We start from the raw sequence: 143,257 nt of genomic DNA on the forward strand, positions 1-143,257 counted from the left end.
AATCCTATAGGTTAAGTTCTACGGACCATGACCATAAGTTTCTCTGCCTCTCTATGCCTCAGTTTCCATTTATACACAATGGGAGTAGTAATAGAATTTACCACAAATGGTTACTATGAGGATTATGATGAGGGTTTGGCACATGGGGAACTGTGTATGTATTAGCTTTTGCAACTATTGTTCCCATGTTGCAGACGAAAAAGCTGATGCCCAGAGAGATTAATCAACTTGCCTGACATCATACAGCTAATAAGCAATAGAATGGACGGAACAGGGGTGGGGAGGCTGGGAGGTGCTAGTGAGCATGGAGAAGCCACTTCGGGACCACCCACTGGGGCCCACATGGTTAGCCTCTGCTCTGATCGGTTGGTGCCCAGGTCATATTTCAATATCACCTCTGGTATTACTATACATATAATGTTGTTTTGTGACTTTAATATTTACATAAATGGTATCATACTAAGAGTTTACTTCTGAAAGTTTCTTTTCTCATTCAACATTATATTTTTAAGACCTCTTTAGATCTAGTTTATTCATTTTTGCTGCTCACTGATATTCCTTTCTGGGGATATGTCACAGTTTGTTATATCCACTCACCTGCTGACACCTATACTGTCGATACCACTTTTGGCCTATTATGGGTGAAGCTATCCATCCTTACAGGTGTGAGAGCTTCTCTACGGTGAATACCTGGAAGTGGGATTGCTGGTCACATTGCCAGCACATTGCCTTTCAAATGCCAAACTGCTGTCTATGAAAGTTTCTGTTTCCCACTTCCTCACCAATAATAATACCACCATCACATATGGCGGTAAGTCCGTGCCAAGTACCTTTCTCAACATTTAACATGAAATAGCTCATGTAACGCTCCTAAGAAACTTTGAGTTAAAGACGATTCTTATCCCCATTCGACAGATAGAGAAATGGAGGCACAGAGAGGTGAAGTAACTAGTCCCAAATCACCCAGCTAGGAACGGCAGAGCATGGTACCAACCCGAGGAAGCTGGTTCCAGAGCCTGAGCTGTTAACCACTCCTCTACAGTTTGCTGGTTCTTGATTTTCAAATTGTTGCCAGTCCACAGCTGTGAAATGTCTCTAAATGTTTTAACCTGCATTGCCTTCTTTGGAGGGACCTTGAGGCTCTTGCCATCCATTTGTTGGCTAGTCAGGTGTCCTCTTTGGAAAAATGACTCTTTATAGACTTGGCTGCCCCTGAATTTCTGATCTTCAAAGCAAATGTTCCTGGAAGCCAGAACTCCAGGCAGGGCCTGGCACAGAGTAGACACTTGGTAAAAATGTACCGACTACCTGGTAGTGTCTCTCACCTGCCCTTCCTCTCAGAAGCCGGATGCTAAGTAATAAAACTTCTGCTTGGATTACTGGCTGATCATCTGTGTTTTGGGCACATGAGCAGCTCCCTGTCCCCAAAACCATTTCCCCCTCTTGTGATCTGACTCTAGTCTACCTCCCTGACCTCATCTCCTTCGACTCCCCCTTCCCTTGTTTCTCATGAACCCCACTGGCCATCGTCCCATCCCTTCAGTCAGCCAACTTCACTTCCACCTCAGGGCCTTTGCATATGCTATTCCCTCTGCCAGGAACACTCTTCCAGTGGTGGCTCCATCTCATCCTTCTTGCCTTGGCTCAAATGCCACCACCTCAGAACGGCTTTCCTGACTCCCCAGAGGAAATAGAGGCATGAAGGGATTAAGCATAATTGTCAACAATTATACAGCTGGAGTATTGGTAAGATTTTAAAATTATGTTATCTTACTATGTGCCTATATTTCCAATTTTTTTCTAAAGTGGTGATGTATTCCCTACATGAATTTTTTTAACCCAAATTTAAAATTAATTAAGAGCCAATCCTGAGAGGACAAATGAGTTTCTGGGGTTCTATTTCCCAATCCTCCTGGCTCAATACTTCAGCAGGGCTGAAATAAGATCCTAGCATTTTGCAACCTTCAGGATTTCCTTACTCCCCAATCCCACTCCTATCCCCTTCCACTTGACTATTATCTGCCCTTGGCTCTGAATCATAAACTTGAAAGGAAAGCCTCAGATCCAAAAGCCTCTCTGCTAAACAACCTCCCCTCCCTTGTGAATGTTTCTGATCTGCAAAATGGGGATAATAAAAGCACTTATTTCACAGGGTAGTTAGGAGGATTCAGCGTCATGGTGCTCAAAAAATATCTAGCAGGAGGACAGCTACTACTGTGGGGAAACCACACTGTGAGATGAGTCTGGAATCAGACAAACCTTGGATTAAAGCTTGGCTTGCTGTGTGACCTTGAGCAACTCACTTGATCTCTCTGAGCTTCAGTTTCCCCATCCGTGAAATAAAGATTTAAAAATCCATACTAAGTCCATTAGCATGCCTTTTGCTAGAAAAAAGGAGCCAATAAAACACAAATTGGCTTAACTAGAACAGGCTATCCTGCTTCCCTCACAGGATGTCCAGGTCAGGCCAACTGTAGGACAGAGGTAGTTCTAGCAACCTAATGATATCATCAAGGACTCAGGTTCTTTCTGTCTCTCTGTTCTTCCATCTACAGTATTGGTTTCTGCCTAAGGCTGGTTCTCCTTGTCATCATAGGATGACTGTCAAGAGCTATCAGGGCTACAGGCATTCTCTTTCATGTCCGGTAGGAAAAGAGGGTCACTTCCAGACCCTCTCCTGAAAGTGAGGAAGAACTTTCCAAGAAGCCTCTGGCAAACGTCTCCTCACTTCTCATTGGCCAGACTTGGGTCACATGCCCATTCCCAAACCAATCTCTGGCAAGGGGATGCAATTCCCATGATTGCCTTACATTAATTGGGTCCCAGGCCTGTGGCTGAGCTGGAATGGATATCAAGGAGTCAACTACAACTGTCCATTACACCTGCCTCAAAGGGTTGCAGGGGGAATGAAATGAGATCGTGCTTGCAAAACCTAGCACTCCATAGGTGCTCAACTAATAGTAGTTCTTATTACAATAATTATCAACATCATGATCATCATTTGGGGGCTTTGGCATTAGACAGACTTTGATTAAACACCAGTTCCTCCACTTCTTAGCTGTGTGGTCTTATGAAAGCTGCTAAGCTTCAAATCTACTCTGTAAAATGGAAGTGGTAAGTGTTCCTATCCCGTGTCATTACTGTGTGGCAAAAAGTTAATCATGCATTGTTTTTTTTTTGGCCTTCCCAGTAGCAGCTTGGGTGGTCCTTTCCCCTCCTCAGTAGATGTGGTCCAGGTGAGGGAGACTCCCTTTTGTCTCCGGGAGTAGATGCATTATCCTCACCTGGATTCCTGCATCCCTCAAGCCATTGTGACTGGCTCAGGGAAAGCATGTGATCCAAAGTGAACCAATGACAGGCAGCTCTAATACTCTGCTGGTGTTGCCAGGGAAAGGGGTGCTCTTCTCTCCCTAGGATCGCTGAACTGGGAGGACAGAAGCTGAAGACGTCTTGGGAAGAGCCTGCCTGAGAGTGAAGCCAACAGAAGGGAAAGCAGAGATGGGAGATGAAGAGAGACACAGGCCTGTTGACACTGTTGAGCTCCTGAATACAGCCATGCCTGAACCAATTATATCGCTGGACTTTTCCTTATGTGAGCCAATAAATTCTCCTTTAAACCAGTTTGAGGTTCTGTTACTTGCAGTGATGAGATTGGAGTCCAGCCCAGTTTGGCTTATGTGGGGAATCAGAAAAGGAGATAGTCCTCTGAGGGCTGGACCATACCTGCCTGAATCAGCTTAGTGTCTTGAGAATTTTTCCCAGGCCAATGCATAGAATAGAACTCCAGAAATATCTGGAGTTAAAAGCGGAAATATTCTGATGAGTATCTCTCTGGACTTTTCCTCTATGCTTATAGTAAACAGACATATATACACACATAGAGGAATATGTTTTACAAAAGTGGAATCACACTGTATGTTTTCAATTCAAACACCACCTCCTTAGAGAGGCCCTCCATGACCACCCCATCTAAGTAGCTCTGCCTCCCTCCCACTCTCTTGCATTAAAACAGTGGACGTCAGATTGGGACTTGAACCCACACGCTGGGACTCGAACCCAGCCAAAACCCACAGTCTTTTAATTGAGATCACACGCCTCTTTTCAGGACTTAATGAAGCTCAGGTTCTTGATGTCTCATCACAGAAAAAATTCAGTGAGAGACAAAGAGATAAGAAGTGGATTTATTTAGAGAGAAACACATTCCACAGACAGAGCGTGGGCCATCTCAGAAGGCGAGAGTGGCACCAGAGTATGGGGTTGTCAGTTTTTATAGGGGTGGGTAATTTCATAGGCTAATGAGCGGGAGGATTATTCCAGCTATTTTGGGGAAGGGGGTGGAGATTCCCAGGAATTGGGTCACTGCCCACTTTTAGACCTTTATGGTCGGCCTTGGAACTGTCATGGCGCCCGTGGGTGTATCATTTCGCTTGCTGATGTGTTGCAATGAGCATATACTGAGGCTCAAGGTCTAGTGGAAGTTGATTCATCTGCCATCTTGGACCTGTTTGGTTCTAATCAGTTTATGTCCTGTCCTCAGGCTATGTTATTCTTTTAAAGGTTGTGCCCTGCCCCTTTCCCTCCTGTTTCAGCATCATAGCAATTTTCATTACCTAAATTAACTTTGTTTTCTTGTGCTCTCTTTCTCTTCTTCCAGAATTTCTGCTCTACCAGGGCAGGGGTTTTTCTCCGCTCACCACTGCTGTGTCCCTAGTGCCTTGAACAGACTGGCTAAGAATTCAATACCTACTTGTTGAATAAATATCATTCTGTAGTTGGTTTGTTTATTTTCATTGAGTGGTGTGATCACAAACATCTTTCCAGGGTAATAGATATGAATCTGTCTCGATCTTTGAGACGAACCACGGAATTCTGTTGATTGGATGGGCCATGTTTGTTTCCCAACTCTGCTGAATGACTGTGAGTGAAGTAAATGGCCAGATGAACCAGGGGTTTCGTGAGTCAGTACCTCCTCCCCTGCAACAAAGTCAGGGAGGGGGAAGGAGAACCCACCCAGCCTTTAACAGGCTGATTCACAGAGAGAAAAGTTAAGCAAACAAGGGTAACTTCGTGTTCTAGCAAGAATTTCCCAGGAAAAACAGTCCTCAAACACAAAAGGCAAGGACAGGCAAATAACTCATTGATTGCCTCTGCAGTGGAGGGTGGAGTTATTTATTAATGCCCCCACCCCAAAATGGAATTAACTTAAAATTTTTTTTTCTGGTTACAAAAGTAGTATTGGCTTATTATTATGAAAAATTTTTTTCAGACAATACAGAAAAGCATGAAGAAGAGAGTGAAAAACAGTTATAATTTTAGAGCAGTTTATAAATTATCTCAGATTTTTTCAATGCATAGAAATATGTTTAAATCCTAAAGTCCATTTGTGCTTTTTTTTTTTTAATTAAACAGTAACAGCTAAGGCTTAATGAATACTTACAATGCTTGTGCTAGTTGCTCTTGGTGTATTACTTCATCTTATCCTAACAATAGTTCTCTATATGATAAGCACTATTATTAACCCTACCTTACAGATGGGGAAACTGAGACCCAGAGAGGTTAAGTGTTTTAGCCAGCATCGTACAGCCATAGGTAGTCAAGCTGGGATTCAGACATAGGTGGTCTGCCTTCAAGGTCCATGACCTTAACCACTATACTACATCGCCAAGGCAGAGCACAGGTCCTTTCCTAAGTTAATATCCATACATGTGAGTCATTTTCAGTGTCTGCATTTACTCTTCCATTAACAAATAATTGGAATGTTTCTACTTTTCTCCTATTAGGAAACAGAGAGGAATTACCCTTTTGGTCTTTAAATGAAGTTAAAAACAAACAAACAAAAAACAAAACTGTGGTTAGATGTCACAACAACCAGTATTTCCAACCCAGGAGAAGCAAAAAAAGGAGTGCAGCATCACTTGGAAGCAGTTGCCCCATTAGGAATACATATATTATCTGGGGAGGGGTTATTTTAATTTGAGAAACATCTAAATATGTACCTGGCATCATTCTAAGACTTCATGAATATTAGTTCATTTAATCTAAAAAGAATACTCTGAAATACATACTGGGGAAACTGAGGCACAGGGAGGGTAACTTGCCCCAGGTGACAGAGGTAGTAAGTGGCGGTGCTGGGGTTTGGACTCTGGAAATTTGACTCCAGCACCTGGTTTCTTAACTCCTATTCTAACGGGCCTCTCGGTCTACCAGCTGGCCCAAGTGATCCAACCAGCCCTGGGGTCCTGAGAGCAAGCCTGCATTTAGTGGTGGACTGCAGGCAGCAAGGTGAATATCTTTTTTTTTTTTTTTTTTTTTGCAGTACGCGGGCCTCTCACTGTTGTGGCCTCTCCCGTTGCAGAGCACAGGCTCCAGACGTGCAGGCTCAGCGGCCATGGCTCACGGGCCCAGCTGCTCCGCGGCATGTGGGATCTTCCCGGACCAGGGCACGAACCCGTGTCCCCTGCATCGGCAGGCGGACTCTCAACCACTGCGCCACCAGGGAAGCCCTTTTTTGTCTTTTAAACTACATCCAGCTCAGAGTTCTTAGGTCCTAAGTCCATGCAGGCTCTGCTGTGTTCCATGCTCAGGGTCTCACAGGCTGAAGTCTAGACAGCAGCCTGTCTAAATCCTTATCTGGAGGCTCTGGGAAGAATCCACTTCCAGGCTCATTTAGGTTGTTGGCAGAATTCAGTTCCTTGTGGTTGTAGGACTGAGGCCCTGATTTCCTTGCTTTTTGGTCGTGGAGGCTATTCTCTGTGCAGTTAGATGCTTCCCATATTCCTTGTCCCATGGTCCCTTCCACTTTTTATTTAAGGTGAATATCTTAACTGTCACACAGATTTGTCTTGAATAAGAACCAAAGGGACAGGGAAACCCCTTAGTAACTGGTGCTCAGTTGGGACTTATCTTTTGTTTCAGTCTTGGTTGGGGCCTCTGTGCTGGTGTGAGGTGTCCCTTTCTGGAGAGAGGTGGATCGTGTCTGCTGGGCCAAGAATGGGGAGACTTCCTCAAACCAGCCTACTAAGTCTTGGCCCATCACCCTCCTTGGGGATGCATGAGGGAAGACTTGAAGACTACTTAGGAAAAAATAAAGATTAGAGGGAGTTTCCTTGGAGAGGATTTTTTGTGCTACTGTGTGCATAACACATAATAGGTGCTTAATCCATATTTAATGACTTATACTGGCGCTATTCTAGGTATTAGAGCTTCTGAGGGTCTAAAGGGGATGATAGATAATAAGGAAGCAAATTTTTATAAGAAACAGAATATTATGATAAGTGAAAGAAGCCAGACACAAAAAGGCCACGTATATGATTCTATTTATATGAAATGTTCAGAATAGTTAATCCATAGAGACAGAAAGTAGGTTGGTTTCTACTGCCAGGGATGGGGGCAGGGGAGAGTGACTGCTAACAGGTACAGGGTTTCTTGTTGGGGTGATGGAAACGTTTGGGAATCAGACAGTGGTGATGGTTGTACAACATAATAAATAGATTAAAAGCCATTGAATTGTATGTTTTGAATGCTGAATTTTATGTTAAATGAATTATATCTCAACAATAATTTTAAAACATTTGAAAAAGAGAAAACCGGGATAATTTCACATGGTGATATGTGCATTGAAGACAAGAAAGTAAAATGTTGCAAGAGATAGTAGCTGGCTGGGGTAAGTGGGCAGAGTGGTTCCTGAAGGCCCCTCTGAGGAAGTGACATCTGTGATGGAACCTGAATTATGACTAGGAGGTACTATATAAACATCTAGAGGAAGGGAAATGAAGGATCAGCATGTGCAAAGGTGCTGAGCTGGGGACGAGCTTGCCACATTCAATGAGTTGAAGCCCACTGAGTTGGGGTGCAGAGGAAAAGGTACAAAAGAAGGTCAGAGACTGCTGCAGGGGCAAGAGGCAGACCAAACTGGGCACTGTAGATAACTAAGAGGACTTTGGGTTTTGTTCACAGTAAAATGAGGGGCCATGGGATGGTTTTGAGCAAAAGAGTAATGTGATCTGATGAATGCTTAAAAAGGATCACTTGGACTGCTATGTAAAGTAAATAGCAGGTGAGTAAAAGTAGAAGCATAAAATGTATTCATAAGTAACACCCTTTGACACCGTGCTGTGACTAGGAACATTCAGTCATCTTTCACAAACTAGAAATATGCCAGCTTGTCATATTTATTTAAAAACAGGAAGTCAAGGCCATGGTTATTTTGATATTTCTCTCTGTGACACTGCCTCACCTCCCTATTCTGTGGGTCACCAAGCTCTGTCAATTCTTCCTTCCCTGCCCACCCCGCTTCACCTTTGTATCCTTTTCACTCTCCTCACTTTGAGACCTGGTGACAGATGGAAACACTGGTTTCCAGGCTGCCTCTGGGCAGACCTTGTTTTCTTTCTCCCTTTAAAAAATATTTTTTTTCTCACTTCATGCCATATGTTATTTGCAGACAAAAATTATTAAAATAATGACAAGTAAGAAAAAGGGGGGAAATTATCCATGGTCCACAATGCAGAGATAGCCATTATCAAAACAACATTTTAATATATGGTATGCCTGTCCTTTTTTATTTTTTGGTTTTAGATTTTATTTTATCAAGGTTATACATGAATTGAAAAGTCAAATATTCTAAAAGCAGAAGTCCCCACTTCACTTCTTCCTCCCATTTCCCCCTCCCCAAAGGCAACGACTTCAACTACGTTAAGCTAAAATTTTTATATTTAATTCCATGTCTCTAAATAACATACTTCTATTGATTGCCACTTCTAAATTTTTCAGTTTTCAGAATAATCTGCTTTCCCTCTCTAGGATCTGAGGGTTCTGCTCTCTTTCCTTCCCTACACTTGGCCCCAGCACATATGTATATGCCCTTCCCACTCCCCCATCCTCTCATGATAGGTATATGGTAATTTTGGTGAGATCAATATTTACTAATTACATAATTGTGACATTCACCACTGAGCACCATGGTAAACTATGATTTCCTTTTGCTTTTCCCCACAGCGTTTTTGTTTTTATATTGTTTGTTTTGTTTTGTTTTTTTAGTTTATTTATTTATTTTGTTTTTTGCTGCATTGGGTCTTTGCTGCTGCAAGCAGGCTTTCTCCAGTTGCGGCGAGTGTGGGCTACTCTTCGTTGCAGTGCGTGGGCTTCTCATTGCGGTGGCTTCACTTGTGGAGCACGGGCTCTAGAGCGCAGGCTCAGTAGTTGTGGCACCTGGGCTTAGCTGCTCCATGACATGTGGGATCTTCCTGGACCAGGGCTCAAACCCGTGTCCCCTGCATTGGCAGGCAGATTCTTAACCACTGTGCCACCAGGGGAGTCCCAGTTTTGTTTTTTTTTTAAGTTGATTATTGTCTTGTTCTCTGACCCCACCCAAGCTGACCTAATTTTCTCAGTATTTGTTATCAACTCCAAACTCTTTGCCAGTGGTGCAAGTATCCTCTCAACTCCTTCTAATGCCTCAGAAACTCTATGTGTTCACCTTCTTAAAGAAATCTCCCTGGAGTCTTCAGACCTGATGGAATCTAACCTGTTACCGACTCTGGTGCACAGCTGTCATCCTAGGATGTCCGTTCACCATCATCTGGGGATTCCATCTGCTTCTCCCCTGTGCTGTGTTTCTGTTTCCTGTGTCTTGTTCTTCCTTGTCTCACCACAAACACACACACCCTTTTTGGCGTAGCCAAAAAGTTCAGCCTCCAGTAACTCCCTGAGAAAGGGTGTGTGGGAAGGAGAAAATTTTCAACTTCCCGTATCTGAAAATGGTTTTATTCTATCTGCTCCCTTGATGATTGTTTGGCTGGGTATAGAATTCTATGTTGGAAATCATTTTCCCTCAGAATTTTGAAGGCATTAATCCACTACCTTCTTATGTCTGAATTTTGGTGGAGAAGTCCAAAGTTATCCTGCTCTTGATACTTTGAAGTGACCTATTTCTCCTTCTCTTCACAAATTAGTTCTTGGTATTTCAAAATTTCCCAATGATGTGCCTTGCTGTGGACCTATTTTTCTCCAGCATGCTGGGCACTCAGTAAACACTTTCAATCTGGAAACACATGTTCTTTAGTTTTGGAGAATTTTTGTGAATTATTTTATTGATGATTCCCCCACCCCACCCTGTTTCTCTTCTTTCTCGATAAAATGCCTATTTTTCAAATGTGGGATTCTTTAGACCAGTCCCTGAAACAACGTATCTTTTCTCTCCTATTTTCTATCTTTGTCTTTTTGACCTACTTTCTGAGACAAACTCTCACATTTATCTTCCATCTCTTTTATTAAATTTTTAATATCTCTGCTTTTAATTTCCAAGAAGCCCTCTTTGTTCTCAAAATATTCCTATTTTTAATAGCATCTTGTTCTTGCTTCAGGGTAACTCTCTGAAAAGTTGTTTTTGATTTTTTTAGTTTTCTTAGTTTTTTTTTTTCCTTCCTGCATTGTCTGTTTTCTTTAGTTACTCTTCTCTATTTGCTTTGTTCTCAATTTTTCATTTAAGAGGGCACGCTCAGATGTCTGATATTTCTTGATCTTCTGCTCATATTTAAGAGTAGGGGACCAAGAAGCTGATCATTGTATATATTGGGAAGTGGGCTGCTGACACTGAACTGGGCCATTTGTTGGGAACCCCCTGATGTTAAAATATCTTTAGGTGATTCCTCTGAGTCCAGCCAGATTTTCTGGAGAAGATTCTTCCAGTCTCCTACCTGGAATGGAATGGCCTGGGAAAGACCACTACATACAATTTGCCTGGCCCCTGGATGTGAGCAATGGGGCCAGCCCTGCAGATGTGGCAAAGGACTGGAATAGGGTATCTCAGCGTGCAGGCCCCAAAACAGCCCCCAAAAGTATATCCATGTTAAATTCCTGGAACCTGTGAACGGTATCTCATTCGTGAAAAAGGTTCTTTGTAGCTGTGATTAAGTTAAGGCTCTTGAGATGAGGAGATAGTTCTGGATTATTCAGGTGGGCCCTAAGTGCCATCAAAAGTGTCCTTATAAGAGAGAGGCAGTGGGAGATGAGAAGCTTGGAGGAGAAGACAATGTGAAAACAGAGCAGAAAGAGATATGTACACAAGCCAAGGAATGCCGACAGACACCAAAAGCTGGAAGAGACAAGGGATGGATTCTCTCCCAGAGCCTCCGGAAGGAGGATGGCCCTGCTGACACTTTGATTTCAGCCTTCTGGCCTCCAGAACTATGAAAGAATACGATTCTATTGTTTGAAGGCACACAGTCTGTGGTAATTTGTTACAGCAGTCCCAGGGAACTAAACACAAGATTTCACTTAATCCTCCTGTTTTCAATATAGTACCTCTGTCTGAAAATGTGCTGGGGTCCCCAAGCCCAGATACTCTGTTTTACTGTCTCCAAAGAATAAACCTCCAGACTTTTGCAGAGGTAGGTGGCCAGTTACCTAGAGGAGGGTGGGGGCTAGGAGGATCTGCAAATCTGACTGCTCCTCAAACAGACTTTTAGGGAATTTCCTTTATTTCACATCCTCCTCTCTGCTGCCCACTCCTATCCCCAATTTTACTTTCAGGAATTGGTACCACCAATTCCCGAGGCTTTGGGAGGGATTTTGGGGGATAAATCAAGTTGGCGATTAACCCATCTGCTTTCTGTTCTCCAAAATGCTCTCACTCTTGTCTCCTCTCCCGTTCTCCAGTCCTTAACGGTTTATGCCTTTAAAAAAAATAATAAATCCCTTTACTGTCAACCTAGTGGAGCCAAGGGGTAAAGCAAAAGTAGAAGTGTGCGCTTAGCTGGCTGTTTTCCCAAAAGTCTCAATGGGCTAATCTTAAAATGACGCTCTGTACATCTGCTGAAATCCCACTTCCTCCTTCCCCAGGGGTCCATGCCTAACTTATCTCTCCATTCCCTGTGCCAAGAATGGGGCCTGCCACATGGTAAGCACGGAGATGATTTTTTTTTAACAGGATCATCCTCAGCAGTTGTTACCAAGTGTGATTACCATAAGAAATTCCTTTTTTTTGGGGGGGGCGCACCACGTGGCATGCAGGACCTTAGTTCCCTGACCAGGGATTGAACCCATGCCCCCTGCAGTGGAAGTGTGGAATCTTAACCACTGGACCGCAAGGGAAGTCCCTACCATAAAAACAATTTTTTTTTAACATCTTTATTGGAGTATAATTGCTTTACAATGGTGTGTTAGTTTCTGCTTTATAACAAAGTGAATCAGCTATACATATACACATATCCCCATATCTCCTCCCTCTTGTGTCTCCCTCCCACCCTCCCTATCCCACCCCTCTAGGTGGTCACAAAGCACTGAGCTGATCTCCCTGTGCCATGTGGCTGCTTCCCACTAGCTATCTATTTTACATCTGGTAGTATATATAAGTCCATTTCACTCTCTCACTTCGTCCCAGCTTACCCTTCCCCCTCCCCGTGTCCTCAAGTCCATTCTCTAATAGGTCTGTGTCTTTATTCCAATCCTGCCCCTACGTCCTTCATGACCATTTTTTTTTTTTAGATTCCATATATAGGTGCTAGCATATGGTATTTGTTTTTCTTTCTGACTTACTTCACTCTATATGACAGACTCTAGGTCCATCCACCTCACTACAAATAACTCAATTTCAGGTTTTTTTATGGCTGAGTAATATTCCATTGTATATATGTGCCACATCTTCCTTATCCATTTATCTGTCAATGGACACTTAGGTTGCTTCCATGTCCTGGCTATTGTAAATAGAGCTGCAGTGAACATTTTGGTACATGACTCTTTGAATTATGGTTTTCTCAGGGTATATGCCCAGTAGTGGGATTGCTGGGTCATATGGTAGTTCTATTTTTAGTTTTTTAAGGAACCTCCATACTGTTCTCCATAGTGGCTGTATCAATTTTCATTCCCACCAGCAGTGCAAGAGGGTTCCATTTTCTCCACACCCTCTCCATCATTTATTGTTTGTAGATTTTTTGATGTGGCCATTCTGACTGGTGTGAGGTGATACCTCATTGTAGTTTTGATTTGCATTTCTCTAATAATTAGTGATGTTGAGCATTCTTTCATGTGTTTGTTGGCAATCTGTATATCTTCTTTGGAGAAATGTCTATTTAGGTCTTCTGCCCATTTTTGGATTGGGTTGTTTGTTTTTATGTTTTTTTGTTTTTTTCTGTTTTTTTTTTTTGATATTGACATAAAAACTCTTGAAGGGAGTGTCTTAGTTTGCCCAGATGCAGAAGTGGAGAATTAAGACAGGAAAGACAGAGAAGTCAGTGTAGGTTATGTTGTTTGTCAATTATATCTCAATATATATATATTTAAAGTCTATAGGGAGAACATAAACAGTCTTAATTTCAGGACTCTGAAATTAATATGATTGTAAACTTCACAGACACAGAAAACAGACTTGTGGTTACCAAAGGGACAAGGGGGGGGAGGGATATATTAGGAGTGTGGCATTAACAGATACACACCACTATATATAAAATAGATAAGCAACAGGGATTTATTATATAGCACAGGGAACTATATTCAATATCTTGTAATAACCTATAATGGAGAATAATCTGAAAAAAAAATGTATAACTGAATCACTTTGCTGTACACCTGAAACTAACACAATATTGTATATCAACTACACATCAATTAAAATATGATTGTAAACTTGTTCAAAGTTTCATTTATAAACTGTATTTCAAGAGTATGTATTTTTTATTAAAATACAATTAGGGGACTTCCCTGGTGGCGCAGTGGTTAAGAATCCACCTGCCAATGCAGGGGACACAGGTTCGAGCCCTGGTTCAGGAAGATCCCACATGCCACGGAGCAACTAAGCCCCTGCGCCACAACTACTAAGCCTGAGCTCTAGAGCCCGTGAGCCACAACTACTGAGCCCACGAGCCACAACTACTGAAGTTCGTGAGCCTAGAGCCCGTGCTCTGCAACAAGAGAAGCCACCGCAATGAGAAGCCCGTGCACCACAACGAAGGGTAGCCCCCTGCTTGCCACTACTAGAGAAAGCCCGCGCTCAGCAACGAAGACCCAATGCAGCCAAAAATAAATAAATAAATAAAATACAATTAGGAAGAAAGTTATTTTTGGCATTGTTTACTATACAGAATGTTAATGTTTAGCAAATATATCCTTTCATTTCCTATGTATTCAAAGCCTTCTATAATCTAAAAAACAAATTAAATGTTTATAGAATTTAAATAATGAGTTACTAAACATCACTATACTCTAAAAATAAAAAATAAACTTTTCCAATTCTCTGTGTACTTCACAAAAGTTGTTTATGAATTAGACAGTGAAGTAAGTCTCTGTGAAGTCAAAAAGCAGAAAATGTTTAGTATATACTACTGAGTAAAAATATAATAAAATTGGAAATGAGTAACAAAAGTTACATTTAACACTCAATAAGTAGGAAATTCTAAAACACTCTCTAAGTAAATCTTGTCTCAAAGAAGAAACTACAATGAGAGTATCATGGGTGAAAACTCATGAGATATCCTCAAAGCAGATTTTCAAAACAAAGTTAAACTCCTGAATGTTTATATCATCCAAGCATAAATACATAACACACACACACACACACACACACACACACACACACACACACACACAAACACTGTCCTCCCTTGGTATCCTTGGGGGGATTGGTTCCAGGACCCCTCACAGATACCAAAATCCATAGAGGCTCAAGTCCCTTGTATAAAATGGTGTAGCATCTGCATACAACCAAGCATATCCTCTGGTATACTTTAAATCATCTGTAGATTACTTTAATACATAACATAATGTAAATGCTATGTAAATAGTTGCCAGGGCACAGCAAATTCAAGTTTTGCTTTTTGAAACTTTCTGGAATTGTTTTTCAAATAGTTTTGATCTGCAATTGGTTGAATCCGAGGAGGCAGAACCCAAGGATATGAAGGAGGGCTGGCTGTGTGTGTTTGTGTGTGCGTGTGTGTGTGTGTGTGTGTTCAAGTGGGTCACCATTGAGGGCAGCTGAAGCTTACTCCCACTGAGGGGTTCCAGGAAACTAGAATATGACCACAGAATTGCCCCACGTGAGGGGCAAAGGATTGGGGGTGTTTATCCTCCAACTCTTTTGAGTTACTGGTTGAGGGGTGCTCTGACAGCATCTACTCTCCAGCACAGCTGGCTTGTACTGTGCTGAGAAGAAGCCCTTAGGCAGCAGTAAGACCCTCCAAGACGTTATGAGCAGGCACTAGCAGAGTCTGGTAAGGGTAGGGGAGAGCCAAGGAGAAATTCAGATTCCCAGGCACCATGCCCAAGCTCCAGCAGGTCTGTAATAGGACTGGAATCTGTACTTTTTCACAAAATCTCTCAGCAGTACCTACTGCACCTGACTCCACTGAATTCTACAAGCCCAATTTTTTCATTTGTGCCTGGTAATTCTAGTGCTTATTACCTGCTAAGTGGCCAGGGCCAGATTAAAACACTAATGTCAACAGGCTTTAAAAAATTATTCCCAACTCTCCCCCATGTGTAAATGAATATGACACAATGCTAAATGGTAACAAAAAATACAGGGAAAGCCAACACAGAACTTATTTTTCCATGGCATGGGAGGCAGAGTAATACCTCCCAAAGATGTCCACATGCTAATCCCTGGACCCTGTAAATATATTATGTCACATGACAAGGGGCAATTAAGATCGTTAATCAGTTAACCTGGAGACAGGGAGATCCTCCTGGGTGGGTTCAAAGTAATCACAATGCTCCTTATAAAGGAAAGAAGGCAGGACAGTCAGAGTCAGAAATGAAGTGATGATCAAAGCAGAGGTTGGAGTGATGCCATTGCTGGCTTTGAAGATACAGGATGGGACCAAAAACCATGGAATGTGGGCAGCCTCTAGAAGCTGGAAAAGGCAAGGAAACACATTCTCCCCTAGAGCCTCCAAAAGAATGTAGCCCTGCTGACACCTTGAGTTTAGCCCCATGACACTTCTAACCTATAGAATTATAATAAATCTGTGTTGTTTTGGGAAAATTCCTTGCAATAAATCCCTTAATAAATATGTCCTGTTGGTTCTGCTTCTCTGATTGAACTTTGACTAATAACCACTTGATGGTAACCACTTTGATTCCCTTTTTAAAAAAATATGAAATATCATATTTGTTCAAAAGTTTTCATTGGTAACTCTGTTTTGTTGACACCTTCAGCATTTTCTAAACTCTGGGAACAACGGAATGATGTTCAAGTTTCCACATGTGTGAAATTGGGCTGATCAGTGTACCTCATAGGGTTATTAAAAGGATTAAATAAATTACTGAGCATAATGCACTTGGAATAATGTCTGGTACAAAGTGTTCAAAAAATGTTGGAAGAGATAAAGGACAGAAGAAAGGAGAGAGAGGGAGACAAGCTCTCTGCTTTCAAGGAGATTATATCCTAGAGGGGGAAACGGATGATAAACACAGGAAGGAAGGAAAGGAAGGAGGGAGGGAAGAAGGGAAAAAATATCTGATAGTTATAAGTGTCTCAGAAACACTTACGTTTAAGACTAGACCAGGGGTTGGCAGCCCACGGCAGGCCAGATCCAGACTGCCACCTGTTTTCATATGACCCGTGAGCTAAGAATGGCTTCTATATTTTTAAATGGTTGAAAAAATAAATAAAAAGAACATTGTGTGCCACGTGAAAATCATAAGAAATTCAAACTTCAATATCCATAGAGTTTTACTGGAACACAGCCATGCCTATTTAAATCTTCGATGGCTGCTTTCCCACTGCAATGGCAGAGTTGAGCTGTTGCCACAGATCAGAATGCCCACAGAGCCTAAAATATTTACTGTCTGGCTCTTTACCAAAAAAGTTTGCTGACACCTGCTTTAGACTGAGTGGTCAGGGAGGGCCTCCCTGAGGAGGTGACATTTAAACTGAGACCTGAATGGCAGGAAAGGGGAAGATCAGGGGTAAGAGGGCAGAGAACAGAGAACCAAGGCAAAAGCTTTCTAATCTTACAACAGCCTTCCAAAGAGGGGCTCTGTCAAAACTATGATGGGGCCCTGAGGCTCTGAGGGTGCTGTGGTGTCCCAGGGTCAGAGCCCACAGGTCCCGAGTCGGGGTAGAGAGCCAAAACTGCCTGGCACAAGAGCCTGCCCCTTCTCAGCCTGGCATGGCACATGAACCCAGGAACTGCATGTTGAAAGACTTTATTTGCCTTCCTGGGGACAGTGACTGGGGATTTTAGATTCGTTCCCAGGAATAGGTGAGAAGGGCTGGGATTAGCTTACGGTCCTGAGAGCAGGTGTTCTACGGCCCCCCTGTTGGCAGCAGGTCCAGGACTGGCACAAAGCCCAGATCTGGCCCTGATAGCAGGATCTGTGGCATGGCAGGGAGAACGGGGCAGCCCTCGATGAATTCAGTGCCCTGCTTTCATCCTGGCTGGCCCACAGCTTGTAGCCCAATGCAAGGAAGCCTACCTCCAGCCCAGGGGGGCCCGACTCCAGCCAGGTGGGGTTTTCTGAGGCTGAAGAAGAGTGACAGTCTCAAGCTCTCAGTTAATAAATGTGGCTCAGGGAGAACCCAGTTCTCAATCCTTTATGGGCCAGTTCATTCCTGCCAGGCTCTGTGCTAATGGAGGAAAGTAGGCTGTTAGTCCCATTTTAGAGCCAGAGAAATTAAGGCAGTGAGGAGCAACAGGGGGTAATGGTTAAATCCAAAGACTCTGTACCTGAATCCCAGACTCAGTATTTGCCAGCTGTGTGACTTCAGGCAAGTGGCTTGACTTCTCTGTGCTTCAGTTTACCACTGATGATAATCTCTGCCTGAAAAAAATGTAAGGAATTAAGGAAACAATAGCCCAGCACCACACCCACAGAGCCCATTCTCTCAGCTTTGACAACAGCCTTAAGAGGTCTTGGCGTGGCAGAGGACTCTGGCTTTGAGCCAGACAGAGCTCTTCTCCTCAAGGAGAAGACATCATCCTTGACTCCTCTCTTTCTTTTAAGGGCCACAGTCCATCAGCAAATCCTGCCTTCAATAACCACCCACAGTCCAACCATTCCTGCCATACCCATGGTATCAACTTAATCCAAAGTGCCTTCAGCTCTTGCCCAGATTATTGCAAAGGCCTCTTAGCTGGTCTGAGATCTTCCATCCTTGCCTCCGCCCCCAGGTCTCCACAGCACTCCTCTTTTCAAAACCCTTCTCTTTCCTAACACTTCTGGAGTTAACTAACAACTTTTTTTTTTAATTTTTATGGGAGTATAGTTGATTTACAATGTTGTGTTAGTTTCAGGTGTACAGCAAAGTGAATCAGTTATACATATACGTATATCCACTTTTTTTTTTTTTAAGATTCTTTTCCCATATAGGCCATTACAGAGTATTGAGTAGAGTTCCCTGTGCTATACAGCAGGTTCTTATTAGTTATCTATTTTATATATAGTAGTGTGTATGTCAATCCCAGTCTCCCAATTTATCCCTCCCCCTCTTATCCCCTGGTCACCATAAGTTTGTCTTGTTCATCTGTGACTCTACTTCTGTTTTGTAAATAAGTACATTTGTACCCTTTAAGATTCCACATATAAGCGATATCATATGATATTTGTTTTTCTGTGTCTGACTTACTTCACTCAGTATGACAATCTCTAGGTCCATCATGTTTCTGCAAATGGCATTATTTTGTTCTTTTTTATGGCTGAGTAATATTCCATTGTGTATATGTACCACATCTTCTTTATACATTCCTCTGTCGATGGACATTTAGGTTGCTTCCATGTCCTGGCCACTGTAAACAGTGCTTCAGTGAACATTGGGGTGCATGTATCTTTTTGAATTATGGTTTTCTCTGGGTATATGCCCAGTAGTGGGATTGCTGGGTCATAAGGTAGTTCTATTTTTAGTTTTTTAAGGAACCTCCATACTGTTCTCCACAGTGGCTGTGCTAATTTACATTCCTACCAACAATGTAGGAGAGTTCCCTTTTTTCCACACCCTCTCCAGCATTTACTGTTTGTAGATTTTTTTGATGATGGCCATTCTGACGGATGTGAGGCCATACCTCATTGCAGTTTTGATTTGCATTTCTCTAATAATTAGTGATATTGAGCATATTTTCATGTGCTTTTTGGCCATCTGCATGTCTTCTTTGGAGAAATGTCTATTTAGATCTTCTGCCCATTTTTAAATTTATTTTATTTGTTTACTTTTGGCTGCATTGGGTCTTCGTTGCTGCCCACGGGCTTTCTCCCGTTGCCGCGAGCGGGGGCCACTCTTGGTTATGGTGCGTGGGGCTCTCATTGCGGTGGCTTCTCTTGTTGCAGACCTTGGACTCTAGGCGCGTGGGCTTCAGTAGTTTGTGGCACACGGGCTTAGGTGCTCCACGGCATGTGGGATCTTCCCAGACCAGGGCTCAAACCCGTGTCCCCTGCATTGGCAGGCAGATTCTCAACCACTGCGCCACCAGGGAAGCCCTTCTGTCCATTTTTTATCTGCGTTATTTGTTTTTTTGGTATTGAGTTGCATGAGCTGCATGAGATAATCCCTTGTCGGTTGCTTCATTTGCAAATATTTTCTCCTATTCTGAGAATGAAATTAGAACACTCCCTAACACCATACACAAAAATAAACTCAAAATGGATTATTTATTCAAGGATCATTTTTTCTTGAGTACCTACTATATGCCAGATACTATTCCAGGCACTGGAGATAAAACAGAGAACAAAACTTCTGCATTCAGAAGTTTACATTCTCATGGAGAGAAGGACAATAAACGAATATATAAGTAAAACGTACTATTAATATGTTCAGTGTTCTGTAGGGGAATAACAGAGGGAAGGGAAGAGGGCTTGGGCTTTAGACCCAAGGTGGTCAGAGAAGGTATAATGGACAAAAAAAGGGTAAACAAAAAGCCCAAAGCTGGGAAAGGTGGGAGCCAAGGGGCAACCTAGGAGCCGAGTATCCTTGACTAAGTGCTCAGCAAACACATGGGTGGAAGTGTTCCTGGTGTGTTTTAGGTACCCCGAGGAAGCCACTGTGACCATCGTGGAAAGTGTGCATGAGGAGAAGAGGGGATTGACCTCACGGGGGTAAGGGGGCAGGGTTCAGTCTTGGAGATTCTCCAAGTTTTTTTTTCCTCAGATTGAGATTGGAAGCCAGTGTACATTTTGAGCAGCGGCGTGACTGCAGCTCAAAAGGATCACTGAGGCCGATGTGTGGAAAAGCTTAAAGAACAATAGCAGAGTCAGAAAGAGGGTTTAAGCAGCTATCACAGCTGCTGAGATACGATGGTTTCGACCAGGAAGGGAGGTAACAGCAGAGGTGGTGTCAAACTCAAAGGCCTCATAACAGTGTACCAGCTCTCCCGATGGGGTTCTTCCTACCCCTCCAAACTCACCTTGTTCCTTGTTCCTGTATCCCCAACCCCACAGACCACTGCTAAGCTCATATAGGCGTCTAATGAGTATTTGTTGAGACAATGAACAAATTAATGAACGATCTATCCCTAGATCATCATCACCTATTTTAACGATAGGCATATGGTCAGAACTCAATGTTTGCAGACAGAATACCGCACGATTCTGCTAAACCCAGGTGGCTAGGTCTCTTCACAGCTGGGGAAAACTGAGATTGGGGAAGTATATACCTGGGGTCCCTCTGCACAGCTTACGCTAGAAGCTTCCTTCCCAACTTCAGCATGGCGAATTCCTGGACACTGAGAAGAAAGAGCTTGCTTTCAGGGTGCGTCACAGTGACGTCACAGGAGTTTCCCCCAAAATGTCCCTACCCTGTGGAAGGGAAAAACTGGAATCTCGTAGGGCCGGAGGGTCAAAACACTCAGGCCAGACAGACGCTCGCAACGTTCCCGGAAGACCTCCCACCCTCGGGCCATAGAGACGAAAGGACAGAAGTGCCACCCTTGCGCAGCCGAGACCCCGCCCCCGTTCCGCGCCTCCAGCGGAAGCCGGAAGCAAAAGCGGGCCCTGCTAGCCCCGCGGCTCGGTGGTCTCGGAGGCTCCGCAGGATTGGGGAGAAGATGGCGGAAGAGGAGTGAGTGGGTTTTTCCGGGGCGGCGGAGGCGGCAGGGCTGGGCCCCATCGGGTGACTGCGAGCACCTCAGGCCGCCCTCCGGCCCCAGAAGGCGGAGCTCTTTGTGCTGGTTGGCCAGGACTGACCATGCCGGCGCCTGCGAGGAGGGCTGGAGGGACGGGCCTGGGCCATGCAGCCTCCTAGAGGTTGGACCCTCTGGCTAGGGATCGGCTGCCCAGCATAGGTCTCGAAAGCCGTCTTGCGGAAACCGCAAGCCAAATTTCACTTTCCTAGTTTTCGCATCCGCTGATTACGCAGCGCTTCGCTGCCTCCAGAAAGTCCCCCAGCTGCACCCCTTACGTAGCCAGTCACCTCCTCCATTGTAATGACTATTTTTCACATCTGTTTCCTTTAGTGAGTTTCATTTATTCGTTAACTGCTGGCCATCTACTCTATATCAGGCCCTGGTCACATGGTAGTGAAGGAGGCCGACCCTGAGCCGCTCTCAGGGAGCTTCCATTCTAGTGGAAAAAGAAGACCATAAATAGACTAGATGATTTCAGTGCTCTGGAGGAAACGGAGTGGTGTTGGTGTGTGGGAGGCTTCTCGGGAAGAGGTGACGTGCCACATGAAACCTTAGTGACCAGAAGGAGGGATAGGAGAGGAAACAAAAGGTGCAAAAGGCCAGGAGCAAGAAAGAGCCTAGTGCCTTTTTGAGGGACAGAAAGAACGGCAGGATGGCTGGAGTGTGGAGAGCAAGGGAGCTAACTGTACAAGATGAGATAAAGGGGGTGAAGGTGCCTCTGTCCTCCTGGTGCTGCTGGGGAAGGACCACTCGCAGTCCATCTACATACCTGCCAGGCACAGTCTGTTGCATGTTATAGGTGCCCCATCTATATTTGTGGAATGAGTATGTGAAAATGAACAAGGAACCAACCCCATGGTTGAACTTTGACTTCCTCACCTGACAATTTTTCATGCATGTCTTTTGGCCTGGTGGTCATTTCATTTAGTCACATTACTTATTGAGCATCTTCTCTGTCCCAGACACGAAATTGGGCCTCAGCAGCACAAAGCAAAAGAGGTGGTATGACTCAGTGATTTCAAGTTTGGACTTAAAGCTTGATTCTGCCACTGACTGATACTCGCCAAGTTATGCAATCTTTCTGAGCTTGTTATTCATGGGTAAAAAAGAGAAAGGAGTAGTGTCCACCTCAGGCTTATTAGGCCCATTAAATGAGACTTGGTATGTTACCTGGTTTCTGGAATTAAGCGGTACTCATAAAACATTAGTTGTTATAATCACAGTTACAGTGATCATTATGTCAATATCGTGCTAGTTTACAATCCCAACACAGTGTGAGGAGATAGTGTGAGGAACACAGCAGTAGTGTGGAGGAGGAGATTACAGAGGGGATTACATTTGGGCTTTTTGAACTCAGAGAAGGTTTTTGTAAAGTAGGGTAGAGCATTCTGACCAGATCAACAACTGGGCAAATTCAGTGGCTTCTTCAGCTTGCAGACTACCATCTAAGGAAAAGAATGTAAACTGGAGAAATAAGGCACTTAGTAAATAATGTTGGACCTTGGAATATGATGAGACTCCAGTTTGCTTCCCTTTAAATCCCCCATTAAGTGCCAAAGAGCAGACAGCCTTTGATTCTACACCGGTCCTGATTCCCCCTTGTCCCTGTCCTCTAAGTGTTTGCGTTCAGAGTACCTGAGGCCACTGGTACCCTCGTGCTGCAGCAGGAGGGAATCTTCCTAATCAGTTTCTCTCCGAGGCCTGCCTCTTGGCTGCAAGGGTTGTGAATCCCATCAAGCTCCGTGCCAAAGTTCTCTGTCTGGTTTGTGTGTGTGTGTTGGTAATTCGGGGCCCTTTTTCCTTTGTCTAATTCCGCTGCTTTTTATGTTCTCCAACAGGTTCTCCAATACAACTCATGAAGGTTTCAATGTCACCCTTCACACCACCCTGGCGGTCACTACGAAACTGGTGCGCCCGAGCCCCGCTAAGCCCATCCTCCCGGTGCAGACGGGGCAGCAGGCTCAGCAGGAGGAGCAGTCGAGCGGCATGACCATTTTCTTCAGCCTCCTGGTGCTCGGTGAGTGCGGGCCGCGGTGAGTGTGGCCCTCCGTGAGTGCGGCCTGCGGTGAGTGCGGCCCGCGGTGGGTGCGGCCCTTGGTGAGTGCGGGCCGCGGTGAGTGCGGGCCGCGGTGGGTGCGGCCCGGGGTGAGTGCGGGCCGCGGTGAGTGCGGCCCTCGGTGAGTGTGGCCCTCGGTGAGTGCGGCCCTGAGTGCGGCCCTCGGTGAGTGCGTGCGGCCCGCGGTGAGTGCGTGCGGAGACACCATCATCTGGCATTGAGAGTGTCTGTGTGTGCTGTTTGTGTGGTCAACCCCGTGTCAACCACTGTTGACTTGGTCAAGTCTTCCTGCTGTTTGGTTTTCACTTCAAACGCAGAGGGTCAGTGATCAGTCCGTTCATAACATCATAACAGGGTACTCCTTTTTCTTTATAAAATCATTGAGCTGAGCAATTCTGAAGAGCCCTTTATATATCTTAGACATCCTATGAAAGGAAAAATTAAAGAATTTTTGCTCTAGAGAGAACTTTGAACATCTAGTTGAGTGTATTTCAGACTCCTCTCCTGAGAGTCTCTGTGTGTTTCTGTGTAGGTGGTGGTAGGAGCAGGGGGTGGGGTGGGGCGTGAAATGGCAGAGCATCCAGCTTTCTGACCAGAGCAGCATTTTGTCCCTCGTACCCGTTAGGCCTCCACGTAAAATTTTACTTAGTTAAGAGGTTTGCTGTGAGTAAAAGATCACACACCCTTGCCCTAGCACACAGTTTTCCTTAACTTCCGTCATTCCCATTAACCATGGTCGTGACTTTTGCCATATCTATGTACCACCTGTGATGTTATTTACCTATATAATGTTTTTCTTTAAACAGATTCACTCTCTCAAACTGAAAATCTCATTTTATTCGACTTCCTTCTTTAACAGGTGAAGAAATTTAGGCCCAGAGAGGTTAAATTATTGACAGACCTGGTTTGGGGGAGACTAGAGGCTAATATCCAGGTTGCCAGACATCGGTCAAGAAGTTTAGATAAAAGGCAGTAACTTAGCTGCCCCCCAGAGACTATGGACAGTAGACACCTGTTTTAGTCCAGAAGACCAGTTGAAACTGCACAACCACTTTGGATCAGCTAAAGAAGAAATAGCTTCAAATATGACCCTCCAAACTTTTGTTTGAAGAGTGAAGTTGGAACGTTTACATTTTCTGCTTCTCTTTAATGATACTGAGTCATATTTCTGATTAGATCTTTTCATAAGAAAGGAAGGTACAAAAAAATGGAAAAGTGCAGAGTATTTCCATAGCCATAATAGATGGCTATTAGGACTGTTTTTTTGAGGAAAAGTGTAACTTCTTTCACATTTCTATTCAGACTCTGTTAATTAAATAATTTTAATAAGATACTAATTTTATTTAAAATCCCAGGACTCATCCTTGTCTTTCATAGTTTTTAAAAAACTTCTAAGTTGTACACTGAAAAAGTACACAAACCACAAGTGTACAATGTCCATTTAGATTTGATATGCCCAAATAATTTTTTACTCTTTCAGCGTAATTGAATTCTATTTCTAGGGGATTACTTTAACAATCAAGGAATCTTGTTTTGTTTTCTTTTTTTTCCTTTTGTTACAGTAGTTGAATACAAAGAAGAAAAGCAGTTCTTCCCTTGATCAAGAAGTCTTTAGTACCTGAATCCTTAAACCTGAAAGAGTATTATTAGTCTATTTACATTGTTGTCAGCATGATATGTTAGGAAATATAAAAGGCAAGCCTTGGGAAAAAAAACTTCTGTTTTGTAATCACTTTTTTCACCGGAGGGTGAGAAAGATAAGGCTTTCAAAGTAACTTTCAGGGTGTGGAGCGTCTAGGATTAGCTTGTGCCCGAGATCACAAAACAGGTTTTTATGATGTGCTTTTTAATCCAGACAAAATCCTGCCCACTTTTGGCCTCTTTGAGGCCAAAAAGGGCTGAACTGTATTTAGTAGTGCTGAATATTTCTATTGGATTGTCTTCTCTTTAAACAGATCATAAACCTATACTTTAGAATCATACTGATGTCAGATGGTTTCAGTTTTCACCTAATCAGTTGATGAGTTGGTATCTCCACTTTTTATGTGTAGGTCAGCATACATTAGAAGAGTGGAATGCTTTCTAAGTAAATTTGAAGGCATTTTTTTCCTCTGTTCTTGTATATCAACAAATTATTAAGTATCTTGTATATTTATTTGTGATTATGTGTCCAAACAGTGTAAATCTGATAAAGAAAAATAAAATGGCTGTTAATAGGTAACTTGCCAGCTCACTAAATATATAGACTAGTGAATTGCGGGAAATAGTCCATAGATTATTCTAGACTTCAGGAACTCATAACCTGGAACGGATTTACCACTTTTGTTTACTATTTTAGTCAGGTCAAATGAAATTGTAACTTTTGTGTGGAAAGGATGCCAAAACTCTGGTTACTTTTGACTTTTAGAAGCTTGAAATCAGTTGACTTACACTTAACCCTTGCTGATCTTTGACTCCACAGAGACAATAGTGAGTCATTATTATTGACTTAGAGTTAACTATTAGCATCATTTGACACATTTTATGGGCCATTAAATTTAATGGAGTTGTTAAAATTGACATGCCTATGTTTCAATATATTTTCTGTAATTAAAACTTCAGGCATGAAAAATTGGAAACATTAACTTGTACCCATACCCTCCATATGGCACAGAAGTTTTTGTCCCTTCTTGCTCTGTTTTTTCCCAAGTGTACTTGAAAACATGCACTTGTATGTGTATATATACATGTGTACATTCGTAAGCACATACACACCAACAGGCACATATAGTTTGGAGTTTGTTTTAATACAAGTGGGGTCCTATAACTTGCCTTTTCATCTTACAGAATGTCTTGGAGATTTTTCCATGTTAGTCTTTTTGTATCTACCTCATTCTTTTTTTAAGAAAAAGGATGTGTATGTGGTAAAATAAACATAACATAAAATTTACCATTTCAAAGTGCACTATTTAGTGGCATTTAGTACATTCACAGTACTGGGCAACCATCACCATTATCTAGTTCTAGAACATTTTCATCACCCTAAAAGGAAACCCAGTTCCTATTAAAAGCAGTCCCTCCCCATTCCGTCCCCTCAGTCTCTGGTAAACACTGTTCTGCTGTCTCTAGGAATTTGCCTACTCAGAATATCTCATACAATTGGAACCATACAATATGTGACCTTTTATGTCTGGCTTCTTTCACTTGGCATATGTTTTCAAGCTTCATCCATGTTGTGGCATGTCAGAATTCCCTTCCTTTTTTATGGCTGAATAATATTCCACATTATGTTTATCCATTCATCACTTGATGGGCATTTGGGTTGTTTCCACCTTTTGGCTACTGTGAATAGTGCGGCTATGAACATTTTTGTACTTTTTTTTTTTTTTTTTCTTTTGCGGTATGCGGGCCTCTCACTGTTATGGCCTCTCCCATTGTGGAGCACAGGCTCCGGATGCACAGGCCCAGCGGCCGTGGCTCATGGGCCCAGCCGCTCCACGGCATGTGGGATCTTCCTGGACCGGGGCATGAACCCGTGTCCCCTGCATCGGCAGGCAGACTCTCAACCACTGCGCCACCAGGGAAGCCCCTTTGTACGGGTTTTTATGTGGGCATATGTTTTTATTTCTGTTGGGTACATACTTAGGAGTGGAATTGCTGGGTTAAGTGGTTACTGTACGTGTAACTTTCTCAGGAACTGCCAAACTTTTCCACAGAGGCTGCACCATTTTACATTCCCACCAGCAATGCACAAGGGTTCCAGTTTCTCTCCATCCTTGTCAACACTTGTTATGTTAATTATAGCCTAGGGTGTGAAGTTTTATCTCATTGTGTTGGTTTTTTTTTGTTTCTCATTGTGGGTTTTTTTGTTTTGTTTTGTTTTGTTTTTTGCTGTACGCGGTCCTCTCACTGCTGTGGCCTCTCCCATTGCGGAGCACAGGCTCTGGACACGCAGGCTCAGCGGCCATGGCTCACGGGCCCAGCCGCTCTGCGGCATGTGGGATCCTCCTGGACCGGGGCACGAACCTGAGTCCCCTGCATCGGCAGGTGGACTCTCAACCACTGCGCCACCAGGGATGTCCTCATTGTGGTTTTGATTTGCATTTTTCTAATGATTAATGCTGATGAGCATCTTTTCATGTGTTTATTGGCCATTTGCATCTCTTTAGAGAAGTGTCAGTTTAAGTCTTTTGCCCATTTTAAAATTGTGTTGTCTTTTTGTTGTTGAGTTGTCAGAGTTCTTTATATACTCTGGACACTAGACCTTTATCAGACATATGACTTAAAAATATTTTCTCCGATTCTATGGGTTGTCTTTGCAGATCTCCTTCTTTTTATAGCTGAAGACCATTCCCTGGCATTGATCATTCTTATATGTAGCTCTCTCCATTGAGAGAGCTTTCTCTTTTGCTCTTAAAGCTGCAAATAGTTGTGGGACTTATGAGAAGAAACTGTAAACTTTTTTCATCCAGCTTGGTGCAAAGAAAGAGCAGAAACTGATTCCACTCCTTACATCAATTTTCTGTCTACTTATGTGCTTACCTGCCTGCCTTTTTAGGCAATAGGCGTTCTCATTGGTTACATGTACTAATGCATTGGAACTTTTTTCTTGCTGTTAGTATTTAATGTAGGATTTTTCTAACTAGGCTAAATATTTATAATACAATAACACCACAGATTGATAGTTTAGAGCACAGAATGAAAGGAGGACAAAATTTCTGTATTTACAGCTGTTTCCTTTCTCTGGCCACCTGGTGCTTCTTGGTGGGACTAAAGATAATCTAATTTGTCAGTGTGGGCTCTGAGGGTGGCCAGTTCACAGCCATGCAGATTGTTTAAACATTTCCTTTTACAAAAAAAAAAAAAGGCAACACATTTATTTTTAGTACTATCAAGGTAATACTTTGATTGATGAGATGGCATACCACCTAGGTGCCTAGTAAGAGAAAAAGACATGCACACTAACATTTGGGTCTTGAAATTACATTTAGGAGTTATTTATGCAAAAGTGTGCTTTTTTTTTTTGTTCAGAAATATGTATTCCTTTCAAATAGTTTTACATCTTTCTGTTTCTTTTCTTTCATGACGACACCCCTGTGAGGAAAGTCAGACGTTATTCTTATTTTGCTGGTTGAGGAATGAAGGCCGCAGGGAGGGAGGTGGTGGGTGCCCAGGATTAAGGGCACAGGGTTGGAATTAAGCTCAACCCTGTGGCGCCTACCAGCGGTGTGACCTCTCTAAGCCTCGGCTTTTATCTTGAATCAAAGGAGGTAGTGGTGATAACAGCTCATTCAGAGAGGGGTGTTGAGGGTCAAATGAGACAGCGTTTGGGAAGTGCTCGATACAGTGCCTGGCTCATGGGAAGCCCTCAATCAGTGGGAGCCCCAGTACCCATCTGGGGAGCAAACACCCCATCTTCAAGTCTCTGATGCTCTTATCACCAAACCAATATTAACTTTGTTCTGTTTTTTTTTTGTTGTTGTTCTTCTTTTGTGTGTGTGTGTGTGTGTGTGTGTTCTGTTTTTTAAAACACCATTACTTCCTTCTGCATTAAAAGAGAACAATCATGTGGTGGCAAGATACTTTGTGTCAACATATATTCTGTTGCAGCTCTAGTTGCATAAAAGTGATTGATTTCATTAACTTCCTCCTCACCATTGAGGATCATTTCTCAGAATCAGGGAAATTTGAATAATTTTAAGTGGTTGCATAAGGTTTACAGCTTAGAATAGCGGTAGATGTCTGTTGCTCTTTCGACAACTGGAAAACAAACTGGTTCAGGCATGTAAAGAAATACGGAGAAAATGTAGTGAACACCATGCAGCTACCTCCTGGTTAAGAAATAAGAAATTGAAAACACAGCTGAAGTTTACTGTGTCATTGTCAGTTGTCCATTTCCCTGGCAGCCTCCTAGAAATAACCCCTGCCTTGGACTTGGTGTTTATCATTCAAAGTTGGGCTGTTTTCTAGGGGCAGGACAGGAATAAAGACGAAGACGTAGAGAATGGACTTGAGGACATGGGGAGGGGGAAGGGTAAGCTGGGGCAAAGTGAGAGTGGCATGGACATATATACACTACCAAATGTAAAATAGATAGCTAGTGGGAAGCAGCCGCATAGCATAGGGAGATCAGCTCAGTGCTTTGTGACCACCTAGAGGGGTGGGTTAGGGAGGGTGGGAGGGAGACGCACGAGGGAGGAGATATGGGGATATATGTATACTATAGCTGATTCACTTTGTTATAAAGCAGAAACTAACACACCATTGTTAAGCAATTATACTCCAATAAAGATGTTAAAAAAATAATTTTAAAAAAAGTCTTATTTTTTCCCACAGCTATCTGCATCATATTGGTGCATCTACTGATCCGATACAGATTACATTTCTTGCCAGAGAGCGTTGCTGTTGTCTCTTTAGGTAAGTGCTTATTGGTGATCCTATAATAAAAGCACTAACTATACCACTTTTTGAGTGCCTCCAAAGTGCTAGGAACCACAAGAGATGTGGTGTATACCTGAGCTCATTTCATTGTCACTGCAAGCTGCCATGAGGGTGTTATGATCCCATTTTACAGATGAGGACACTGGGGGCTCAGGCATGATGACCTCCTAAAGGTCACATAGAAGCCCCTCTATCCAACTTGAGAGCCCTTTCTACTTCTAGAACCACCTTCAGGGCACATCCAAGGCTTTTATCCGCTTATTATATTGTAGTTACTTTATTTCTAGTTTCAAGTTGCCTACCAATGATATTTATTTTTTTCTTATCACCACTGCTTTTTAAGTTAATTTTATATATAAAATTATATATACTTTATAAGTTTTCTTTGCCTTGTAGATCTGGTTTAGTATATTTAGAAATTCTTTCCCAATATAGCGATGGTTTGGGTTAGCTTTGGAAATGAACATTCACACTGTTTATTCTAAGGTCTACTACTAGGCTGTGCTGTCACTCGACTAAGGCGAAGAATTGACAGTTAATTCATAGAAACACTGAATTTTACAGCCGGAAGAGGCTCTCACTTTAAGGTTTAGGATGGAGGAATGGCTCACTTTAATGTCAGTCAGATCTAAGGTCTTCAGAGAGCATTCCATTCTACCTCACTTATATTTCCCTCTTTTGTTTCCTGTGGCAATTAGCTGTTAAGATAATTAGCCTCTATTTAGAATGTATGAATCACTGTAATCACAGTTGACCTCACATGTAAGTTCATTGAAGTGGTTAATGAAGCAGGGACCTTACTTTTCAGTAAGTATTAAAATGAAGATGTAGGTGGGGAAGCTTAAGGGATAGTAAATAGGGTTTCACTAAGGCCAGCCAAAGCTTTCATCAGCCTATTATATTGTAGTTACTTTTACTAGTTTCCACTTGCCTACTGATAATATTTAATTTTCCTTATCACCACTGGTGCTTTATAAGTTAATTTTCTTTGCCTTAGATCTGGTTTAGTATAGTATTTAGTATTTTTCGCAATATATCAGCAGCTTAGGTTAGCTTTAGAAATGAATGATCAGACTCTGTTCATTCTCCTTCCCCTACCAGTACCAGCATTCCTACTACTCTGTTTCAGCCCCTCCTATATTTTCCCTGGACTTCACAGTACTACTAAGTGCCAGGTTCTGGCCTATGAGCTTTCACATTGCCATCTCATTTAAGTCCCGTAACCCCCAGGTGATGCCATATTTTAAGGAAGATGTACCACTGGATAATTTTGATCTTCAGTAAAGAGTTAGAAATCAATTTTACTCAGAGTTCCTGCTCTCTACTGAGCAGTCTCTTCAGCTACACATCCTGGCAGATTCTAACAAACTTAGTTAACAAGAGCCTTAGAGCTCTAAGAAGAGGAGGATCATTTGTTAGCATTCCTTTCCTGATATTAGGCACCTCGAAAATAACCTATATAGCTAATACCTATTATTCTGGGGCATTCAGTAAAGACTTAAAAAGCCACTGCAAGGAAGTTACAGTTTTGTGGTCAGTTTACATAGTTTCTTAAGAATAAGACCTATAGTTGGTGTGTATTTAGGTATTGTGCACATGGAAATTTAAGTGGTGGTTCTTGTAATTTGGTTTGGAATGTCAGGTTCCTCACTGTCTCTTGAATGTTTCAGTAACTGCAGGTCACTGAACACCAGTGCTTGTACAAGGACTTACAGCGACATTGTTGTGTGCCTACCTAAGGGCCACTCCCCCTCCATGAAAACAGAACCCTCGCTTTGACCCCGTGTCTTTCCACAGTGTGGTCAAGGAAGGTGGGCCCCTCCTCCAGGTCAAGATTGGTTTTCTCCATCGTGGTAATTGTTTCAAAGGGGTGGAGGCAGCAGGCAGTGTGAAACCCAGGTCTGGCCAGTGAGACCGAGGGGAAGTGTGCTGGGGTGAGGAGTTTTGGAAACATTTTTCCTCTCTGATAAAAAGAGAAATTTCCCCTTCCTTTGATGCTGTTGTATGAGGATGTGATGCCAGGAGCACTGGTAGCCATCTTGCAATCACTGTGGCTCAAAGACGAAGCCAGAATGCTGAGGCTTGCCAAGGGGACAGATGGGAAGCCCAGATTCTTGACTGCACTGTTGTTTTGTAGAATTGATAGCCCCGAAACTACCTATCTCAGAGCTGCCTGTTACATGAGATAATAAACATCCATTGTTTAAGCCATTTTTAGTCAGGTGTTCTTTTACTTGCAGAGGAAAACATCTTAACTGATATAGGACTCTTTCCATTCAATGGACAAAATCAATTCAAAATGATTCAAAGAAAACAGATATTGGTGTGGGTGGAGTTGCACACCCATTGGCTCATGGCACCAAAAAACCTACAGGCAGTGCCAGCTTCAGACTTCGCTGGATCAAGTCTCCCGGACTCCGTTTTTCTCCATTCTCAACAGTGCTTCCCTTTGTTTTGGCTTCACTCTAAGGCGGGGTCTCTCCACATGGTAAGACTTGACAGCTTCAGGCTTGCTGTCCTTACAGTAGCAGTCACGCTGGGAAAGGTGGCCTCCTCTTCCCCCTGCTTCCACCAGAAGTTGTAGGATGAAGTCTGACCAAATGGCCACCCCAGAACTGGACATGGAGTGGAGCAGTGCCGGGGGTCAGCAAAGGCTGTCCGTCCACAAGGTTTCTTTCTTTGCTGATGTTGCGCAAATAACTGTAGCCTATACAGCTAGGGCTTGGGAGTGGGTGATGGAAAGTCAGTCTTGCTTTCAGTACTTATTTGCTAACTCAGGTGATTGGAATACTAAGAGCACTTCTAGGGAGAGTACTGGGGTCCAGAAAGGACTTTTTGTTATATTAGAGGACATTTGGTTAAAATTTAGAAATGCTGACAAAGCTATCAAAGTAGTTCTGTATTTCATAAAGCTATGTAAATGGAAGGAAAACTTCTTTCTCCTACTGGAGCAAAGTGTAACAAAATATTGAGATATCCACCGTTTCAAGAATTTCCAACTTTTGTGCCAAAAAAGAATCTAGATGAAGCTGCCAGAGAAAATGGGGTTTTCATTCTTTCAGGGGTAAGTTTTCCTAGCCTACTTTTTCTAACCAGAAGTTACTTTTTAGTCCACAGTCATTTAGAGATACTGTTGGCCTTTTTTTTTTTTTTTTTTTTTTTTGCGGTACGCGGGCCTCTCGCTGTTGTGGCCTCTCCCGTTGCGGAGCAGAGGCTCCGGACGCGCAGGCTCAGCGGCCATGGCTCACGGGCCCAGCCGCTCCGCGGCATGTGGGATCTTCCCGGACCGGGGCACGAACCCGGTCCCTTGAATCGGCAGGCGGACTCTCAACCACTACGCCACCAGGGAAGCCCACTGTTGGCCTTTTGTGTTAAGCATTCAGAGTTCCTAAGAAGTCGTAGGTATAGAAGAGGACTATCTGTACTCAAAAAGCACATTTCCGCTCTTCTATTTTATTGTATTTTCAAATGAATCGAGACTTTTTTCATTCTTTATAAAAGCATAGTATCAACATGAAGTTCTAAAGCTATTTCCTTGGCCCTTGTTCAAAGCTTTCAGATACTTTCTATACTTAGGGAATTCTGTAGTTCGGGCCTTTAAAAAATGTATATATATATTTTTCACACTTAGCTATAAAGAAGAAAAATCCTTTTCATTGACAACCAGCTCTTTTTATCATGCTTCCTTCTCTTCCAAACCACGTGTAGACGCACACATGCCCATCAGATGACTTGACTTGGTTTGAGCTTCAATCATTTTTTGTGTTCTTCACTTTTTACTGTTCTTTCCATGTATTAGTAAAGTTCACATATTTATTTTTATTGGCCATATAGTGCTGATTCACTGTTCATATATTTTGGGCTGAAATTGGTAAGGAGTGAAAATGAAATAGTTGTACTGCCTACTGTCCTCTGTTGTATATAGCAAAAATAGGAATAAATTTTTTTTTCATAGTCATACTTTATCGTAGAGTGAGGAAAGGCCTGAGTGGGGCTAAGAATGGAATTTGACTACAAAATGCCAGGGTTTAGCCTGAATACCGCTGATAGTTAGAAAAACCGTATTTTAACTTGTAACTGGATCTGATTGAATCATTGAATAAATAGGAGTACACAAATGTGCTTCCTTGTCATAACCTGCTTAACTATGTTTGTGCTTTTAGTTATATTAACTCCTTGTTTTGACTAAAGGATTGAAATTTTTTTTTTTTTTTAAGAGTAGGGCTCTTTTTGTCAATGGGGGTTTTGAGTGGAAGACGAAAAAAAAATCACTCAGTTCCTGAGTTGTTGACTGAAGGTAATTCTGGGAAAAAGTATATATATAGTGATTGTATTCTAATTGTACTTAAGTTCTAAAAACGTTTTTTTTAGAGAAAACTTAAAGCAAGAATCCTGACTGTAACTCTAACAGCTTTCCTGACTTTTTAGACTGTGAGAGTCCAATTGTGATGCAGCTTGAGCTGTCCCATGGGTAACTCTCCCTGAGTCTCAGGTACTTTGATTTTTGTTAGAGAAGAAACAGGCATTCATTTGTTGGCATTAGAGTAGCTGTCTCAGAGGTAGAGGCCAAAATTGGTTGTCACATTGACAAAATGATCACCTTAGACTCTAAGGATTTTCAGGGCTGTCGCATTCCAAGGAAGAGTGCTAGCGCAGACTTTTAGCCTCTGTGTTTCTGGAAACATGGCTCAGAGGTGACAATTTATTCTTGGAACATCTTGTTGCTCGTTAGCTGCCGTTAGCTAAACGTGTGCTCTGTGTGTAATAGTGCATATGCTTTTGCCTGGAGTCTTGCTCTGATTCTCCTTAGTTTTATGGTCACCTGCTCTTGGCTCAGCATTTTTTCATCTTAAAGTTGTATTTTATACTTAAATCTTTTAGATATGTCAGAATAGCGAGGTAGTCTGAACTTTAAAGGAAGAAAGGTTGTTAAAGGATTGCATTTGGAAACTTGCTACATCTGGGCTGATTTCTATAAATTTCCTCTTTTGCCACATAAACGTTCTCAACAGAACAGAAAGGAATAACATTCCACTGAAAAAGTAAGCTACCTTAAAAACAAAATATATAAACAGCATTTCCCCAGAAAACAGAGAGACAGCTCTGGGGTCCTGATTCTCATCTTCCTGGCAGGTCTTCTGTCTTTCAGAATACTATCTTTGGAGTATCTATTTTAGTATAGGTAGCAGCATCAAGGACTGGAATTTCAAAATCACCTTATTATAGCGTAAGTGATTCTATGATTATAGCTAACAAAATGTGCTAACAATATTTTGAAGTATTTTCAAAAAATCATTTGTGGTTAAAAACATATTACATGAGTAATTATATTCCTTTCTGCCCTATCCTGTAGTAGCAGGGCTGTCTCCTCATGGTAATCAGGATTAGTCACCCCTGCCAATGTGGTAGCCTTGGTAGCCTGTTTCTAGGCCTGCTGGTCTGTTGGCACAAAAAGCCCAAAGTGACCAGGCAGCAGCCATTGTAACTCTTACTATGTGAACTCTGGTGGAAATGTCCCCTTCTGGGAGCCAGGTTCTTTCGACCCACCGAGCCTAAAGTTTCAGGCTAAGGAAGCAGAAATCCTCCAAGCAGGAATCCCCACTCTTAAGTGAGTTGCTGAGAGTGGTGGTGAGTGGTGTACCCGTTGTGTGCTGCACCCATGCTTGCCTGTTGGGGATGTACCGCCCTATAACGGCCACTGGTTTCAGGAGTATACCGCACCCTGGAGGAGTGTGCCATTCCTTACAATATGTCACCTCCAAGCTGGTGCCTCAGCTCCATTTTTTTTTTTTTTAAATTTTCATTATTTATTTATTTTTGGCTGTGTTGGGTCTTCGTTGCCGCGCGTGGGCTTTCTTTAGTTGTGGCGAGCAGGGGCTGCTCTTCATTGCGGTGCGCAGGCTTCTCATTGCGGTGGCTTCTCTTATCGCAGAGCACGGTCTCTAGGGTGCGCGGGCTCAGTTGCTCTGCGGCATGTGGGATCTTCCCGGACCAGGGCTCAAACCTGTGTCCCCTGAATTGGCAGGCGGATTCTTAACCACTGTGCCACCGGGGAAGCCCCTCAGCTCTTTTTTAAGAGGCCATTTACCACTCTGGCTGGCTGGCAGTTTCTGGATAGGACCGTGTGGTGTCCATGTCTCATGCCCACTTCAGCACCTCCTTTGCCAAAAAGTGAGTCTCTTGGTTTGACATGTTGTTGACATATTGTTATGCAGTATCCCACTTTGGTGGCTCAGACACTTATGGACCCTGGGACGGTGGTGCTAGCATATGTGTCAGCCTCAGTCGGAATGAATTGCTGCCCTTTCCAGGATGGAAGGGGTCTGATGTAATCGAGGTGCTATCATGCAGCTGGCTGGTCTTCCCAAGGGACGGTACCACACCAGGTGATGAGTGTTGATCTCTGTGGCTCTCCAGTCATACATTCAGCAGTGGCAATGGCTACAGAGCAGCCTTGGTGAGAGGGAGTTCATGCCGTAGGGGCCCTGCACAGCTTCCATGTCTGCCATCATGGCTACTGTGCTCATGAGCCCATTGCACAGACGCTGAAGTGGCCAACATCAGAGGCTGGCCGAGTGTTTCATGAACCACGCGTGGGTTTTTTTTTTTTCTCCTCTGTCAGCTGGTCTTAAAGAGCTCCCCATGAGGCCGTATGTAGGAGCTGAGCTGAGAGAGATGTTGCTGTAACAGCTAAAGATGACATAGAGGTCTGGGCCACAAGTAAAGCATACTTGTGCCTTTTAGATCGGCACAAGTCTGATCGCTAATGTAACACTTCCATCTTAAAATGGATTGCTCCTGGGCCCACCTAGCCTGACGGCAGGTATGGCAACCCAACTTATGAAAGATGATTCTGGCCACCTGGGCACTTGACGTCCCATGCTCAGATGCTCTGTATCTACCACGGCCCAATAGCATGCCAGGAGCTTTTTCGTGTTTTTCCCTTGGGAGTTTTTTGAGTGGTATATGTGTCTCTTCTGCAAATGGCATGACCTTGCTCCAGAGCCCTAGGGATCTATGCTGAGCGACCCTCCTATTGGGGCTTGCCGGCCTCCCTTCCTACCAGATACTTCCAGTTCCATGGGGTCCACCAGATCGTATGGCGAAAGCAGCAGAGCTGCTTGAACTGCAGCTAACTGTTTTGGGCCTCACTCAAAACCATCAGTCTCTCAAAATCCAATAAATGGGTTGAAGTGTTGAATAGTTTTCTCAAGTGGGGAATATATTGCCTCCAAAACCTGGAGAAGGCCTACCAAGCATTGTGCTTCTTTTTTTTTTTTTTTTTTTTTTTTTTTGCGGTACGCGGGCCTCTCACTGTTGTGGCCTCTCCCGTTGCGGAGCACAGGCTCCGGATGCGCAGGCTCAGCGGCCATGGCTCACGGGCCTACCCGCTCCGCGGCATGTGGGATCTTCCCGGACCGGGGCACAAACCCGTGTCCCCTGCATCGGAAGGCGGACTCTCAACCACTGCGCCACCAGGGAAGCCCTGTGCTTCTTTATTACAGTAGAAGGGGCAGACCTTTTCCTTTACTTGGAGGCAATGTCTTGGTGTGCTTCAGACCACTTGACCTCTGAATTCTTCCCAGATGTGCAGGCCGCTGAAACTCTATCCTCTGAAGCATACGTGTCTTACCAAGACGTCTCCTCGCCACTTCATGCTTGTCGCAGTACATTAGCATGATGTCAGTAGTGGACCAGTGTATTGTCCTGTGGAACGTCCATACGGTCTGTGTCCTTGGGGACTATATTATGCAGGAAGCAGTAGTTAACCTAAGGCCCTTGCCTCATTTGGGGCATCTGTGTAATCTTGAAATAACCTGGGAGCTCTGTATTCCAATGGGGTGGTAGGGGCCACTTCTGCAGGCCTAGAAGGTCCACGGGAACCTGAGGGTTAAAGGTGCTCATGTGCATCTCCCTAGGCACCCCTATCCCATGTCTGAGCTCCACTTCTTCCTTATCAGGGACCTGCTAGGAGAAGGCATAGGAGATTTATCATCTTGAGTTCAGCGTTCTCTGAAGATCTGCCACTCTTGCAGTTAAGACCTGTGCCCAGTCTTCAGCTCTAGAGGCACTCCAGCTGCAGGAAATGAGGGTCTGTTTCAGTGCTGCCAAGGAGGCCCTCTGACTCTCACCGTTTGCTTAAAGTTGGTGATTGTTTGGGCCTTTTGTTTTCTTTTTTTCAGAGCATCAGTGGCACTCAGCAACAACCACAATTCCACTTTTCTTACAGTTATTATTTCCATCATAACCTCTTTAACACCAGAGATACTGCATGAGCCCTTGCCTCCTCCACCAGTGTCCCGATCCAGTCTGCCACAAGTGAAGGTCTTAGCAATGGCACTGCTACCCCCGGTGAGGGACTAGCAGTATTTTACCTGCAGTGTTGGGATCCTCTTTGCCCGGAAGCTGCTGAGTGGTCCAACTCCAGAACCCCATCCTCGAGTTTGCTTCCTTTGACCACTCCACTCCTGGAACCAGTGGTCTTAGGTTGGCTCCCTAAAAGCAGAATCTGAGACAGGGGTTTGGGGATAGGTAATGTATTGAGGGGTGCTCTTCAAGAGCAAATCTGTAAGGGAGGGAGTTAACAAGACCTGGGAAGGAGAAAGCCAAACGTTGGGTGTGATCTCAAGGTAGGCCTGGCCTAGCCTCAGCAGGAGGGCTCTGGGGCAAGAACGCCCAGCAGAGTCTGTCTCTCCTTAAACCAAGGGGGTGGGACTTGTGGACCCCCCATCAGTTAGTCATTGACTATGAGCTGGTGTGGGGCAGGCACAGCTTACATGATGAGGTGCCTCTCGGCGGCTAAGGGCAGTTTTCTGGAGAAGGGGACAGCCGTGAGCACTTAGCAACCAACACGCACAGCAGCTCCCACAGATGGGCCCAGTGAAGGGGAGCGGGCGAGCCTCACAGCATCTACCACAGAAGGCAGCTGATGTGCTCTTTACAGAATTAAAAATGACTGTACCCTTGACCCAGCAGCCCCTCTTTCAGGATTTTTGTCTGTGGATACGCTCACACATGTGGCATGATGTATTTACTCAGATGGCAATGGCAGTGATAGCAGAAGCCTGGAGAACACCTGAGCGCTCATTACAAGGGGACATATTAGATGGCACAGTGGAATACACTGCAGCCACTAACAAAACAAAAAGTGTGAGGAAGCTCTTTATGTGCTGATATGGAATAGTTTCTAAGAGGTAGTGGTGAGTTAAAAAAAAATTCAGAATAGTGTAAATACTGTATTACCATTTGTTTTAAAATTTATTTTATATGTACATGCATATGCATGTATATAATTTTAAACGTACAGACACTCTCAGCAGAAATGTACAGTATAACCAAGAAACTGGTAACGTTTGTGGTCTACGGGAAGGAGAAAAAAGCAAGAATGGAACAGAGACTTAAGTTTTCACTGCATACTCTCTTATACCTTTCAAATTTTGTACCATAGGCATCTGTTACATAATCAAGTAAAAAATAAAGTAATTCATTTTTAAAACAATTCTGGATCTGCTATTTACTAGCTCAGTGATGTTTGTCCTTAGCCTCGGTTTCCTCACCTGTAAGATGCAGGTGACAAAGCCTTCACTTCATAGGACTGCAGATATTAAACTGGGCAATGCATAGAAATCACTTAGTGTAATGCCTACCTGCTAAGTAATCAATAACTGTTAGCTGCTGCTATTAATATTATTATCATTTATATTATTATGGTTTATTACCTTGTAGGGTAATCGTGAGAATGAGCTTAAATAAAGTATATTGTATACAGTAGCACAGTGCCTAGCACCACAGTGTGTGTGTGTGTGTTTCTTTTTAACACAATGCAAATTAATAAATGTGTGTGCATATACATATATACATATATTTTTAAGGGAACTAGAATCATGTTCTACATACTGTTTTGTAACCTGATTATTATACTTAATACATTTTAGGCACTTTCCTGTACTGTTCATATTCAGGAATACTTGTATTTTACAGCGATAATGGTAGGCCAGCAGTGCACCCTGGGAGTGGGAAGGGTGTTAGCAGTTCGTAGCAGTAGTGCAGTCTCCCTGTGTCTCATTGTCCAGAGGTGGTAGAAGGCACCCAGGAGCCAGCAGTCCACTGTCACTTGCTGGCCCTGAGCTGTCAGAAGAGGCTCTCTTGAGCCTTCCTGCCTGGAGCATTCTCTTGAGGAGTAAGAATAATTTAACCTGACAGATCCTGGGAGAAGGGTCTCAACAAATAATTATGAATTACTCCTGATCCTTTGACTTAATCCAGTGGCATCCATAATGAGGTGTGTGTATGAAGATCCATAGGAGGCAAAAGGAAATATTAGAACTTACGTTTCTATTTAATTTGAATCTCCCTTACAATCTCTGTTTTTTGTGTTATTTATTTTATTAATTTTTGGCTGTGTCGCACAGCTTGTGGGATCTTAGTTCCCCGACCAGGGATTGAACCTGGGCCCTCGGCAGTGAAAGTGTGGAATCCTAACCACTGGACAGCCAATTCCCTGTGTTATTTTAAAATACATTAATATAGCAGCACTTTTTTTATAATAATAAAATAAAAATTTGTAACTTGAAGGTGCATGCTCATATTCTTTTAACTGATAGGAATATACAAAATTGTATCTAGGGTATTATTTCCAGGGTGTCTGGTTGTATGGTATAAATTAATTTCTCCTGGACACTAGGTTGATTTGACCTAACTTTGAACCTTAATCTCAAAAGGTAAAGGAGGAGTTTGCCAATTTAATGTTGTACCATAGTTCAGTCCTAGGACATTTCAAAAGGATTACTCATGTAATAGTAATAATAGTAATAGTAGTAATAATATCATATTGTATTTTACAAAGCTTTCCAATGCCTCATTGATAATAATATAGAAACAAGCTTAGGCAATAGAATAATCACTGACTCTCAAATGTAATTGCTTCATGTGTATTAATTACAAAAGCATTGATCATAGTATTAACGTTTTTGGTGTACATTTACAAAGGAAAAAGAAAGTTGAGGTTTAGTAGCCCAGAAAAACACTAGCTTTAAAAATTAAATCTGAAATCATGAAAAAAGTTCCAACTTCCCTAGTAATCAGGAATGATTACTGAGTGCAGGTTGACTGGAAATGCAAATCGAAACCTTAAAGTACAATTTCTTGCCCCTCATACTGGCAGAAGTGTTAAAGTCTGATGATTTTCCAGGGTTGGTGAGGATGCTTTGGTGCAAGGGGTGTAAATCGGCACAGCCACTTTGGAGGACAGTTTGGCAACGTTTTCAGAGATAAAAATGCTCATGCCATTCACTGTCTCTGGATCTGCCCTAGGGAGATACTCTTACACAAAGAGGCACATACAAGCATGTTCACTGCAGCTGTTAATGGCAAACAGTTGGAGACAGCCATCATTGGGGGAACATTAAAAAGATAGTGACTTAAAAAAATTAAAATGGAGGGGAGGGATAAATTAGGAGGTTGGGATTAACACATACGCACTACTATATATAAAATAGATAACCAACAAGGACCTACTATATAGCATAGGGAACTATACTCAATATTTTATAATCTGTAAGGGAAAATAATCTGAAAAAAAAAATATATATATATATATGTTTACCTGAAACTAACATGACAGCGAAAATCAACTATACTTCAATAAAATTTTTTAAACAGTAAAGTAGAATTTATATAACATAAACTTTATAAATTTAAAGTGTAGAATTCAGTGCTTTTTAGTATATTTACAGGGTTGTGCAACCATCACCACTATCTTAATTCCAGAACATTTTTATCACCTCAAAAAGATACTCTCTGCACATTAGAAGTCACTGCCCATTTTCCCCCTCCCATTTCCACTGGCAACCACTAACCTACCTCCTGTCTCTAGATTTGTCTGTTCTGGACATTTCATATGAATGGAACCATACGCTCTGGCCTTTCGGGGGTGAGGGTGGGGTGACCGTTTTATTGTGATATAATTCACATACCATGCAAGTTACTCGTTTTAAACGTACAGTTCAGGGTTTTAGTATATTCACAGAGTTGTGCAACCATGACAACAATTTTAGAACATTTCATCACCCCAGAAAGAAGCCCCATACCCTTTAGCTATCATCCCTGAAAATCTCCTCCCCAGCCCCAGGAAACCATTTCTGTCTCTATAGAGACAAAGGCAATCTATAGATTTGCCAATTCTGAATATTTCATATCAGTGGATCATAAAAGATGTCTTTTGTGTCTGGCTTCTTTTACTTAGCATGTTTTCAAGATTCATCCACACATTGCAATATGTGTCAGTACTTCATTCTTTTTTACTGCCGGATAACATTCCATTGTGTGGATATACCACATTTTGTTGATCCATTCATCAGTTGGTGGACATTTGTGTTGTTTCCACCTTTGGCTAATAATGCTGATATGAACATCCACGTACAAGTTTCTGTACGAGCATAGGTTTTCTATTCTCCTTTGTAGAATTGCTGGGTCATATGGTAATTCTGTTTTACTTTTTGAGGAATTGCCAAACGTTTCTACAGAAGTTGTGCCATTTTACTTTTCCACCATTGATGTATTAAGGGTTCCAGTTTCTCTATATCCTTGCCAACACTTATTTTCCATTTAAAAAAAGTTATAGCTGTCCTAGTGGGTATGAACTGGTGTCTCATTGTGGTTTTGATTTCCATTTCCCTAATGACTAATGATGTGGATGGAGCGTCTTTTCTTGTGCTTATTGGCCATTTGTATATCTTCTTTGGAGAAATGTCTATTCAATCTGTGGCATCTTTATGCTGTGCTGTAGAGCTGTTAAAAAGGAATGAGGCAGATCTATATGTAGTCACCCCTGATCATAACACTGAGCAAAATAGCAGGTAGTAGAAACTACCTGCTATAGGACTTCTCTGGCGGTCCCGTGTGCTTCCATTGCAGGGGGCACAGGTTCGATCCCAGGTCTAGGAACTAAGATCCCATGTGCCGGGCAGCCAAAAACAAGAAAAAAAAGGATGCATTATAGTACCATAAGTTTTATATAAATACACATGTGTGCCATGTGTTACATACACACACCTCCTAGTACTGTATGGTAAATATAAATATGTAAGAGCATAGAGAAGGGTCTGGTAGAATAGCCCCCAGACTTATCAAGATGCTTGGTTACCTTGGGGCAGGGAGAGAGAGAACTAGTGGGGGTGGGATTTCATCAAAAGGGACTTTTGTCTTACTTATAACATTTTACAAAGTATTCATGAACTATCTGGTTAATAAAAAATTGTATGAAAACTCCTTAAAATATATACACAGTTTAAAAATATAAGAAAAAGGAAGCAACTGGGGAACTCTAGAGAGGGGTTAGAATCAGTGCTTTCATGCCACATGGAAGTGAATGTACAATTACTGTTCTGAAAATGTCATTGATCATTGATTCCCTTTATAGCTCAGACCTATTTCGTCTTATATCCTTTTTATCAAAACAGTTTTGTTGGGCTTCCCTGGTGGTGCAGTGGTTGAGAGTCCGCCTGCCGATGCAGGGGACACGGGTTCGTGCCCCAGTCCGGGAAGATCCCACATGCCGCGGAGTGGGTAGGCCCGTGAGCCATGGCCGCTGAGCCTGCACGTCCGGAGCCTGTGCTCCGCAACGGGAGAGGCCACAACAGTGAGAGGCCCGTGTACCGCAAAAAAAAAAAACAAAAAACAAAAAACCAGTTTTGTTGGGCTTTTACTAATATATAACAATACAAATAGTAGAGAGGTTTATAAAGTTAAAATTAACTGATCCTCTCTTCACCTCAAACCCCTCCTTCCCCATGACAATTAGTGTTAGTGCAGCTTCTTTTCCTAATAAACCTCTGTGTTTTTGTATTTTCTTCTCACCCCACCCAATAAGGTGTGTTTCATAAGCTTTCTGTTGTTGATGGGAAGAAGCTCCTTCCCCTCTAGGGGTAAGGGAAGTCTGTTTTTTTGGCTGCATTGGGTCTTCATTGCTGCATGCGGGCTTTTCTCTTGTTGCAGCAAGCGGGGGCTACTCTTGGTTGCGGTGAGCGGACTTGTCATTGCAGTGGCTTCTCTTGTTGCGGAGCACGGGCTCTAGGCACGTGGGCTTCAGTAGTTGTGGCTTGTGGGCTCTAGAGCACAGGCTCAGTAGTTATGCCACACGGGCTTAGTTGCTCCGTGGCATGTGGGATCTTCCCGGACCAGGGATCGAACCCGTGTCCCCTGCATTGGCAGGCGGATTCTTAACCACTGCGCCACCAGGGAAGTCCAAAAGGGAAGTCTATCTTTAAGCATCTATGATAGTGGTCTTCAGCCTTGCTTTGTATCAGCCCCTACCAGAGATTGCTATTTTGCAGATCCCAAGTTCTGCTCAGGTGTCTTTATTTCATAAAAAGCTCCCATGATGATTCTGATGAGGCCACAGGGTTAAGAATCATTAATCTAGTGAGTAACAGAGCAATCATAAATTGTACCCGTGATGCTTCTTCGAGAATTATTTTTGGTAGGTTCTTTGTGAGAGAGTAATGAGCCTGTCAGCTTTGTGGAAACATGCCTGAACTAAGATGGTCTGTTTTGTTCCAGGAATTTCACAGAATTTTCACTTTAGGTTATTTTCAGCATTGGGGCTTTAACTCTAACTAAATACTCTACATAGAGCTACCATCTGAGCCTGAGAAAGTGATCTTGGATTCCTTTTTGAAAACGGTAGGAATAAGTAGTACAGGGCAGACTTAGCTTTCTGCCATTTCAAATCGAAAATGAGTGGATATAGCAAGAATGACAGATGCTTAAATCTTCCATGCCAGGCAAACTATCCCTAGGTCTTGTTTTGTAGTTTTTTCACCCCTCCCCCCACCCCCACCCCCAGATTTTTGTAGACTTTTTTTTTTTTTTTTTTTTTTTTGCAGTACGCGGGCCTGTCACTGTTGTGGCCTCTCCCGTTGTGGAGCACAGGCTCCAGACGCGCAGACTTAGCGGCCATGGCTTACGGGCCCAGCCACTCCGCGGCATGTGGGATCTTCCCAGACCCGGGCACGAACCCGTGTGCCCTGCATTGGCAGGCGGACTCTCAACCAGTGCGCCACCAGGGAAGCCCTAGACTTCTTTATAGTATGTTTGCCTGAGATGCAAGTGAGAAACTCACGTGATTCATAAAACTCCACACTAATTTCCATTCTTAATGTTTTCAGACGTAAAACGCAGAAATTCATAGATGCCATTTAGAGACGTAATAATAATCAGTTTCTTTAGAATAATAAACCTGAGTAATCTTTCTTATATCTTAAATTTCTGTTAAACTTTACATTTTCTCTTCTAGGTATTCTCATGGGAGCAGTTATAAAAATTATAGAGTTTAAAAAACTGGCAAATTGGAAGGTAGGTTTACCCAATTGTTCTTTTTTTTAACATATTTACAATTTTTATTGGTTCTTAAGTTTAGTAACACTGATTATGGTGGCTTTCTTATCATTCCTTGACTGTCAGTGAAGTTTATATTGTCCCATTAATTTTTTAACATTCTGGTAGATTAGGGTTGATATCTTTACATCTGAGTTTTTTGAAAAAGCATAAATCTCACACTGTTTCAAATTAACATAGGAGCATTCAATGCCATGTTTTGTTATTTACTTGCATTTTTATAGTCTTAGACTAACTTGCTGTATACAGGGCTCTAATTAGCATTTAACATTAAACAATGTTTATTGCTCCTAATTCCATTCTGACAGCTGAGCCCAATAAGACATATCTGCCCAGCACTGTAGACCTTACAGAATGCTTTATATACTGTAGCTTTTGTCATCCTCATGACAGCCATGGAGGTAGATTGACCACGTATTATCCCCGTTTTTACAGATGAAGAAAGTGACCTCTGAGAGGTTGGGACATGTCTAACATCACAGAGCTAGAGAGCGGTTGGGTTGGCTCTTGTGTCCAGACCCTCTGGTCCTATGTGTTCTGTATTTTCTCTGCCACTTGTCCTCACTTGTGGATGTTCCCACCCTTACGTTCACACAATGGTCATTAGAGCGTGAGGTCCAAGGACTAATTGAAACTCAAGTTTCAGCTTAAACTTTGAGCATCTGTATCGAGTAGGGAGTTTAACAAGTGTGTAACAAAACTGATTTTGTGGAGGGAAATAAGGTCCATTTCAAAATATTAAAAGAATTGTATGGTTAAAATGTGTCACATTTGAGCCCTTCCTACTTGGACGCAGCTCCTAGGTGTGAGGATTAATTTATCCGTGGAACTGTAGAGTATAAATTTGCAAAAAAGGGCTTCCCTGGTGGCGCAGTGGTTAAGAATCCGCCTGCCAGTGCAGGGGACACGGGTTCGATCCCTGGGCCGGGAAGATCCCACATGCCGGGGAGCAACTAAGCCCGTGCGCCACAACTACTGAGCCTATGCTCTAGGGCCTGCGAGCCACAATTACTGAAGCCTGTGCACCTAGAGCCTGTGCTCCGCAACAAGAGAAGCCCACCACAATGAGAAGCCCGCGCACCGCAACGAAGAGTAGCCCCTGCTCACCACAACTAGAGAAAGCCCAAAGCCCACACACGGCAACGAAGACCCAATGCAGCCAAACATAAAGAAATAAGTAAATTTAAAAAAAAAAAAATTTGCAGAACAAGCCTCATGGTCTGACGTAAAACACAATTTGAAGCTGTTATAAATAATATTCAGGATATATTTTATTAAATGAATTCTCAAAATGTACATTGAGCTTGGAATATTTCTAGAGCTACCCTCAGCTGGGGAAGGAGCTAGGCAGGCCCCACTGGAGCATGCTGTATATGAAGCTCAACTGGTTCAGTTTAACCCCCCTCACAGTAGCTTCTGCAACTGGTTCAGTTTAACCCCCCTCACAGTGGCTCATTCTAGGGCAGGAGCAACTGACTGTACACTCTTTCTCAACTCTTAGACTAGATAGAGCCTGATGTGTAAATACCACCTGCTAACACATTTTGTTTGATTTAAAATCAATTGATCAAAATTGGAATCGATTTTAAAGCAATTAAAAAATCATTAAGTTTTTTGTTTTGTTTTATTTTGTTTTTCATGGAGGAGAAAGAAAGAGTGGCTTTATTTCTTTGCCAGGCAAAGGGGGAACACAGTAGGTTAGTGCCTCAAGAACTGTGCCCCCAGTTTTATTTTAAATGTTATTAATCTATACAAAATTCTAGAAATTTCACATGGATTTTTAAAAAATATTTTAAACTGCTTAATTTGTAATCTTTTTAAAAAATTAATTAAAGTATTTATTTTTGGCTGCATTGGGTCTTCGTTGCTGTGCGCGGGCTTTCTCTAGTTGCAGTGAGTGGGGGCTACTCTTCAATGTCATGAGCAGGCTTCTCTTGTTGTGGAGCACGGGCTCTAGTCACGCAGGCTTCAGTAGTTATGGCATGCGGGCTCAGTAGTTGTGGCTCACGGGCTTAGTTGCCCCAAGGCATGTGGGATCTTCCCGGACCAGGGCTCAAGCCTGTGTCCCCTGCATTGGCAGGCGGATTCTTAACCACTGCGCCACCAGGGAAGTCCTCACATAAAAATTTGAACTTCTAGCTTCTCTCAAAGCAGCAGAAGCTCTCTCAACACCAGGCCCACATTCCCCACAGCAGAGATCCAAGGCACTGAGTGCAGCTGCAGCCCTGGGGAATGCTGCATGATCCCTTCTCCGAGCAGGAGGAGGAAAGGTTATCTTTTACTTTTAGTTTTATATGCTTCGGTATTATTAAATTTATTTTTCAACAGATGTTAGTTTTCAAGTTAAATAATAATAATATATTGAATAGTATAGATGAGTGAACCAGAGTTGGGTGGTGAATGTAATTAAGTGCCCTGAAGAGCCATGTAGACAACCAGTGCTTGACCTCAGAAACGGGTGAGGTTTTTAGGCTAAAACCATTGGGCAGGCTTTCTGGAGGAGCAGGTGTTTGTGGAAGCCAAAGCAGGAAGTAGGATCTGTTTGGAAACTGGGTGCTGCAGGGAACAGGGGAGGTAAGAAAAACAGTGAAGTTGCTGGATGTTTTCTTTCCAGAATGTCCTGCTGGGCCTGCCTTCTACCTATTTTGTCATATGCTTAATATGTTTCTTTAAGTCAACTTGCTTTTTTATGTATATAAGTCTTTATACCAGTTTTTTAAAAGCTTTTATTGTGGTAAAATATACGTAACATAAAATTTAGCATTTTAGCCATTTTTAAGTGTACAATTCAGTGGCATTAAATACATTTACAATGTTGTTTAATCATCACATCTATTTCCAGAATTTTTTCATCATCCCAGACGGAAACTCTACCCATTAAACAATTCCCTATTCCTCTCTCCTTACTTTGTTTTCTACTTTCTATTTTTCTTAGTATTTTCTATTTTTTTAGTAGCCCCTATTCTACTTTCTGTGTTTATGAATTTACCTATTCTAGGTACCTCAAATGGGTGGAATCATATAATATTTGTCCTTTTTTATCTGGCTTATTTTATCAATACTTAGCATGATGTGTTTTTTCTGTTTTGTTTTGTTTTTGCGGTACGTGGGCCTCTCACTGGTGTGGCCTCTCCCGCTGTGGAGCACAGGCTCTGGACGCACAGGCTCAGCGGCCATGGCTCAGGGGCCTAGCTGCTCTGCGGCATGTGGGATCTTCCCGGACCAGGGCACGAACCCATGTCCCCTGCATCGGCAGGTGGACTCTCAACCACTGCGCCACCAGGGAAGCCCTAGCATGATGTTTTTAAGGTTCATCCACTTTGTAGCCTGTGTTATAACTTGTTTCCTTTTTATGGCTGAATAATATTCCATGGTCAGTATATACGACACTTTGTTTATCCATTCATCTGTTGATGGGCCCTGGGGTTGTTTCCACCTTTTGACTGTCGTGAATAATGCTGCTATGAACGTTGGTGTACTATATACATTTATTTTAAAGGAAACATTATAATACTGTTTTAAGTGGGAAACCAATATTGTTTTTATAAATAAATACGATAAAAACAAAGTGGTACATTTGCTTGCTGAAGCCTCTGAGGACAAGCCTGTCCTCTGTCAAAAAGGGGGATCAGCATATTGGAGAGAGGCTTAACACGGTAGCACCAAACTGACGCGTCTGACTTAATTGGGATTGAGAAAGAATCAAAAAGGGCTGACTTTCTCAATCCGTGGGGTCAGTGGTATTCGACACACATTGCTCAAGTACCACCTAAAACCACATCAGATCACTTTAGGGGAGATACTGCCCAAAGGAACCTGGGATCTTTCTGTAACACTATTTACTGTAAGGTGGTGTGTGCATTTCCTGTGGCTTCTGTAACGAATTACCACAAATTGGGTGGCTTAAAACAGCAGAGATTTGTTCTCTCATAGTTCTAGAGGCCAGAAGTCTGAAATGAAGGTGTTGGCAGGGCCACACTCCCTCAAGGGAGTGAATCCAGTCCCTAGGGGAGAGTCCTTCGCTGCCTCTTCCGGCTTCAGGTGGTCCCAGGCATTCCTTGGTGATGGCAGCCTAACTCCTGTCTCTGCTTCAGTCTGTCCTCATGTGCCTTCACCTCTGTGTCTGTGTGTCCCTTTCTGTCTCTTTTAAGGACACTGTCATTGGGTTTAGGGCCCACCCTAATCCAGTATGATCTCAGCTGTGATTCTTCCCTTAATTCCATCTGCAAAGTCCCTATTTTCAAATCAGGTCGCATTTTGAGGTTCCAGGTCACATGAATTGGGAGGAGAGGACACTGTGAACCCACTGCAGGTGGGTTCTCCTTTTTCCCAGGGGGTGTTTTGTTTCTGAAACTCCCAGAGTCTCTGCAGTGGCCAAACTGCACAGATCCTGCGAATATCTTGCCCCACAAAGCACAGAGATCGGCCCATTTCTTTTCACATGGCCCCAGTCTGAGTCATGAGCTTGTGATACAGGCGGTTATTTTAAGACTTAATAAGGCATTTTCAGAAGTCATCATTTGCTTCTATTTTGAGCCTTTTTTGAATGTTATTTAGTCTTTATGGTAACAGCCGTACATTTGTAAGGATACATTTATCATTCTTTTGAATAGGGATTTTGACAAGAAGTCAGACTGTCAAGATTGTGACATAGAAGTTTTCATATGAAAAGGGCCTGATTTTGCAGTATTAAATAGACTGCGTATTACCTGTAGTCATTTTGGGTTTGAGAACCAGTATGTATTTTCCCCCAATCCACCAACAACTAGAGAACTGTATTACTATAGAAGATGAAATTATTATTCCCTTCCCCCCAAAGGTGGCCATATTCTAAAAATACCTTTCATAATGGTACTTAATATTTGAATCTGAAAGCATGGCAAGGGGCTCGCTTTATAGCCATGTCCCAGGTTGCAAGGGCATCAGGTGAGGACTGTTTCATCACATCAGATTTAGGAAAATGACATAGTTGTCTATGACATGCAGAGAAAAGGCAGGGCTATTTTAAACATGAGTAGGGTTTACTCTTCCTCTAAGTGGATTGTTTTAGGGCTTACCGTTAACCTTTTTCCTGGAGGAATCCAATTTGTGGACTTGTTTTTGAAAGTGTTCTATTTGAATTGAAATGTTTTCTATATTAAAATGAGTTTTCTTTCCTTAGTAAAGAATAAAAAGCGTACCGCTGTATGTTTGGAAGTGGTTCATCCTGCTATTTATTTTGCTGGTCACCTTTCAAAATCATTTGTCCTACATTTTTAAATGCACGTTTTGAGGTTTTGTATATTTGTTTGTTTTTGTCTCTCCTTTTGCTTGGTTTTACTATCAGGTGATGGTTTAAGCACTGTGGTTTCCACTGGGCCAGGCTCTAAGAGAACAGTTACTTTGGCTTTTCATTGATGGGTTTATTTCTTAATTACACAGATTTCATGCCTCTGAAAATATCCATTTTATATTTACAGGAGGAAGAAATGTTTCGTCCAAATATGTTTTTCCTCCTTTTGCTTCCACCTATTATATTTGAGTCAGGATATTCATTACACAAGGTAAGACTCAGGCACACATTAGTGCTTTTGGTCCGGGTGGCTCCGTGTGTTTGTAAGTCAAGTTCCTTAAAAGCTCAGGTGTTAATTTAGCAGTGGTGGCTCTGTGTGAACACCCTGGCGTGTGTGGTAGAAGCTAGACTGTCATGCCTGACTTGTAGAGGGAGCAAACATGGTCAGTGGGCTGCTTTCATGGTTTTAGGCAGTGTGGCTTGCTAGTGTTTTCCATAGAGGGGTACTTTGCCTAGAAAGAAATAGCCAAAGTGATTTTGATGGTACACAGGTGTTACATTGACTCCTCTTGGACACAGACTGACCCACGTTAAGAGGACAGACTGTGTCCTGGGATGACAGGGGCAGGTGCCCCAGGCCTACTGGTTCTCTCACGTCACCATATCGGGCCTTTCTCCTGCCTTGGGCCCATCCATCCTTCAGTGTCTCCCCTCTCAGGGCACTGCCCTGGGCCTCAGCTCCCAGCCATTATGCCCTTTAAGCCCCAGTCTCCATTCCTTCCCACCCTCTCCCTGGCCCTGCTTTTCCTCACCAGACTGGAGCCCCATCCTTCCCGCTAGTCTTCCACCTCCTTCTGGCCCAGCCACCTACTCCCACAGTTGCTCCGCTCATTCTTGGCTCCCTGACCCTGGAGAGCAGCATCACTGGCCCCTGCTCAGTTCTCTGCTTTGCTCTGGCATTTCTGGTCTCTGTCTTCCAGCTTCCAGTGGGGCTCTTTCTGCCTGGGCAGGAGCTTCTCACTTTTAAGCCAGTTTGTGTGTGTACCTGAGTCTTTTCCTTGTCTATGAGTTCCTTTTTTTTTTAAATTTGTATAGCAAACTTGTTTTTTTTTAATACATTTATTTATTTATTTATTTATTTATGGCTGCATTGGGTCTTTGTTGCTGCCTGTGGGCTTTCTCTAGTTGCAGCGAGTGGGGCTACTCTTCATTGCGGTGCGCCGGCTTCTCATTGTGGTGGCTTCTCTTGTTGCGGAGCGTGGGCTCTAGGTGTGTGAGCTTCAGTAGTTGTGGCATGCGGGCTCAGTAGTTGTGGCTCACGGGCTCTAGAGCGCAGGCTCAGTAGTTGTAGCGCACAGGCTTAGTTGTTCCGTGGCATGTGGGATCTTCCCGGACCAGGGCTCGAACCCGTGTCCCCTGCATTGGCAGGCGGATTCTAAACCACTGCGTCACTAGGGAAGTCCGTATGAGTTCTTTTTAAATATAAGTGTATTTAAGTTTTAAAATAAAAAGGTGATTCAACTTAAAATACTAGTAATACAACAGTTATTTTGTAAATATGATTTAAAAAAACTGTGAAGGTTGGAAAGACTAAGGATAGGCATATCTTTGGAGAGAGGAAAGAGCCTGGACTTTAGAGCCAGAGAGACCTAGGCCTAATCATGCGCTTCCCCCTATAGGTTCCTTTTGAGTAGAGTAGAAATTAAAAACAGAGGACAAAAAGATCCCCAAAACCCTACCTCCTAGGTTGCTTTGAGATTTACATTAGATGAAAGAATGTATGCAAAGCACCACTCACCACATTAGATAATTGGTAGTGCTTCTTGTTATTATCTATTATAACATGACTAGTGTTATTATTAATAATAATGTAATAAACTTGAGTTAAATTTGTTATGAGAGTTTTGGTAAAAACACACAAATTAAATTTTTAATTTTCCTCCTGGATATTAAAGCAAAATTATTCTAAGATGTTCAGGCCAGATTTTTTTTAAGTTATTATTTTATTGTGCATTAATCAAAATAAAAAGTGAAAAGGAAGTTTAATATTAAAAAAATCCCATATCTTATAAACCATTACTGACATCAGATAATTGTCAAAAAGAAAATAAGCAAGAAGGATTGAAGGTCAGTATCTCTCACTCTTTAATTTTGTGAACAAATCTTGAAAGAACTGAGCAGATTATGAAAATATTTCAAAACAGTGCTGAAGAAAATGGGTTGATTTTTTTTTTTCCCTTTGGCTGCCACTCGGCATGTGGGATCTTAGTTCCTCGACCAGGGATTGAACCTGGGCCCTCGGCAGTGAGAGCAAGCGTCCTAACCACTGGAATGCCAGGGAACTCCCGAAAAATGATTCGATTTTGACTTAAAAACATAAGACTGGTTATTATATTAGCACATGTAAAGTTTTTATTTTCTAATTTTTTGGAGGGAGGGGAAATAAACTTATTCAAAATTTGAGGAAAATAGTAGTTTCTTAAGAGAAGAAAGTTTTGAAGATGGCTTTACAGCAGAAACTGTGACAATTTATGTGAAAGGGACTAGTGTGAGTTGGAATGGGAATTCAGAGACTTCTGTCCACTGCCTGCCCACCCCCAAAGAAGATAGGAAGTTGACTTTATTTTAATATTGCTATATTTGCTGATGTAAATTTGGACTTAGAATAAAAATTTCAGTACAATTATCATCAGTTGGTATGTATTAGGTAGGCAGCTATTTGGTTCTTTAAATTATTAATATAAAGAATAGAACTTTTTAAAAAATAAATTTATTTATTTATTTACTTTTGGCTGCATTGGGTCTTCGTTGCTGCACGCGGGCTTTCTCTAGTTGGGGCGAGCGGGGGCTACTCTTCTTTGAAGTGCACGGGCTCCTCATTGCGGTGGCTTCTCTTGTTGCGGAGCACGGGCTCTAGGCACGTGGGCCTCAGTAGCTGTGGCTCACGGGCTCTAGAGTGCAGGCTCAGTAATTGTGGTGCACAGGCTTAGTTGCTCCGCGGCATGTGGGATCTTCCTGGACCAGGGCTCGAACCCATGTTTCCTGTATTGGCAGGCGGATTCTTAACCGCTGCACCACCAGGGAAGCCCAAGAATAGAACATTTTTTTAATTATGTCTGAGAGAAGCAAATAAATTTGCTTTATGTAGCAAAGGGAAGTTCTTATAGTGGGGCAACTTGAATTTGGGTAACTTTCCAACATCCAGATTAATATTAGCCAACGACGTAAGTTATATCAGAATTAGATCCCTATAAACAGACCAAGGCTTAGTGTAATCTATTTTTAAATCACAAAATTAAGCAGCTCTCTGCAAAGAAAAACTCATAGATGAAAGCCTTTTGTTTAGGAAAAAACCAAATCATTGTGTTTGCCTTGAGCTATTTTAAAGTTCTTTGTGTGCTAAAGATTGATATGCCAAACAAAGTAATTGAATGTCTGATTATGGTCAGCCAAATCAAAATTGCAAAATATGAAGCAAAGAAACTTCCTGAAGGAGATAGGCTTAGTGGGTTGTCAGTGCTGAGCTGAGGACAGTCTTCTGAAGTGAGCTTTAAAGTATCAGTTCCTGGGAATTCCCTCGTGGTCCAGTGGTTAGGACTCAGCACTTTCACTGCCGAGCGCCCGGGTTTCAATCCCTGATCAGGGAACTAAGATCCCACAAGCTGCATGACGTGGCCAAAAAAAAAAAGTATCAGTTCCTGTTGTCCATGGCTTGACAATTTCTGAGCGAAAAAATGGTTTTCCTTGTCCAGACCCACAATCACGGACCATCAAGTTACCCTGGCCTTATTCCTAAACAGAGTCCACAGGATTCTAATAAATAGCTTAATTTTTTAAATTTTATGGAAATTTGAAAGATGTTACCATACTGCTTGGACTCAAATATTTTCTCTTAAATGCTGTATAGATGGGAATATATTTTATCTATTATATTTGATGATACTAATAGAGTGAAATAAAATTGCTTAAAAGATGTGGACTACAAAAAGGAGCTTCTGATAGTATAATCTATTATCTTGACATTCTTTGTAGCAATGTACCTTTTCTTAATTAATTGAAAAATTATAATTATATAAACTTTGGACTTTAATCAGACATGAAACACAGTTAATTCCTTTAGTACCTATTCATGGGGCATCTTGCATCTGACAGGCTGTATGCCAGTGACTGTTGTACAAAAGCAGATGTGGTCATTGCCCCCATTGAGCCTGCAACCTAGTGGGAAAGACAGATACCAAATAATTACATAAATAAATGTAACGTTTCAGCTATGTCAAGTGCTACCAGGAGAGAGTCACTGTGCATTGAGAGCATAGACTGGGATCTGACTTGGGTAAGGGATCAGAGAAGGCTTCCCTCAGGAAGAGTCAAAATGTCCTGAGATCTTGGGACGATTAAAGTTCACTAAGCGAAGGGGAAGGAAGAGTGGTCCAAGCCCAGGGAGCATGATGTTTGAAAAACAAAAAGCTACTAGTGTGACTGGAACCCAGAGAACAAAGGGGAGGTTAGAGGCCTTCGAGGGGTCAAACCGTCCAGGCTTTGGTTGGGTTTTAGCTGCGTTTTGAGTGGAAGTGGGGATCAGAATGTAGGCAGCACAGTCAGACTTATCTTTTGCAGAGATCATTCTGGAAGCACTTGGAGAGCAAGAGGGCAAGGGCCAGGGCTGGTTGAGACTTGTTAGAAGCTATTGCAGTGATCCAGGGGAGAGATGATGGCAGTTGGGCAAGGGCGGTGGGGATGGGGATGGAGAGAAGCAGGGAGATGTGAGTGACGTGGGGAACGCAAAAGCCACAGGACTTGGCTCTGCATTGCATGTGGGGGTGAGGGAAGATGCCCAGGTTTCTAGAGCTTGCCAACCAAGGTGGGTGATGGTGCCCTTTAAAGAGAATCAAGCATGTGAGGAGGGCCAGCTGTGGGGTCCATGACTTCACTGAGCAGACCAGCCTTTCTAATCATTCCTCTCATTTCTGTTCTCTCAAACAGGGTAACTTCTTTCAAAATATTGGTTCCATCACCCTATTTGCTGTTTTTGGTACGGCAATTTCCGCTTTTGTAGTAGGTGGAGGAATTTACTTTCTGGGTCAGGTAAGGAAAACATCTTTGAAAAACTTTGAAAACCTTACATTCTTAGAGCTCATGCAGGGAAGTGGGGTAGTGACATCTCATGGGGGTTTTACAGTCAAGGTAAATGCTCTCCTGCAAAGAAATCCGGACTCAAACAAGGCACAGTAAAGGCATGCTGAAGTTGTCTCTCAGTGTCCTCGAGAAGCTTTGGTGTCTGGAATTGAGTGAATCTTTTCCATAATCCCCAGAAGTATTTGATATTATTTGCAAACCAATATTGTCTTAAGTTGGAATACCTAAAAATAAAGCAGAATATATACCATCAAGATCTTCAAATTATAACAGTATCAATTCTGTTGTCAGACTGAATCAAGGTTAAACACTGTTTCTTTAATAAAAATTTGCATTTTAAAAATCAAAGATGATTCTGTATGTCTTCACTCAATTCTAAGCTGTCCTGTAGAATTATTTTCCCTGGATTTTCCACCATTGCTAAACCAATTCCCGGTGTCATCAACTGAGTGTTTTGTACTTTGAATTCAAATTAATTTGAATTAATTTAAACCACACCTACCTAGGAAGGTAGTATCTGTAGCTTTGCATTATGCACGTCTGTGCATGTCACAGTTCTCTTCCAGTATGGTCAGTTGCAGAAAGTTTCTCCGTCCTAGTTCTGCAAACGCAGTTTGAGATTCAGGCCTTGGGGTAACTGGCAGATTTCTCTTACATGTGTCAGATGTGTCTGCTGCTTTTGATGGCTATCGGTAAAAGCCCATTCCATCTGATTTTCACCTTTACTGCTGCCTCGATGGCAACAGAATAAATCTGTCTGTCATTCAACCTTCTTCATTGCTCAGCTTCCAGCATCAAATGGGAATAAACTTTAGAGAAGAAAACTAGTTAATTTGGCTGCAAATATTAGTGTTCATTTTCATACCTCCTGTGTATGATGATTGAATGCATGCCTAAACTAAAACTTAGGAGTTTTCTGTATTTTTCAAGTGATTTGGGGACTGAAGGTTAATGTCCTCATTAGTTTGTAATAAAGCACTAATGGACATTTTAATCTTCTTGGCTGTTCTCCAGGGGTTTTTTTTTTGTGTCTGTGTGTTTGTGTTTTTTATTTTACAGGCTGATGTAATCTCTAAACTCAACATGACAGACAGGTAAACCTTTCATACTGTAACACCCATGTGGCTACTTTTCAGACTGGGGCCAAGTTTTCTCCACATTGATTCCTGGCTGTGGTACTTCTCTATTCTGTCTTTTCGTTTTGCAGACTATTTCTGCTGTAGAATCTATTCTGAGTTAATTTGTGTCTCTGAAATGAATCAAAACTATATTGAGGAATGTTGAAGATCTCCAGTCAGAGGGTTGCTGATGGAAATGATTTAGTTTCAGCTTTGAAGGGAATAACTCTTGGTTAGTTAGGTTAACTGCCACCTCACACACGCCACACGCTGCACCATTGTCCTTTTATTATTAAGATTCATCTTCAGCTCATGTCTAAGGCTTTGCAACGGCCATAATGAAAAGTTGTCTTCTTGAGAGATTGGGGATGGAGTCGGGGGTGAGGTGTGAATCTTTACTCTGGGATTCCCCTCAAGGCGGTGGGGATGGGGAGGGGGAAGGAGGTGCTCTGTTGTGGGCGCCCTTCTCAGGCTGCAGCTACTCCATCGGGTACTCAGAGCTGCTGTCTAGGAGCCCAATCCAGAAATTTCCATAATTGGCTTAGCAAGAAGCAACCTAGGAAGCCGAAGTTACCAGATCTAGTGCTAAAAAAGTGCACACACACAGCGTGACCTGGTTTCCCGTCTCTGAGAAGTGCAGTGAATATGCAGCCTTGCTCTGTGTTTCTCTCCCGGGAGCACTGGATTCTGTCTTGTGCTTGGCTGGGGAGCTCGGAAGTGGGACCCAGTGCTCAGCCCCGGGGTCCCTTTCACTGGGCCAGCCAGAGCTTACAGCCTTCAGCAGCAACTTGGAGATTAGAATCTTGGAGCCCTTTTCGTGAGAAATGTGCCTTTGATAGCATCAAGTCCAACCTCATTTTCTCTCCAGGGACATAAATTTCAAAGCCTTTGTTGTTAAGATAGTCTTGCTATACAAACAAGTAGCGAAAGTCACATCCCTGTTCCATAGGGAGCGTGAAGCCGAGCACAACTGTTGCCCTGCATTTTGTAGGTATTTTGCAACTGAAAAGAAGTGTTCAAAACCCAGTGGATGTAAAGGAAGATGTCACAGCATTCAGTCCTTCAACCTGTTTGGGGGCAACTGCTTAGAGATACAAAAAACACTTGATAAATCCTTGTGAAGTTGAATTGAACCGGAGGTTGGGATGTTCAGGAAGAGAGGAATAAAAGAATTGGCCCTTAGACAGGCAGAGTAAGAACCAGGTGGAGTTTCTCTCTGTGTGGGCACACACTTCCTTTCCTGTTAGAAAGTGACTGTCCCACAGATGGGGGGTGCTCTGGGGGAAATTAGCCAGCAGTCGCAAACCCACACAGCTGCAGGGCCTGGCAGAACCCTTCACAGAGGGGAGCTGGCCAGGTGTGTGTCTGGAGGTGGTGACAGTGGTGAGCCGGAGAGCCCATCGTCTGAAGGGGACAGCCACCTCTTAGCTCCACCTGCTAATTACCACGTGGGAACATGGGCCCAGAATTGCCAGATACTTAATTGTTTTTTTTCCAAAAGAGGCCAAGTTTCTGGATTTTAATAGGGAATTTTCCTGTTTTAAATGTTGCCAACTTGATCCATTTTTCAGAACACCATGCAGGTCAAACATGAGGCCCATGGACCTCTGCACGGTAGGAAACATAAAAATAACTTTTTTGAACAGAAGGTTTTACTTCACTGGTGTTTCCTCTGGAGAGCTAATTCACTCATAGATGCACCCTAAATTATTTCACCATCCCAGTCCATTTTCTTTTTTTTTTTTAATTTTTAAATTTTATTTATTTTTGGCTGCGTTGGGTCTTCGTTGCTGCACACAGGCTTTCTCTAGTTGCGGCGAGTGGGGCTTCTCATTGTGGTGGCTTCTCTTGTTGCAGAGCACGGGCTCCAGGTGTGCGGGCTTCAGTAGTTGTGGCACGCAGGCTCAGTAGTTGTGGCTCATGGGCTCTAGGGCGCAGGCTCAGTAGTTGTGGTGCAGGGGCTTAGTTGCTCCACGGCGTGTGGGATCTTCCCAGATCAGGGCTCAAACCTGTGTCCCCTGCACTGGCAGGCAGATTCTTAACCACTGTGCCACCAGGGAAGTCCCCCAGTCCATTTTCTTTTTGTTTTGTTGGCGTTGCTGTCTTTTGAGATGATGGAATAAAGAAAACACATTGTTCAGTTGAACTTCTGGCTTCTGGCCTTTTAAAAGACTGGGTCATAAGCTGTGACGTGGAACAGCTGCGGGCAAGATTCAATGCCTGCTTATATTCAGACCTCTCCATGATTCAGGCAGTTCATATTTCCGACTTTCCATGTTCACTGTCAGAAACACTGTGCCCCAATTTAGAGTCTCAGCCAAAGCTAAATGTGTTACATAATTTATGCAAAGCACTTCTCCCCCAACATTTTATTATGGAAATTTCAAACACACAGAAAAGGTGAAGCACTGTACAGTGGACACGCACATGACCGCCTAGATTCTACAGTCACTGTTTTCACTGGATTTGCTTTAACCACAGATCTTTCCATCTCTCCATCTCTCTGTCCATTCATCAATCCGTCTTCTAGTTCCTGCTATTTGGTTTTCAGTTCAGGATGCCACAGGAACTATGACAAAGAACATCAGTCAGGCCTCTTTCAGTGCAACTGAAACCCAACACGAACTCGTTTTAGCAAAAAAGAAGTTTGTTGACTCGTAGAACAGAAGTGTCCCCAGAGTGATGGCTTCCTGCATGACAGCCTCTGGGGGTCTGTGATGTCAGGAACCTCTCCTCTCTCTGTCTTAGCTGTTCCCTGGTCGACGTCATCCTCAGGTGCGCTCACCCCATGTGGCAGCACCAGTGGCTTTCGTCTCACGATCACCCTCGCCGTCCCCACCAAAAGGGCCAACCTAATATCTGGTGACCTGGTAAAATGCCTGGCGATGGACCTCTGACCAGGCTTGGGTCCCCTGCTTACTCCTAGAGCCCCACGCAGTACAGGGATGGAGAGTGGAGGAGGCCTGGCTCCACAAAGGGAAATTGGAGCCCAGTGGGGCTGTGGGTGCTGTCTACTGTGCGCTTGCTGAGGGATGGAGGGAGGGGCCCGCGAGCCGCACGGAGTCGTTGCCCAGCACACAACCTGCGGCACACTCCCAGGCTCCCCCCCCCCGCCGCTTTGGGATGCACTTTTTTTTTTTACTTATTTAGGCCTCGCCGCACAGCTTGCAGGATCTCAGTTCCCTGACCAGGGATCGAACCAAGGCCTTGGCAGTGAAAGAGCAGAGTCCTAATCAATGGACCACCAGGGAAGTCCCCAAGATGTACTTTTTAGACGTTCTTCTTCCTTCAAGGCCTCTGTTATGTCGCTGTGGGTGATGAGAGTGGGAATAAAAGAAGGAGAGGGGAGAGAAGAATCTCTGTGGGTTGCAGAGCAAGGGCCTCAAGGCCAGCTGCCAACAGATCATGGCCTCCCGGGTTGGCAGCTGTTCGGTGGAGTTACCTTTTCTTCCCTCCCGGATCTCTCCCTCCTGCCTGCCTTCCCCAAATATCTCTGGGCGCTCACAGTGAGGTGAGAGGCAGGTGAAGTCACAGCTCATAATGCACGCCACAAGCTCTGTGAGGACAGGGCAAGTCTGGGAACTGAAGTCTGAGCTGAGGCCATCTTTGAAGTGAGCAGGCTCTCCTGCATGAATTCACATTAACCGAACTCGGGGCGCCACCACGGAAACCGGTACGCCAGATTATCGGTTTATGAAGAGAACTGTGTGGGGCAGGGCAGCCACACGTCCCTTCCCACCAGCACTCCTCTCCCTGAGCCCGGAGCCAGATGATCATGCTGGTGACATACGGTGGACAGAGCACGCTCCAGTCCCCAGGCCAGGTAGTTCCTCATCCCTCCCAGACCGCAAGCTTGGTGCAGGCAGGAAACAGGTGGATGGGCTCTGGCTCACGTCTCTACCCAAGGCTGTCCCCTCGTGGCTCCTTGTGTTGTGGAAGGGGGCAGACCTAACCATTCTGCTGAGCTGGAAGGAAAGCAGTGCCAGGCGAGGACTTTTGAGGGAAGCGACAAGGGCTTGCAAGAACTCTAAGGGGAAGAAGACAAATGGGCTGCGAGAATAATCGTCCTGACTCCTCAGGCGGCCCCCAAGGCCCCGCGGGGTGACCCGGCCCTGCCTCCCTCCCAGACTCCAACATTTCCAGCCACTTGCCCTCACTGCGCTGCTGCCAGGCTCACTGTTTTGTTTCTCAGGCAACCAAGCTCGCTCCACCTCAGAGGTAGCTTGCTCTGGTCACTGCCCCCAGGTCTTGACCTGTCCATCTGCTTCTTGTCAGGTAGACCCTCATTTAAATAAGCATCATTTCTTCAGAGAGGCCTTTCCTGACCCCCCGATCTAAGTGGGCCCCACCCCCATGCCTCCACACCACCCCACCATATTACTCTTTCTCTCATCACCCTGACTTCCTGTGTAACACTCGCCTTTTCTAAGTTGACCTTGGCCTCCGGGTATTGCTGTATCTAGTGTAGTGGCTAAGAGCACCCACTCTTGAGCCAGATGGCCTGTGTTTGGATCCGGGCTTTGCCACCTCCTAGCTGTCTGACCTTGGGCAAGTTCCTTCACCTCATTGTCCCTCAGTTTTCTCCTATGTAATCAGAGCAATACTAGTACCATTTCATACAGTTGCTTTGTGGATTATTGAGTTACTATATGTAAAGTGCTCAGAACATTGCCTGGCACGTGGTAAGTGCCACATAAATATTTGCTATTATTATAAGCCTTGGGACTTCCCTGGTGGTCCAGTGGTTAAGAATCTACCTTCCAATGCAGGGGACACAGGTTCAATCCCTGGTCAGGGAACAAAGATCCCACACACCGTGGGGCAACTAAGCCCTCACCACAACTACTGAGCCCGCACGCTCCGGAGCCCGCGCGCTGCAACAAAAGAGCCTGCATGCCACAACTAAGACCCGATGCAGCCAAATAAATAAACAAATAAATAAATGTTTTTTTAAAAAAAGCCTTAGTGCTTGAAACATATTAGGCGGTTAATGCCCATTTGTTGGAGGTAGTTAGACCCTCGTGGGTACTGGGGTGAGAGCTGCTGGCCTGGTGGTAGGCAGCACTGGTGTCGCTGTCTGCCTCCCAGGCTGCGCAGCTCCTGAAGCAGGCTGCAGTAGCTGCTGACTTTTGGCACTTTCCTAGATGTTGCAGATCTGAGTGGAGGCTGGCGTCGGTCACAGATGGCACTCCGGTGGCCTGGTGGCAAGGGGCAAAGCAGAGGTCAGACCCAGAAGCACATGGGCCGTTTAGGGGAGGCCCTCTGGGCCACCATGGTTCCAGCTGCTCTGACCAAGAAGGCTGGGATGGCTGTCATGTATTTAAGCAAAAGTCTTCCCTCTGTCATTGGTCAAAATAAAATCTTGGTATTCTCAGTGGAAAACCAGGCCATTCATAACAACAGCTTGTAGAGTGGGACTTTCACTTCTCCACCCACAGTGTCAATTAGCAGGTATTTTAAGTGGAGAGAAAACCACCATCTTCTGTAGTTCCTTCAGCTACAGCGTGTACTGTTGTTATACTAAATACCATCTCTGAGTTTAATGTTTTACTATGTGGACCAGGGGTTAAGCGTTACAGAACTACCCCTTGCTTTTCTCTTTGACAGTTTTGCATTTGGCTCCCTAATATCTGCTGTTGATCCAGTGGCTACTATTGCTATTTTCAATGCACTTCATGTGGACCCAGTGCTCAACATGCTGGTTTTTGGAGAGAGCATTCTCAACGATGCGGTCTCCATTGTCCTGACCAAGTAAGTGTGCTTTCTTCAAGTGACAGAACTAAAGGGCCTTGTATCAGAGGGGTAGATATTTCCGTGCAGCTGCGTGTACAGTTGCTTATCCTCTGGGTGATCGGTTCACTGCTTCTCCATCTTTCTGGCCTGACAAGCCTTGATGTGCCCCAGGAATCTTGTCAAGGCCCAGGGTGATTAGAGGAGAATCTGCCTTTTAGGATCTACCTTTTAGCAGTGCTTTTAAATTAAACCCAGCTTGGACTTCACTGGAGGTCCAGTGGTTAAGACTCCACGCTTCCAATGCAGGGGGTGTGGGTTCGATCCCTGGTCAGGGAACTACAATCCCACATGCCATGGGGTGTGGCCTAAATAAATAAATAAAGCCCAGCTTCTCATCAGCATCACGGGGGGTGCTTATTAAATGTAGCATTCCCAGGTGCCACCCTGAGAGCTTCCGATTCAGTAGGTCTGGGGTGAGTCCCCAGATGATGATGGAGCAGCCAGCTGAGGGATCAGTATTTGGGCAGCATTGTTCCAGATGAAAGCATGTGACAGAGGCCCTGTTCTCCCACTTGTGAGCTGGTGCACGTCACCTTCCTTTTCGCAGCTGTAAGGTACGGTAGTGATATTCACGGGCATCCTGCCTTAAGATGCTATTATGTGAAAGCTACTTTGGAAATTGCAGATCTTTTTCAGTTGTTCATTGGTATACTGCCCTTGTTGATAGGATCTGAGAAATTAAAGATGAGCCATAAAATGTCAAGAAGTCATTGGGAAAAGCAAATGAGTCTAAGTGCATCTCAAATCCATTTGTCGGATGCGGGGCTGTTTCCTTGCACTCTTAGGTTTGTGGTGTTCATGTATGGACAGGAGACCCAGACAGTTTTACCAAAAAACAAGAAGGTACAGACAGTCAAAGCAGTTGGAGAAAAGAGCCCTGGACAATGTATCAGAGATGAGCTAAGAGAATTTGGGGGGCCATTATGTGTTCTGTTAAAGAATAGTTTTTCCATTTTGATTTTGAACTTGTTTCCTTTGTTGTGGGATTCCTTGCAAAGCATAACCACTCTGTGGTTTTCTTAAAAGCCTTACTATAGACTATATTCAGCATTCTTATGTTGGAATAAAAGAACATTTTATCGTGGAAAGAGCCCAGGTCTTGGGGTCAGGCTGACCTGGGTTCAAGTTCCAGTGATGGCCACTCAGCTGTGTGACACCCTGGGTCAGCTCCTTAACCTCTCTGAGCCACAGGTGTCTCAACAGTAAAGTGAGGGTGATAATGCCTCAGCCTGGAATTGGATTTGAGGATTGAGTAGTTAAATCTACTATGTGAAAAGCATCTGCCATCGGTCAATGTGAGATCCTTTCCTCTTCTGCTCCTGTCCCCCAGCTATTGTTTGTCCTGTTTTTGTCCTGCTTTTGCAGGAAGAACTTACCAAATGTTGCTTAATTGAAAGAGGTGCTCAGCAGACCCTTAAACAAAACAAAAACATGCATATATTCTAAAATAATACATATATTCTGTATATAAAATTTAGAAAACTCACAAAGAAAGAAAGAAAAGAAAAAAAATGCAAGCATTGTAACTCCCAAGAGATAATTACAGTTAACAATTTGGTAGAAGGTACATGTAATTTATTTAGATGGGTATATACTGTATTGTAACTTTTCCATTGAATGGAGTTGATAAACATCATTTATATTTATAACATCATTTAACTAGTTGCATAGTATTCTTTCTATGGGTTTACTGTAATCTATTTATGGATTTACTGTGATCTATTTGACCAGTTCCCTATTGTTGGCTTTTTCATGTTTCTCTTGGCAAAAATTTCTGTAGCTTTATTAGGAAATTATATATCATGCTGTAAGAGCTTTTAAAAAAAATCTGATATTTTTTCTTAAGATCTACTTTGAAAGTGTCTTAGTTTTCTGGTTTTTACCTTTATCTTGTGTCCTGGTTGTGCATTTGAACATTTGTGATAAGGAATTGTGCCTAAATTGGAGGTGACATCATGAGTTATTCTTATACATGAAGAGCTAAACTCAACTGCCTTGTCTCTAATTTATTTTTTTCTTAAATCTGGCAGAAGTAGGATCTTTTCTGAGCTTTCCCAGGTCTCCTTTGCCACAGAAAGGCCAAAGGTTAGGAGATACTTTGTTTTTAAAATGAGAAAGGATGGAGTCATTGTAACTAGCCATACATTCTTCCTGGAAAAGTGCTTTTGAAGGCCAAGTTCACCTATGATGACAGTTTCCAAAACTGAATCAGGGGGCCACATGCATATATGGTTTCCAGCCTTCACCTCCACTACTTACCGGTACACAGGCTGGGGTAGAAGTCTTTGACTCAGATGGGTTGTCCTGTGAGTCCGTAGGCATTTTCCGGTGAAAGTGGCAGATGGGGGAGAAAGGGGGTGTGGTAGGACTGCCTTGTTTTTGCAGTGTAGGGGGAGGTGTTGTCAGCTTTCCTTGGTTACAAGGAAGAATCACATCTTGTTTTTCAGAGTGATCTGATGATGATACATTTATCTTTGTAACTGAATATGTGAATGAATTACCCCTGTTTTAATGTTTTCACTTTCATAAGTGCCAGAAAGCTGAGTATCTTCTGTTTCTTCATTAACCTTAATTAAATTATTTTTAGCTTTGATTTGTTACTATGACAATCTATTCTTACAATAATTGTGGTAGAGGAAACCTTTAGTTCTCTGCAGCTGCAGCTAAAGCTCATGAAATGGATCCTGAAGCAACATTGTCTTTTATTCTTTAAGGTGTGAGGAACATGACCCGAAAAAATAAAATGCATGACATTTCCAGGCTAGAAAGAGTCCGAATTCTACCTTCATTTATCTTGAGTTCAGAAACCATTGGCCTCGGCCCTGGGTCTGCTGTTAACCATTGGTGTGACCTCACCCAGTTAGCCACTTTCTTTAGGCCTCAGTCTCCTTTGCATGAAAAGAAAGCAGTGACACCAGCCAGTGTCCCAGCTGTGGTAATGAAATGAGGGCGCTGGATGCTATGCTCGTGGCCCACGGATCCATTTGGGACCTAGAGGTGATCTTAGCCTTCAAAAGTACTTTCCCAATTAGAAACTTATTGGTTCCCAGCTTTCCCCAAGGTGGGATGTTAACATGGGATCTGCTGGCAAAGAAAGGGAATGGGGCTATTGGGGTGAGTTTAGAAAACTTTTATGTGAAAAAAGTTGGTTTTCTTTTTTGCAGGACTTCTCAGAACCTTTATTATGTTATATTATGCTGTAAATCACCACAAAAGGCTGAGGTTATCTGACCGAGCCACCCTTTTATCACAAATTATCCTGCTTTAAAATTATACCAGTTCATGAAACGCTAATTAATGAAGCTGAACATTACTATTGACAATTCTTTGTTTTGTTTACTGATTCAGCAAAAATTTGTTGAGTATCTTCTGTGTGCTGGGCTCTGCTTAGGCCCTGGACATATGGCAGTGAACAAGGTGGACACAGGCGTGGTCCTCATGGAATGATTCACTAGTTCCACTGCTGTGGAGAAGTCAGGCACCAGGAGAGCCTGTAAATGGGCTGGCCTATGTGAAGGCAGGTGTCCCTGAAGGAGTGTCACTGACCCTGTGTGCTGAGAACAAGCCAGAGTCAGCTGGAGCCCAGGAAGAGTGACATACGACCTACAAACTACCGGGAGGTGTCAGTGACAGTGGAGCCCAGCCCGAATGAGGAGGAGATGGGATGGGAGGCGTGGTGGGGAGGAGTCCGTCAGGCTCAGAAGCCTAAGCTTCCCCCTGAAAGCAGCAGGAGACTGACGAGGGGTTTTGAACAGGCCAGTAACTCCATCAGATGTGCATTTTCAAGGGATCGTTCACGCCCCTGAGTAGAGAATGGGTTCTCCTAGGAAGAGCGGGGTGTATAGAGAGAGAGATCCGTGAGGCAGAAGCCCTGAGCTGGAGGGTAGTAGGGGAGGGAGGGAGAGAAGTGGATGCGTTTGGGAGAAGGTGGGCTCAGCAGGAGGAGGATATTTAATGAGGATGACTCTTCTAACAGTACAGTGGTTTTACCCTCGGGGATAAAACCAACAGTTGAATTTAATGGCTGCTGACATTTTTCTTTGCTCTGTAGCAGTGAAAGGAAAGCGCTTTCAATTCTTCCTCTTGATGTCTCCTCCCAAATCCCCACTCTGGGCCTTACCCACTGATATTTCTTCTTCAGGAGGCTCCATTCTAGTCTGACTTCATGCCACAGCCTCAGTTTCGGGTTTTATCCCACAGGATCCCCACTCCGCCACGCCCACCCCGCACTGAAAACACTTCCTGTGACTCCCCAGGGCCTTCAGGATGAAACACCAACTCCTTAGCTTGGTTCATCGAAAGCCTTTCACAGGGCCTGGCCCCGCCTGCTGCTCTTGCCTTACTCTTGCCACTGTCCTCCCCGCCAGCCCCTCCCCCAGCAGCCAGTTCCTGTGTTCTGTCCACAGTCGTCTGTGTAACTTCCTGCTCCTAGATACACTGCTAGTATTTTGGGGCTCCCTACCTCCACACGTGCTCTCCCCTCTGCCTTGGGTGCATTCCCTCATTTCTTCACCTGGTTAGCTCTTCTTTATCCTAAATTGAAACCCAGCCCATGTGTCATAAAGAACCTTCCTAGACCCCCACCAGTCTGAGTTCGATGCCCACCGTGTATTTCCTACAGCTCTCTGCTCTTTCCTGAGATGGTCCTAGTTTCCATCTTGTTAGTTTTTTATTTTCTTTTTGGCTGTATTGGGTCTTCGTCGCTGCGCGTGGGCTTTCTCTAGTTGCCGTGAGCAGGGGCTACTCTTTGTTGCGGTGCGCGGGCTTCTCATTGCAGTGGCTTCTCTCGTTGCAGAGCACGGGCTCTAGGCGCGTGGGCTTCAGTAGTTGCGGCACGTGGGCTCAGTAGTTGTGACTTACGGGCTCTAGAGCACAGACTCAGTAGTTGTGGTGCACAGGCTTAGTTGCTCCGTGGCATGTGGGATCTTCCCGGACTGGGGCTCAAACCCATGTCCCCTGCATTGGCAGGTGGATTCTTAACCACTGCACCACCAGGGAAGCCCTCCATCTTGTTTTTCTCCCTCATTAGACTATAGAGTTCCCTAAGGGCAGGCACCTGCTCTCATCTCTGAATCCCCAGAAACTAACACAGTGCCTGGAACAAAGTAGGTGAACAAATAAGTGTTTGACTAACGGGTTGAATGATGAATGAATGAGAGAATAAGCCAGAAGTAAGTTTTGAGTTCTAAGTTAATTTCTAATAACTTTGTCTATAACATTTTAACTTCTTTCTTTTTTTTCTTTTATTTCCTAGCACAGCTGAAGGTTTAACAAGAAAAAATATGTCAGATGTCAGTGGGTGGCAAACATTTTTACAAGCCCTTGGCTACTTCCTCAAAATGTTCTTTGGCTCAGCAGCACTCGGCACTCTCACTGGCTTAATCTCTGCATTAATATCCTTTTAATATGATGAACACATGTGGCTGAGAAGATTATTCCTAATTACATCCGTCTCTCGTCATTTTCTCCAGTTCCTTAAGGGGACCAATTTTAGTCTAAAGTTGTATTTAAGGAGGATTCTTATGCTTAGTTCTGGTTTGAAGAACACTTTAATTTAAACTCAAGGATTTTAAAATTTAACATTAGAAATTTAGGATATCACTTTTCAAAGCTTAAAAAACATGTACACTGTTGAACATCAGATCTGACTTTGGGGTCTTCTCAGTTCCCAGAGTGTGATAACTGCATTCAGATGAATTTCATTTTCTGCTGTCTCACTTTTCATATTAAGAAAATCGGAAATTAATTTCCTTTGAAAATGTCAAATTGAGAAAATCTCTACGCCACTGAAAGTATTTATCTGGAAGAACCAGAAAAGAGACTTTCAAAGTGAGCTCCATCTAAGTTATTCACACTGATTTTGTGGCTTAACAACCCATAAGCTTTTCCAGCCATAGAAGCCAAGAGACTTGTTAAGGCCGCTGACACCTTTATTGCTGTAGAAAATTTGTCACATTTAAAACAGGAACAGGCACCAGACCTTTTCTGTGTGAGCGTAAGCCTGCATGCATCTTGGGGAGATGGCCACCTGGCCCTCCTCCACCAGCAGTTTGTTTCACAGATGGCCGGCCAGGAAAGCCTCTTCTGCCTGAGACAGGCGTGTTTGTCTGCCATCCTGTTGAATTTTCCCTTCAGTTCCTATGTCCAGAAGTCTCAAGGTGCTGTTGAGTCAGCTGACAGCTTCTTATATTGCATCAATAAACGGAATGGAAAAGAAAACTTTTTCTAGTTCAGTATTTTCCTCTGTATTTATCTCTTTATTTAAAAGAGCGGAGGGGCGGGCGGGGAGAGCATCTTCTTTAATGAAGCCCCAGTAAATGGGTGCTGTGGGCTCCAGCACAGGCATGTGAACAACATTTGAATACGTGGAAGATTCTCCTTTCACAGGAACATGAGTTTATAAATGTCCAGGAAAAGGAGAGAAGGTCCTTCAATGGGGCACTGATCCCCAGGATCCTGGAAACCCCATTAGTGACCTCAGCTGATGTGGTCAGTGGAGTGGAAGAGGGACACGGCCCTGGAAGGGGCCTGGCAGTGTGGGGTGTCCTCAGTCTGTCTGCAGCCCCAGCTCCCCACAGCCCGCCCCCCACCCATCCCGCGGTGGCTCCCAGCCCTCCAAGTCAGCATTTCCAAATGAAATGACTTAGGGTGACTTTAGTTTTCCCCTACCGTTTGTCTCAGGAATTTACATCTCTTAGTATTTTGTCAGATGCCCTTCCTTAAAGCAAGAGTCTCCCTGCAAAGAAAAAAACCCATAATGACAAATTTTCACCTGTTACCTTGACATGTTCCCAAATCTTTGTATCCATTGTTTACCTTCTCTATTTGGAAGGCAGCTGTTTTGTGACTTCTCTAGATCACCCGTAAGTGTCCTTTGATTCTTTTTCCTTGACAATTGTCATTTACGTGCTAAAGCATATTGACTTGAGGAAAACGCCTTCCTTGGAGTTTGGCATGATGATCATTTTTGCTTATCTTCCATATGGGCTCGCAGAAGGAATCTCACTCTCAGGTAAGTGCCGGAGAGTGTTGAAATGCTGGGGTTGATGGTCCGTGGTCCTGCCTGGTGAAAGGTTATGTCGATTGGGTCACTTTCAATCATAAGAGACAGTCACGACTCAGAAGAGCTTAAGCAGTAAAGGGGACTAGCTGGCTCTCTAGGGATACATCTGGATTTAGACCTGGCTGGATCCAGGAACTCAGTGTTGTCACGGTCACCTTTTCTCTTTACCCGCCATCCTGTAGCAGAGATCAAAACATCTCTTCCAATGTTGCCTCTCTCTCAAAACAAGCCCTCTGAAGGGCCTTCAGTCAAAGGATGGGGTCAGACTGCCGAGGGCAGTCAATCCCTTAGCCCGTCCCTGGGCCCTGGCACCCACTGACCTGCATTCTTCCACTATAGTTTTGCCTTTTCCAGAATATAAATGTCATATAAAGGGAATCATGTAGTTTTTAGTCTTTTGTGACTTGTTTCTTTCAGTTTTCATAGTGTTCTTGAGAGACACCACGTTTTTGCTGTATCAGTAGTTTTACATTCTTATTGAGCCGGTTTTTCCATTCACCCTTTGAAGGACATTTGGACTTTTCCAGATATTGGCTGTTAATGTGCGTATCTTCATTTATCTTGGATAAATACCGAGGAGTAAGTAAGGTTGCCGGGTCTTATGGTAGGTGTATATTTTGCTTTATCAGAAACTGCCCAGTGTTTTACAGAGTGACTGGGCCATTTGCATCCCCACCAGAATGTACGAGAGAGTGTCAGCTGCTTCACATCCTCGTCAACACTTATTTTAATTTTGAAAACTAGCCATTCTGACGGGTATGTGGCAGTTTGATTTTGATGTGCCTTGGTGTGCTTCTCTTTATCTTCCTCTCGGGATTTGTTGAACTTCATGGGTTTATGGTTTGTGTAAGTTTATGGCTTTTATCAAATGTAGTACGTTTTTATCAGTTTCTTGAAATATTTTTTTCTGTTCCTCCTCTGCTGCTGAGCAGAATTCTCCTTCCCTCAGGTCACTGTCTGGCATCACACATGGGTCCTCTGTGAGCAGGTCTTGCCAAGGAGGAGGCAGAGAGGACTCTGGCCATTTTCCCTGGAGAACGTTGTAAACCTCAGGGTCTCGTTTGTTTTTAATCCCAAGCCGGTTCTCTTGGATAATTTCATCCCGGTATCTGCCATCCTGTTCCCTCTCTTATCTTTCCTGAATTTTGGCACTTACATAAACACCACCTGTGAGTCATTTGGCTCTAGCCTAGCTATTTTTACCTCTGTTTTTCTAGATCATTCCCCACCCCTTTGAGATGAACACTGAGTACCTGTTGGCAAAGATATATTTCATGCATCCATTTGAAATTTGTGATTAAGACCAGGGAGTGTTTTTCTTGCCTTTTCTTCAGAGAGGCAGTGTTTTCTATTTGTAGGGGTTTCATTTCCTTGGGGACCTCTGCCGTGCACACTAATGGGGCCGAAAAGAGCACATGCAAGCCAAGAACACACTTGTCCGCCTCTGGGTGACGGGCTGGCTCTGCCCACACTCTGCCGGTGGGATGTTTGTCACCCCGGGTTTTCAGAGAAGGGGAGGCTCACCCTGTTAATGTAAGGGTACAAACAGGAAAGGTGGCTTTGGTGCTGTCCCCTCCTTCCTCTTTGTGCTCTGCTTTTCCTAACTGTCGCAAAGGACGAAGTGGTTACCATGGCCACCAAACAGGACGTTCTCCCTAAGAATCATTTACCTAAATCTGTGTGTCTAGAACACAGCGGTTAAGGGCACCGGACAGACTCGGTTTGAATCCCACCTCCACCTCTCATTAGCTGTGTAACTGCAGAGAGCAGACTTAACCACTCTGAGCTTCCACTTCCTCACATGAAGTAGACATAATAAAAGTGCCACTCTGGGGCTTCCCTGGTGGCGCAGTGGTTGAGAATCTGCCTGCCAATGCAGGGGACACGGGTTCGATCCCTGATCCGGGAAGATCCCACATGCCACGGAGCAACTAAGCCCGTGCACCACAACTACTGAGCCTGTGCTCTAGAGCCTGTGAGCCACAACTACTGAGCCCACGTGCCACAACTACTGAAGCCCACGCACCTAGAGCCCGTGCTCCGCAACAAGAGAATCCACCGCAATGAGAAACCTGTGCACCGCAACGAAGAGTAGCCCCCGCTCGCCGCAACTAGAGGAAGCCCGCGCACAGCAACGAAGACCCAACGCAGCCAAAAATTAATTAATTAATTAAATTTAAAAAAGAAAAAGAAAAACCTTTCACTCGTCCATTCAGTAAATATTTATTTAATGCCCACCCTGTGCGGAGAACACTCCTTGGTTTCAGAGGTACAGTAATAAACAAGACAAGATCAGGTTTCTGCCTGGAGAAGGAAGATAATAAACAAGTAAGCAAACACATAGGGTAATTTCAGGTAGTAAGAAGTGATGTGAGAAAAAGAAATCAGAGTAATGTGATGGAGTGTCACGGGGGCAAGAACATTATGAGGTAGGGGGTCAGGAAGGTGTCCTCAGAGGGGTGGCACTGGGGCTAAGACCTGTGTGGTGAAAAGGAGCCAGCATTGGAGGCTCTGGGGAAGGAGTGATTGGCAGCGTGAGCAGCAGGTGCCGAGAGTCCCAGATAGATCTGAGGGAGCTTGGCTTGCTCCAGGAAGAGCAGGAAGATAGCGTGGCTGAAACAGAAGGGCAAGGACCCCATCCCGCAGGGTTCTGTAGGCCTGGGAAGGAGTTGGCATTCTGTTACACACGCAAAGCCAAGTGTTGGAGGACTTTTTAAAAAATCACTGTGCCAGTAATACGTGTCATATCTGTAATATGATACTGTTTATTACTTTTTAAAAATATATTATTTCTTTTTTTGGCTGCATTGGGTCTTCGCTGCTGCGTGCGGCTTTCTCTACTTGCGGCAAGTGGGAGCTACCCTTCGCCGCAGGGTGCAGGCCCCTCATTGCGGTGGCCTCCCTTGCTGCGGAGCACGGGCTCTAGGCGCGTGGGCCTCAGCAGTTGTGGCTCACGGGCTCTAGAGCACAGGCTCCGTAGTTGTGGCGCACGGGCCCAGTTGCTCTGAGGCATCCCAGACCAGGGCCCGAACCTGTGTCCCCTGCACTGTGCCACCAGGGAAGACCCTATTTATTACTTTTTTTAAAGACAGATAAACTTTATAATGGCATAGTAAAAGAGCTGGCAATCTGCATGTTGAACTGTATAGTAGTTACCTCTGGGCACGTGGTGTGAATGGAGAGTCTTGTTTTACTCTTTACCTCTGAGTTCAGATTTTTTATAGCAAAATATGTTCCTTATTGGGTAATTAACAAACAAAACTGACTATGGCCTGACTCAGCCTTCAAGAAATACATCATGTTTTACCCGCAGTAAAGTTCAGTGCAATAGAAATTGTACACAATACCCTTTCAACTCCTGCCCTTTGGATTTGAATCCCTTTATTCCTTAATTACATTTGAAACAATGGATTTAACTGAGACTAGAAGTGGATTTCCTCCCTCCTCCCTCCCTCTCTTCTTTTCCTGCCTTCCTTCAGAGGCTGACTGCTTGCTGCACTGCTGTCTACTTCCTTAAATGAACTTGCCTTCTGAAAGAAGTAAATGTATCAGGATTCTTCATTCCAGGGCATGTTTTAAATCCCCAGGCCTTTTATCTCCAGGAGTGAGCCTGCTGGACCGTTTTCCCCTTCAGTGTCTTTGCAGCCTATGCTGGGGGCAGCTGCAGTGGGTGAGGGTCGTCTAAGTGGTAATGTCACCTGGGCTTAGGGAGGGCACGTAGGGCAGACACTTGAGCTGTCCCTGCAGCTTTTGTACCCACTGCTGACCCTGACTCTTTCCTTTAGCCCCCGGGATTTGAGAGTTCCCCCGACCCCAGACTGGACTGGCATGAAGGTCGTGGCTGGCTGGTCACTCTTTTGTTGTCCAGAGGGCCCGTTTCTGTATGGTCCAAATTCAGCCCCCAAATGGGATTTGTTTACCTCTACAGAAAATGTTTAAACACTTCAATTAGTTGCTGTCGTTAAAAGTCAGAAGATTTCTGGGAATTCCCTGGCGGTTCAGTGGTTAGGGCTCGCTGCTTTCACTGCCGGGGGCCCGGGGTTCAATCCCTGGTCAGCGAACTAAGATCCAGCGAGCTGTGTGGCGCGGCCAAAAAAAAAAAAAAGAGTTGGAAGATTTCCCATAAGAAACAGATTTCTGGAGTTTCTCAAAAACCAGAAGGAAGACTGGTCAGCACTAGGCCTCCATCCACAGGGCTGCCATCAGCCCTTTATAGATGGGCTTGTGCCTTCTCTGCCCATGTGCCACTCACCCACTTATTGTTTTTATCTTTATTTTTATTGTCTGGCCCCTGAGGAGTTTGGGTTTCCAACCCCTAGCCTACAGTGCACCAGACTAAAGCAGCCAGCCAGACGCCTGCTGCGTTGAGCCTGTCTCCTTGTTTTCTGTGGAGGAAAGCTTGCTCGGCCTCTGGCAGTGGCCTCTCCTGATGCTAGTCCCACGGGAAGTTCCACGTTTCACTGTCAGAGCTGACTTTCCAGAACCTTTGGCTTTCTGCAGTGGCTGTTTAATACCGGGACTCCCGTGGGCTATGATGACCTCGTTCTGTAGGCAGAATGACGACGTGGGCGGAAGGCCACTCCTGTCACAACTTAAGCGGGTGTGATTCACAGCTTAAGTGGTTCAGGCTCCTCTGGGGTTGACTTTCCCTTCAGGGTAAGAACTCCAAAGCCTCAGCTTTGCAGTGAATTGATAACCCTTCTTGAAGCAGGCTGGCGAAACAAAGCCCTCTGAGAGCCCAGAAGCCAGAGCCGTCTCTAGCATTGGACTGCACGGAAGGAAGAGAGAGGCTTAGGAGCAAGTCCGTAGGAACTGAAGTGTGCTGTGCCGCGTGCTCCTCCCCCAACCTCAACGGTTCTGGTCTCTCCCTCTGTTTCACCTCACGTTGCCTGTGGCCTCTGTGGTCTAGAGGCAGAGTCAGGAAGGAGAAGCTCTCGGGTGGTCACCTGCAGGAACTTACTGAGAAGAGCTGATGAATTGAGGGGACAGCCGGAGGTGTTGTTATTGTGTGTTTTGTCTAGCGGAGCAGAGGCTCAGAACGACTCGTGACTTCCAGAGTCTTCTCACTGCTCTGAAGTAGCAAGTAAAGAAGTCTCCTGCCCTCTCCTTTCCTTTCTCCAGGCTCATGAGGTGTGGCTGTTGGGCAGCGTTGCTGGAATTTCCCTGTCTGGCCTCCTTTTTGGGAAAAATGAAAGAGCAAAGGAATTTGCTGTTTCCCAAGAGGGCTAGGAGATAACACGTTCCAGCTACTGCTATCTCTCCGGCCAGCAAATACCTGTTGGGCACCGCAAAGAGCAGGGTTTTCCTGTTTTGTAAGGTCTTGTTTATGCAGCAAGCTTGGCAGTTGAAATGTCTCCAACGCAATTCTGTGTTTTTCAATCATTTTGCTTTCTGCCAAAACAAACTTTATTGCACCAAAAAGAAAAAACAAAACTTCATTTATGTACAGTCAGATATAAAGACATCTCTTTGACTCCTGTGCATATATTTCCTCAACTCAAGATTAGGGTGTAAAAGTCAGGCTAGTATGCCAGACATGCTCTGCCCATGGCAGGACCAAGGAGAGGATTGTCACTTGAAAGTGGGCACACTTAAATGGATGACAGGTAACACTGGACCAACAGACCAAGGGCATTCTTCCAAGCCTTGTACTAGCTCTGGGAATGGAAGAGGGAAATTGGAAGCAGGGCCCCTTTTTGAGTCTTATTGTGAAGAGACCCAGCCTTCAGGTATCAAAGCTAAACTTCTGTCCCCCAAGCGCACTTCCTGTCCAGTTCCTTTGCTTCCTGCCCTCCCAAGTAGGACATTCTCCTTTGCTTCACTCATTTTTAAATGGGAAGTTAGCCAGTAATCTGTTTCTACAAAATGGCATAAGTGAGTTAAATATTTGCTTATAAAGTTTGACTTGGAATTCATGTATCTTGGCAGCTTGTTTAATGGCTTTGTAAAAATCTCAGCTTCCTTACATGAAATAAAGACCTCTTTGCTGCTGCCTTGCCAGGGAGACACTGAGAGGAAACCCATGGAAGTGGCTTCAGCAGTGATTAGGGGCAGTGGACAAAAGTTGAAACTCAAATCCTGAGTACACAACAAAAGTTGTAGACTCTCTCATGGTGACCTTTAAAGAAAAGACATCACTTTTTTTTAAATAACACATCTCTCTTTTCATATTATAAGGTTAATTCATGGCGATTATGGGAAAATTCAAAATTAAAGTATGACAAAGTAAATAAAAATCCACCCATTCTCCATACCCAGATTCTTATGTTCCCTTTCTGCCCCTATTATATCCATGAATGACAGTGACGGCTCACACCTGTTCTGCCCTGGTCTTGTGAAGGGCACTTTACATGGCTTCTCTGCATTACCCTCCTAACATGTCCATGAGCGTGGGTACTGTTAGTCCCACTGTACAGTTGAGAAAACTGAGGCTTGGTGAGGGGAAGAAACTTGGCCCAAGGTCACCCAGCCGGTAATGAAGCTGCCAGAGAGACGGGCCCTTAGCAGTTCTCTGCAGCCTCTGGGAGGCCTCAGGTATTATTTTCCCATCCTTTTTCTTAAAACACCTAATACTATAGGCTCCAGGGACTTGTAGGAAGTGTGAGGCATTATTGCCTATCACATGGAAGGTGCTTTTCTGTTCTGTTCATGTCTGTGCACTTTGCCCCTTTGTCCCTCTCTAGGCATTATGGCCATCCTGTTCTCAGGCATCGTGATGTCTCACTACACACACCATAACCTGTCCCCAGTCACCCAGATCCTCATGCAGCAAACCCTCCGGACTGTGGCCTTCTTGTGCGGTGAGTTCTGCCTCTGTGTGGTCCCACGTGGGCCTACCCAGAGCTACTTGTTCTTCCTCAGCCTGTTCCAGGAGTCCGTTGAGATTTTCCCTGACAGAAGAGGCAGCAGAATTCCTCAGAGCCAGATACTGCACTCCCTTATCTTTTGTTTGTTACTCTGGCTTTCACATTCCATAAAGTAAGCCTAATACCTAACAAATGGAACTTTCGACGCCTATAATTTTAAGACCAAAAAATAATGAGAACTGCGAATAATGAACATTTGAGACTCGTGTATTTGCAATATATGAAAGTGATGTTTCTAAAAAATGCGTTCCTTGGAACTGATATTGATGAGCATTAAGTGAAAAAAGACTCCATAGTCAAAAAACAGTTTGGGAAATCCTGGGGTAAATAAAGTTTAACAAGTTTCTGAACTTGTGAGACTTTTCCGCCAACGTGCATTGTGAATTTCTAAGAGAGAGACAGAGTGACAGCATTTCCCAAACTTGTCCTTTGTTCACAAGAGCATCTTGAAGGATGTGTCTCAGGCAAACCCTGAATTAGAGGTGTCATCGTTGGCCTGGGCCACACCGTGATGACTGTTTCTCTTAAGCAGTTTCAGTTATGCATCACAGTCTGATGAACCCATCATGCACCTGCCCCTAGTTTACACCTGGGAGTGAAGGAACCACTCTCACACTGTCCCTTTACACCAGCCCCCAAGTGGCTGTGCTCTGCCTGTCACCATCAGCACCTCCCCTGGCATTTCTGTGGGCTGTCTCATTTCGAAGCACCAGTTCCACACTGTCACGTGCTGGGAGTCGGGGGCAAGCTGTGCAGAGACTTCATTCCACAAACAGGGAGTCTCAGGTCACATGATCTGAGCACTGTCTCATGGCTAAGAAGTGAGTCTGGAAGCGGTCTGTCTCTTCCTGGCCCAGTGGGTATTGTTTCCACAGCACCCTTCTCAGAAAGTCATGGCGAAAGACTCTCTCACCGTAAGGAAATGTAAAGCAAAACATCCATCAAATTCTATTTTGTACCCATCAGATTTTCAGTTTGGTGATTCCCCACTTCCGGCACAAACGTATAGAAAATAGGCCCTGTTGATGGGCATATACACTGATACCATCTTTTTTGGAGAGTCATTTGCAGCATCAGTCTGAATTTAAAAGGCACATACTCTTTGACCCAGCAATTCTACCATCAGGGATTTAGTCTGTGCACAGGGATGTATGTTGTTGCTTTTTCAATATCAGAAATAGAAACAGTCTAAATATCCATCAAGGATTCATTAAATTAACCATGACGTATCCACATAATAGTATTCATGCTGCCAGGGAAAAGCATCACATAGATCTGAATGTGTTCTAAATAAGCTGATTGCAAAAGATGACAAAAATATTTGATAAAAACATTCAAGGAGGAGAAGGGTAAGTATACTGTCCAGCTTGTGGACTTGTTCTAAGAGGATACACATTTGAAGAAAAAAACATTGCTGAAATGTTTCAAAACAGCCTTGATGTTTTATGATGCTCAACTTTTAAAATAGTGTCTTTGTCTCCCAGGCTCTACGTTTATTCTGGAGGATGTCACAGTCTAAGCGGGGAGCCTGGTGCTAGGAATTTCTAAGGTGCTTTTTCTTAGGATACACAAGTGACTGCTTGTACAGCAAGAGTAAATGTCAGACTCTCTTTGACTTGTGGCGTGGAGCCAAGAGTTGAAATGTATTTCTTCCTGCAAATCCTGCAGGATGTAAGCCTTCTTCTAAACTTTGTGGCAACATTAAATATGTGAAGTCAGTCATTTGGCTTTGTCCACTCTGGCAAGGAAGTTAACAAAGGGCCCTTTCACACTAGTCACATGGCGTCTGCAGTCATTTGCTCTGAATTTTTGCCACTTTGCCGCAGTTGGGATCCTTGCTGATCACAGTGTTCAGCAAATGGACAGATTCATATATTTATCACCGTCCCCGGGTGGGAGAGTATTTATTTGCATGGGTATTTGACAGCTGGCTTATTAAATTAGGAGATTCTGAATAGCAAGCACTTGTTGCTTACGTGATAGAAAAGAATGAGAGAATCAAAGGACAAGTTTGCCAAGGTACTGGTTGCAGGATTTTCCAGAAAATAAGCAAAGTGGTATACTGGATTCTGATTAACTTCTGAATGTTTGCTTGCATAACAATCCCGTGCTGTACTGGAAGAAAATAGTTGAGGCTGAATAATCCATTCTTTGGTTTGTTTCAGAAACATGTGTGTTTGCATTTCTTGGCCTGTCCATTTTTAGTTTCCCTCACAAGTTTGAAATTTCCTTTGTCATCTGGTGCATAGTAAGTATTTTCCTTGTTTTTTATTTAACTACTTATTTGTAGATCGATAACCACATATTCTGGATTCATTTATGTAACTGTTAACTGGTCGAAGTCAACAGCTACATAGACAACCTTCTGTTTGAAGTTTCTTTTTGTTAAAAATTCATGAACATACAATAAATGGGAAGGGATGGAATTAAGTAAATAAATATCCCTAGAAAAGAATTCTTGCTTGGTTTTAATTTTAAGTGGCCTTGAACTGTTATAGTCTTCTTTAAAAATTACCATTTTTTTCAGGACTTCCCTGGCAGTCCAGTGGTTAAGACTTCCGAGCTTCCACTGCAGGGAGCACAGGTTTGATCCCTGGTCAGCAGGGAACTAAGATCCTGCAGGCTGCAAGGTGCAGCCATAAAAAAAAAAAAAAAAATTTACCAGTTTTTAACGTTAGGTAGTAAAAGCAGATTTCAGAATTGAAATGTGTAATTGATCATAACCATGTAAAAACGGCATGCATAGAGAAAAGAAAATATGTAAGAAAATGCAGCCAAATGTTCACAGTGGTTGTAGAACTGGGGAAGATTTCTTTTTCTTTTCTACTTTTTCTGGATGATTATAATGAATATACCTAATTCTTGCTGTGGTTTCCTTCAAATGTGTCCATTTATAAGCATGACCTTGGACACTTGTTCAAGGTAAAGATTACGAGGCCCTTACCTCCTTTGGAGATTCATCTGGAGGAATCATCATCCCAGGTGATTCTTATCATTGAGAAGATTTGGGAAACTGTTGTAATTGGACGAGAGAGGGGTGGTGGCAGTAGGAGACAAGTTAAAATGTACCTTTAAAAAAGAAAAATAGAAGTTTAATCATTTGCATTCAAATCAGATCTTGGGAATGGAATGGGAGAAAAATAAATGTTTAAGCATTTAAAAGAAAGGTCCAGCTCCCTCAGGCATCTGATCAAAGTGACGGGAATGGCTAACATTTGGGCATTAGCCTGGTGTTCCCAGGTCCCTCGTCTGTGTCCCTCCTGTGTCTCTGTCCCGTCAGTGTGAACTCATCTCCCATAGGTCCTCCTGCTGATTTATACTCCTGTCCCTAATTTGATCTGTTTGTTGTCTTTTTAGATCCTCTGTTAATTTAAGGCACTTGCAAAGCACAGCTTGTTGAGTTACCATAATTCATCTTAACTTTTATTACCAGCTCCACTTAACAAAACACAGCTATTGAGAGGCAGGCTTTTTCTTTTAAATCACTGTCACCTACCACGTGCAAACCAGTGAGGCCTACCTATTTGGCATATGGGGAACCTGAGGCAGAGAAGATAAGGAACCCTAAAGAAAAAGATGTTTCTCCTTGCAATCTGGGTGCTTCTACCTTAGTTGGCACAAGCTCATTGCTTTTGTCACTGTTATGTGTCCTCCAAACTCAGGTTTTAGGACAAGAAAACAGCAGCAAAAGTCTTTTATAGAAAGTATAGTAGCCTTTAATGTGGTCACTGGGTGAAAGGGGCCACATTTGGTCAACCCTGAAACACACATGTGGGAATGGAGGATTAGATTTCAGTGGGTGAAACAGGGAGGTGGCGATCTCAGCCATGAGCTGGGAGGGAAAGAAAAATGAGGCGATGCCTGGGGTGGTGACTCAGTTTCCCCTGAGCAACTGGTCAGTCTGGCCCTGGCACTCCTAGAGACGGCCTGTGCCGCTCAGATGGATTACCTTAGACTCACTCCGTGGTCAAGGGCATGGGCTCTGGGGACCGAGCCAGGTTTGGGACTTGGCTCCACCACTTCCTGCCTGCGTCAGCTTGGACCAGTTACTTAATACTTAACCTCTCGCTGTCTCAGTTTACTTGTCTCTAAAATAGAGACAGTAATACCTACCTCATGAGACCTTTGGAAGGATGTAAATTGAACAAGATAATGCATATAAAATCATTAGAGCATTGTCTGGCATATAAATGTTAGATGATTGTGGGTAATTATTAACTTGACCTTCCAAGGCACAACAGTCCAAAGCACACTCAATTCATGCGGGTTATAAGAATAAACTTAGAGCCTTAGAATGTATATATATATATATATATATATATTATTCTGTTCAAGTTAGTTATGGTGAGAACCAAGATGAAGAAACTGGAAGTAAATTAATAAGTAGTTCTAAGAAGCCACTTAGATAAGATTTAGACTTTACATAAAGCTCTATTTTGTTACAATCGACATGCCTTTGGAGATGGCTAGGAACCAAAAGCCATGGCAAGCAACTGGCTAGACAGGGTGTATGTGACCTCCTGTTAGAACCCACCTGTGCATTCCTCTTGCGCAGGGAGCAGCATTTACGGACATAGGTAGGCGCTTTTCAGCCTTCGCTCCTTTCCCTGAGGAGTGGGGCCCCCATGGGAGAGGCAGGAATACCTTGTCTGTTCCCCCAGAGCTAGCCCATTGGGAATGATTAGTGCAGGCCCGTCCCACAGCGGAGCACATTTGGAGGAGCCAGATTACCCTTAAATTAATCTCTGGGTACTTCTGCACGGCCTCTTGGCATTACTGAAGCTGTCATTGATACCTTGTTAGTCCTCTCTTTCTGACAATGGAAACGTAACATACAAAGCTTTAATCCTTTCCTAGACACATAGAAACTGGCATCTCCTGGGTCTCTGCTTAGCACTGAGTTCATGTCTTTGATGACAAGGGGATGCTGCCTTTATGATGGGTGTGTTACCAGGTCTGTGTTAGCCTCAACAAGCTTCAACTTGAAGAACCAGAGGTTTCCATGTTAAGACCTAGTTTGTTGCTGTTAACAGGTGCTTGTGCTGTTTGGCAGAGCGGTGAACATTTTCCCTCTCTCCTACCTCCTGAATTTCTTCCGTGATCATAAAATCACACCAAAGATGATGTTCATCATGTGGTTCAGCGGTAAGCCCAATCTTGAACGAACGGTGGAGGGAACATGTGTGTTATAAAGGCACAGGCCCTGCGGAGAATGCCCGTGCCTGTCCCCGGAGCCCTTGCGAGACGAGCATGCCTCACCAGCCCCGAGTTGCACGTGCTCCCACTTAAGGGCGCCGCTGTAACACAGGCCCTGCGCGAGGCCCTTTGCAGGCGGCACCCCTCCCCACAGCGCAGGAAGTGGGTGGTGCGTGTCTGCTCTACAGATGAGGAAGCTCAGGCTCAAGGGTAAAGGACTTGCTCGGGACGAGGGGCCCCAGGAGGCAGAGCCAGGATTTGCCCTCCTTCCCTCCACTCTTTCCGGGACAGACCGGGTAGCCCAGGGCAAGGTGTGCACGGCGCCCCTCCCACCTGAGCGCTTTCTAGGCTGAAGTAACAAGGGGCTCAGAATAAAAAGGTTAAAGTTTAAACTTTTTTGTACTACAGGTTAGATTTGGATTTTTTTTTCATTCAGTTACTAAGTTCTGATAGTTTATTTGACCATTTCAGTTGCTGTTCAATCCCATATTCCTCTACTTTTTAAAGGATCGAAATGATTTCATAAATCTTTGACTCCTAAAGAACCGGATCCGTAGACATCTTTAAATTTACTTAGGAGCAAATACATCCAGTTCTTTGTGCTTTCTTATTTAAATATTATAATTAAAATATTTCTGTGTGGGTCAGGGTATAGCAACATGCTTTGTAAGCTGTTTTCTGTCCAACAGCATATCTGTAAATTTCTCACAGATTTCCTTTTCAAAAGACCTTGTTTAAAATATATTCATAGGTGTGTGTGTGACAGATCTAGGTAGGTAGGTGTGTATATATGTGTGTACAGTGAGAGAAACTTTTTTCTTAATCTTTTTTGCCAGTGAGGGAAAAAAATCGTAAAATAGTTGATCCAAGGTCTTGAAAATCTGAAAGAAAATCTAAGAAATGTATCAGGCATTTTACAAAGTATGTGAGCTCTTTGGGGTTGGGGGGTGTGGTGAGAGACCTCTACAGGGAAGTGGGCGGTGGTTTTAAACAGGGAGGGCTCTTGGTTCCGGGTGTCCTCAGGCTGTCCAGGCCTCTCTCCATTGATTCCCTCCCTCTTTCCTGGATCCTCACCCTGTCCCACTGGCTCCGCCATCATTCAACAGTTGAAGATTCTCCTTTTCCCCGCAAAAAACCAACAACTTCAGCCAAAACCCCTGCTCCTCGTCCCCTCCAGCTGCTTCCCCATCTCTTCCTATCGTGGCCAGACTCTTGAGCGAGTTTTCTTGCCCATTTTCTCCACTTCCTCCCCTCCTGTCCTCAGGGCTGGACTTGGCCTCGCCCGGGTCACCAGCAGCCTCCCCCAGGCAGACCTGGTGGGCACCGGTTAGCCCTCATCCCACCCGCCTCCTCGGCTTGGGGCTCCTTCCTCCCACCGACCTGCCCTCTGACTGGGAGGATACCCTCTTCTCCTCTTCCCTTGGCCTCCAGGCCATGCTCTGGTTCCCCTCCTTTCCCTTGGGATCTCCTCAGGCTCCTGTCCAGGTCCCCATCTGCCTTTACCCGCACCTCAGCAAATATTGGCTTCCTCAGGACTCAGCCTCAGACCTGCTTCATCTCTTACGCTCTCACAAGCTCACCTGTCCTGTGGCCTCAACTTCCATCTGGTTCCCACCCTCCCAAAGCTGTTTCCTCCGACCAGGCCTTCCCTCTGGGATCCAGACTCCAGTGTCTGAATCCTCCTTGGATGTTGTGGAGCTATCGCGATCTCATTGTCTAGTACGGAACTTACCTTCCTGCCCAACCTGCTTGTTTGCCAGCATCCCCCTTCCTTCCACAGGAAACAATAACATGTAGCTCCCTCTTACGAAGTGTTTACTGTGTGCACATGCTGTTCTATGCCAAGGCATTTCATCCTCGGGCCACCGTCATGGCAGGCCCTGTGTCTAGTTCCTCGTGCCAGCCTGGGAGGCCCCAGGGAAAGCAGGAGGCCAGGGGGTGGACCCAGGAGCCAGACTCCTGACCCCGTGCCCAGACCATCACGCAGCAAGCCTCCTAGGACCCGGGCATCCTCCAGGCCCTTCCCTTCCCTGGTCACCCCACCTTCCCCCCGCTCCTGTGACCTGTTGCTTCTGCTCCCCGTGTCTCTTTTAATTCCACCCCCTTCCCTCCACCCCGCTGTGTCCCCATATAGGGTCTGGGCTGCAGCAGCCAGCCCCCCATCATGCTGTGATGTGCCGGCCTCCACGTCTGGGTCAGATCCTGTCACTGTGTGCCCGGCCCGCCCTCCCTTCTTCTTCAGGCCCTCACCCTCACACAAGTCCTCGTTTGACATCTCTCCTCCCTGCTGCTCTGGGAGCTCCTGTCCCCCCTGTATGGCACCAGACAAGCCAGGAAGTTTTTTAGAGAGAACGTGCCATTTCCCAGCTCAGTCCATACCCCTCAGTCCAGCCAGCACCCTCCCAGGGAACCAAAACAGGAAGTGAGGGAGAGGCCGTGATGCAGTCCCCTGAGCCGCTGGCCACCACGGGGGTGGCATCCTCCACTACAGTGGGCATTGGGCAAAAGGCATTCTGTGCCGTTGCCAGTAAAGTGTGTGGCCCTGGGAGGACACCTCATTCTCAGTCTTGGCGCCTCATCTGTGCGCTGTGAGAATAACAGGACCAGCTCTACAGCTGTGACAATCGGATGAGGTCGTGTCCGCGGAGCACGTAGCACAGGGAGGGCTCGTCTGCACCAGCTGTCGTGTTTCTAAAACATAAGCGCTGGGCTTGATAAATCCTCAACACGCACACGCCCGGCGCTTCACAGCCTGGACAGGTCACTTCACCCGCTCCGCTCTGCCGCCCTGAGAAGTGGGAGCGGAGGTGAGCCTCCGTTCCTTGCGCCTGCTTCTCTCACACCCCAGAGCCTCACAGGCTGAGTTCGCACTCTCCAGTGGGTGCATTAGGATGTCGAGCGGCCGTGGTGCCGGGCTGGGCCCAGATCCCCCGAGAACTGCTGCCCCTCCCGCCTGCCTCCGTCCCTCTTACTCCCTTCACTGTCGCCCAGGCCTGCGGGGGGCCATCCCCTATGCCCTGAGCCTGCACCTGGACCTGGAGCCCATGGAGAAGCGGCAGCTCATCGGCACCACCACCATCAGCATCGTGCTCTTCACCATTCTGCTGCTGGGCGGCAGCACCATGCCCCTCATCCGCTTCGCGGACATCAAGGACGCCAGGGCGCGCCGCAGGAACAAGAAGGACGTCAACCTCAGCAAGACCGAGAAGATGGTGAGTGCCGGCCGGGCGGGCAGGGGCAGAGGGTGGGTCCCCACTCGCCGCCAGAAAATGGGGGAACGAGACACAATCTGAGGATGATCCGTCCCTGGGCACGCACGCATAGGCGCGCAGCACATGCACACACGCACGCACCAGCTTCCCAAAGTGACAGGGAGGTTGGACTCAGGGTCTGAAGCGTGACTCTTTGGGGTGGGTTGTCTGCCGGCCTCGTGAAGCCACGGAGGCAGTGGCGTGGGAACGTGAACCTTCCAGACTCTTTCAGGAATGCTCCTCCCCTGCCAGTAACCACACCGCCCCATCAGGCCGGGACTGGAAGGAGGGTTTCAAAATCACAAAATGACAAAATTGTATCATTACCTAGCATCTACTAAAAAGCCTCCTGTTGGGGCTAGATAAGGGGAAAGTGCTCACAGAGGCTTGGAGAGTTACAGGAGACGGCCCTCCACTGAGGACAGGCAAGGCATGATTTGGGGGTGGAGGTGCCCAAGGCCATCTGCAGCGAGCCTGAGGCTCCTGGACCCCTGCCCACCTCTGCCTCCTCCAAGCCACCCTCCTCCCCTGAGTCACAGTGATTGTGCCTTTCCTGCCCTGTGTTCCCTCGGGCCCTGGCCTCTGGTCCTGCCTTCCTGCACCACCCCCTGCTCCACGCACATGCTTTTGCAGAAATGCATCTTTTTCTAGTTCCCTTGTTCAAGGCCATCAGTAACTTTACTCAGCCCTGGAAGGCACAGAAATCCTCAACCAGAGGTGGGGAAAGGGGATGTGGCCCACCTCTCACTCTGGAAAGTCCAGTCTGGGTGGATCTTGGCCTCCAGTCTCTGCCCGCGGCCTCTCCAGCCAGAGTTGTGCTACTGGGAGAACCTTCAGATGACGTCAGACAGGGCTGGCTCACAGAACTTTCCTCACTCTCCACAGCCCTTCTCCCCCCACCCCCACCCACCAGCCTTCTTGTCTGTTTTTAACCAAAGCTCAAGTATAGGTTCTCGAAGCTGTTAGTGGGTGTCAGGATTGGTGGAGGGCTCCAGGGTCTTACAGGTCTGGGGTGGGCGCCCAAAGAATTTGCATTTCTGATGAGTTGCCGGGAGGTGCAGCCACACTTGGCCAAGCACAGCTCTGGTAGAACCAGGATGTGTGCTCAGCGGGGAGCAGCTGCTGTTTAGGGCATGTTTTCTGTGGTGCCTGCGCTGTCCTTGGACTGTCCCTGAAACCTGCAGGAAGCAGATGGTCTCATGATCCCCATTTTGCAGCTGAGAGCACTGAGGCACAGAGACCAAATCACACAGCCCTGGTCACACAGACTCTTAACCACCCCACTTTCCATCACTGGTCGTCAAGGTGGGGTTCCTGGTCCAGCAGCATCGGTGGGCGCTTGTTAGAAATGCACATTCTTGGGCCCCCTCCCAGACCTGCTAAATCAGGAACTGCAGGTGGGCCTAGTGGGCCCAGCATTTTGTGGCTCCCCAAGCTCCAGGTGATTCCGATGCCGGCCAGAGTTTGAGAAGCACTGCTCCACGGCAGGGAAATGCCCTCCCTGCCCCTCCCTCTCTCCCACCTCCTACACCCAGGGTACACCTGCGCTTGGGGGCGACAGTGCAAAACTGCCTATGGTCGCCCCTGCAGAGGGTGGGTGGTCCTTCCCTCCCTCCCTCTCTCCCTCTCCACATCCCTCCCTGCTGCATCCACATGACCAGCAAATGTACCCAGAGTGGGCCTCTGCAGGCAAAAAACGACAAAAGCTGCCTCCCTCGTTCAGTTCACTGGTAAAGAGACAGCCTAGAAGAGCTCCCAGTCCTGGCTGCACAGACAGCCACCTGGAGAGCTTACAGTAGACCAAGCCCCAGCCCTGAGCTTCCAACTTCTTCACAATTCTGATTTTCCTGGATGTCCATCGTTTTCTTACACACCTTCCAGCCTCACTACAGGCTCCCAGGAGGCCTCTTTGCTGCCACCGTTAGGGTTGGGGACACTGGGGCCGGGGTGAAGAGCTGCGAGGAGGTAGGCTGGGTGGTGTGAGGGCTTCCAGGCAGGTGTCAGCTGACGAGCCTTCGGCTGCCTTCTCCCCACCCCCCTACCCCGCCGCAGGGCAACACCGTCGAGTCGGAGCACCTGTCGGAGCTCACCGAGGAGGAGTACGAAGCCCACTACGTCAGGCGGCAGGACCTCAAAGGCTTCCTGTGGCTGGACGCCAAGTACCTGAACCCCTTCTTCACGCGGCGGCTGACCCAGGAGGTGGGACGCAGGCCAGGGGTCCCTCGCCTTCCTCCCTCAGGGCCTGCAGTGGCCAAGAGCAGGGTGGGCAGGGAAGACCCACGTGCCGGGTTGGGTGGGGGCCTCTCCCCACTCAGCGTTCTCTCCTTCCCAGCCTCACGGGCTGGATTTGCTTGCAGCACTCTGCATCTGCTGTTCTTCCTTCGCTGCCATATTTAATGCTGGTTTGTTTATTTATTTATTTAATTCATTTATTTTTGGCTGCACTGGGTCTTTGTTGCTGCGCGTGGGCTTTCTCTAGTTGCAGCGAGCGGGGGCTACTCTGCGTTGCGGTGCGCGGGCTTCTTATTGTCGTGGTTTCTCTTGTTGCAGAGCATGGGCTCTAGGTGCGTGGGCTTCAGTAGTTGTGACACGTGGGCTCAGTAGTTGTGGCTCGCGGGCTCTAGAGCGCAGGCTCGGTAGTTGTGGTGCACGGGCTTAGTTCCTCCATGGCATGTGGGATCTTCCCGGACCAGGGCTCGAACCGTGTCCCCTGCATTGACAGGCAGATTCTTAACCACTGTGACACCAGGGAAGTCTCTAGTGCTAGTTTAATAATAGACTTGTTAACCCAGTTTGGATTTCCTGGATAATAGACTTGGGACATTGATCGGCTACTGAATCTGAGCTGAGGAATTTCAGACCTGCCAGGGCCTCGGACAGTGGCCCGAGGCTCAGGGCTCTCGCTCCATCCCTCCAGGCACCACTGGCCTGACAGTGAGTGACACACTCAGGGACCAGCTTGGGCCTGCTTTGCTGAAACCGTCATCCTGCACCGTGCAGGGTGGGGGAGGGGTTCTCCTGGCTGCTGCCCCGCTTTGGTCCTGAGCCCCGTTTTCCCTCCCTCAGCAGTCAGGATCGCTGTCAGCACGTGAGTTCTTACTGTGAGCCAGGCGCTACGCCAGATGTTTTTCATGATTGCTTCGTTTCATTCTCCCAGCAACCCATGCAGTAGATGCAGCGGGTTGTCTCAGTTGTTAGCCGGGGAGACTGAGGCCCAGAGAGATGAAGTAACCCCCCGAGGTCACACAGCCAGTACATGGCAAAGCTGGAAGCAGAGCCCAAGTGTGTCTGATTCCAGAGGCCAGGTTTTTTAACATCATGCCATCCTGCCTCCTACTCCTGTTTCAGGGTGACACCTCCCGTTATCTCCTCCCCAACAGAGAATGATCCCAGCTTGCGGTTAGTCAGTTAACACTTTGAAATTGCTTGTGGCCGCGCCCCCTGCCTCCCGTCTCCTCCCTTCCTCAGCCCTGACCCTGAGCCAGACCACTGACGAGGGCTTGCTATGTCTCCCGCCCCAGGACCTCCACCACGGGCGCATCCAGATGAAAACCCTCACCAACAAGTGGTACGAAGAGGTGCGCCAAGGCCCCTCCGGCTCCGAGGACGACGAGCAGGAGCTGCTGTGACCGAGCGGGATGCGTGGCTTCCGGGCAGCCGGGGCCGCAGCACTGCCATCCAGCCTCCCCGCGGCTCCCAGGACGGCCACCCAGCAAGGGCCCCCGAGGCGTGTGCATTTGGCACTTCTTTGGGGCGGATGGAAGCAGGGTGACACACAGGCTACTGTCGTCTTAACCCAGGACCTCCCAGGCCTTTGGAGCCAGCCGGCTGCCCTGAAGCACCCTTTCCCCGCTCCTCACTGGGCTGGACCTCTCCCCTCAGGGTGGCTTCCCAGCCCGCGGATTGGAGGGACCACCTTTGCAGGTACATGTTTCCTTCTGCTTCTGTAGCCGGGGAATAGTCATCTGTCACGCCAAGGTGCCTGAGAGGAGAAATCCTGCCATGGACCCACTGTGCAGGGCGTCCCGGGAGCGTGGTGCGCCGTTGCCGCCATCCCTGGCCACTGCCTTCATTACAGGGGCCCTTCCCTGCCGGACGGGTGTCGGTAACAGCAGGACGAGAGGCCAGCCGCCGCTTGCCTGTGCGTCATCAAGGCGCCTCCGCCCTCAGCAGCGGCGATTCTCACTTAAGCAGCAGGCTCAGAGGCCTTGGAAACCTCACACTCCCCTTCGTGATGTCGCTTGCACTCCCTGAGAAAGAGAAACTGAGTGACCTTTTTCTCTACCTCTGATTGGCACCTCACAGGCTGTCTCCCTGGGCAGCACGCAGCTACTGCCCTTCTCTGGGAATACTGTGAATGTTTACACTGGAACCGAGCACGAGGGCACAGGCACCTCTCTAGAGCCCCATTGGAAGCCGTATCCCTGGGTTTTTTGGGGGTGAGTGACCCTATTCTGTGGGGTCAGAGCACCCTCTAGAGGGAAAGTCTTCAGGGTTTATGCTGGCCAGCAGCTGCTGTCTTTGAATTCAGTTTAAATTCATGCACTTTTACAAAGTGGTGAGAGCCTAGCAGTCCCTTCCCTGACCTCGATTCCTTACTCAGTGGTCCTTGTTTGTTCAGAGGCCCCTTTTCCTGGGCTCTGCCCACCGTTTACCTGCTGCACCTTCACTGCTCATCGGCATCTTTTCTTTTCCCTCCCAGTTCTCTACCATCTTGGGTCCCATTTGTCCCTGTGCTCCTCCTCTGCCACCGCTCCCCAGGACTCCAGTGGCCTGCAGCCAGATGCATCTGAGTCTTACCTGCAATCGCTGAGCAGCCACTGCTCCCTCAGGACTCGCTCACAGAGCGCTTGCCCGTGCGCGCGCACACACCACACACACACCCCTGCCCCGGCCACGCGCGCACACACACACACACACCACACACACACACACACACCCCTGCCCCGGCCACGTGCGCGCACACACACACACTACACACACACACACACGCACCTGCCCCGGCCATGCACGCACACGCACACACACACACACACACCCCTGCCCCAGCCACACACGCACACACACACACACCCCTGCCCCAGCCACGTGCACACACGCACACACACCACACACACACCACTGCCCCGGCCATGCGCGCACACACACACACACACACACACACACACACACACCCCTGCCCCGGCCCCATGGTCCGGGCCCCTGGGCCACCTCAAGGTGAGGAGCTGCCAATCATGTCCAGAGGACATGGAGCTTCTGACTTCCCCGCATCCACCCCCTTCTCCGGCCCTTTAACAAGTCTTTACCTGCTTGCTTGTGCCCATCTACAGGCCTCTGGCAGTTTCCATATGTGGCTCAGGGTCTCGGCTGGGGCGTTGGGACTCAGCACCCCCTGGCGTGGTTTAATTCATCATGTGCATGTCGTTGGTTCTGTTTCGGACACAGTGGGCCGGCAGGGACCTTGGGCTGGCAGCAAATATGTTTCCATCTTCTCAGCCTCAGGCAGCGTGGCTCTGGATGTGAGGAAGGACTGACCTCGGGACCCTCCAGGACCCATGTACCCAGCCCACGAGGCCAGACCCCTGCCCTAACCCCTTCCCTTGCCCCAGAAGTGTACGCATAAAGCCAGTCAGGCAGGAGGGCACATGGCTTCCTTTTTATGCATGAAAAGTCAGTTGGTACTTGATAGAGCTAAAATATGATTTCTTTTTGTAATCTCCCACCGTAACCCCATAATTTGAGCCAAATAGGATTACTTTACTTCACCTAATATCCCCACTGGAAGATTAATGCCATGCATAATTCCAGTCTCCGTCATTTCCTATTTCTTTTTAGTGGAAGAGAGAAGAGGTCAAAGGGAGAGGACCTTTGTCCATAAGGGAGGGGGCAGGGATCAGAGGCCAGATTGTTCTCTCATTCTCCAATTCATAAGTAACTGACTTTCCCCCTGAAATTCAGAGTCTGATCTCCGAGGTGTAAGTTGCATTGTAAACTCAATAGCTTGCTGGAAAAAAATTTTGGGGGGCTCTGAGTTCATAGATTAAATAATGAAAACAGGATCTTCTCAGTTCAGACTGCCCTTTGTCACCAGGTCCCACCTGTCCTCCCACTTTTAGCTGAGACCTGAGAGTGACAGTAAGTAGAGAAGCACACGGGGTCGGGGCGAGGTCCCCAAGGCTTGGCTGTGTGGAGGTGGCTGGGGGAGAGTCTTGCCTGGCCTGGAGCAGCGCCAGCCTGGGCATCCCGTGAGCTGCTCCTGCCCTCTTCTGGCCAAGTAGTGGCTTAGCAGTGTGGGAGGGCATTCCCCTGCCGAGGAGGGCGCCCCGTGTGCCTCAGCCATCTGTCTGTTCACCTTTGAACAGGCCAAAGCCCATTGAGAGCGATTTTTCTGGTGGACTTTTATCAGATGTCTTTGCCTGAGAATCAAAAATTGCTGCTGTCTACCTTTAGCATTCCTAATAATTCTATTGTTGGGGGAATAAATGCCTAGAAGATTAAAAATATCCAGCATAACTATAACTTCACACATGTTTTCTTTTAGGTCTAGGCCATGGGACAGGAGAAGTATAGCACAAAGAGAAGGTAATACTTTAGGAGGAGGTGAAGGCTGTAGGGTCAGTGTGTGCCTTTGGGGGAACTGGTTGGCTAGTCAGTGAACTCTGAAGACACGCCGTCTTGGGGAGCTGGGGCGTCCTGTAGCACTAAGGCCCCACCCCAAGGCTCCCCCAAGCAGCCCCTCCGCAGCAGGCCCTACGATTTTGGACTTGGAATTCACCACGTGTTCTGCAGCCCTGTGGTTGTAGGACCTCTGGGACTAACCATGCTCAGAGGCTTGGAGTGTGAGGCCTCACAGGAAAAGAAGCTGGCTTTTCCTAGGTCCCCAGAGACCAAGTTCGGGCTGAGCTGGAACAGAGCCAGGCAGAAGGTGGCTCAGTTCCATCATCTGGTGCTCATTCAGCCCAGGGGCAGACCCTGTCCCCCTGGCCAGCTGCCTCTTTTCACACACTGGGAATGCTTGCTGGGCCCCGGCTGACATGAGGCCAGGGGCCCAGAATGTTGGCAGCCCCTGAGTGCCCCAAGTCAGCCTAGGGAGGCCCTGATTTGCCTGCAGATTCCTCTGTGTGCAGTGGAGTGTGGAAAGGCTGGTGAGTGGGGAGCCTTCTCCTTCAAGCCCTCACCTAAGGTGGCCTTCCGGGGTCTCAGGCCCACACTCCCATGGGGGTCCACACACGTGGCAAAGTCCCAAGCGGGGAGGCCACAGCCAGAATCCCTCTTCTGCTTCAGTGGGGAGAGTGAGGGTGGGGCCTGGTGGTGAGCGGCTTCTCCTCAGCCAAGTCCGGGCCATCGAAGGTACAGCAAGGTGTAGGCGTGGCTTAGGGTGGCCTTAGAACTGACCCTTGATTCTAGTGGGAGGAGGAATCTCTCAACAGCAATGACTGACTGTCAGTTAGGACTTCAAATGCCAAAAAAAGAGGAAAGATCCTTTGCTCCTTCCTCATTCCCTCCAGAATGCAGGCATGTGATTCTCCTGCTGGGTGGTGGGTAGGAAATTATCTGAAACGTTCCCGGTAGAGCAGCCAGAATCATTAAGAAGTTGTTCTACGAGGAACCCGGTCTCCAAAGCCCCAGGCAATATGTTTTAAATGAAAACACCACAGTCAGAGTGACGGCTTTGGATAATCAGCCACACTCCCTTCCACTTAGTCCCCTGTCATTTCTCACACAAATGGAGTTAGATGTTCAGGGACTTCCACCATCATTGCCCATGTTACGAAAGAAGACTTTCTAATTTCCCCCACCCCGTTTCACCCTTTCTCACCCCAGCCGACACAGTCCCTAATCCCAGAGGGAAAAACAATGTGTGGCTTTTCCTACCCGGGAGCTGGTCTTTTCCCAGCTGCTCTGCATGAGCGTCCTGGCTTCAGGGCGAGAGAGCTGAGTGCAGCCGCGGGCCCCGTGGCCATGGGATCCATGGGGATTGTGCAGTTCGGTGGTCAAGAGAAAGGTCACCTGTCAGCGCTATGGGCCCCTGTCCAAGGAGCTGGTCAGCCACGTGGAAGAGCCACTTCTCCAGGCCCCAGCGCTGCTCTGAGGAGCCACGGAGGCCCATGGGCCGGGGAAGGCTCCTCGCTCGCTCGGCTGACTCGGGGTTCGTAGCTACCAAAGGTGTTAGCATTTTCTCCAGTACAGCTCCTGCAAAGCTTGATTTGTTCTCAAGATTAATCAGAATCTTGTATTCTTTTGAGTAATTTTCTTTTTAAAAATGAAGGATTTTTTTAAGTACAGCTTTTTGATATAAGGACTATTGGGAAGGTCAGGCTTGTTCTTTTGTCCTCCCCCAAGTAAGATGTGAGAGGCAGCGTTAGCCCTGGTTCCCGAGAAATATGCTGCTCTTCTTGGTGGGGCTGCGGGTTGCGGAGGCGAAGGTGGGTCGGAGGTGGAGGGACCTGCAGCTGCTCTGCTGGAGCCTCTACCTCGTCTCACTGGACTCTTTAAAGAATTCAGAAATGGATGAAAAACAGTAATGTCACTGGATTCTTATTTAGAAATAAAAATGAATGCTGCTGAATCAGACCCACTTTCTGTGTTGGTGTTCCGTGGCTTTGCAGAGGCCTGGGTCACGCCCCCCTAGACTTGGCTCTGTCCACACCTGCCTGGCTCTCACGGCCAGAAGCCTGGCAGAACGCAATGGTTAGTGGGCAGGAGTGCGGGCTTTGGGCCCCAGTTCCTGCCTCTGTCCCTGTTGGGCTGGACCCCGCGGGCCCACAAGCTTTGTAGTTGCCCAGCCTTGAGACCAGAGGAAGAGCCTAGAGACAGCAACAGAGACATGAACGGTTTGTTGGATAGAGGGATCTTAACAAACGGTCCTGGAGCGAAACCCCACGGCGTGCAGCAGCCGTCGGACAGGACACCAGGGCATGGCAGCAGTCCTCACCACATCGGGGAGATTGATGTCAGGTGGGCTCGGTTACCAGGAACTAATTGAGCCCTATGATTAAGAGGATTGGATAGTCACGTGAGGGAAGCAGGGGCTGATCGAGCAGGGGATATGCAGAGAGCAGGAGACAGCCATCTTGAATGGCCTGAGCACACAGTCCCTCAGTGAGGAGGACGTGAGGCCAAGCAGGAGGGCTCAGCTCGGGCCCAGCCTCCAGCCTCCAGCCACAGCTGCTTCCTCACAGGTGCGAGGGACTTGTCTTCCCTGGGGTTCTCTGGGCTAGCCGCCCTCCTCCCTGCTGGGGTTGCAGACTGGCTAGCCACCCTCCTCCCTGCTGGGGTTGCAGACTGGCCGCTGGTAGGCCTTTGACTGAAACCAGGCTCTGAACCCACACGGCCGTGCGAGTCAGGTGGAAGCTGGTGGCGGTATCTGTGGGGAGTCTGGAGGCTCCGTTTGTTTATACTCTCTCATGCTTCCAGAAGGCATCTGAAGCTACTTACGGTAACAGGTGCAAACAAAAAATACATGTGATATAAATGAAACCAGGCAGAAGAACCTGTCCTGACCCCAGGCACGAGCCTCCTGACAGGGAGGCCAGAACCAGGGCTCTTAGTTCCTCTCCACCCTGCAATGCATCCCCACCCCCAGGCCAAAGGAGGAAGGGTGGGGGGAGAATAAATCACATCCTGGACCCTTCCTCTACCTGGATTGCTAACTGCACGCCCAAACCAATGCCTGCTGGCGTCAGGCAGGGAACCTGGTCAGGGAGCAGCGCTGGTAGGAGGCGCACGTGGCCGTCAGCTCCCTTCCCCCTGTGACGGAGACCTGGGTTCAGAGAAGGATTCCTCCACCCTAATGAAACCGTGCAGGTGGGATGACAGGTGGCACTGGAGTGATGGGCCTCTGGCAAATATAAAGCAGAATCTTCCCAGGCCACCGATGGGCTGCAGAGGAGGCGAGGAAATGAGCAGAGTGTCAGCCTGGACAAAATAGAACCCTGGTAGTAAAGGTGAGCAGAGCCTGAGTGGGACTGGGTATTTTCATTCACATTTCAACCTTCTCAATGTCTAGAAAAAGCACTCAGGGTGAAGGGGAGCAAACCAGGGAAGAAGTATTTTCCTTGGAGGCCAGAAAGCTGCAGGGGAGGGGCACACACAAAGTTGAGGGCCCCGTGACCTCCACTCGACTCCCAGGGGACCTGAGGGGAGATGAAGCCATTTATGGTCATTCCACTCCCCTCGCCTGAGAATGCTGAGGAATGGGCCTCTGACCCAATTCCGGCAGAAGAATGAAGCAACATCTTAGGGAATTTCCAGGACTGTTTCCTCACACTCAAACAGTCACTCAAAGAAGGGAAGCACCCTCTTCCCATGGTCTGGCCTTTGCCTCCCATTATGTGAGGATGCAGTGCTCAGACCTGCTGCAGCAATTCTGAGACAAGGGAAGGCCTCACCAACCTGCTGCACAGAAAGACAGAGGCCCTGAGTTGTTAACAACACTGTCGGACCAGTGAATTAAGCAGTCCTGGAACCGACCTCCACCACAGCTCACTGCGGGAGACAATACGTGTTCTTGCTGCTGATGCTATTTGGGTTGGGTTTTATGTTACAACAAAAATAATCCTAACTGAAAGAACTTCATGAAGTCAGACGAGCAGATTCCAAAACAACATATATAGCATCAGCCTCCAAAAATTAAATTGATGTGTGTGTATACAGGAAAAAATCTGGAAGGATAGGTATGAAGTTTGAGAGAACTTTGGTCCTCTCTGAGTGGAAGGATAATGGGTAACTTTTAAGATCTCGTCTGAAGATATTTTCTATTTCTTTCACAAAGAACTTTTATTCAGACCAGAGGGCAGACAGCAGAAGCAAGAAGAACTACAATTCTGCAGCCTGTGGAACGAAAACCACATTCACAGAAAAGTAGACAAAATTTAAAGGCAGAGGACTGTGTACCAGATGAAGGAACAAGATAAAACCCCAGAAAACAACTAAATGAAGTGGAGATAGGCAAGCTTCCAGAAAAAGAATTCAGAATAATGATAGTGAAGATGATCCAGGGCCTTGGAAAAAGAATGGAGGCAAAGATCGAGAAGATGCAAGAAATGTTTAACAAAGACCTAGAAGAATTAAAGAACAAACACCTAGAAGAATTAAAGAACAACAAACAGAGATGAACAATACAATAACTGAAATGAAAAATACACTAGAAGGAATCAACAGCAGAATAAATGAAGCAGAAGAACAGATAAGTGACCTGGAACACAGAATAGTGGAATTCACTGCCATGGAACAGAATAAAGAAAAAAGAATGAAAGGAAATGAAGACAGCCTAAGAGACCTCTGGGACAACATTAAACACAACATTTGCATTATAGGGGTCCCAGAAGGAGAAGAGAGAGAAGAAGGACCCGAGAAAATATTTGAAGAGATTATAGTTGAAAACTTCCCTAACATGGGAAAGGAAATAGCCACCCAAATCCAGGAAGCACAGAGAGTCCCAGGCAGGATAAACCCAAGGAGAAACATGCTGAGACACACAGTAATCAAACTGACAAAAATTAAAGACAAAATATTATTGAAAGCAACAAGGGAAAAATGACAAGTAACATACAAGGGAACTCCCATAAGGTTAACAGCTGATTTCTCAGCAGAAACTCTACAAGCCAGAAAGGAGTGGCACGCTATATTTAAAGTGATGAAAGGGAAGAAACTACAACCAAGATTATTCTACCTAGCAAGGATCTCATTCAGATTTGACGGAGAAATCAAAAGCTTTACAGACAAGCAAAAGCTAAGAGAATTCAGCACCACAAAACCAGCCCTACAACAAATGCTAAAGGAACTTCTGTAAGTGGGAAATGCAAAAGAAAAGGACCTACGAAAACAAACCCATAACAATTAAGAAAATGGTAACAGGAACATACATATCGATAATTACCTTAAACACGAATGGATTAAATGCTCCAACCAAAAGACACAGGCTCGCTGAATGGATACAAAAAGAAGACCCATATATACGCTGTTTACAAGAGACCCACTTCAGACCTAGGGACACTTACAGACTGAAAGTGAGGGGATGGAAAAAGATATTCCATGCAAACGGAAATCAAAAGAAAGCTGGAGTAGCAATACTCATATCAGATAAAATAGACTTTAAAATAAAGAATGTTACAAGAGACAAGGACACCACATAATGATCAAGGGATCTATCCAAGAAGAAGATATAACAATTATAAATATATATGCACCCAACATAGGAGCACCTCAATACATAAGGCAACTGCTAACAGCTATAAAAGAGGAAATCGACAGTAACACAATAATTGTGGGGGACTTTAACACCTCACTTACACCAATAGACACATCATCCAAACAGAAAATTACTAAGGAAACACAAGCTTTAAATGACACAATAGACCAGATAGATTTAATTGATATTTATAGGACGTTCCATCCAAAAACAGCAGATTACACTTTCTTCTCAAGTGCACATGGAACATTCTCCAGGATAGATCACATCTTGGGTCATAAATCAAGCCTCGGTAAATTTAAGAAAAATTGAAATCATATCAAGCATCTTTTCTGACCACAACGCTATGAGATTAGAAATCAATCACAGGGAAAAAAACCATAAAAAACACAAACACATGGAAGCTAAACAATACGTGACTAAATAACCAAGAGATCACTGAAGAAATCAAAGAGGAAATCGAAAAATACCTAGAGACAAATTACAACGAAAACATGACAATCTAAAACCTATGGGATGCAGCAAAAGCAGTTCTAAGAGGGAAGTTTATAGCAATACAATCCTACCTCAAGAAACAAGAAAAATCTCAAATAAACAACTAAACTTACACCTAAAGGAACTAGAGAAAGAAGAACAAACAAAACCCAAAGTTAGTAGAAGGAAAGAAATCATAAAGATCAGAGCAGAAATAAATGGAATAGAAACGAAGAAAACAATAGCAAAGATCAATAAAACTAAAAGCTGGTTCTTTGAGACGATAAACAAATTGATAAACCTTTAGCCAGACTCATCAGGAAAAAGAGGGAGAGGACTCAAATCAATAAAATTAGAAATGAAAAAGGAGAAATTACAATGGACACCACAGAAATACAAAGCATCCTAAGAGACTACTACAAGCAACTCTATGCCAATAAAATGGACAACCTGGAAGAAATGGACAAATTCTTAGGAAGGTATAACCTTCCAAGACTGAACCAGGAAGAAACAGAAAATATGAACAGACCAATCACAAGTAATGAAATTGAAACTGTGATTAAAAATCTTCCAACAAACAAAAGTCCAGGACCAGATGGCTTCACAGGTGAATTCTATCAAACATTTACAGAAGAGCTAACACCAATCCTTCTCAAACTCTTCCAAATTATTGCAGAGGAAGTTAACACTCCCAAACTCATTCTACGAGGCCACCATTACCCTGATGCCAAAACCAGACAGAGATACTACAAAAAGAGAAAATTACAGACCAATATCACTGATGAATATAGATGAAAAAATCCTCAACAAAATACTAGCAACAGAATCCAACAACATATTAAAAGGATCATACACCATGATCAAGTGGGATTTATCCCAGGGATGCAAGGTTTCTTCAATATATGCAAATCAATCAATGTGATACACCACATTAACAAACTGAAAGATAAAAACCATATGATCATCTCAATAGATGCAGAAAAAGCTTTTGACAAAATTCAACACCCATTTATGATAAAAACTCTCCAGAAAGTGGGCATAGAGGAAACTACCTCAACATAATAAAGACCATATATGACAAACCCACAGCAAACATCATTCTCAATGGTGAAAAACAAACCATTTCCTCTAAGATCAGGAACAAGACATGGATGTCCACTCTCGCCACTATTATTCAACATAGTTTTGAAAGTCCTAGCCACGGCAATCAGAGAAGAAAAATAAAAGGAATACAAATTGGAAAAGAAGAAGTAAAGCTGTCACTGTTTGCAGATGACATGATACTATACATAGTGAATCCTAAAGATGCCACCAGAAAACTACTAGAGCTAATCAATGAATTTGGTAAAGTTGCAGGATACAAAATTAAGGCACAGAAATCTCTTGCATTCCTATACATTAACAACGAAAGACCAGAAAGAGAAATTAAGGGAACAATCCCATTCACCATTGCAACAAAAAGAATAAAATACCTAGAAATAAACCTACCTAAGGAGGTAAAAGACCTGTACTCAGAAAACTATAAGACACTGATGAAAGAAATCAAAGATGACACAAACAGATGGAGAGATACACCATGTTGTTGGATTGGAAGAATCAATATTGTGAAAATGACTATACTACCCAAATCAATCTACAGATTCAATGCAATCCCTATCAAATTACCAATGGCATTTTTTACAGAACTAGAACAAAAAAATCTTAAAATTTGTATGGAGACAAAAGACCCCGAATAGCCAAAGTGATCTTAGGGGAAAAAACGGAGCTGGAGGAATCAGACTCCCTGACTTCAGACTATACTACAAAGCTACAGTAATCAAGACAGTATGGTACTGGCACAAAAAAAGAAATATAGATCAATGGAACAGGATAGAAAGCCCAGAGATAAACCCACGCACCTATGGTCAACTAATCTATGACAAAGGAGGTAAGGATATACAATAGAGAAAAGACAAGTCTCTTCAGTAAGTGGTGCTGGAAAACTGGACAGCTACAGGTAAAAGAATGAAATTAGAGCACTCCCTAACACCACACACAAAAATAAATTCAAAATGGATTAAAGACCTAAATATAAGACCAGACACTATAAAACTCTTAGAGGAAAACACAGGAAGAACACTCTTTGACATAAATCACAGCAAGATCTTTTTTGATCCACCTCCTAGAGTAATGGAAATAAAAATAAACAAATGGGACCTAATGAAACTTAAAAGCTTTTGCACAGCAAAGGAAACTACAAACAAGACGAAAAGGCAACCCTCAGAATGGGAGAAAATATTTGCAAATGAATCAACGGCAAAGGATTAATCTCCAAAATATATAAACAGCTCATGCAGCTCAATATTAGAAAAACAAACAACCCAATCCAAAAATGGGCAGAAGACCTAAATAGACATTTCTCCAAAGAAGACATACAGATGGCCAAGAAGCACGTGAAAAGCTGCTCAACATCACTAATTATTAGAGAAATACAAATCAAAGCTACAATGAGGTATCACCTCACACCTGTTAGAATGGGCATCATCAGAAAATCTACAAACAACAGATGCTGGATAGGGTGTGGGGAAAAGGGAACCCTCTTGCACTGTTGGTGGGAATGTAAATTGATACAGCCACTATGGAGAACAGTATGGAGATTCCTTAAAAAACTAAAAATAGAATTACCATATGACCCAGCAATCCCACTACTGGGCATATACCGAGAGAAAGCCATAATTCAAAAAGACACATGCACCCCAATGTTCACTGCAGCACTATTTACAATAGCCAGGTCATGGAAGCAACCTAAATGCCCATCGACAGACGAATGGATAAAGAAGATGTGGTACATATATACAATGGAATATCGGCCATAAAAAGGAATGAAACTGGGTCATTTGTAGAGACGTGGATGGATCCAGAGACTGTCATATAGAGTGAAGTAAGTCAGAAAAACAAACATCGTATATTAACACAGATATGTGGAATCCAGAAAAATGGTACAGATGAACTGGTTTGCAAGGCAGAAATAGAGACACAGATGTAGAGAACAAACGTATGGACACCAAGGGGGGAAAGTGGCAGGGGGCTCGTGGTGGTGGGATGAATTGGGAGATTGGGATTGACATATATATACTAATATGTGTAAAATGGATAACTAATAAGAACCTGCTGTATAAAAAGTAAATAAAATTCAAAAAGAACTTTCATTCAATAATAAGGAACATACAGTGTGCTATCTTCACTTTTCAAAATGTGATTATAAATGAAACTTACTAGAGGAGCAATGCATTAAATGGAGAGATCTGATGTATTTCAAGAGGGCTAGGGATGATACAAATGAACTTATTTACAAAACAAATAGACTCACAGACATAGAAAACAAACTTATGGTTACCAAAAAGGGAAAAGGGGGTGATAAATTAGGAGTTTGGGAGTAAAATATACACGCTACTATATATAAAATAGATAAGCAACAGACACCTACTGTATGGCACACAGAACTATACTCAATATCTTCAGTACACCTATAATGGAAAAGAATCTAAATAAATAAATATACACACACACACACACACACAACTGAATCACTTTGCTGGACACCTCAAACTAACACAACATTGTAAATCAACTATATTTCAATAAAATTTTTTAAGAATTTAAAAATAGATTTTTTTTAAGTGAAGAAAAAAAAAGTGCTAGGGAAATAGGAAGTCTCATCATGCTCTGGTGAGGGTCTAAATTGATAGAATTCACTTTGAAGAGCACCTGGCAGTGCCTAGTAAAGTTAAAGACGCCTGGGACCCTTCAATCCAGCGAGTCCTCTCCTCTGTTTAAGCCCTAGAGAGCAAGGAGAGGCAAACACTGCCTGAGGCCCAAGCCCAGCCTGTCTCCTGTTCTGTACCACCAGCGAGCTGAGCCTGGGATTTTAACGTGTTCAAATGGTTGAAAAAAAAAATTGAAAAGAACAGTATTTCATGACGTGAAAATTATATGAAATTCAAAGTTTAATGTCCATAAAGTTTTGAATGTTTTAATTAAAAATTCGTGGAAATTTGTTTTCTTTGTTGTATATTATCTATATAATAATATATAAATATATATATATATTTGCCTCTTGTCTCCCAAAGCCAAAAATATTCACTATCACCATTTACAGAAAAAGTTTGCCCACGCCGCCCTATAGAAATTCTTACACAGTCATGCATACTCAGGAGACACCTACAAGAATATTTGTAATAGCAAATTATTGGAAACGAGCTGTTTCCCACTAGGAGAATGGATTAAACAGTGGCACAGTAATGTAAGGAACAGTATACAGCAGCAAGAACGGATGGATGGATGAATGAATGAAACTAGAATAACATACCAACATGGATAAATCTCAAAATACTGAAAGGAGGGGAGAAAGAAAGCTGCAGATGAATAAGTACATATAAAACCAGGCAAAATGATGTTGTGAAACAGTAGTGCTTAGGTATGCAGCCAAGTGTAGCAGAGTGTGAAGAAAGGCTGGAAAAGTCAACCCCAGGATCCAGGGCTCCTCTGGGGTAGGGGAAGGAAGGCGAGGAACTGCATTTGAACCACATGACACCTACCCTGGCTTCACTTGTATCCCTGATATTTCATTTCCTAACAGAGCCATGGGCAACCAGGAGTTAATCATATGTGCAAACTTGCAAAGGCTCCTCATACTCTCTGAGCCTTAGTCCTTCTCCCTGCTCTGTGGTGAGTAACTGAGATGCTCTCCAAGGGTTGTCCCAGGTGACTCCCTCCTTTCAGGATCAGGTCTAGCTATGGTGACAAAATCAAAACTAGTAGTGGCTTCCCTGGACCCCTTGAGAACCAGGATCCTCAGCATGGGAATAAAAGAGAAATGAGGTTGAGCAAAAATCCTGTGGTCCTGAATTTTAATTTAAGTATAAGTATGAACTTACAACGTACTTTGTGTTTTTAGAGATATAAACCTGTTGCTAGCTCTGCTCACTGAAAAGACCTGGAAACAATGACCAACCCAGAGGCAGTGAGCACCCTTAGCTCTCAGACTTTGGTATCCAAATGTCATTTCACAGCAAAAGGACCCAGGGCTCTTTGGAGAAACATCTGAGCCCAGGAGTTGGGCAGGAAATGTACAATGATGAACATGGAGCCCCTTGTCATGCCAAACAGAGAGGAAGCAATCAGAGGTTTCAGGGTCAGGTCAGGACTCAGGAGCCAGCTTGAAGAGGTTCTGACTGAACAAAGACAGGAATTTGAGCATCAATAACAGTAATCATGTAATGGATTGAAATACTTAAAATATATGGAAATCAATGAGTTCATAATAATATACTTTTAAAAAATCAGTCACTGCTGGGGAATTCTAAGGCATCAATTCATTATTCTAAGTAAAAATAAAGGCAAAGAGGGCTTCCCTGGTGGCACAGTGGTTAAGAATGCGCCTGCCAACGCAGGGGACATGGGTTCGAGCCCTGGTCCGGGAAGATCCAACATGCTGCAGAGCAAATAAGCCCGTGCGCCACAACTACTGAGCCTGCACTCTAGAGCCTGCGAGCCACAACTACTGAGCCCGTGTGCCTAGAGCCCGTGCTCTACAACAAGAGAAGCCACCACAATGAGAAGTCCACGCACTGCAACGAAGAGTAGACCCTGCTCACCACAACTAGAGAAAGCCTGTGCGTGCAGCAGCGAAGACCCAGCACAGCCATAAATAAATAAATAAATAAAGGCAAAGAAGTACGCATCTATCCCCCCACCTTTTTTTTGGCCGTGCAGCATGCGGGATCTTAGTTCCCCGATCAAGGATCGGACCTGTGCCTCCTGCAGTGGAAGCACGGAGTCTTAACCACCGGACCACCAGGGAAGTCCCTATCCTGCTTTTCTTAAACTATATCACTGGTAGTCAAATAGTAGATGAGGGAAGTTTCTTTGTCTTTAACTTTTTTTTTAATTCATAGATTTATAGGAAGTTGCAAAAATAGTACAGAAAGGTCTCATGTACCCATGTTTCTCCCAGGGGTAACATCTTGCACAACTATAAAGCAGTATCACAACCAGGAAACTGACATTGGCATAGACCTTGTTCAGATTACACCAGTTTTACGTGCTGTCCTGTGTGTGTGTGTGTGTGTGTGTGTTTGTGTTTAGCTCCATGCAGTTTTGTCCCAGGTATAGAGTCACACCACCACAGAAAAGTTTCTTTTTATAGAAGTATTCCAGTTGCCAAACAAGACTAGAATTGGAATATCTCCATTTTGCATGCTCTGATGAAATAATGGATCTAAGTCCTGAGTAACAGCCTTAACAGCTATTAATATCCCAAAGGGAGAGAACTCGACATCATGTGCCTCCTGATGAAAGAAAATAACATCTATGAAGTATTCTTACAACAACAAAAAAAATCATACCCACATCTGAGCAAGCCTCAAAAGTCAACTACCATGTGATATAGCACAGTAATGGGATGAAGAACAAAGACTACAAGATCATCTCAATTAATGCGTGAAACGCATTTGACAAAATTCAACATACTTTCATGATAAAAAACACTCAGCAAACTAGGAATAGAAGGAAACTATCTCAACATAATAAAAACCACATATGAAAACACATACACCACAGCTAACTTCATACTCAGTGATGAAAGACTGAGTTTTTCCTTTAGAAGAGGCCACGATGCCCACTCTTGCCTCTTCTATTAAACATAGTACTGGTAGTCTTAGCCACAGCAATTAAGCATAAATCAATCAATCAATCAATAGCATCCAAACTGGAAAGAAGTGAAATTATATCTGTTCTCAGATGACATGATCTTATGTAGAAAACCCTAAAGATTACACACATACACACACCTGTTAGAACTAAGAAATGAATTCAGCCAAGTTGCAGGATAAAAATCAACACACAAAAATCAGTTGCATTTCTATACACGAATACTGAACAATCTGAAGAGAAAATTACAAAAACAATTCCACTTACAATAGCATCAAAAAGAATAAAATATTTAGGAGTAAACTTAACCAAGGAGGTGAAGAACTTGTACACCAAAAACTACAAAACATTGCTGAAAGAAATTAAAGAAGAGACAAATTAATGGAAAGACATCCTCTACTCATGAGTTAGAAGACTGAATATCATTAAAATGTCCACACTACCCAAAGCAATCTACTGACTCAATGTAATCCCTATCAAAATCCCAATGGCATATTTGCACAGATGGGAAAAAAATCCTAAAATTTATATGGGATCTCAAGGGACCCCGAATAGCCAGAACAATCTTGAAAAAGAAGAACGACGTTGGATGCCTCACACTTCCTGATTTCAAAACACATTACATACAAGGCTTCCCTGGTGGCGCAGCGGTTGAGAATCTGCCTGCCAATGCAGGGGACACGGGTTCGAGCCCTGGTCTGGGAAGATCCCACATGCCGCAGAGCAACTAGGCCCGTGAGCCACAACTACTGAGCCTGCGCGTCTGGAGCCTGTGCTCCGCAACAAGAGAGGCCGCGACAGTGAGAGGCCCGCGCACCACGATGAAGAGGGGCCCCCGCTCGCCGCAACTAGAGAAAGCCCTCGCACAGAAACGAAGACCCAACACAGCCATAAATAAATAAATAAATAAATAAATAAAAATAAAAACACATTACATACAAAGCTACAGTAATCAAAATAGTGTGGTACTGGCATAAAGATAGACATATGGTCCAATGGAACAGAATAGAGAGGCCAGAAATAAACCCTCATGTATGTAGTCAAAAGATCTTCAACAGGGATGCCAACATCACTCAATGGGGAAAGGTCAGTCTCCTCAAATGGTACTGGGAAAACTGGATATCCAAATGCAAAAGAACGAAGTTAGACCCTTACCTTACACCATACACAAAACTGAAAACGGATTAAAGGTTCAAATGTAAGACCTAAAACTAAAAAGCTCCTAGAAGAAAACAGAGAGAAGTTTCATGACGTTGGATTTGGCAACAATTTCTTGGATATAACACCAAAAGCATAGGTAACAAAAGCAAAAGTAGAAAAGGGGACCAGCAAACTTTAAAACTTCTGCACATTCAAGGGATGCCCCTTCTCGGCCACTCAGGCAGCCTCACCCACACCCGCCAGGTCCCTACCCCACTGTGAGAGTCCTCGAGCCACTTTCCCATCCCTCCACCTGCCTCAGCCTCATTCGGAGGCTCCCCAAAGTCAGCGAGCTAAAGGCTGCCCCTGGGAGTCCTAACCTTGAGATTCTCCAGGCACAGGGACTTCTCAGAAGCAAAGTTCTCTCCTGTGACTGAATTTCAGTATCTCTTTCCTTCCTGGCACAGGTCCGGGCTCACCTGGTTCGGCGACCGGACCCCCACACTCGTGCCTTTGCCATCAAAGTGGAGATTCCTATTTCCATGTGCCTTTTCACTTTACACACATCAGCTGGGATTGCCCAGTGAACCTGGCTAAAAGCAGAGCCATGGGGCCAAACAGGCAGTTGGGATTTAACCATGGCTGCAGCTTGGGTCCTGGTGTTGGTGACTGTGATGCTGGACTTGGCCAGAGCAGGCCCAGTCCCCATGTCCAAGCCCACCACAACCGGGAAGGGCTGCCATATGGGCCGGTTCCAATCTCTGTTGCCAAGGGAGCTGGAGGGCTTCAAGAAAGCCAAGGATGCCTTAGAAGAGTCGCTCTCACTGAAGAACTGGAGCTGCAGCTCTCACCGCTTCCCCAGGACCCGGGACCTGAGGCAGCGGCAGGTGTGGGAGCACCCTGTGGCCTTGGAGGCAGAGTTAGACCGGACGCTGAAGGTCCTGGGTGCTGTGGCAGACTCGTCCTCGGGGGTCATCCTGGACCAGCCGCTGCACACGCTGCACCACATCCACTCCGAGCTTCAGGCTTGCATCCCGGCTCGGCCCACAGCAGAATCCCAGCCCCGGGCCGCCTCCACCACTGGCTGTGCCGGCTCCAGGAGGCCACAAAGGAGGAGTCCCAAGGATGTCTCAAGGCCTCTGTCACATTCAACCTCTTCCGCCTCCTCATAAGGGACCTGAGAATTGTTGCCAGTGGAGACCTGCATATCTGAAAACCTGGACCCAGACCTTACTTATGCACTAAGCCCCAACCCTGCCTTAAGTTATTTCCTCTAACGCTTTATTTATGGAGCTGCAGAAGAAATGTTTATTTTTCTACTTTTGTACAACATGTTCAAACAAACAGTAAGAAACTGTAAAAAAAAAAGAAGAGCCAGCTGCCAATTTTCAGGAGGTTGAGAGAACAGAGGAACGTGATAAACAACAGCAGGGGATGCAATGCAAAATGTAGACTCTGGCAAACTAAAGGACAAACTATCCGATTTCTTCAACAAATACATTTCAAGGGAAAAGAAGAGAAAGAGGAAAATGTCCTTCTATAGGGACAGCCTTTAGGATAAATGTGATTTAAAGATCTATCCATTGCAACAACGTGAGACCTTATTTGGGCCCCAACGCAAACACACAGTTTTAAAAGTATGCACTTATAAGACAACTGGACCTGCGAACAGTGACTGGGTATTTGTTACAATTAAGAAACATAAAAATTTAGATGTGATCATGGTATTGTTTTAAAAGTCCTTGTCTTTTAGATACAGGTACTGAAATGTTCACAAGTGAAACAGATGTCTGGAATTTGCTTCTAAGAAACTTAGGAGTGGGGAAAGTGGATGGACAGGCACAGAAAAAAGTCAGATTGGCCAGAAGTTGTTAATCGTTGAGCTGTTGAAGTCCTGCTACATGAGGCATCATTAGAGTAGTCTCACTTCTTTTGTAAATAAAAAGCTTTCCAAAATGAGCAAATGGAAAAAATGTGGTTTAAGCAAGACAGAAGTTTACTTCTCACATATAAAACTCTGAAGGTAGGTGGGGCAGGCCAGGTATGATGGTGGCTTCCTGAGCATCAGGGACCCAGCCTCTTCCAGCTACTCACTGCAGCCCCCTTCACTTGGCCTCTGCCTCAGAGTCTCACATGGCTGCTCCATTCCAGCCAGCGCAGCCAGGGTGGGCAGAACAAGCTTCTTTCTTTGAAGGACATGTCTCAGAAGCCACACACAGTATCTTTCCATCCTAGGGACCAGACATAACCGTATGACCATGCCCAGCTGCAGGAGAGGCTGGGAAAGGCAGTCTTTATTCTGGATGGCTAGATGTCTAAAATTTAAGGCTTCTATTACCAAGGGAGAAAGGGTGAGCAGAGATTGGGGTCCAATTGGCAATGTCGTGTGGGGTACAGAGCTGGCAGCAAGGCTAATGTTAATCTTGTACAACTGGTGGGCCTGAGGATGTTTAAATATGCTTGTCATTTACATATACAAATTAAGCAATCTGCTCAGAGTCTCTGCTCCGCTTTAGATACAGGAGTGAGTGTCTGGCTTCCTTTGCTCTCCCAGGCTGGGTGTTCATCTCTAGGAAGTTGCTGTTCCTGGTAGCCAGGATGGCAGTGCCATTTCCTATGCTGTCACTAAAACCAAACCCAGCACCTGGGCCTTGGTCTGGTCCAAGGCCTGGATATTTGCTCAGCCAGTGAATGAGATGGAGAAAACCGTTCAGTCTCTTCCCCGACAGCTGAGTGGCTTTGTGGGGTCCAACCCTGCAGAGTGGTCAGCATGGTGGCACAGACACCCCACCAGTGCATAAAGACAGGATGTCCCAAACCACAGCTGTGCTTATACTACTCTTAAGATTTTTGCAATACATTTTGCTTTTAAGTCAACCATGATTTATTTTTTATTTATTTTTATTGAAGTAGAGTTGATTTACAATGTTATATTAGTTTCAGGAAACTTCATTTTTAAAAAAACCTTGATTTTTAAAGTAATCCCCCATTATGGCCTGCCCTAAATAGAAGGTAACTGAAAACCTAAAATTCTGCCAGAGGTTCTCAGCCTGACTCCTGCTTTCTCTTTGTTAAAGACAAACTCGCATTACACTGGCCAGAATCCTCCTTAGGGCATTTAAACGGATCAAAAAAATTTTAAACGGGATTAATTTTTTTCACAACGCCCTTCAATGTTATTTAATTCCTGTCAGGTCACCACCAACAATCACTTCTGGAGTCTGCAGTCTCACTCCTAGGAAACACGGCTGAACTCTGAACACCTTGGTTTCCCCGTTGGTAAGATGGGGATCAGAACAGGATTTATGTTATCTTCTAGGAGGACTGAGACAATTATATGAGATCACGAACGTAAAGTCTCAGCGTATAAAATGCCTGGCTCACAGTATAAGCACTCAAATGCTGGCTGTTATTATTTGTCAGTTTAATGGAGGAAAAAATGTGAGTCCTGTCACTAAAGAACTAAACATGGCTTGAGCAAAAAAAACAAAAACAAAAAAACACCGAAAAACCCAAGCAACCGAACTTCCCTGGTGGCGCAGTGGTTAAGAATCCACCTGCCTGGTTAAGAATGCAGGGGACATGGGTTCAAGCCTTGGTCCAGGAAGACCCCACATGCCACGGAGCAGCTAGGCCCGTGTGCCACAACTACTGAGCCTGCGCTCTAGAGCCCGCGCTCTGCAACAAAAAAAGCCACCGCAACAAGAAGCCTGCGCGCTGCAACGAAGAGTAGCCCTCACTCACCGCAACTAAAGAAAGCCCACGCACAGCAACGAAGACCATAAGTAAATAAACAGATTTTCTTGAAGTTAAATTTGAAAACAAAAAACCCCAAGCAACCCAAACTTCAAAGCAGCAGGGAGGAGGGACATAAAACCCCAAACACTTCATTTAACAATGGAAGACACTTTATTTATTTTTTTAAATCATCTCTCAACATTTCAACTCTTGGTAGAAATCAAATGCAAAACATCTGCTTTTTTAAGTTAGCGTGTATTTATCTCAGTCACAGCAACCTCATACAATAAGATACACAACGAGGAGCATGGTCACAGCATTTCCTATTCCAGTCCACGAACACAGTATTTCCGTGATGATACACACACTGGCCTTTCTCTTCCAGGACAAGTTAGTTATTCCTACTTTCGTCTGCTAAGTTACGTGGCATCACGGTTGGTTAAAAGAGTTAGCGTAGTGCTAGAGCAATCTGGAAATGGAAAACTAGAAAACTCAGGACTGGGACAGGCACGGACACTTCTGAAACGTGAAAAGGAAGAACATCAGAGATGAATGCCCCAGAATGGGTGGGTCTTAGTAATAAAGTTGGTTGAAATTCAGCTTTATATACACATTGAATATCTACACGTGATCTACTAGATATATAGAAAAAGAGCCATAGAAGATTTTGAAAACCTTAAAATCACGCAACTAAGTTGGAAGAACATCAGCAAATTCACAGTGGCCTCAGGATTCAGCCAGATTTAAATCTGCTCAAGAGCTGAATACCTCCTTCTATCAGAAAACCAACTGCATGTAAATTCCTATAACGTTCTGTACATCACAAACACTTATGGCTAAAATATACTGTTAGTTCACAAGGAAGCAGTTTTATTTTCAAATTCTTGCCCCACTCCTGCTCTGCACCCCAAAAGGAAATCCAGGGTCAGCAATTCACATGAGGAGTTTAAGAGGCCTTCGGGTTTAGGAGCGCTGAGGCTCGGCTAAGAACCTCAGGACACATCTGTCTGATGGGCGCACGCCGGCTCCTGCCCACTTTTAGTGCAAAAAGGTCACAAATGTTGCAGAGGAATCCTGGAAACAGGTGAAGAGAAGAGGACTGAGATAGAGGGGTGGTGGGAATCCCAAACGATTTTCCTTCTGAATTGAGACTCAATAAGTTTGGAGTGCAAGGTTCACACTCAGCAAGCGGCAAAGACCAGGCCGGAGATCCACAGGGTGAGGTTCCTGAATGGTCACTATGTTGTCACAGTCTGCAAGCGCACAGACCTCTCGGCCCGGACTAACCCCCTAAGTGCACACTGGAGGTAGGTGTTAGAAATTTATTGTAGGGAAGACAGTGGCTCTCCACCAACTCAGGGGACATCGTCTCTGTTCCTCCTCTGCCCCTACAATCTCCACTCTACCCTCGGGCTGTGGCAAGTGGAGGATACAAGATGGAAGGGCGCGAGCCCCTCCCTTGGAAGACTAAAGAACCCGGGGCATTTTTATAAATAGCTACATTGTTAATGTTTTAACCACTTTGAAACACACAGCAAGTTGAATATTTATTTAAAAATAAATCTCAAAAATATCTATTTACAGTAGAGTAAGAGAGGCATGTGCAAACAACAGAAAGGGGGGAAAAGTCAGTCCCAGTGTGGAAGGTCCACCCTTCAGAGAGCTAGAGCCAACTTCACAAACCCCAAGGCTGAACTGAGCTGTGGAGGCAACAGGATGACATTAAGCGAACCCTGGACTCGGGTCACCTTCGATACGTGGAGAGGCAGTGAAGTTGGGTGGGGGGCTGCCGCCGGGGATCCTCGTGTTTGGGAAAGGGTGGTGGAGGGATGAGCCAGTGGATGAGGCCCGGTGTGGCAGGAGGGCTCATTTCACAAGCCAACAGGCCTCTAGCTCACCACTCCAGGTGGGCGTTCGGAGGGGACCTGGAGGGCCCTTCCCAGTCCAAGTTGGCTTTGCCGTGGGAGCAGTCGGCATGGCAAGAGTCCCAGAGATAGAAATCCTCTTTGAGAGACAAAACCAAAAGAATGGAACAGGGAGTGATAGCAAAAATGAATCTGAATGCAAGTGCCACCCGTCTCTCTTGCCAGGTGGCAAAGCAGCCATCAGCTGACATATCTGAGTCGATACGGGAACTCCCACGTGGGGCAGCAGGCCACACGATCCCCCCCCCAACCACGTGGTCAAGTGCAGGCCTCTGCTTCTGAGATCAACGTGTTAACGTTTCTTCCCCATGAAACCAGAAAGGTCAGTGGTGTAGCCCTTGTAGCAGGGAGGTGCAAGGTCGAGTCTATCTGTACACGAGATGGGAGAACTGGGCGGACTTGTAGTTCAGCTGGTTGTTGGGCATGAACTTGTGCAGCTCGCTCTTTTTGCAGCAGGGGTCGTAATGGTAGGTGCTGAGGCAGGCGTCGCAGGAGGCTTTCGAACATTGGGTGCAGGTGTTGGCGGCCCCTGGGCGGTCACAGAAGCCACAGCGGGAGGCGGCTGCAGGGGAGGGCTTGGATTTCGAGTGGAGGTGCAGCGGCCGATCGAGGCCCTGCGTCTGGCCTGCATACTTCTCCCGCAGAGATGACCCGTGGGCCAGGCTGTCGTGGGCGGAGGCCTTGCTGGGGAAGCCGCCGGGCTTGGAGGCCGGGGAGCAGGCGAGCAGGCTGTCGCAGCGCTGGCAGAGGGAGGAGCTGCAGGACAGACCGCAGTTTTGGCACTTGGAGAGGGCGGACTCTTTGGCGGGGGGCGAGCGCTTGTGGTAGATGGGGTGGGCGTCATTTCTGACCAGCCAGACATCTGGCCGCAGGGCATCCTGCCTCCGGTACGTGGCCCTGGGCTCCGAATCTGTATACAGATCCACATCCTCCTGAGCAGAGAAGTACGTGCCACGCAGCAAGCCAAGGCCATTGTTGGGGGAGGGGGATGGCAGGTCATCCGGGCTGCCGTGGGGAGAGCTGGACATGGTCAGGAGCGAGGGGGACGGGCGGATGATCTCGTCCTTGAGGTCGTCCCCCAAGTCTGCTGCCACAGGCTCCTTCCGCAGGCTCAACGAGGTCTTCAGGGGCGGCTTCCGGCTCTCCCAGTAATTGTCATAGGTGTCCACCGACCTTGAGGGCTTGGTCACACGGGGCTTGTAGTAGTCCTTGGCTGCCCGCTCGCTGGCCGACTTCTGGAGCACCACACGGGCCATGGAGGTTGTCAGGTGCTCCCGGCCCTCGGCCCGCCGCCGCAGGGCATCTGAGCAGCCTCGCACGTCCTCCGCACTGCTCTTGCGCTCGCTCACCACGTCCAGCTCAGAGTAGCCTTTGTCCTTGACTTGGGAGTGGATTTCCAGCATCTGTTCACACTCCACCTTGGCCAGAAAGAGTTCAAAGGAGACCATCTTCACTTGGAGGGTCTCTACCAGCTCTTTGAGCTTGTACGCAGTCCCCAACTCGGGCACGTAGCCCATGTAATTCAGGATGGCTCGGATGTCCTCTTCCAGTAATGTGGACTTGACGTAATAAACAAAGGGGCCCGTGTAGGTCTAGGGGAAGGAAGGGGGGTAGAAAAAGAGAGGTGGGTGTTTCTCTCTGAGGCACACAACGAACGGAGCCTGCATCAGAGCGTATCCCATCAAGTCTGAACCGGAACACGCAGGGAGAGGAAGGGGGAGTGATCTCCACGGCAGTGTCTCACTGCGGAAGGCAGAGGCTAATGCTTCCCAACAGCTTGGCGCACGGGTCTGAGGGAAATGACGCAGCGCTCCTTTTTCCAGCGTAGGGAACAAAGCCACTAGCTTTCTATGTGGGGTGCAGCGGCTCTGCTCCTTGAGGAAGAGCAGGCACAACACCCATGAGCAATGAGAATATTCCTTTCTGGCATTTCTACAAAGGTTTGAAGCATACGTTAGGCTTAGCCTGACTTGGTGGAAACTCTCCTGAGCCATCACTGCCTTTGGAATGATTCAGAATTCTGTCTCAAGTTCATCCTCCTCCCCGCTCCCTGCTTTCCTCCGCTTGCGCGGACACCTGCAGCAGCCTCCTAACGGTCTCCCCAGCCGACTCTTGCCCCTCTACAATCTCTCTCCCGTACAGCAACCAGGAGGATTCTTTTCCAATGTAAACCTGATCCCGGCACTGCCTGCTTCCCAGCCCACTTAGAATAAATTCCAGCCCTCTGCCCTGGGCTCCAAGGCCCTGCACAACCGGGTACTGCCCACCTTTCCAACCTCAGTTTCAGATGTGAGCTGCCAGGGGTGGGGAGCCAGTTAAGAGATGACACCAGGCAGAGGGGCCAGGTGGGGAGCCATAGGAGCAGTTCTGGTTGTTATCTCAAAGGCAGTGGGGAACCTGGGGGGGCCCGCGAGCAGAGGAAGGATGTGATTAGATGGGCACAAACCCTCTCAAGATGGACTGGAAGGGGCAAGAAGGGAGAAGGGAGACCAGTGTGGAGAGCCCGTCCCTAGACCTTACCTTGATGCTTCTGAATTCCTTCTTCCACGGGTAGAGGAAAAGGTTGACACCCACCGTTTCGAGCACACTGAAGGCACAGTGCAGAGCCCGCAGGCTGGAGGAGCTCAGTGAGCGCAGAGAGCTCTCCACCACCTCATAGAACTGGATCAGCCGGAATCGATAAAAGGGATCCACCTTGTGCAGGCTGAGCAGGGTCGAGGCTGCCACCCGCAGGGACTCATCACTGCCAGGCCGCTGCTTGCTGGGGGTGGTGTCCACTTTGCCTTCATGGAACTGCACGTACTTCCGAAATAAGTCATCCTTGTATTTTGCATCCATTGAACTGGGCTTCCCCATCCGATCCGATCCAGGGACAGGGGCTACCTTATTTCCTCCATGGCTTCTGAGTTAGAGGCAGGGACATTGCTAAAAGCATTGACATGTCGCCTGCCTGGACCAGCAGAGTGCTCTGCAACAGGAAGAATAAGCAGCACATCATTCCTTGAAATGGTCCACGTCCCAGCTTGTACCAGCTGAGGCCAAACAAAAAACAGCTGTCCTGAGCTACACCGGGCACCACCAGCCCCTGGCCCTCAACACATTTAGTGAATAGGTACACCATGTTGTAGTGGAAACAAGACAGATAAGGTCCTTGACTTTGCTGAGCTCACAAATGAAAAATATGATTGGGGCACCTAACCTGGTTTCATGGGGATGGGGGATGGTTAAAAAGCCCCTGAGAAAGTGACGGTTAGACCCAGAGGATGAGGCGTCGGCAGGGAGGAAGGCCCTGGGCTAACACTATCAGCACTTACTACCTGCCAGGCGCCTACATGGACTAACTCATTCCGTCTTCTAAACAACTCGAGGAGACAGGCACTGCTGTCATCCCCATTTTACAAACGTGAAAACTGAGACATGAAGACAGCAAGAAACTTGCCCAAAGTTACAGGACTATTAAGAAGCAGAGCTGAGATCAGAGGCCAGGCAGGCTGGCTCCCAAGTCTGTCCCCTTAACCACCACACCCCGCTTTCCTGAGGCGGGAAGGAGCCTGGCATGTGAACACAAAGAAGGCTAGTGTGGCTGAAGCAGAGAGAGGGGAGTCACAGGAGATGAAGCTGCCGGCAGAAGCAGGATCCTGATCCCCAAGGTCTCAAAGAGTTGTACATTTTATTCAAAGAGCCAAGTGAAGCCCCTGAACAGTTCAAAGCAAGGGGAAGAGGGACACGATCATATCTGCAATTTTTTTTAAAAAGACCACTTTGGGGCTTCCCTGGTGGCGCAGTGGTTGAGAGTCTGCCTGCCGATGCAGGGGACACCGGTTCGTGCCCCGGTCTGGGAAGATCCCACATGCCGCAGAGCGGCTGGGCCCGTGAGCCATGGCTGCTAAGCCTGCGCGTCCGGAGCCTGTGCTCCGCAACGGGAGAGGCCACAGCAGTGAGAGGCCCACGTACTGCGAGAAGAAAAAAAAAAAAAGACCACTTTGGCTGCTGAGTCCTGGAGAGTGCCTTTATCCATCTTTGTTTTTTTTGTTTGTTTTTTTGGGCCACGCCACATGTGGGATCTTAATTCCCAGACCAGGGATCAAACCCATGCCCCCTGCAGTGGAAGCGTGGAATCCTAACCATGGACCGCCAGGGAATTCCATATCCGACTTTTACAATCCGCTGTTGGGAGAGGAAAGGACATTCTGAGCTGGGAGACACAGGATTTATACACTCTTGCTGTCTCCTTGGCCACTTGTTAGTAGAACATGTACAGATCCATCAGAATTCTTGGTGTTACGATGCTGGGAGCAAATTTGGATTCATGAAGGGACCTGCCAGGCCAGGGGAGGCAACACAGCATCAGGGTTACAAACAGATTGCAAAGTTGGACTGCCTGGGTGTGAACCCTGGATCTGCTTTTCTAGGTTACTTGGGGAAACTACTCAACCTGGGCCTCAGTTTTCTCATCTGAAAAAGGGGGTTAATAATAGCACTTATAGTCCAGAGTTGGTGGAAGGATTATATGCAATCATTATAGAAAGCTCTTCAGAATGCCAGCTCAAAGTAAGCCCTTGATACACACAAGCAGACATTTCTGGTGTCTGAAGGTGCTAGACCCTCCAAGCATCCTCAAGGATGCTTGTAAGATCAGAGTGATGCAAATATCTCCGACTGGGGGGTGGACATGCATTTTCACACTCGCCCGTCCTACCTTTCCTGACCACAAGCTCAGGGGTGCAGGGATTGCGACCAAATGACTCAGTAAGGGTCACAGTGCCAGAGCAGGTTACATGCTTCATAAACACCTGCTGCCTGAGTGAAGGGTGGGGTCCTGCAGGCTGTGGGAAATGTTGAGGGACCAAAAAGAAGCCGCGGTGGGATGGGACGGACCTGTGGAGTCCTTTAGCAGATCTGAGTTCAGCTCAGAAGTTCTAAGGGCCTACGAGCTTGGCAACTATCAGGAAGTCAATAAAATCACCCATGTCTCAATGAGCCACTCCTCTGGCTTCCCCACAGTTTTGGGGAGACACCCAGGGTCTTAACTGTGGGGTGAGGGGTAAGACATGCAGGAGAATTAGGGACACAGAGAGGTCACCTTCTCCCACCCACTGCCCTGCCAAGGAAGCCCAAGGCTTCAGGAACAAATAGAACAAATAGGCCTGAGGAGCACACAAGGCAAACAAATCCATTTGGGATCAAATTCTACCTCCTGACCAACGTCTCTGTGGTCCTCAGAGCAGTCTTTCCCTTCCCTCTTAAGGTCCACCCACAAGGACCCTTCTGTCTGCTCCTCAAACACATCAAGCCCATTTCTACCTCAAGACCTTTTTTTTTTTTAAAAGGCCAGGTAACCTTTTTGTTTTGTTTTGTTTTTAATTCATTTATGTATTTTTGGCTGCATTGGGTCTTCGTTGTTGGGTCTTCGTTTCTGCGCGCGAGCTTCCTCTAGTTGCAGCGAGGGGGGCTACTCTTCGTTGCATTGCGCGGGTTTCTCATCGCGGTGGCTTCTCTTGTTGCAGAGCTCGGGCTCTAGGCATGCAGGCTTCAGTAGTTGTGGCTCGCGGGCCCTAGAGAGCAAGCTCAGTAGTTGTGGCACACGGGCTTAGTTGCTCCGCAGCATGTGGGGTCTTCCCAGACCAGGGCTCGAACCCATGTCCCCTGCATTGGCAGGTGGATTCTCAACCACTGCACCACCAGGGAAGTCCCTACCTCAGGGCTCTGCACAGGTTGTTCCTTCTGCATGTCCTTCCTTTGATTCCTCCCGTCGCTGGCTCACTCTCATCATTCAGGTCTCAGCTCAAATGTCATCCCTCCGAGGCTCTCCCTGACAACCTCAGCTCAGTAAATCCCACTTGCCCTGTCCCTCGTTATTGCGTTACCCTGGGGTAATCACCATTTGAAATTACCAACTTTATTCATTTACTAGCTTCCTCTCTTTGTCTCCCACCAATACCCAGTAAGCTCCACAAAGGCAAGGACAGTGTCTGTTTTGCTCACCATGATGCCTAACACAGCTCCTGGCACACAGTAGGTGTTTGATAAAACAGGCGAAATGATGCTTTACTTTCTCATTTAGCTCTCCCCAGAATTCTGGGAGACCAGCAAGAGCGAGAAGAAACCGAGGTTCCATGACATGACGTGCTGTCTATAGCTCAGTGTTAGGAAAAGGTGGATCCCAGATTCCACTGGCCTTATGACATGAAACCTGTGTACCTCCCACCACCCCATGATTCCTGAGCTCAACAAGTATGCAGCACCTACCCTGTGCCGGGCCCTAGGCTGGGTGCAGTGGGGGGAATGTGGGGTGGGTAGGGGACAGTAGGGAACAGAAGCTGAGAAGAAAAAGCTCTGCCCTGAATTCTACTTGAAAGGGCTTACTGCCCAGTATCAAAGTATGTATGTTCTCTTAAAAAATAAAATTGTATTACAACCTGAGAGAAGACATCACTGTCCTTGCTAAAAAAAACCCATATACATATACCATTTTTTATTTATCCAAAAGAAGCTTTCATCCAGCCTCTGGCCCCAGGGACTGTTTTTTAGTACACCTGAGAACAATTTAAACAGAGGGACATCAAGTCTCCTAAACACTGCTGTGATTTTTCTCCAAGGAAGTCAGCCTTCAGCCAATAGAGACTGATTTTTTTTTTTAAACAAAGTCAGCCGCCCTCAAGCTCAGCGTCTGCTGCTCTGTAATCACACCACAGTCCACAGCCTTGTTTATGGCTGGCAGATAAACAAGGAAAAGGGATCCAAATAGCCCAGTTGGTATTCAAAGTCCCAAAGGCAAGGATAGGAAACCCATCTAAGAAAAATCTTGAACCAACCTAGGTAGGTGAGGAAACAGGTGAAAGAAAATGAATGCTAAAAGATAATTAAGGCAAGGAGAGAAGGAAACTAACAACTATTGAAGTCCTACTATGTGCTAAGCATTGGGCTTTCCACTTTAACTGCATCACCCAGTTTAATCCTCACAATTCTACGAGGAAACAGACCAAGGCTCAGCCATTAAACAACCTGCCCAACACAGCTTGAATGGGTCAGAGCTGGAATCTGAACTTGGGTTGACCGGCCCTGCAGCCTGTGCTTTTTCTCATTTATCTCACTCATTTATTGTCACCATTAGTACCATTCACCAAGGGATTAGTACATAAGGGCCCTTTGCCAAGTGCTCTGTGAAAATCAACGAAATCCACACAACAACCCCAGGGTTAAAAAAGAAAAAACTGAGGCTCAGAGGGGCCAAGTCGCTTGCCCTAAGTCACAAGGCTAGGAAGAAGTGGCTCTGAGATCTGAACCTAGGTCTGAGGCCAAAACCCTGCCTCAAGCTCTGAGCTGTGCTGCTTTTAGGCAAAGCTGTCCTGCTGCTGGACAGCTCTTCTTGAAAGGGCTCAACTAAGTCAGAACGCCCTATGGCAGGGCCAGCAGAGTTGAGTTCTAAAAATTCCTGTAGTAGCAAAATTCACATCTTCTCACACAGAATGGGGCTGGAAGAGCCACAAATCTATTTATGACGTAAGCTCAAGGGCCAAGAGGAGAGGCGACCAGAGCCGGGCCAGTGGTAGAGCAGCTGACATCATCCCTCCTGAATTCATTCCTGAGAATACAGGCTGCATTGTAGCTGGTGTCTCTTCTGAGCATAGAGCCAGCAATTTATTCCTAGCACTCTGCAAAAACAACAAAAAACACGCTCTCTGCAAAAACAGCGTGGTTACAGGAGACCAAGACAGCCCGGTGACAGAAGCCATTAATTTCTCCAAGCAACCCAAGGATTGGAACGCCAAGACGTGCCAGTGTGGCGGAAAGAAAAAAAAAAATGGCACCGTGAACGTCCCTAACAGAATCAGACGGGTGCCCAGAGCCAACAGGCCTGGTCAGCACTTCCTGCACCCATAATCCGGGTCCCCTTTGCAAAGCAAAGCAATGAAGAGAGAGATATTGCAGTCAGGGAAGTGGTGGATTTTAATTATTTTTTAAACATCTCAGAGGAAAGCTATATCTGTTTAAAACCTCACTAAACGGAATTGAAATGATTCTGTATAGCAAAGCATGAGCTTGGCTTTACCTCAGCTGGCCCATTCAAGCAGAAACATTCTCCAAGCAGCATTTGAAGGCGCCCCCTCCCTGCACAGACAGAAGCTATTTTGGGCCCGGCATCGCCCCAGTCCACAGGTTTATGTATCCCTGGTCTAGCTTCAAGAGGCTCAGAGTTTCCCTGGCCTCCAAACAGCAGCAAGGGGAGCGCAGAACAACCCCCTCCACCTCCGCACCCCAATCCTCTGCATTCATCCCCAGCCCGAGGCCCCTGAGACACATCCTAGGCAACCTTCCACTGGCTGTGAAGCGCCAGAGGGTCCCCACACCCCAACCCAGTTCCAGAGAGATTCAGAGAAAGGGTTTCCAAACCTCTGAAAATAATCTCAGCGATGCTGAAATTGGGCTTCCCCAGTGGCAGCTGCGACTCGCAGAGGGGCTCTGAAGCAAGGAGGTTCCCTTCCCTGCAGGGGACAGAAGCTGGCGACTGCTATTCCCAGCCTGATAATTCCAACAACCTCTGAGTGCGACATCAGTTGTGAAAAACACCCTAGTCCCAAACTCGGGCTCTCCCCACGGGTCTGTGAATTAATTAACAGCAGCTATCATTTATTGGACGCCTGCTGTATGCCAGAAACTGTGCTTCGCATGCATCTCACTTCATCCCCACCACGGCCCTAGTAGGCAGGTTCACTCCCCATTTAACTGATCAGGCAACTGAGGCTCAGAGACGAAGTGACTTGCCCAAGGTCACACAGTGAGTACAAACCCCAGTATGCCGCCAGAGCGTGAGCTGGGGACCACTGCGCGGTAACTGCCTGACGGTGGAATCGGGGTGTCCTCCTGCCGTGTTAGTCGCTGTAGAGGGGGTATTCCTCCTGAGCTGCCCTTAGCCATCCTGGGGGAGTGGGGATCCTGAGAATTAAATGGGCCCCCGGAGCGCCGAAAAGACGGGCCCGCCCGTCGCCCCCGCAGGCCGCGAAGGGACCCCGCTCCCAGGCCGGCATAGCCCCGCCTAACCGGGGGGGCCCCCTCCGCCGGGGAAAGCCCCAGAGGCCTTTTCCGCCCACGGCCGCCCCGCACTCACCCCGGCACTGCCACCGAGGGCGCCCCGGCCGAGGGGAGCAAGAAGGAGCCTCGGCCGCCGCCGGAGCCAGGCCCGGCTGGGCTCTCGCAGCTCCGGCCGGCTGCAGGGGACAGAGACCAGTAGCCCGGGGCCACGGCAACCCGGAAACACTCAACCAGGAAGTGACGTCTTTCGGAGGCGGGTCCAAAGGGAGGCCCGGCCGCGGCTACGCCCTGGGCTGGGGTGAGGCCGTTGCTCGCTGGCGGTGGAGGAAGAAACGGGAGGCAGAAGAGTGAGCAGAGAGGCCGCGGAGTCCCGCTTTGAGGCCTAAAGGCCCACTGCCTCTGCTGGGGCTGTGACCCGGAAATAAACGTGCCGGAAGTGACGCACGCCCTCGGTCACAGGATGGCGGCTGGCCGGGTTGTCATGGGAACCGGTCTATAGTCTGGAGATGGTAGCTCGGAGCTGCGATCTCAGACTGAGTGACCCGCGGCCTCCTCCTCCCCTTGTCGACATGATCTGCGAGCTGAGCTCCCGACCGCGCCTGACCAGAAGCTGACAACTGGATCCCTCACCCCCATTTTACAGGTGGAAATACCAGAGGCTTAAAAAGAGCAAGTGAGGTGCCCAGTATCACGTGAGCCTGAATCCAGACTTGAGAGGACTGTTGATGTTACAGGCTGTGTTTAGTGAGGGTTCCAGCTTTGCCTTTGCAACTTACCAGCTGCATGACCTTAGGCTAGTTACTTAACTTCTCTGAGCCTCAGCTTTTTCACCTGTAAGATGCAATAATAATATACCGCCTCCTGAGATTCATGTGAGAATGAAGTGAGTATGGAAACAGCTTATTACAGTAGTTGGCATATAGTAATAATCTAAATACACTTTGTTTTTAAAATCTGGTTAAGTTGGGAATTCCCTGGCGGCCTAGTGGTTAGGACTCAGCGCTTTCACTGCCTTCGGCAAGGGTTCAATCCCTGGGGGGGGAACTAAGATCCCGCAAGCCCTGCCGTGGGGCCAGAAATAAATAAATAAATAAAATAATAGAATCTGGTTAAGTTAAAGGAAATGACTTCTCTCAGCCCTCAACTTCCTTGAATGGAAACCAGGGTTGGGGAGGACCAAACCAAATATTGCCTCCTTGCTTTGTGACCTCACCAGACACCTGCAATGTAAACTACACTGGCATAGATTCTGGTGGCTTGGCACTTCACTTCATAGATTTGCCTCCCACCCACCACATTGACCGTGAACTCTGCTTTTGTGGTTCACCACTTACTGAATCCCTAGTGCTTGCAAAGTGCCTAGCACATACTCAAGACTTTGTTGAACATATTTACCATTGAACCACTCATTCTATCTCTCTAACTTACCCCAGACTCAGAGCCCACTCCATGCCAAGTTCTCTTTCTCCAACATGGTCTTGGCTGTCTGTACCTACCATACTCTTCCTCCCCTCTAGCCTCTATGCCTCTATATGCTGTTTCCTGGGTTTGAATGTTCTTCCTTTCGCCTCTTCCCTTCCTTGTTTTCTTGGCTTCCAGCCCCAGTTCTGTCCGCACATCCTTTCTGAAGCTTTCTCTGATTTCTCCAGGCAAAGACCCACCTTCCTCTGGTTTCCCACCCCATAACACTGTCTTTCAATATTTTTTCTCAGCTCTTACTATAAATAAGTATATATACATATATATATGTATGTATATATATATACATATATATACATACATACATATATATATATATATATATATGCTTAAACCTGACACCCCCCACAAGACCTGGAGCTTCTTATTTATCTGTGTTTCCTTTGAGCTCTGCACATGATCAGAAGGTGCCCAACAGATGTTGCTTGATTGCAGGATTCTCTCTCAGCCTTGGGGTCCCCAGCTAAAGTCAGTGGGTCTTGTCTCAGGAGTCAATGACATAATACATGGGAGAGCATTTGGAGAACCAGCAACCAGCTATTCAAACAGCAGCAATTACTGTATTTAGTTGTTGCTGTCTGAGCATCACTTAAGGTCTTCGTATACTTCAGCTATTATCAGCTCATGTTTAAGCTTCTCTCTTAATCACCTGTAAGGTGATGGTGTTTACAGGAATTCCAGCTGAGAAAAACTGTCCTACACAACCCCTCTGCCTTTGCAACAACTCAAAACTGTCCTTTGGAAACTGTTATAAGACTGCATGAGGCTGCTAATAAGTCCCTTCCAGCTCTGTGGTTCTGTGACAGCAAAAAAGAAAACAGATTTTTAAGAAGGCTTTACCGGTAGGAAACCCTGGCCATTGATTCTCGGTGACATTTTGTATCAGAAAAATACCAAAGTCTCTGAAGGGAGCCATGTTTCTCATCTTTTAGACAGGGCTGGAGGTCTGAGAGTTCTCTGCTTGGTGACATGGAATCACGGGAGCATCCTTTTCAGATTTTATTACATAATGATTAGCAGATTATGTAACAGTCATGTAACAATGATTAGGCACCTCTACTTTCTAAAAGCCAACAACATGAACCATCTACCTACTTCTTTCTATTTTTTAGTGTTTTTTTTTTAAATCACAAAAGTAATGCATGAATTCTAATGACACAGACGTGTAGAGCAAAAAATGAAAAAAAAAAAAGCAATGGGGCTTCCCTGGTGGTGCAGTGGTTGAGAGTCCGCCTGCCAATGCAGGGGACGCGGGTTCGTGCCCCAGTCCGGGAAGATCCCACATGCCGTGGAGCGGCTGTGCCCGTGAGCCCTGGCCGCTGAGCCTGCGCGTCCGGAGCCTGTGCCCCGCAACGAGAGAGGCCACAACAGTGAGAGGCCCGCGTACCGCAAAATAAATAAATATATAAATAAAAGCAAGCCTATGACCCATCAATTTGATTTATTGTAATCTACCAGAGAAAAAGCATAAGTGCACAAGGAGACCTGTTGCATCATTGTTTGTAATGCAAAAACAAAACCCAGAAACATTCTAAATGTCCATCAAGGGAATGGTGTAGCCATACTAATGACTACTGTGTATCACTTAAAAAGGATAATGTAAACCTACATAACTCTGCAAGACATATTTTGGAAGGAAAAAAGAGAGACATACCCTGAAATGGAAAACAAAACATCAACTGATACTATATATTTTCTAAGGGTGCGTTTGTATGTATGCATATGTATGAAGCCAACTGTGGACAATAATGCAAATACAGATCATGTTTTTTATATCATTCTACAAATACATATTATATGATTTTTATTAATATCTTTCTCCCCTAGAAGTCAGTTAGCTCTGTGAGGACAAAACTAGTATACCTGTTTTGCTCACAATTATATTACTACTACCTGCCATACTACACTACTACTAGTAGCACACCCATTAGAGAGCATTTGTTTCCAACTGAAATTTTCATTGAATACCTACAATGTGCCAGGATTGATGTTCGATTTAAGGGACAGAGACAGACACAAGCAAGACAGATACAGCCCTTGCCCTCAAGGAGCATACAGCCTCCTTATCAGAAAGAGAATATTAAGGGACTTCCCTGCTGGCACAGTGGTTAAGACTCCACACTCCCAATGCAGGGGGCCCGGGTTCAATCCCTGGTCAGGGAACTAGATCCCACATGCATGCCACAACTAAGAGTTTGCATGCCACAACTAAGGAGCCCGCCTGCCACAACTAAGACCTGGCACAGCCAAATAAATAGCTATTTTTAAAATGAGAGAATATTAATAAATTAGGAGTCGGATGAACTAAAAACCAGTGATTCAGGATAGAAGGTGGCGAATGTTATGAGAGGGATAGAGAGCTTAGAGAATGGAGAAGTGACATCTGAGATGGCAAATTGGGGACAGCCTCAAGGAGGAGGTGGCATTTGCACTGGGCTTTGAGTAACTTGAACATGTAAGCATGTCCAGCTTTCCTTCCAGCTGGAGCGAAGAAAGCAATAAAAAGTAAGGACTGGAAATTGAAACTCAACTGCCTACAAGCATATAAGGTAGGCATAACTAGTACTAGAGTACTATCATCTCATACTATATAGTACCAGAAATTAGTAGTAATGTAATACAACATAGTACCTGGCTCACAGTAGGCATTCAATAAATACTTCAGTGAGAAAACGAAAATTATTGAACCCCTACCATCCTCCAGCTGATTGTTGCCAATTTCCCAGCTGATCATGATCAGAGATTCAGGTTTCTGAAGAGGAGCTAAAAGTCCAGATTTTTAAGTGAATTTTTGCAATTATAAACACTATATGTAGATAAACTTCCTAGTTCTGTCTACTGAGTGAGCCTATGAGAAATGACACCACTGTTAGAAAAAAAAAAGGTGGGGGGAATTCCCTGGCGGTCCAGTGATTAGGACTCCCTGGTCCCACTGCAGGGGCACAGGTTCCATCCCTGGTTGGGGAGCTAAGATCCCACAAGCCATGCGATATGGCAAAAAAAAAAGAAAGAAAGAAAGAAATGACACCACTGTAGCAATAAGCACTGACCACCCATATCTTGCTTTCTAAATACCATTCTCCACTAAAATGAACCAAGCCTTGGAGAAACAACTGATTGTCAGAGCTGGGGCAGGGAAATTACAATGTGGGGCTGGCACATCTTATTGAGCCGGAAAGTAAGGAAGTGCCAAAAGAATAATGGGACTTGTGAAAAGAAGCCAAAAGGCCTGAGTTCAGATCCCAGTTCTGCCAATTTCCAACTATATGTGACTTTGGACAAGCTAGTTACCTCACTGGGCCTCAGTTTCCTTATCAGCAAAATGGGGTTAATAGAACTAACTACCCCCAAGGATTGAATGAGCTAATACAGGTGCCAGTGCGGAGTGATAGTTCAACACAAGCTAGCTAGGATTATTTTTGACTCAGACTCATGGGGCTTGCTAGGCTGGGGTGTACAGTAGGCCTCAGATGTTTGGGCAATGTGGTTGTGTTTGATGTCATTCTGCTCAATCCTGGGCACCTTGCATTTATGCTGTTCAGAAGAGTAGAATTTATAATATCCAAAATATATAAAGAACTCCTAAAAAAAAAAAAAGAACTCCTACAATTCAACAACAAAAAGACAATTCAATTTAGGGACTTCCCTGGTGGTCCAGTGGTTAAGACTCCGAGCTTCCACTGCAGGGGGCACAGGTTTGATCCCTGGTTGGGGAACTAAGATCCCACATGATGCAGGGCGTGGACAAAAAAAAAAAGACAACCCAATTTAAAAATGGACAAAAGACTGGAATAGATATTTGGAATAGATATTTCTCCAAAGAATACAGACAAATGGCTAATAAGCACATGAAAAGACACTCAACATCATTAGCCATTAGGGAATGCAAATCAAAACCACAATGAGATACAACTTCACACCTACTAGGATGGCTATAATTAAAAAAAAAAAAAAGAAAAATAACAAGCGTTAGCAAGGATGTGGAGAAACTGGAAAACTTGTACCTTGCTGGTTGGAATGAAAAATGGTGCAGCTGCTGTGGAAAACAGTTTGGTAGTTCTTGAAAAGTTAAAAAGAATTACCATGTGACCTAGCAATTCTAGTCCTAGGTATATACCCAAAATAATTGAAAACATGGACTTGAGCAGAATATTGTACACTAATATTCATAGCAGTATTATTCACAATAGCCAAAAGGTGAAAACAACCCAAGTGTCCATCAACAGATGAGTGGATATACAAAATATGGTATATCCACACAATGGAATATTATTCAGCCATTAAAAGGAATGAAGTTTAGACGCATGCTACACCATGGATTAACCTTGAAAACATTATGCTAAGTGAAAGAAGCCAGTCACAGAAGGACAAATATCATGTGATTGCACTTACATGAAATGCCTATTGTAGGCAAATTCAAAGAGACAGGGACTTCCCTGGTGGCACAGTGGTTGAGAGTCTGCCTGACATTGCAGGGGACATGGGTTCAATCCCTGGTCTGGGAAGATCCCACATGCTGCAGAGCAACAAAGCCCATGCACCACAGCTACTGAGCCCATGCTCTAGAGTCCGCGTGCCGCAACTACAGAGCCCATGTGCTGCAATTACTGAAGCCCGTGCGCCTATAGCCCATGCTCCGCAACGAGAGGCCACCGCAATAAGCCTGTGCACCACAATGAAGAGTAGCCCCTGCTCGCCGCAATTAGAGAAAGCCAGCGCACAGCAACGAAGACCCAACGCAGCCAAAAAAAAAAAAACAACCAAAGGACAGAAAGTAGATTAGACATTACCAGGAGCAACCATAATATTCAGTTTTAGTTCTTATCAGATCTTGCTGACCCTTGATATAATACAAATTGTAAAATGCTGTGCAAAAGCAATGAGCTGGTGGAGTGACTGATGAACTGCAATTTTCTGGAAGCAGCCTTTTTACGTGGTCATCCCCCGTGTCTTTCCTGTTTATATCCAAATCATTCTCTGCCATAATTCCAACACCTATCAGGATACCTGACACCTAGAAGTTATTGGTTAAATAGACATTTATTTATTATTTATTTATTTATTTGTTTTTGGCTGCATTGGGTCTTCGTTGCTGTGCACGGGCTTTCTCTAGTTGCGGCGAGCGGGGGCTACTCTTCGTTGTGGTGCGCGGGATTCTCATTGCAGTGGTTTCTTTTGTTGCAGAGCACGGGTTCTAGGCGCACAGGCTTCAGTAGTTGTGGCACGCGGGCTTAGTTGCTCCGCAGCATGTGGGATCTTCCCAGACCAAGGCTCGAACCCGTGTCCCCTGCGTTGGCAGGTGGATTCTTAACCACCGCGCTACCAGGGAAGTCCCTAAATAGACATTTACATGCCAGTGTCACTCATGTTAAAACTCCTTGCAATCCGAGACTATGTCCTTTTTTTCCCCAGTCTTTTTTTTTCTTTTTCTTTTTGGTTTTTACTTCCATGCTAAGTACAGTAAGCCATACAGGTAGGGGCAGTAAACATTTAAGGAACTGTAAAGAACAAGGGAAGCCATGATCACCTAGTTGAGCCAGGCCAGGTGAGCCTGTGAGATACTCCTACGCCCCCTAGTGGTTCAGATGGGAATTCCTCCTGGCTCTCTTACCAGTTTGGTAATCTTTTTTTTTTTTTTTTTTTTAAGGTTTAATTTTAGGGCTTCCCTAGTGGCGCAGTGGTTGAGAGTCCGCCTGCCGATGCAGGGGATATGGGTTCGTATCCTGGTCCAGGAAGGTCCCACATGCCGCAGAGCGGCTGGGCCCGTGAGCCATGGCTGCTGAGCCTCCACTTCAGAGCCTCCACTTCAGAGCCTCCACTTCCAGAGCCTGTGCTCCACAACGGGAGAGGTCACAACAGTGAGAGGCCCGCGTACCGCAAAAAAAAAAAAAAAATTTAGTTTTATTTATTTTTGGGTCTTCGTCGCTGCGCACGGGCTTTCTCTAGTTGCGGCGTGCGGGGGCTACTCTTCATTGCGGTGCAGGGTCTTCTCATTACGGTGGCTTCTCTTGTTGCGGAGCACAGGCTCTAGGGTTTGCGGGCTTCAGTAGTTGCGGCACGTGGGCTCAGTAGTTGTGGCTCATGGGCTCTAGAGCGCAGGCTCGGTAGTTGTGGCGCACGGGCTTAGTTGCTCCGCGGCATGTGGGATCTTCCTGGACCAGGGATCGAACCTGTGTCCCCTGCATTGGCAGGCGGTTTCTTAACCACCGCGCCACCAGGGAAGTCCCCAGTTTGGCAGTCTTGAAGAACTGGATGAAATTATCTACCCATACATTAATAAATGTAGAAATGCATAATGGTGTAAATTCTTCCTACTTTAGATAAGCATAGTAATAAATTTTAAAAGTGACCTGAGGCTGAGAGGACTCAGGGTTTCTTGATTTGAGGGCTGGGGTCATGTCTAATTCATCTCAACTATTCTCCCACAGGGCCTAATGCACCATCGTTTATTTTTTTACTTAAAAAGTAATGCATGGGGCTTCCCTGGTGGTGCAGTGGTTGAGAGTCCTCCTGCCAATGCAGGGGACACGGGTTCGTGCCCCGGTCTGGGAAGATCCCACATGCCGTGGAGCGGCTGGGCCTGTGAGCCATGGCCGCTGAGCCTGCGTGTCTGGAGTCTGTGCTCCGCAATGGGAGAGGCCACAACAGTGAGAGGCCCGCGTACCGCAAAACAAAAACAAAAACAAAACAAAACAAAAAGTAATGCATGAACTTGAGAGAAAAGTTTAGACAATACAATAGGGAAGAGAATGACAAGTAAGTCCTTCTCCAGGCCCAGAACCTAGGCCCCAGGCCCTCAGTTTCACTTCCTGATAATAGCCACTTGTACTAGATTCTCTGGAATCCTTCCAGTAGGGTAATCAACTCATCCTGCTCTGCCTGGGACTTTCCCAGCTTTAGCGCTGAAAGCCTCACATCCTGGGAAACCCCTCAGCCCCAGGCAAATTGGGATAGTTGGTCACCCTACCTCCCAGAGACATCTATTCATCATACACAAACATATTATTTGCATTACTCAGCATCTTGGTGTTATTTTAATCAAAACTATATTTCAAACATCATTCCTTATCAGCTGTATATTCATTTAACGAATACTTATGGAGTTACCTACCATGCTCTAGGTACTGTTTTAGAAGCTGAATATACAGTAGTAAACAAAATGGGCAAAAATCCCTTTCCTCATGGAGTTAACATACCAGTAATTATATCTGTTGTATTAATCACTTTGCTATTATGACCAATGCTGTCCTGGACATTTGTGTGTATGTATCTTTCCTACATGCCAGTGTGAGTTGGTCTATAGCAGCACCATCCACAGAACTTTCTGTGATGACGGAAATGTCCTCTATCTGCTGTGTCCAGTACATAACCACTAGCTACGTGGGCTATTGAGCTCTAAAAATATGACTAGTGAGACTGAAGAATTGAATTTTTAATTTTGTTTTTTAATTTAAATTTTTAAATGTAAATAGCCACAGTATTGGATGATGCGAGTCTGTGGGAGAAAGTCCTAAAAATAGAAAAGATAAATCAAAAGACGTGTGCTCTTGTAAATTGGATAATTATAGGCAAATCGCCCACGAAGAGGTTGTATTAGTTATTCGTTGCTGTATAACAAAAGACCACAAGCTTAGCAGCTTAAGCAACACACACTATGTCACAGTTTCTGTGGGCAAGAAGTGTGGGCATGGTGGGACTGGATCATGGCATAACAAAAGATTACAGGAGCAGATTTCCCTTAGGATCACTATTAGGTTGAATAATTTTTTAAACCATCTGTCACCACCCGCCTACCTCACTGCCTATTAGAGACCATGTCTTTCTCCCTCACACCATATCCCCGGCACTGGAGGGCCCAGCACACAGTAGGCCCACAGGGACTCTTTGTTGCCTGAATGAATGAGTCTCCCTTGGCAGTAAAAATCAAGTTTGCGAAGCCTTTGAGCAGGACCCCTTCCCCACTCCAGGCTCTCATCAGAACCCCAAGAGGGTCTTAGATGATGTAGGGCATCTGAGAGAGGCTGCCAAAAACTAAAGAGGAAGAGATGATTGTGGGAAACATTTTCCTCAAGAACATTAAGGGAAAATGGGAGGAGAAAGATCCATTCATTTGACACACATTATTAGGTTCATTGTTTTTGAAAAACAGCCAGTGTGATTGTGGGGAATGAGGGAGGGCTGGCAATACATTTGCAAGCTAAGAAAGGGAGAGTGGGGACATTTTCACGGAGAATGCCCAGAAAAAACAGGAAGGGATATTGCACAGTCTAGTCTCAGCATTGACCGGGGCTGGGGTTGGGGGCCGGGGGTGGGGGGTGGGGGGGTATAATGTAGGTTAGTGGTTCTTAAAGTACAGTCCTGTCCGGCAGTGGCTGCATCACCTGGAAAAAATGTTAGAAATGCAAATCCTCAGGCCACACCCTAGATTTACTGACCTGCCGAATCAGGAACTCTGGGGATCTGCCCCAGCAAATCTTGTTTTCAGAAGCCCTCCGGGTGACTCTGATGCACGTAAGAGTTTGAGAACGACTGGCACTCTTAAATGCACAGGTACCAAAGCCAGACTGCATGGGTTCAAATCCTCACTCCGGTTTTCCATCTGTGTTAAAAGGTAATTTAATCTCTCTGTGCTTCGATTTGCATAGTTGTAAAATGTGAGTGGTAGAACCTAAGTCACAGCTTGCTCTGAGGATTCATTCATGTAAAGTGCTTAGAATAATAAGCACACAAAAAGTTCACTATTAATATAGTATTATTTCAATCCTGTCCTCCTGTCTCTGTGACTAAGTGTACGAGCTCATGGAAAGTTCGTTTCAAGAGCCCAAACTGGAGGCACTCAGTGGATTTGAAGCCCGGGTCTGGGACTCCCCTGCCCTCACCGTCCTCCCCACTCTCAGCACAGGGTCTGGTGGCAGCTACAAAGCCAACACAAAGGCTTATAAATACCCACAACACACCTCTGCCCCCACTAAAGCACCCCCATCCCTGGAGAGGAGAAAGGGCACTTTTGGCTGGGAAGAGGTCAGATGCACAGGTGCCTGGCATAGGAACAAGAAAAAGAAATGGTAAAACATAAGCATTGGCCCTCTAGGGTTGCTGCCTACCTGCCAGGTTATTCGTTTGTGAAAAGATGCCCACATGGCAAGCTAAAAATAATCCTCCTGCTGCCAGCAGGTCAAGCAAAATCAACTCAGAGGACTGAGAATGGGACAAATGAGGCGCAAATTTGCATTCAATTAATCTGGCTTAGCAAACGTGGTTTATTTGTCCTGTGGAGACTCCTTACTGTGAGGGCTTTGTGGCCTTTCAGGGTGGAGTTTAATTGATCATTGACTTTCCTGGTTAAGAAAACCACACAGACTTGTTAGCAGAGCCTGCCTTTTAAAAAGATGTAGCTTTTGTTAAGTGGGCTACATACAAGAGCCAATTTGGCGCAGTGAAAAGTGGAGAAAGTTGAGATTCAAAACATCTGGGTTTTAGGCCTGCTCCTTTCAGGATTGAGGTTTAGTCTCTCTCTTCAAACCCGAGGCTCCCCATCTTATACAGAGCTAGAGCTGGACCCCATGGCCAGGAGGCATGTGGACACAATTTTAAATAGTTTGACTCTAAGGGAGATAGAGATTACTTCTGCTTTCACTAGGAAGTCTCAGTGTGGTGGTAGTCTGTCTTCAGCACCTCTCTACTCATGCTTAATCTCCCTTTTCAGCGGCAACAGTATCCAGCATGAATTTATAAGATTGTATTGTTTCCATTGTATTTTTCCAGTGTCCTGTAGAAATGTGATACTGATTTTCTATTTGTAGTTTGGGAGTGATAACAGATCTCCCTTTAAAATTTGTTTGCTGAAGTTTAAAAAAAGAACAACTCGATTGAAGAGAAAGATTCAGTAATAGTGCATAAGTAAATTTTAAGTAATAGTAATAACGATTTAAATTTGGGAAGCAGTGGCTGGAGCACAAAGCCTGTTTCACAAAGCCAGTCTCTGGATCTGGCTCCACATTTTCCAGATTTCCCTCCCTCCCTCCTGTCAGAGAGGCCAGGAGGTGCTGCCCACACACTAGCCCCGCCCCCAGCCCGACGCAAGTTCCATAAGTCACGCCCCCAGCCCGACGTACGTTCCGTGAGTCACGCCCCCAGCCCGACGCACGTTTCATAAGCCCCGCCCTAGCCCCTCCCCCGCGCGCTCCTGCTTCTCGGCCGCCGTTGCCCTGCGCTCAGCGGCGGCAAGATGGCGGCGCAACTGCCGGACCGTGATGGTGGTTCGCAGCTGGCAGGGCCGGCGGCGGAGGCGGACCCCCTGGGCCGCTTCACATGTCCCGTGTGCCTAGAGGTGTACGAGAAGCCGGTGCAGGTGCCCTGTGGACACGTGTAAGTGGAGGGTCAGGGGCCGGTCGTGGGGGCGCCTCACTGGGAGGAAAATGGAGCCGAGGAGCGAGGCCTCGGCAGGGAGGGTCTCGAGGAGGGAGCGGGAGGACATGGAGTTCCTGGAGGCCCGTGGAAGTTGGCGGGGTGGTCTTCTCTTCCGCCCTGCTTACTCCCAAGTATCCCGCTCTTCTGTTGAGCGCCTGCTGTGTTACAGGCAGCCTACCAGGCTCCTTCCCACGCGCGATGGTGGAGTCGCACCCTGCTGGGGGTTTGGTAGGGTCTAAAGTCGGCTCTTGGGGAGTCAGTTTCCCTTAAATAGTCTGTACGTGGCCCCTGAAGTACACTGTGTATGGCGTCATGTGTCTAGCTGTGCCAAGTAATGCTAATGTTCACTACAGTTGGGGAAACGCCGGACTAGACCAAAAGAACAAAAGGGAAGTCTTGATGTCGATCTGACCAGTCTGCCCTTCACTGTGAAAGAGGTGGGGAGTTGGCAGATAGGGATTGTTAGCATTCCTACTTGGGTACGAGGTTTGTTTCATTGTATTTGAAATTATAAAGCCTCCATATTGCTAATAGACTGCTTATGACGACTGAAGGAGATGTGTGTGAAAATGTCCAGTATAGGTTCTGGGGTAGGTGCTTTGAGGTTGGCTGGGTTTGAATCTAAGCCTTGCTCCATCAGACACACATCAGACGCTTAAGTTGAAAGAACTGTAGAGAATGTGGCTACCTTCCTCTTGCTACTGGGAGTTGGAGTTTCCTCTGTGGCCTTCCCCAGTGCTCGTCACGGGCATCATCTTGGTATTGGTCTTAGGACCCCTCTGTTGGTCAGTAGGCACAATAGGCACCTACTGGACCTCATGGGCATTCTTATTTCTGCAGCACTACGGCAGGGGAAGAGGGTTGGAGGCCATCTTGCAGGTGAGGGCACTGAGGCTCACTTAGGGCAGGTTCACCATTGTCTACTCTCCCCAGATGGACTGCAGGTGTCTGTTTGCCAGTTCAGAGAACAGTTGGCACCTGGCAAGGGCTCTTGAGGCACACTGACTGCTTTTTGCTTCTTCAAGTGCACCAAGCTCTTTCTAGCTTCAGGCTGTTCCTGTTTGCAGTTCAATTAGCCTGGAACTCTTCTTGCCCCATTTGCACCTCCCCTGTCTCTATCCCAGATCCTTTCCAGACTTCAAGTCCCAGTTTAAGTTACCTCCCTTGTCACCATCCCCATTTAAATTACCTCCCTGCTTCTTTCCTGGGGCTTCTTTCTCCATCCTTGCACAGAGCAAAACTTAGGGATCATGAGGGTAGTGATCTTGTCTGTTTTGCGCCTCTTTCTGTCCCAAGTGCCCAGCGTAGTGTCTGAGCAACCATCTTCCAATCTTATGTTCAGCTGGCTAAAATATTTGTGTGCTCACCATGTGCCAGATTTGGGGGCACAGTAGGAAACAAGGTGATTCTGCCCTCGGAGTTCACAGTCCAGTGAATTGATGATAAATAAGTACTAACAATGCTCAAACTTTTGTCAAAACTCATTGTGCAATGGGAAGGTATTATAGAGATCAAACCTGGGGTGGGGACAGGGGGAGTGATCAAGTAAGGAACGAATGAACTAAGGAATTAGTGGTGGAAGCAAACTTTGTGAAAGTTGAAGTGGAGCCTAGGTAGCTTACTGGTTGAGTCCTCTTTTCCTTGGATCAGTCCTCATTATTATGTTTACCCAATTTTGGATTAATTCAGTGGATTTCATTTACAATTAACATTTATAAAGAGGATTGACCCAGCACAATTTGCCACCTGAAGAGAAGCAAAATTTGAGGTTTCCTTGAGCCAGATGGACCTTTCCTAGGTCAGAGGTCAGGGGGCAGTACTGGGATTCAAACCTTGGCTCTTTTCTGTACTCACCATACTAGCTCCGTGTGTTCATCAGCTCAGTGCTGATTAAAGACAGATGGCTACACCTCTGTGAGGGTAGCCAAGTCTCCCTTAGCTCCAGCCAAGTGCTTTTTGCTCTGCCTGGTTGATTTTTGCTAACTTTTGTGCTTGGAAGTGAGCAGCACTGCAGCTCCGGCTGCGTGGGGCATTGATCTTTATAAAACTTTATTTCAAGCCTTGAATTTTACATCCCCCTCCAACTTAGTGGAATACAGCTGGAGAATGGCAGGTGGCTAGGTGCCCAAGAGAAGGATTTTCTAAGTAGCCTTATAACAGGAAGTGGAGCATCTAGAAGGCTGAACTAGAAAAAGGCCCATAAATAGGAAATGGAAACTAAAAGCCAGTCCAAGGTACAGGGGCCATTTAAAAGCAGGCTTGTTCATCGGGTATGACTCAGGCACAGAGTGGCTTGTGAACATTGATCTCTGAGCTGAATCTTGGTGTATGCTTGAAGGGAGGCTTTGAGCCACTTTTATCTACAAGCTGGGTTTGATTTCATTATGCTCTCTGGGATCTTCTGTGCTCTCTTGGCTACTCTATTGATCTGCCTTTGAGAAGAGGTACAACAAGTGATGGCCATAAGGCCCCATCTGCCTCTTTAACCTCATCGCTTATCCTCTCCCCGTGGTCTACCACATCATGGCCTCAGAGACCTTCCTTTCTACCTTTTGGTTCCCGCTTTGCACTTGGTGTCATCTCTGTGGAACTCTTTTCATCCACGTCTTTGCGGCTCTCCTCATAATTTTAGGTCTCAGCTCAACTGTTACCCCTTTAAAGAAGCTTTCTATGACCCCCTTCCCCCGCAGCTGATCTCTTTGCCTTGTTTTATTTCCTTCATATATTTAATCACTATCTGAAGTTAACACTTGTGTTTTCCCCTACTCTGGAATATAAGCATCATGATGACAGGGATTTTGTTTAGTTCACCACTGTGCCCTTGGTTGTGAATCATTAGACCCCCTCACTTTCTCCCATCCTGGTTTAGAATTTTGTCTAGCAGCATTTAACATCTAGCTAAATAACAAAAAGGAAGAAAATTTTTAGAGACAGTAAAAAATGGTCAGATGCACAGATTACCTTTGATTATATGTCCTGAGTTCTTCCTGGCAGATTTTGTTATCTTGTCTGTCAGGCTGAGTATGTAGCCAGGGTATTTTCATGCTTTATTATTCCTTCCTTCTCTGTACCATATCTGAGTATCACCGCCTGTCTAGGCTTCGGACAGAAAGTTGGTCATCTTTGACTTCTTTTCTTTTCCAAATTCAGTAAATTACCAAGTCCTACTGATTCTACCCCTGAATCATTTCCTGAATTCTTTATTGCCTCACGGTTTCTTGCCTTTGGCCATCTGTTTGGCTTCTACATCAAGTCTTTTCTGCCTTTCCTCATCTAAGAATTTTTTTAAACCGGCAACTCTATTGTCCATGATAACGCCAGAGTTATTTTTCTAAAACTTGAATTTGGTCTGGTTGCTACCTTGTTTTAAACACCTGGCTCCCTGCTGCTTATGAGGAAAGGTGTTAAACACTCACGATGCATCTGAGGAAATAAAAGTCTAAGGGCCTGGAATATTCTTCCCCTCCTGTACCACTGAACTCTTTCTTTTAAGGCTCTTTCGCGGATGCTGCCTCTGAAGTCTTACCAGCTCTGTCCTTCTTGGGTCACAACTGTTGCCCTTGACTTTGTGTTTCCATAGTGCTTTGCATTCACCTCTAATGATAGCCGCGTCTGTTTGTGGTGCATTTCATATGTGCTAGACATTGTAGTAAGAGTCTGCTATGCATAATCCATCCTCCCAGCAATCCTAGAAGTAGGTACTACAATCTCCACTTCACAGAGGAGAAACTGAAGTTCAGGAGATCCCGCCAAGATCCCTCAGCGGCAGGGGCTAAGGTCTGAAGACTGTGCCATAGCACCTTCTGCCATGTCATGGGAGTTTGCATTTATTTCTGTTGCTGGACCTGTGTGTTCGTTGCAAGGAACACCCTCTCCCCCTTTTTCTTGCCCAGAAGGACTCAGTATTTGAATCAAGAGCAGGGAGCAAGTTGTTTTTTATTCATTGATGTCATTTTAAAAGTTTATCCATTTTTGTTGTCTTGTCTCCACGATGCATGACGCAGGTTCTCTGTATGTCTTGTTCTAGCTTTTGCTCTGCATGCCTGCAGGAATGTCTGAAGCCGAAGAAGCCTGTCTGTGGGGTGTGTCGCAGCACTCTGGCACCTGGCGTCCGAGCCGTGGAGCTCGAGCGGCAGATTGAGAGCACAGAGACTTCTTGCCATGGCTGCCGTAAAAATGTATGTGGAAGTAAAACGGAAGAGTCAGTGTCTTTGTATAAGATGGGTAAAATGTAGATCTGTTGCCACGTCGTTTCTGAAGTTAGAGCGTGACTAAGTGACTAACAGCACGTGTGCATGCTGGTTATCTGTGGCAGTGGCTGTGCTGTTTGCATTTTGGTAACCTTAATTGGTTGTGGTGGGGGTTTTTTTCCTTTAAGAATTGGTTTAGTATATTACATAGTTTAGCTTTGAAAGCCATAGAAATCAGTTGTCCCAGTTTTTTCCTGCAAAAGACCCATTTTCCCAAAGCAGCATACACAGTTTTAATTAGAATATAATGAATGATATTTCTTAATTTTTTAAAATATAAAATGAAGTCAGTGACTCAAAGTTACCTGCTGCAATGAGTTTGAGGGGAACATTTTTTTTTTTTTTTTTTGGCCATAACACCTGGCATGCAGGATCTTAGTTTCCCAACCCCAGGGATGGAACCCGCGCCCCCTGCAGTGGAAGCGCGGAGTCTTAACCACTGGAACACCAGGGAAGTCCTGAGGGGAAATTTTATAATGTATATTACTAAAGATATAAAACTTGTTCAACTTTTTAGCACTTGGCAAGGAGGAATTGTAGTGCAAAGGTCAATATGAAGTCATTTGATTATAATAGCAATATCTAACATTTGAAATGCATCCATACTCTTTTGTGTGACCATATTAGAGTCAAGAATATTTATCTTAACATCTGTTGTAACTGCACAGGTTACAACATTTTATTTTCAAAGAGATATACACAGCATTATTGGTTTTTAAATCATTATGATTTTATTAATTCCAGACAACACAAAAATATAAACTAATGTAGGCTTGTTCCCCACTCCAGAGTTGACCTCTTTAAAAATGCTTCAATTTAGAAGGCTGCAAGATATTTTTCTGCCCATTGACAAACACAAGTGTGAGATTTCTACAAAATAGGATCATACTATAATATATATTTCTACAAGTTTTCACTTTTGAAAACTTTTTTCCACTTAATGACTTATTTGAAATCCTCGCATTTTAGTTTCATTACTCTAACACTTTAATATGGATAGCCATAAAATGGATATACCTTACCATTTCTTTCCTTTCAGAGTGATTTAGCACTAGGGGTACACAGTGGCTGCAGTTCTGAGTAGGGCTCTTTCCCGTCCCTTTTAATTGGGAGCTCTTTGATAGACAGCTTGAGGTCAAGTTCTTTAGCTGGAGATAAGACAGAAAGAAGCATCATGGTAAGCCAGAGCTCAAATACTGAAACATATTTTTCCTTGTAGTTTCTTTTGATTTAGAAACTCAAGATACTGAAATAAAGTTTCCTGTTACCTTCATCTTTCTTTATGTATGCATGATGAGTTTTTAAAAATTTCTGTATGCTTTTGATTTTCTTCATTTTAAAGATTAGTGATTGTATTGTATTATACCTCCAGAAATGTTTATCTTCCCTTTACCTCCTCTTTCTTCATTCCTTACACTTTTTCTTTCTTTTTAGATCACCTGCGATGAAGCACTCTTCTGTGGGTTTTCTTTTCTCTTTCCATCTTGCAAAGACTAGATTTTATTAGAGAAATAGAATTCAGATTCTGGGTTTTTTTTGTAAGATCATTTATCACAATCTGGTGATAGGATATAATTGTTTAACTAGGATTACTAGCCTTTATCCCTTTTACGTAAATCATCACTTTTCTTTGCCGCACTTATAATGGAATGTGGTTCTTGGCTTGCGTAAGGAGATTAGTTTAAGTGCTAGTGTGGAAAACTTTAAAAACTTCACTGGGTTTGGAGTGCCTCTGCGAGCAGAGAGCATATCATGAATAAAGCAGACCTCTCTGCGAGTGATTTTAGAGTGGAGGCAGATAGCCTCGTTTGGTCACGTAAAACATCAGCCTTGGTATTAACAGAAACCCTGCAACGGTCAGAGTTTCAGTCCCATCAGCATAGCCAGAAGTCTGGTGAGATTGTTTTCCAGGGTGATATAGGTCTAGTTTTCATCTTGCCTTCACTTTGGGACTGTGTTGGACTGGGTACAAGTTCCTGACTAACTTGTGGGCTCTGATTCTTCCTACTTAAGTTCTTCCTATCCAAGATCCGTGCACATGTGGCTACCTGTTCCAAATACCAGAATTACATCATGGAAGGTGTGAAGGCCACCACCAAGGATGTGTCCCTTCAGCCAAGGTAAATGACTCTGTCACTCTCTTAGGTGGACGTCTTTCTTCACGAGTTTTGGAAAGTGGCGGTATAATTGTTATGCTGGCTAAAGCTGATGTAAGGTTTTGTTTTGGGATGGGTATGGAGAAGGGCTCTCATGTTCACTTCAAATATTAGCTGATCTGTTATTTTCAGTCATTTGACCTGATGCATAAGTGATCATCAGAACCTCTGTCATGACACATTGAGTGAACTTTGCTCCTTTTGGGAGGGTACAGTGATTGACATTATGTGGAAAGTTACTCACAGAGAGGTTTCTTCTTTTTTCCTGCCTTTCATCTTCCAGAAATGTCCCAAACCGTTATACTTTCCCTTGTCCTTACTGTCCCGAGAAGAATTTTGATCAAGAAGGACTTGTAGAACACTGCAGGTTGTTGCATAGCACGGACACCAAATCTGTGGTAAGAGTAACTCTTTGAGTTTTTTGTTTTGTTATGTGGGTTTTTGTTGTTGTTTTTTGAATTTTTATGAGGAAAAATAGTCAAACTTAACAGAAAAATTACAGGGTTAGTTAAATGAACTCTATGTACCCTTTACCTAGCGTCACAGATTAATAAGATTTTACCATATTTGCTTAACTATACTCTATATACATATTTTATGCTAACCATTTGAGAATAAGTTACAGATATCATGACCCTTTGTCCCTAAATACTTCAGCACATATCTCCTAAGAAGAAGTAAATGTCTTCTTAGAAAACCACATTTTTTTGTGAGTTTGATTTTCACATTCAGGAATTGTAACATTGATACAATCTAATACCTACTTTGGGATTCATGTTTAAATTTTAACAATTGTTTTGTCCTTCATAGCAATCTCCCCTGGCCCCAAAATCCTGGATCTGTGTGTTATATTTAGGTGTCATGTCTCTTTAGTCCTCAGTTTTTCTTTGTCTTTCGTGACCTTGACATTTTTAAAGAGGACAGGCCAGTTGTTTTGTAGAATGTCCTTCAATTTGGGTTTGTCTGTTTCTTCATGATTACCAGCAGGGATGCTACATCTTCCGGGTATACATCAGGCGGGTCATGTGATGTTTGTTGTTCCCATTGTTGGTAATGTTAACTTGGATCCCCTGGTGTCTGCATAAAGCTGCCATTTGAGTAGCTTCTTCATAGTTGTGGGGAAAGAGAATGTAGATGAAGTTATTAGGAAAGTGCTTATCAGTCCTTTGATATTTAATTTATATATCAAGGCTGACATGTAGTTTTCTTTAAAAAAAAAAAGTTTGAATTTGGTACATCTCAGCAGTGTTACCCTTCCCTCTTAATGTGATTGACAGACTAGGTCTTAATACAACTTTCTCTATAGTTTTGTTTGTTTTCCAATTTATCTCACACTGCTTCTGTTGAACTATGTAGCTAGTTTTATGAGCAGATCTTCAGCTCCACTGCTGTAAAAGATGGTGTACAGACTTGAGAATTTGCATGAGCTTTTGCTAGTAGAATTAGGCCTGATGGCACTCGGTGTTTTTCTGTCTTAAATCTTAAGATTCAGCTGGTCTGTGTGAGAATACCTTGAATCTTCTCTATTGAACTCCTTGCCAAGTCCAAATTCTGGTCAGTACAGCTACTTTTTACACTGGGCTCCCTGGACTCTTAATGTTGTGCTGTGACAGATTCCACAGATGAACCCCCCCCTCTCTGCTTTTCCCAACTCCCCAAACTAGGGAACTGGGCTGGCTTGGCCCAGCGAGCACCCTGTTTTCAGCCAGGCCCTATTGCCGCTAGGCACACACACACACTGTCTGGTGGCTGTTCTGGGCACTCTCTTTTCATTAAGTTCCTGGCATGAACTATCCCCATCTTTTCCACAGATAATGGTGAGTCCTGCTTTTCACTAAGTTCCAAGTACCAGGTGTGTGTTCCTTTCTTCTCTGTTCGTTCTGTCTCAGGAGCTCTCTGATCTATCTCTGAGGTCACAGACTGGCAGCCTGTCTGGCCCATACCCATTTTCATTTCCCCAAACTTTAAAAATTAGCAGATTTCTCAGTCTTGATACTCCGCATTTGAGAAATGAGAAGTTCCGGCAAGAGTTGGCTGGCTCTGAGTAGTGCTGGCCCCTCTAGATGGGATGGCTCACAGACATCCTGCTTTGCTTGTTTGCCTTTCCCGCCAGGTTCCTGTGAACACTTGAGTGTGCACCCCTCCTTCTGTGTCCTTATCATTCCCTCGTGCTGAGGAAGATGCTCCTTTGCAAGTCTGCCTCTTCTCTGCCCACATCCTCAGATCCAGGCAGAGGACTGAGACTAGGGCCTTGCCCTGCCCCTGAGGCTTCCTCTCCCCGCCATGCCTCTCCTGTCACCTTCAGCTTTTCTCTCTACCCGCTCCTAACACTTGCTTTCCTTCAGACATGCCCAATCTTCCCTGTCTAATTGGTGGGAGGAATATTTGATCCACTGTTTTCTCTATATAGCCTGCAGTTTCTCTTTTCCTTCAGGCTTTGGTTTGTCAGCTGCTGCTGTCTCTTCCGTATTCTCTCCTTTATCCCTTTAGAGTCCAGCGTCCACTGCTGGCATCACATTCTCCATGGACCCAGCTGGTCTTCTTAAGTCCTTGTTTTCTCTCACCTCGCTGCAATTTTTAAAATTTGTTTGTTTGTATGTAGTCAGTTCCTTGTATAAGAAGTGGACTGTGGCCCCTTCCCCTAGACTCCTGGTTCCCTCTATATCATCAGTTATTCAAGTATTTTTTATATTCTTGCAATTTAGTTTATGTTTGGATGTGAGAAATGCATTGTATTACCACTTGTCATTTTTGTATAATAGAAGTAAACCCAGTGTAAAAGTAGAACACCACACCATGCCTGCCGACCTTGCATGAGATCAGTCACAAAGAACTGATTATTTTCTCTCAGAAATAAACAGCCTCATCATTTGATACTAATACCCATCCTTCTGAGATCTGTATCTTTATTACATAGATGAGTGTTGAGGTTTCTGAGGCAGATGCCAATCTGGAATGGCCATCACACCCCAGAGCCATCTGGGATGAGCCACTTCTCAGCCGCCATGTCTTCAGATTCATCTGCATTAAACTTAGTAAATCCCCACTCCTTGGAGATGCAGATTTCCTGGCAGCCAGGGCACCTGAACTTGGCCCTGCACAGGGCCTCAATCACATGCTCCTCGTTCTGCAGCTTGGTGTGGATGGGCATGATGACTTCGCCAATGTGGACTCTGGCTACTGTGCCCGAGGGCCTTCCCAAGGCACCCTGTATACTGTCTGGAGCCTAGACTGGGGATGGCCTGAGGCCAGACATTTTCTTTCCCTATGATTCCAGAATAGCTGCTCGGTGCACATTCTTTGTCTGCACTAAGCATGGTATGTTCTATGAAAAACACCCCAAAGCCAGGTTTTCAGCTGCTGCTTCAAGATGTTTCAGTTATGGTTCTTAATAACTATTACTAATTGCAAGAGCAAATGAGCTTAGACACAGACACAAAACACCACCACCTGCTCCCACTACCCATTTTCCATTTTAAAGTTAGCCAGGTAAGCTCAACTATTTTAGTAATTATGAAAACTAAAACGGATGTTAAATCAAATGATAGAGCTACTCAAATTCATTTCCTACCACTGTCTCCCCTGCACTCATTTCTGGAAGTGAATAAGAAACCAGCGTACCACCCACGTTAAGTGGATTGCCCACATTGTGAAGCTGGTTAGTGCAGAACCAGTACTGGAACCCAGTGTCCTGGCTCCTAAACCAGTTCTCTCTTAACAGCATCAGAGACACCTCTGTCGGGTGCTCATTGGCCTCTGAGTAGTGCTCAACTGTGTGTGTGGAAAATACACAGTTATGTCATCCAGTGACATTTCTACCTTTCAAATGTATGATTCATGTGCGTCCTCCTTTTTTGTCCCCCTTTGGATGCAAATGACAGCGCATTTCTACACACTGTAACCAGTGTTGTTGACATCTGTCCACATCAGTACATGTAGATCTGATTCTTTTTTAATGAGCTCCTCAGTTTTCCATTACTTGTCTGTACCATGATTTAACTGGTCCCTTATTGATAAACGTCAAGGTTACTTCCAGACGGTATCAGAAAATTTGATTAAAGACTGGATATTAAATGCTACTAAAAAAATTGATCGTTGGGTGAGATAATAAATAGTACTGTATTTGTAAAGGGAAACATATTTTTAGGGCTGTTCTGAAACAGTTAAGGGTGAATTGTTGTGTCTTATTTTTAAATGCTTCATTTTTGCTGAAGTAAGTATGCCAAACTTAAATCTAGGTGTTGGGGATAAGGGATGGTTTATCAAACTATTATCTACTTTCCTATAGTTCTGAAGTTTTTCATAGTACATTTGTAAAGGCTGTCATAGATTTTAACATACCTTTGCCTGTATTTACGTATGTCTGAAAAATAAAGTCTTAGCCTGCAGCCAGTTAAGCCGACCGTGCTCTTTTCCCCATGGGGGCCCGGTGTGCAGTGGCTGCAGAGAGCAGCCTCCTCGGTAGTGTATATGCAGCCTGTTGCCTGTACGGGTTGCCCTAAGGGACCTTGGAGACAGCCCTTTCCAGTGGACCTTCGTGTCTGGCCTCAGGCCGTCCCCAGTCTAGGCTCCAGACAGGTATACAGGGTGCCTTGGGAAGGCCCTCGGGCACAGTAGCCAGAGTCTTCCGTTGGCGAAGTCATCATGCCCATCCACACCAAGCTGCAGAACGAGGAGCATGTGATTGAGGCCCTGTGCAGGGCCAAGTTCAGGCGCCCTGGCCGCCAGGAAATCTGCATCTCCAAGGAGTGGGGATTTACTAAGTTTAATGCAGATGAATCTGAAGACATGGCGGCTGAGAAGTGGCTCATCCCAGATAGCTCTGGGGTCAAATACATCACTAATCGTGGCTCCTGGACAGAGGCACTCATGAGACCTTGGCCCTGTCCCTTCCTCAGCGAGGCCCATCAGTGAATCCCACTTCCTAACAAAAAAAGAATAGTAATAAAGTCTTAGATATGGATTAATTTGGTCAAAGGTTAAGTACACTCATAATTTTGATAGATATTGCTAAACTACTCTGTGGTATCTGGTACTGCAACCTAATTTTTTGTCCTTTTTTTTTCCCTCCTTTGGCTTCTTGAAATCCCTCTGATTATTTTGTCTCTGTTGAAGCCTCACTTCCTTCAGCCCTTGGTCCTCTGTTCTGCCCCTC

The 143,257-nt window shown here is 45.3% G+C and overlaps 4 protein-coding genes and 1 non-coding gene across 13 annotated transcripts in view; 4 read left to right on the top strand and 1 right to left on the bottom strand.

The window, feature by feature from the left end:
- Positions 1–20,811: 20,811 nt before the first annotated feature.
- On the top strand, positions 20,812–93,208 carry SLC9A8 (solute carrier family 9 member A8). 7 transcript variants are annotated; one of them, XM_022597431.3, is made up of 17 exons: positions 20,816–20,983; positions 22,886–23,064; positions 29,419–29,499; positions 44,819–44,877; positions 50,379–50,462; positions 55,175–55,276; positions 56,342–56,421; positions 62,053–62,196; positions 67,493–67,631; positions 69,145–69,250; positions 75,985–76,101; positions 78,333–78,415; positions 79,066–79,149; positions 81,201–81,312; positions 84,355–84,575; positions 86,667–86,813; positions 88,136–93,204. In XM_022597431.3, the coding sequence occupies exons 1-17, from the start codon at positions 20,970–20,972 to the stop codon at positions 88,241–88,243; spliced, it is 1,860 nt and encodes a 619-aa protein (XP_022453139.1). In that variant the 5' UTR covers positions 20,816–20,969; the 3' UTR covers positions 88,244–93,204. The 7 variants fall into 7 exon arrangements, with proteins under 7 accessions (XP_089753170.1, XP_089753171.1, XP_022453139.1 ...); XM_022597432.3 differs by having other exon boundaries at positions 20,823–20,983; positions 56,387–56,421; positions 88,136–93,200; XM_089897044.1 differs by lacking the exon at positions 50,379–50,462 and having other exon boundaries at positions 20,812–20,983; positions 88,136–93,208.
- Positions 93,209–102,970: 9,762 nt separating this feature from the next.
- LOC149747513 (interferon lambda-1-like) lies at positions 102,971–110,411 on the top strand. Its single transcript, XM_089897057.1, is given in 2 exon segments — positions 102,971–106,170; positions 106,173–110,411. Coding segments are annotated over 2 exon segments (573 nt in total). The 5' UTR covers positions 102,971–105,749; the 3' UTR covers positions 106,325–110,411.
- SPATA2 (spermatogenesis associated 2) lies at positions 110,384–120,199 on the bottom strand. Of its 3 annotated transcripts, none has more exons than XM_022597571.3 (3): positions 119,884–120,199; positions 113,295–113,742; positions 110,384–112,366 (listed from the first exon to the last, which is right to left on the bottom strand). In XM_022597571.3, exons 2-3 carry the CDS (start codon positions 113,628–113,630, stop codon positions 111,140–111,142), a joined length of 1,563 nt encoding a protein of 520 aa, XP_022453279.1. In that variant the 5' UTR covers positions 113,631–113,742; positions 119,884–120,199; the 3' UTR covers positions 110,384–111,139. The 3 variants fall into 3 exon arrangements, with proteins under 3 accessions (XP_022453279.1, XP_089753173.1, XP_089753172.1); XM_089897047.1 differs by lacking the exon at positions 119,884–120,199 and adding an exon at positions 119,566–119,847; XM_089897046.1 differs by lacking the exon at positions 119,884–120,199 and adding an exon at positions 116,472–119,847.
- An 11,282-nt stretch (positions 120,200–131,481) lies between these two features.
- Positions 131,482–143,257, top strand: part of RNF114 (ring finger protein 114) — a 15,219-nt gene continuing 3,443 nt past the window's right edge. Inside the window, exons 1-4 of the mRNA XM_022597541.3 lie at positions 131,482–131,654; positions 135,724–135,874; positions 137,960–138,066; positions 138,386–138,500. Coding sequence (XP_022453249.1) covers positions 131,515–131,654; positions 135,724–135,874; positions 137,960–138,066; positions 138,386–138,500 — 513 coding nt within the window. The 5' untranslated portion in view covers positions 131,482–131,514. The remainder of the gene's footprint in view (positions 131,655–135,723; positions 135,875–137,959; positions 138,067–138,385; positions 138,501–143,257) is intronic.
- On the top strand, positions 142,486–142,622 carry LOC115803407 (small nucleolar RNA SNORA70). Its single transcript, XR_004024140.1, has one exon. It is a non-coding gene; the product is annotated as a small nucleolar RNA SNORA70 (small nucleolar RNA).

The sequence above is a fragment of the Delphinapterus leucas genome, chromosome 15, assembly GCF_059928025.1.
Source record: "Delphinapterus leucas isolate spDelLeu-1000000601 "Yukka" chromosome 15, BTC_Dleu_Yukka2, whole genome shotgun sequence".
Lineage (NCBI taxonomy): Eukaryota > Metazoa > Chordata > Mammalia > Artiodactyla > Monodontidae > Delphinapterus > Delphinapterus leucas.

Coding starts and splice junctions, on each gene's coding strand:
- SPATA2 (XM_022597571.3), bottom strand. CDS start 113,630: ATGGGGAAGCCCAGTTCAATGGATGCAAAATACAAGGATGACTTATTT. Junction 112,367..113,294: donor AGGAATTCAGAAGCATCAAG/GTAAGGTCTAGG, acceptor TCCTTCCCCTAG/ACCTACACGGGCCCCTTTGT.
- SLC9A8 (XM_022597431.3), top strand. Junction 76,102..78,332: donor GACTGTGGCCTTCTTGTGCG/GTGAGTTCTGCC, acceptor GGTTTGTTTCAG/AAACATGTGTGTTTGCATTT. Junction 79,150..81,200: donor TGGAGGAATCATCATCCCAG/GTGATTCTTATC, acceptor TGCTGTTAACAG/GTGCTTGTGCTGTTTGGCAG.